The sequence below is a fragment of the Thunnus albacares genome, chromosome 3, assembly GCF_914725855.1.
Source record: "Thunnus albacares chromosome 3, fThuAlb1.1, whole genome shotgun sequence".
NCBI classification, from domain to species: Eukaryota; Metazoa; Chordata; class Actinopteri; order Scombriformes; family Scombridae; genus Thunnus; species Thunnus albacares.
In genome coordinates this window covers 23,617,130-23,724,253 of record NC_058108.1, presented here as the reverse complement: position 1 = coordinate 23,724,253, position 107,124 = coordinate 23,617,130, and the positions used below count along the sequence as shown (strand labels likewise).

The 107,124-nt window shown below is 38.6% G+C and overlaps 6 protein-coding genes across 14 annotated transcripts; 4 read left to right on the top strand and 2 right to left on the bottom strand.

The window, feature by feature from the left end:
• Nucleotides 1-1,105: 1,105 nt before the first annotated feature.
• On the top strand, nt 1,106-54,381 carry coro2aa (coronin 2Aa). Of its 4 annotated transcripts, none has more exons than XM_044347130.1 (13): nt 1,106-1,122; nt 3,096-3,261; nt 34,867-35,067; nt 38,997-39,113; nt 39,539-39,688; nt 41,310-41,489; nt 42,697-42,813; nt 44,344-44,448; nt 44,543-44,639; nt 46,543-46,655; nt 46,767-46,857; nt 47,629-47,888; nt 49,324-54,381. In XM_044347130.1, the coding sequence occupies exons 2-13, from the start codon at nt 3,247-3,249 to the stop codon at nt 49,459-49,461; spliced, it is 1,584 nt and encodes a 527-aa protein (XP_044203065.1). In that variant the 5' UTR covers nt 1,106-1,122; nt 3,096-3,246; the 3' UTR covers nt 49,462-54,381. The 4 variants fall into 4 exon arrangements, with proteins under 4 accessions (XP_044203065.1, XP_044203064.1, XP_044203067.1 ...); XM_044347132.1 differs by lacking the exons at nt 1,106-1,122; nt 3,096-3,261 and adding exons at nt 26,488-26,615; nt 26,781-26,850; XM_044347129.1 differs by lacking the exon at nt 1,106-1,122 and having other exon boundaries at nt 2,962-3,261.
• A 1,581-nt stretch (nt 54,382-55,962) lies between these two features.
• anp32b (acidic (leucine-rich) nuclear phosphoprotein 32 family, member B) lies at nt 55,963-63,267 on the bottom strand. Of its 3 annotated transcripts, none has more exons than XM_044347135.1 (7): nt 62,529-63,267; nt 59,935-60,084; nt 59,719-59,841; nt 58,839-59,031; nt 58,557-58,681; nt 58,394-58,460; nt 55,963-56,673 (listed from the first exon to the last, which is right to left on the bottom strand). In XM_044347135.1, the coding sequence occupies exons 1-7, from the start codon at nt 62,580-62,582 to the stop codon at nt 56,597-56,599; spliced, it is 789 nt and encodes a 262-aa protein (XP_044203070.1). In that variant the 5' UTR covers nt 62,583-63,267; the 3' UTR covers nt 55,963-56,596. The 3 variants fall into 3 exon arrangements, with proteins under 3 accessions (XP_044203070.1, XP_044203068.1, XP_044203069.1); XM_044347133.1 differs by having other exon boundaries at nt 55,963-56,679; nt 62,529-63,266; XM_044347134.1 differs by having other exon boundaries at nt 55,963-56,676; nt 62,529-63,266.
• Nucleotides 63,268-63,860: 593 nt separating this feature from the next.
• Nucleotides 63,861-67,395, top strand: hemgn (hemogen). 4 transcript variants are annotated; one of them, XM_044347128.1, is made up of 5 exons: nt 63,861-64,046; nt 65,268-65,339; nt 65,556-65,634; nt 66,118-66,740; nt 66,912-67,395. In XM_044347128.1, the coding sequence occupies exons 2-5, from the start codon at nt 65,276-65,278 to the stop codon at nt 67,016-67,018; spliced, it is 873 nt and encodes a 290-aa protein (XP_044203063.1). In that variant the 5' UTR covers nt 63,861-64,046; nt 65,268-65,275; the 3' UTR covers nt 67,019-67,395. The 4 variants fall into 4 exon arrangements, with proteins under 4 accessions (XP_044203063.1, XP_044203062.1, XP_044203060.1 ...); XM_044347127.1 differs by having other exon boundaries at nt 63,865-64,046; nt 65,556-65,646; XM_044347125.1 differs by lacking the exon at nt 63,861-64,046 and having other exon boundaries at nt 64,102-65,339.
• Nucleotides 67,396-69,136: 1,741 nt separating this feature from the next.
• trmo (tRNA methyltransferase O) lies at nt 69,137-73,900 on the top strand. Its single transcript, XM_044347123.1, has 6 exons — nt 69,137-69,342; nt 69,539-69,696; nt 70,739-70,913; nt 71,946-72,103; nt 72,389-72,955; nt 73,568-73,900. Exons 1-6 carry the CDS (start codon nt 69,254-69,256, stop codon nt 73,801-73,803), a joined length of 1,383 nt encoding a protein of 460 aa, XP_044203058.1. The 5' UTR covers nt 69,137-69,253; the 3' UTR covers nt 73,804-73,900.
• A 2,696-nt stretch (nt 73,901-76,596) lies between these two features.
• On the top strand, nt 76,597-90,422 carry spag5 (sperm associated antigen 5). The gene is made up of 25 exons (XM_044347122.1): nt 76,597-76,711; nt 77,563-77,625; nt 77,719-77,847; nt 77,936-80,253; nt 80,390-80,582; nt 80,766-80,882; nt 80,982-81,074; nt 81,192-81,326; nt 81,582-81,701; nt 81,810-81,902; nt 82,546-82,680; nt 82,784-82,877; nt 83,090-83,237; nt 83,405-83,455; nt 83,783-83,957; nt 85,147-85,280; nt 85,846-86,014; nt 86,358-86,505; nt 87,667-87,910; nt 88,684-88,816; nt 88,926-89,006; nt 89,112-89,261; nt 89,457-89,531; nt 89,665-89,745; nt 89,856-90,422. Exons 2-25 carry the CDS (start codon nt 77,587-77,589, stop codon nt 89,925-89,927), a joined length of 5,127 nt encoding a protein of 1,708 aa, XP_044203057.1. The 5' UTR covers nt 76,597-76,711; nt 77,563-77,586; the 3' UTR covers nt 89,928-90,422.
• A 1,277-nt stretch (nt 90,423-91,699) lies between these two features.
• On the bottom strand, nt 91,700-93,623 carry foxe1 (forkhead box E1). Its single transcript, XM_044346248.1, has one exon. It carries the CDS (start codon nt 93,303-93,305, stop codon nt 92,214-92,216), a length of 1,092 nt encoding a protein of 363 aa, XP_044202183.1. The 5' UTR covers nt 93,306-93,623; the 3' UTR covers nt 91,700-92,213.
• Between the last annotated feature and the right edge of the window lie 13,501 nt (nt 93,624-107,124).

Below are 107,124 nucleotides of genomic sequence, written 5' to 3'. Positions count from 1 at the left end.
CTCAAGGTACTCAAGGGCCAGTTAACTCACTTGCTCTGGAGCTTTTTGACGCTATCAAATGGTGCTCATCAGCATCAGTCACCATGGATGAGAAGTCCTGCAGCTGCCACATCTGCATTTCAGCTGAGTGAGCTCAACCTGCTGATAAGGACCGTGCGATAGGGTCGAAAGTTACAGAACAAACGAGTAAGTGGACCTTGAGTTGAGTTTGTTTTGTGAACTGCTTTTTTTCCCCCCAAGGACAAGAATGAACTCAATGTTTAGTGTTCATTTGATCTCCAAACTGCAGGTCACACTGACATTATCAAAGAGGGAAACACATTTGTTTGACACATGCCAGGATGATCAGTGCTGTCTTGTTTACAGATTATTGCCAGTTTTTCCTTTATAAATAAGTGAAATGATTGAATCTAGGTGTTGAGACAGACGTAGCAGATGTACTTGAGGCTTTCATTAATCATCTTGTAATATCTATAGTTGAACACTGGAGGGCAACAAACACCCTCAAATGAAGAAATGCAGCAACCCTCAAAACACAACATGACACACTTACTGTATGTTCTTTAAATATATTAAAGCAATAAGTTTTAAAGGTTTGTTACCACTGTTGAAAATATAAAATGATCTGACATGAGTCACTTCAGGCAGACAACACAGTTGAACATCTACTTTTTGTCACTTCAGAGCTAAGAATCAACATATTTTCTAAATATTACCCCTCTATGTCTCTCACATTAGATTGAATGTTGTGTATTTCTTCAGTTTACATCCTGAGTAAAGGCTGCATTCAGTCACACTGTGATGTTACTACCCACAGCCTGATTAGATTTATGGTTAGATTGTGCTTGTACAGGTAAATTAGAAATATATGCACACAAACACACCTGAAACTATATGTAATCTATGCAAATACAATGATATGCATCAGTTATACTCGCTTCAGGGACCCGGGGGCAAAACTGATCTGAGGGCCTCTCTACTGACGCCTCCTCCTACGTCTTTCTGTGCTGCTTTGTGTGCTTTGTGCCTTAAGTAGAGTTCACACAGCGCGCTACACACGGCGGCTTCATCATCATCGTCTGCCTGCAGCCTCAGAAACCGACACATTCTCAAGTGATGCAGGTTTGTTTTGTGTCATTCAGATTAAACACACATTTATTAAAGAATATGCAGCATGTACGCGGAATATCTGTTGTAATAATTAAGTCTAATCTTCATCTTCCCAAACATCTTACTAACATGTTTCATCCAGAGACATTATAGAGGTCCTAACATAACGTAACATATGGGATAATCTTTCTCATTTAGTTAAAATGACATCTTTAATCTCCCTGAGAGAATACAGTATTTAAGAAAGACTTTCATCTGTTTTCTATGTCATAACATGTATATATTGCTAACAGAGTGTAATAGTTTTATAATATTTAGGTAAAAGTAGAGCTTTTTTTTCTCTCCCTGAACATTTATTTATTTATTTATTTTATTTTACTTTATTGACTCAAGACACAACAGAACAAGTCACAAACACAGAGGAGATGATCTCGTCAACAAGAGGAAATAAATAATCCTGAACAATTGTTTCCATTGTTATTTTTTATGTCAGTGGTTGGATTTTAACTCGATTAACTCAATCACTCATTAAACTCAAACATTATTGTGTTTTAGGGATACATGTTGCCACACAAATGAGCTGTTTTATTTTGGTTTTATTCTGCTATAAAAAAACAACAACAACAAACCAAACAATTCTGTAACTTTGTTGCAAAGGAACAAAATTTCAAAAATCCAAAACAAATAATGCAGATTTTAAAATAATTAATTATACATAATAATAGGTCAGTAAACTGTATTAAACACAGGAAAATCAAATGTGACATAAAGAACAACAAACCTGGAGTGAACAAAGGCTTTTTATTTGCATCTAGATGACATCACTACACACTTGTGGACGTTTATGAGCATCATGTTATGTGTCAGCTCATATAGATATATTTGTTCTAATGGTAAAAATGACCAACATTTGCTCTGCAGGTGTCAAGAAAGTCTGCTTGGAAGATATAAGAAACCCTGTTTGACCTTAAAATGACTTTAGAATAAAATACAAATAGAAACCAACACAGACATAGTTAAAACTATCAAAATGGGGGAAATCCAATATGATATGACACTTTACACTGTTTCAAAATGTAAATATAGACATCAGTTTACATGAAATTACATGTGGTGTGTCTGACGCTCTGCAGTCTGGACTTTATAGAGACTCTGGCTGCATTTAATCTCCTTTTAAAGTCCCCGCCCACTCAAAAATATGTTTTTTCTTCTTGTTCCTACAGTTGAATGTTTGAGCTTCACCGTGCAGAATGATGTATGTGCAGAGTTTGACACTAGAAGACTGTTTTCACATTCATCTGCTGAAAATGGAAAGTTTCTCTGAGCTGATTGAAAATCAGATTTTAAGCAGTGGGCCTATAATCATGATTTGTGACATGGCGACTAGTTTGGAGCCAATTCTGGTCCAATATTTATTTTATACGAGTGTGATGTGGAAACTTGAAGCCTCCAGTGCACAAACACTGAGAAGTGAGTTTACAGTTAAGTAGGAGACATCTAATGTCCAACAGTTAAACTTCTGAAATGAAATATATTTGCTTAGTCATAGATTCTGGATTTTTTTTTTAATGAGGCAGAAGGACTAGATGTCATTTTAAGGATTTTATGAGATAATTCAACTTTTATTTGTGGAAAAAAACATATCAGACACACATTATTATCCAAAGCAGGGTATTTTATATACATCTTAAAAACATGTCTGGAGGGGACCTTTAAGTTTGCTTGAAATCAACCTGACTTGTTCGGGACATGCCTCGCCCTTCCCTCCTCTCCCTCCTCCCTCCTCTTCCTCCTCCCTACTCGTCGCATCCTGTGTTCGCATCTCTCCTCATCCTACGCCTTCCTCCTCCTCCTCCTCCTCCTCCTCCTCCTCTGACTCCAGTTTTTCTCTTTTTTTCACGGTGACTGCGGTGTGTGTGTGTGTGTGTGTTCGCAGTAGGGAAATGCTCTGTCTGTGAGCTTTTTGCTTTCTATTTTTTGGGAAGGTCTCAAGGTGGAGCCGGACATCATGACTTTTAAATGACCACCATGCAACAACCAGCGGTGTTATAACACGGCCCGTCCACCTCCACCTCCTCACCGACTCCTCTTCAGGGGGAAAAAACTGCCACCACCTGCCGACGCATCTGACGCCATATGACCGTCTCAAAGGTGAGTTCACTTCAGTTTACTCTCCTGCAGCCCTTTTTTTTACTGTCCTCTTGTCATTTTACAGGCGTGTTTCCAGCGCTGGCTGCAACATAAACGGATTGCAATGGGGAGAGATTTATTTCAGGCTGTGCACTTGCAGCGTGGCTCCGGGCTGCAGCTCTGCCATGCGGCTCCACAGCCCAAAAAACACAACTTCAGCTTTCCAGGGTAGACTATGTGACGGTGTAACATTGTATGGCAGCAGGGAGGATTTTGCATTTTGCATACTGTAAAATGAATGTTTTTTTAATGGTTTCCTCATGCACGGAGCTTCTTCTGTGGTGTTTTTAACTTGCAGACAGACTCAGGACGTGTTCTGTATGTAGTGTGATCTGATACAGACGTAAACGTTTCTGCTGAAGTTGATCACAATTTTAAAATCTAGATCATATTTTTCCCTCATTGACATGACTTCAAATGAATGTGATCATTGTAAAAAAGTAAAATAATTTCTTTTGGAGGACACCTTAAATGTCTCCACCATTGAATATAAATAGAGCTGCAACAATCGATTAGTTGATCGACAGAAAACGAATCAGCAACTATTTTGATCACTGATTAGTCGTTTCAGTCATTCGTCAAGCAAAAATGCCAAATGTTGTCTGGTTTCAGGTTCTCAAATGTGTTGATCTGCTGCGTTTCTTTGTCATATATGACAGTAACTTGGATTTAGCTGCAACAATTATTTGATTAATCAATTAATTACCAGCTATTGAGTTAATCGTCAACTATTTGATAATCGTTTAATCATTTGTAGTCATTTTTAAGAAAAAATGTCCAAATTCTCTGATTACATCCTCTCAAATGTGAATATTTTCATCTTTATTTAGTCATTTACACAGTAAACTGAACATCTTTGGGTTGTTGACTGTTGATCGGGACAAAATACAACATTTTATGATGTCATCTTGGATTGTAGGGATCAGTGATCAAGATTTTTCACCATTTTCTGACATTTCATGGACCAAACAACTAATCAATCAGTCGAGAAAATAATCAACAGGTTAATCAATAATGAAAATAATCATTAGTTGCAGCTCTGTATCTGATACAGACAGCTGTTTCTACTGAAGTTGACATAACTTAAAATGATTGTCATAAATGTAAAAAAATAATAATTTCTTTTGGACAACGCCTGAATATAAATAGAGCTGCAACAATGAGTTGATTCTTTGGATCGACAGAAAATGAAACAGCTGTTACTGTTTTGATAATCAATTGTTTCAGTCATTTTTCAAGCAGAAATGCCTTCAGGTTCTTAAATGAGAGGATTTGCTGCTTTTCTTTGTCATATATGACAGTAAATTGAATATATTTAGGTTTTGGACAAAACAAGCATATTGCAGATGTCACTGTGGAGTTAGAGAAATCGTAAATGGCATTTTCCCCAGTTTTTCTTTTCTTTATTTTATAGACTAAAAGATCAATTGAGAAAATAATCAGCAGATTAATCGGGAATTATAATAATCTTTAGTTGCAACCCCTAAATATAAATCATTTCTAGAGGTAGATAACAAAAATCTGTAAAAATGTTCAGTAGAAAAACATCTATCATTCACTGGAAACTACTAAAAATACCCAAAAACTCGTATCTTGTGCTGAAACAATGAGTCGATTAATCATTTAGCTGATTGAAAGAAAACAAATCCCCAAGAATACTGATAACCAATTAATCGTTTAAGTCATTTATCAAGCAAAAATGATCAAATGTGAGGATTTTCTCCATCTTTATGTTTGTGTTTGGATAATTATTTGGACAAAACTAGTTGAGGCTGCATCTAAAAACTATTCTCATTATAGTTTCATCCAGCAGCTTGGTGTTTTACCTTTGCTAAATGTTGCTAAACAATAAAATGATAAGCAATTTGAAGACATCTCACGAGGCTCTATTTCACATTTAATAGACTCAACAATAAAAACAAAGTACAGATTAATTGATGATGAAAACAATCGTTAGTTGCAGCCTCATTAATGTGTCCCATTAGCAGCAGCATCCTCATACAAACCCAGAATGTTGTATCCTTTCACTTAATGCCATCTTAACGTCTGCAGACATTATTAGTTTTAAGTGAAATCTATTATTTTAGCTCTGTGGGTGGCTGTATTCTGTCAGGTCGCCGGGTCAACAGATGGTTTGGATCTATTGTTTTTCATCACTCTTGTCTGGATGGACGTAAACAAACTCAAGACAAAAGAAAAAGCAGTTTGAGAGCTCGGTGTTTAATGACCCGAGTCTAATGCTTACCACATGTAGAGCAGTGGGAGAAGTCGAGGAGTTTGTGCCAACTGGCTCCTCGTGTGGCTGAGGAGAGCGGGGTGGCACGTCGCTTCCACACGGGCAATGTGTAGAGTTCAGCATCGGGTCAGTAAAGATATCATATCATAATGTGATGATATGACAATGTTGTGTTATGGTTTTACAAAATTCTGCTGTTCAAAAGAATCATTCTTAATATGTTGTGTTTAAAAAAAATGAGTTATTGAAGGTTTTGTTTTACACATTTGATGAGCTGAACAGTGCAGCGAAATTTACTTACTTAATAGATCAGCAGAAAATATTGTCATTATTATTGTGATATTTATGTCAACCATATTGCAGCTGAACATCCAGGATCCAGAGATAAAACTTTGTTTTATCTTAACATTTTACTCATTCCTAATTATAACGATATGATATGAGCTCTTTTATCAGTGTAGTCGATACACAGAGTCAGTTACTACATTTTGTCTCTGTAGGACGGTGCAGACATCTTTGATAAGGTAACTCAAACAAAAACTTATCAAGGTCTGTTTGGTCTGATGCAAATAAGCCTTAAACAAGGAAATATGTGCATATGGCCAACCTGCTGTATGTTGTAATGTTAGCATGTTAGCTCACCAGCTCGTCCTCACAAGAAAAACCACATTATAGGTCTAAAATTCAGGCCGGCAAAAACAACCTATAGTTACGTTTACATCATCTAGCGGTGTAGTAATGATGACCCGGGGAAGTGATGCAGTTCAGATGCCGTCAATATAAAGTGGCGTGATAAGATGATTTTGCCTCATTAGGAGGAGGAGGAGGGTTGGGTGGATGTTGATATTAACTGTTGCCATGATGACAAATGTTGCGTAACTTTAAGGAAGTCTCAACCAAGTTTCAAGTGATCATTTCACCATAAAACAGAAGTATTTCTAAACAGTGATTTGTAATGGTTTTGGAAAGCGGCATATTACGCTCCTATGGGAGAGCATTATGTAACTATAAGTTGTTTTTTGCCTCCAGAATTTTAGACCTATGCTGTCTTTTAATTATGAGGATGTGTTGGACAGTAACGTGTTGAGTTTAAGGACAAGTGTGACAGTACGAGTCATGACTCTTGGAGTTGTGTGGAGAGTAGAGGTGTCATGACAGCACTAGATTAGTCTAAGTCGGGCTTGGCAACTACCTAATGGCAAACACTTGCCAAAATAAGCATTAGACTAATGACACTACGGGAAAGAGAAAACCCTCATCCAAAAATAAACTTCACCTCTTGTAACTGGCTTTGAACTGTGCTGGAAAAAAACACACACACACCCTGATGATCCCAGACAGTTTTTTAATGAGGAGTTTCTGGTGTGTGAACTCTCTTCTATTTAATTCTATTTTGTCTGTAGTGAAATCTGTGGTGCACCTTCATGTTAGCCCATAAAACGCTCGCCTGTATCTATGGCATGTTATCACACAGACTGTTAACATATACCTGAGATTCTCCCACTTGGTCCAACCTGTGACTCGTGCAGTTTGCTATGTTGAGTCACAGAGACAGAGACTCTACTGTTTTTCTACTGAGCTCTCTCCTGTGAAAAGACAAATACATCCTTGTCTTGTTTATCTTGTACTTCATGGCATTGTCACTATCGTCAAAACAGTAACTAGAGCTGAGTGCAGGTTTCCGAGCTGGCACACAAGCTCGCTGCTGGTTGTTGCAGGTATCAAAGTCCTACCTGCTATAATTGCTGTGAATTGAAGGTGTGCTTTTGAGGAAACCTGCCCCTGTATCTGTGCAATAAAATGATCGCTAAGTAACAAGAGACAAACAGTGATGATTAACTCAGAAGCTTGATGTTTACTCATAAGATTGGATTGTGTAATTTATTGTTGATGTTGGATGGAATCATAAAATGAGGAAGACGTACTGTACTAGAGAGAAATGATTGACAGGAAATTAACCTGCAGACAGTTTGATCCATCGTTTTAGGTAAAAATGCCCCAAAATTCACTGGTTCAAGCTTCTTAAATGTGAATATATGCTGGTTTTTGAAATCTTGAACGATTGTAAACTGAATGCATTTTGCTAAAACAATTAGTCAGTTAATCAACAGAAAGTTAATCCACAACAACATCATTCACTTAATTTCCTAGAAATGCCAAACATTCACTGCTTCATGTAGGGCTGCAACTAATGATTATTGTCTTTTACACATTAATCTATCGATTATTTTCTCAATCGATCCATAAAATATCAGAATATAGTGCAAAACTCCCATTATGATCTCTCAGAGCCCAAGTTGACATATTTTAATAGTTTGTTTTATTCAATCAAGAGTCCAAAACCCAAAGATATTTAGTATATGGCATAGAAGACTAATATGAGAAGTTGAAATCTGAGAATTATTGGCATTTATGCTTAAAAAATGACTTAGAATTGTTCCCAATTAATTTTATTGTTTATCAACTAATCAATAAATCAAGTAATTGATTAAGATCAAGCTTCAAGCTCCTCAAATGTGAGGATGTTTTACTCTGTTTTATTGTAAGTTGAACACCATTTGGTACTGGACCATTTCTTGGACAAAATAATAATGATTTGTCATATGATCTGCATTTTTCACTAATACAGTCCAAACGAGGAATCTAAAATATTAACAGCATATTAATCCATAATCAGTCAGTTGAAGCCCTGTGTGTGTGTGTGTGTTTCTTAGCTGAAGTCCTCAGCAGTGTTTGGTTTGCAGAATGTGTCAGGTTTGTGGTGTTTTGATGGACCATTAGGTGTTATTCCACACAGAGGTGATGAAACCCATTAAAGGGTGGTATGTCATTATGTAACCAGGTCAGACTATTGAGATCTGTGTGTGTATGTGTCTACATAAAACAGTAAATACACCATATAAATTAATCAAATATTTTGTCTATAAAAGGTAGAAGAATTGTGAAAAACAACTGAACATTAGCCCCCAGTAGAGCCAAAGATGACACCTTTTAAATTTGTTTCTCTTCCACTAACCAGTCCAAAATCTAAAGATATTCAGTTAGCAATGATATGAAATTGAGAAAAGCAGAAAATTCTCACATTTTAGAAGCGCAAAGCAGCACTGTGGTTCACAGGCATACCTGTCAGTCCACCACTTCAGTCCAGACTGAAATATCTGAACAACTATTAGATTAATTGCTGTGCAATTTTATACAGATGTTCATGATTCCTCTAGTGTCAGTACTTTGGTTTACAACTATATACTTGCAAAACTAATGACATTCCATTACCCTCAGCTGTACTTTGTGTTCAGTGCTAATTAGTAGATGTTAGCATGTTTACACTATAAACTAAGATGATGAACTTAAAGCAGGGAAACATTATACCTGCTAAACATTAGCATGTTAGCATTATCACTATCAGCATGTTTGTCTTTAGCAATTAATATAATTAATATTTTAGTCTATAAAAGATTTTTAAAAAGTAAAAATGATCATCACAACTTCGCAGAGCATTTTTAAACAAGTCACTGGTCTAATATTTTTTTCTCGATCCACTACTCAATTAATTGACGGATTGTTTCGTTATAAAGGTGTGCACTTTTCTCCTCGCAGCTGAAACTATGTGTGTGTGTGTGTTCATGCTGGATTATATCACTGATTTTATAACAAGTTAGAAACAGCCCAAAGGTGAATGAGATCATCCTGCTTGTCCTCTGTTGCTACACTATCAAACCAGACATTGTGCCTCCTGGAGCTGGTGGGGAACCTGATGTCGCCACTAAACGATGCCTCATACAGGACTTTACCTCCAGAACAAAGCCCCCAGGGGCCTTAAGTCTCTGACTCCACCACCACCACCCTCCCCCCTGTGGTTCACTCCTCACTAAACCTAATGAAGGCCTGCCTCTCTGCCCAACAGGACCAAGGTGATCTCACCGTGCTTGTGCCCTGTTACATCTAAACCCACTGTTGTCTGTCAATGAACCAGCTGATACAGAGCAAATCTCTCTCTATTCTTAAACAGGTTCATGTGTTCATAAACTTGTTGACAAATGTGTCTTTTACCTTTCATATTTTATGATTTTGTCTTCAGACATCCTGCAAAAAAAGGCTCTTATGTAACAGGAGCGTCTGCACGTGACCTCAAAACCTCTCGCTGTTATTGTCACACACAGACCGCCTAAAGACCACCAGCTTCCCCTAACAAAGCAGCTCCTGCTGTTTCTTGTCACTGCAGGGCAGGACCATTTACACAGCAGGGCATAATGACTTTTTAAAGAGACCTGTTTGTATTTCCTGTCTGTGTCTCTTCTCTTCACTGTTACATCACTGTCAGTCAGATCACTCGTGGCAGGTTTTCCTGCACGTTTCTGACATGACAGCTGTCCGACTGTTTTCGGATTATCTAGTGCTGCTCCCACGTGGGGCACACAGGGAGGGGATTACTTTAAAAAAAAAAACGGAGAGAGAGTCTGTGGATTTGTGCAATGTCGAGTGCTCGTGTACAAGTTTTTCAAGCTGTACAAGAGGTGACACCATGAATGCCACAGGGCTATTAGGACATTGTGTGACCTACACTGCAGTACACTCAGTAATAATAAATTATAGAGTTTATTAATTATTCAGTACGGTCAGTTAAATTTTATTTGTATAGCTATGAATCACAACAGACATTATCTCAAGGCTACTGACTGATAAACTCTTAAAATTACGTAATAAAGGCCTGGTACCTTCTGCAGTTGAGGTAATAAAGGCTATGGCCATTATTTGGGTGTTTATGGTCGTTAATTGTCGACATGTCAACTGAGTTAATGCAGTCTCACCGAAAATACCAGAGCTTATTAACAGAGTTTTGGGAACCAAATTCGGCCACATTGTTCATACAAGCTAAAATATAGTCATATAACATTAAATTCAGACGTGTCGACTAACGTTAAAGCAGTCTCGCTGAAATGACTGGAGTTTATCACCAGAGTTTTGAGTTGTGTAATATTAAATTAACTTCAATTTCTGGTAAATATCTACTAATAAAACATTTTTGCTAACGAGATAAACAAAATGGTCTGGTCAATGAATTCAGAAATCTTTAGTCTTCAGTAGCAAGAGCCGTTAAAATATTCCGTTAGCGAACGATAAATTTGGAATGAGCTGCAGTCAGCGAGTTGAAGCTCTGTAAATGCCCTCTGAGGATGTAGAGCAATGACAAGTGGGGAAATTCCAACACTTGTCAGCTGACCAATGGCGTAATTTACCTCAGTCACTCACTCACTCAGTCAGGGACAGACACATTTATAATAATTATGATAATAAACTTTATTTTTTATAGCATCTTCCTTAACAATGTTACAAAGTGCTTCACAAAAAGATAGCCCTTAGTCACCAGGTGGGCTCTGGGAACGACCAGCAAGCCACTATCAGCCAATCTAAGATAGTGCCCAGACACATACAGGGTTAGTAGATCTTTGATATAATTAGGGTCATGGTAAAGCCTTGAAGGTCAACAATAAAATTATAAAATCAATGCAAAAATGACTGGGAAGCCAATGCAGGGAGGCCAGAATATGAGTTATATGATCTTGTTTTCTTGAACCAGTGATAATCCTAGCAGCAACATTTTGAACCAGTTGAAGGCGATAGAGGGAAACCTGTGTAGAGGGCATTACAGAAATCTGAACAAGAAAACATAAAAGCATGGACAATCCTGTGTAAATCCTCAAAGGATAAGAAGGGTCAAACTTTTAAAATTAACTTAAGTTGAAAGAAACATGATTGAACATACTTCTAAACATCAAAACAAAGGCCGGGATCAAATAAAACCCAAATTTCTTGCAGTTGGCTTAATATTATGTGATGAGACTCCAAGATTTGGGTGTGGCAAACAAGATAATTTTCGTTTTGTCATTGTTAAATTTGAGGATATTTTGAGAAGTCCAGCAGTTGATATCAGAAAGGCAGGCAGTAAGTTGGGTTATGCTGCTATGATTAGTAGATAGTAACGGGACATATAACAGGGTGTCATCAGCATAACAATAATAATCTACATTATGCTTATTAATGACCTGACCCAGGGGTAGTGTATAAATGGAGAACAGTAACAGCCCCAAGATTGAACCTTGAGGAACGCTATGAGTGAATTGGGAAACATAAGGTGGAGAATTTCCAACAACAACAGAAAACGTTCTATTGGACAGATAGAAGCGTAATAAGTTGAGAGCAGACCTTTTTAGATCAAACCAAGTTTCAAGAAGCTGTAGAAGGATGGAGTGGTCTACTGTATCAAAGGCCACACTCAGTTCTAGCAGTACCAGAATGGAGCTTTCACCTTTATCTGCTGCAAGGAGTAAGTTATTTGTCACTTTAATTAAGGCCGTCTCAGTACAATGTAAAGCTCTAAAACCAGACTGATAGTTATCGAGAATGCTGTTAACATTCATATAAGCAATCAGTTGAGAGGCAATAACTTTCTCCAACACCTTAGATAAGAAAGATATTTTAGAATTAGGTTGGTATGTTTAAAATAAGAAGGAAAAATACCAATGTCCAAGGAGCAATTAATAATTGATAAAATGCAGGAACTGACAGTGGGCAATACGTCTTTTATAAGTTTAGAGAGAATAATATCGAGTTGGGAAAAGGATTTAATATGAGAGACAATGGTTTCTAGGACTGAGAGGGAAATTGGCTGAAATTGAATCAACACTGAACAGTTTGATGGGGGGGGGGGGGGGGGGGGGACAGATTGGACACAAGTGTCTGAAACAATCTGAGTCCTAATATTCTCCACCTTTTTAACAAAAGTCAGAATTTCCTCTGCTAATTCAGGGTTAAGTTCAGTATTAGAGGTGGAGGAACCGCTCACAGCAGAATCAATAACCTTAAGTGAAACTTTGGAGTTATGGGAATTACTGGAAATCAAACTGGAGAAATAGGCTGATCTCGCCTCTTTAACAGCAGTCTGACAGTTGAACATATGACTTCTTAGGATGTCAAGGGAGGCTTGGAACCCATTAGCCTTCCATATACGTTCAGCTTTTCTGTGTTGTCTCTTGAGGGCCCGAGTGTGCTCACTGAGCCATGGCAAAGGATTATGCCTTTTCTTTCTGATTTTAAGAGGAGCGATATGATCAAGGATAGACAGACAGATGGTGTTGAAAGAATTAGCCAGGGCATCCGGGCACTGTTGCTGCATAAAAGAGCTCGAGGTTAAGGTATTGGAGAAAGCTTCACAGAATTTACTGGCAGAATCAGCATTAAGAACACGTGACAGGACAGTGGCACAAGGCTTACTAGTGGGAGGAGACGCATTAAAAACAATGGCTTTATGATCTGAGACATAAACGTCAACAAGGGTTACATTTTATGGGGAGAAAACCACTAGTGAGGACCTGATCTGAGGTATGGCCTTTAGAATATGTGGCACCTTTTTAATAATTTGGTTTAAATTAAAAGACTCAATAAGATCCTGGAAATCATGGGAAAGAGGGTTAGAAGGACAACATACATGGACATTGAAGTCATCAATTTGAGTGTAACAAGAGAGATGAGGTCTGTTTTAAAAAGTATATAAAGCAGACTAGCTGCACCAGAAATTAAAAAAGTTAACCTTCAAAAGAGTTAAAAGAATCAAAAGACAGAAAAGAGCACTTAAAACGATTTCTGTGCATGACAGCAGTGCCACCACCCGACCCAAATGCCAGGGGAGATTAAAATGGGAAGTTGGCAGGGGTAGCCATCGTTAACGGGATAGGTCTCAGTAGCCAGGTCTTGGTAGCCATAAAAAGGTCCAGGCAATTAGCAGTTATAAAATCATTGCAAATAAAGGATTTTCTGGCCGTAGTTTTTCTAAAATTACCATTGGACAGTTTGTGCACTTACTGTTTGTAGTTGTTTTGAAAAACAGAAAATTATACAGAAACTATTTGTTTATCAATGCTAGAAAAAGGAGAGTGACTCAAGTTGAACGCATCTGTGCCAAGTGGCAACTAACATGTCTCGAGGCTGAGGCCAATGTAGAGGTAACTTAAAGGGCAATGTCACCAACAGCTGGCTTCAAAATATCCCTGGCTCCAAGAGACTCCCATTTAAAAAGCGCCAGCTCCTCTCTAGAAATAGTGTCAATAATTTTTTTCACTGAGTCATTATGGTCTCAATTGCTAAATTTTGGTTCTTTAATAAGTGTTCTTGTGGTCATTTTGGAAATTATTGCTCCATTAATAAGATTTAATTATTAAAGACATCCATCTATATATGATCTACACTCAAGTTTGCTAAAAATGTAATTGAGGTTGATGTGTTAAAATGAAGCGATCTCATAAACTGTCTACAACAATATAATTAAAGCCTAAAAAGAATGATGTTTAAATGTGTCCAGTTATAGTTAAGAAGTTATGTGAAGTTACAGCCCTCTGTTACCTTTCCTAAGAATGATACCAATGGGTTTCATGTACAGAGGTAATATTTAAAATTTAGGGGAAAAAAGTGCACCGTATTAGATCGATACTCAATATTGATAAAATTTTAAAAATATCTGTGAGTGTTGGGTCAAAGTTAACTTGCCGCTCCTTGTCGTTAAGCATTTGTTTAAGCTATGAGCAAATAGGGATTTTTACCATCTCACATTGTCAATTTAACTTTTATAAGCTTGAAGAGGTAAAACTGTCTAGTATTTCACAAAAAATACAGAAATATCTGTAATAAATAAACACATTTTATGCAGCAGACTTAATGAACTTTCAACCATTTCTTTTGACGCCATTGGGATCTTGACTGCCAGGTTGAGAATCACTGTCTAAGTGATTCTCAACGCTTTTATTTTAGGAACAGAAATAGATTTTTAGGTGCCCGGTTAAAGTGTATTAGTGGCAACAGGATGTTATTTGTTAGACCTGCTCAGACAGTGTGCTCCTGTTGTTTCTGGAGTCCTAGGGTCTTAATCGTGAGGCAGATGGGTCAGCAGAGTCTGATTCATTATTCATGAAGAGAAGTAGATGGCCGTCTCCACTGGTGTGTGTGTGTGTGTGTGTTCACCATATTGATTCCCAAGGCCTTAAGTAGCCCTAATGGTTGTACCTCATGAAAAATGCTGTCAGAGCAAATGTAGACTTGCTCCCTGACAAGACAAGTGGCAAATGTGTACATTGTTTATTAGACCCAACACATGTTTACTCTCAAACACTCCTATTTATGTATTATGCGGAAAAAAGCTCTGTGTGATCACCAAGTCCCAAAACACAATGAAACCCCAATTACTAAAATACATCCCCTGAAATATGCTAATAATTGTAGAAATTGTTTTTTTTTGTTTGTTGTTTTTTACTTTGCTAATAAGAGAGGTTGTGTTCTATATATGGAAATGCATCCATGTGCACAATAATACACTATACTGCAAATATTGTTGAGATGTAGCATTTAAGCAGCAAAATAGAAAAAAAATCACTTTCCAGAGGAAACGTAGTTCACAGTTTTACTTACATTAAGATAAAAATGGACAGCTCTGATGGAGCTCAGGATTCAATCTGAGGACGTCTGCTTTGTAACAAATGATTTGACTGTAAAATATAAACTTTGAATCAGTGAGTTTACCTGTCGGATGTATAGAAAAGATCCTGACAGACCCTGCCGCCGTGTCAGGACAATGAATAACTGCCACATGTGTAAAAGCACAAAGCGCCTCTCAATTTGGAGACAAACATATCGTTCCTGATGCTGTGTGATACAGCTGTTTATTAAACTTTAATGAAAGAATCACACATACAATCATCTGTAAATAAGAAACAGAACTTTAGCAAAATCCTGGATTCAGTCAGTGGTGTGAGGAGACATTATGTGAGACTTAATTGCATTAAAACTTGTATTTTCATGAACATTTCAGTAATAGATGTGAAATTGTAAAGAAAGGTGAGAGAGGCAAAACTCAACAGACATGAAATGTGTTTTTGACTTCGGAGTCACATGTCCATCAATTAAAGCCATGCAAATTGTGGCTTTTGAGTTCTCTGTAGCTAATGTTTATGGACCGGTATTTCTGCTGAAATGTGTCCTGCGTGTGGTGGAAGCCTATTTAACTTATATAGCTATATTATCCATAAACAAGTGGCTTTGTGGCCTTCTTTCCTTTGGTGTGAGATTTATTTTGGTGGCTTGAGAGTGCAAGCCTTAAAAGCAGATGTCTCATTTCAAAAGAGTGAGAGTTGGCAACCTTTCAATAAGCATGTTAGCATTGTCATTGAGAGCATGCTAGCATGCTGACATTGGCATTCACAGCTCTGCTGTGCCTAATGCTGCAATCCATTGCAAGACGGAAGCCGATAGTTCCGATTCGTTATTCCTGAATTCCAAACTAAATGTGTCCCAGTGCATCTGCTCAGCAAAACATGGACGCCTGTAGCAAACTGGTGTTTGGAGGGCCATGTACATGCAGGGTTTCATTCCAGCCCAACACTGCAGCAGCTGATTAGATTAGAACACTTTAAAAAAGAGACAGGAGGAGTAGCCGAGTACCACATGCTCACAAAGACCTCTATCAAGCACAAATCAACTGAATGGAAATATCAACAACACAATCACAACATAAAGTAAAAATTGATGAAAAGGTAATTCTGCTTGCTGTTCACTGTGTGTGCTGCCATATTGCTGTTTCATCGGGTCTGTTTCTGTCAGCAAACTCAGGCCAGATGAATCTTGATCAAGTTTCTGACTTGGAATTCCGACTTGAATGACCGTTCCATTGCATTTTTCTATGTCAGAGTCTGTTCAGAGTACAGTGGATTGCAACATGTGTACAGCCTCACAGAGATGCTAGCATGGCTGTACTATTGTCAGTCATAATAGTTGAATGACAATCAGCCGTAACTGAAAATAGTCATTTTTAGGCATGTTCTCTGTTTTGAAGTGTTTTCCTCTGTACGATTCGTCAGACAAAGATTGGGGCATTAGGTCGTCAGTGAGCTGCACATTCTGCGTGTCGAGTATCACAACACGCTAATGCAGTTTAGCTAATGTGGGTGATCTGCTTAGCAGCAGCCTCCCTCAGCCTGATAACAGGGTGTGCGCTGCAGCAGTACGGTGTCTGTGTATTGTTTATAAGGAGAAGCTGAGCCTATATAAAGACAAGCTAATCCCCTTGAGTCACAGAAAGTGAAACTCACCTTGACTACAGTTACTATGGTTAGGATGGATGGGTGACCTTCAGCTGGTGAGGATCACTGACACTGTATTAATTTAAGAGATAAGGATCCCTGTGACTTGTTTGGTCTGAGGGCCAAGCTCATTGCATTTGATAAATAATTGATCATCCCTCAGCCATTTTGTCATTTAATATTTATCAACAAATAGATTCTGCAAGAAAATGCATCACTTTACCATTTTAATTCCTCAGGCAGCACTGCTTGGACTAATTTTAGAACGAACATCAAACCTCGTTTTGTGTTTTTGCATGTTTTTTCCCCTCTGCTTTCTTCTTTTTTATGCTGATTATTTTTAACTGTCTGGAGATTTTGCTGCAAATGCCACTGGCTGTCTGCAGAGCAGCTTCACTTTGTCATAATTAATATAAGATAAAACCTCTGGAGGCTACGACCTGAGGCAGACTCTTGCCTCTATGTGACAGGATCCATAATTGTAATTACCTCATATCATGTGGGTGATAGCCTTTGTTTTAAGGGTCTCATAATTTCTTCATAAGACATATCTTCATACATTTAAGTCCTGGGCAATATGTCAACTGCTTCCTCTCGCTTGACCTTTGATGTTTTGTCTTACTGTTTTGTTACAAAGGATTTATATAGTTTCTGCTGATGGGTATATACATATCCATCAGCATGTGTGTGTGTGTTCACACACACACATGTTTTTTTTTTTTTTTTCCCTGTATTCTTATTTCAAATATTTTTTTAAACAATCTCCTCCATGTTACTGAACATAGAAATTCAGGACTCTCCTGGCTAATGTAACAAAACTATAGGATTATATTACGACCACCAGTTTCAATTATTTCAACTTTATTTCTGACAAATCACATTTTGTCCCTGATTTTGGTGGACAGCTAAGGATACTACAATACCCATGAGCCTCGGCCATCATTGCTATAGAGAAGAAGCTACAGGCACAAATCAGACTGTAATGAATTCAAAATGCTTCATCGCTGAAGTTGTACATACCGTCCTAAAAAATATATATATATATATATATATATATATATAGTAACACAGTTGTTCATCTTTTGTACTGGTGATTTAACCAGGAAAGTTTGGTGCTGATCCAAGCCATAAAAGTGCTCAAACTGTGAGTAACGTAATGTTGTCTATGGGAAAAATTAATGGAATTTTTACTTCTGGAACTGGACATAGTGTTATAGAAATCTTGGGCTCGTCAATTCAGAAACTCCAGGAGATATGGATGTCTTCTGCAAAATTTTTTAAAGACAAACACAAACTTGATCGACCAAAGAGATAGCAGTTACACTTCAAAGTTCCAGTGTAGACCCCGTGACATGCAACAGCAAATCTGAAGGAAAAGAGTTGAACCATTCTCAGTTATTCAGGCAGCACCCAGGCGACCTCGTCCTTAGTCACAACATCGCTATAAGATTGTTTACTTGAGCGCTGTCTCTATGGCAACAACCATAAAGCCAGGTCGGCTTGACCTGGAAGAAGACAGCTCACTGTCTGCTTGTCTAGGGAGCATTTCATATATGACACATGTATGAAAATTCCTTCACACATAGCAACGGTAACTAAGGTGGGAGGGGCGTTTTGTCCATGATTTTGATGGACAGCTAAGGACACTACAGTACCTATGGGCCTCCGCTGTCTTTGCTATAGAGAAGAAGCTATGTGCGCAAATCAGAGCGTAATGAATTCAAAACATTTCGGCGCTGAAGTTGTAAACAACAGACATACTGTATTTCCTCTAAAAGTGGCCAGTAGTCAGTTAAAAGCTGATCACGGCCGGGGGCGTAATCGGCATGAACAAATAAAGGCTGGCCCCAAAAACTGAGGAAAAACAAGGTTGTGGCTCAGTTAGTATCAAATTACACAGTCCTTTCCAAGGAAACTATAAAAGAAGGAAGTTCATTATATCATAATACCAACTTTCTGAGATCTGCTTGGTGCCAGTTCTATTGAAGGCTTTGGGAGAAGCATAGAGAAGCACACTAAAACCCAACATATCTATGTCGTATGACTTTACGATGATTGAAGGATAATAATAGCGCAAAATAGCGCATCGTAATTATGAATGAAACAATCTCTGCCATGATAAAATCAACACCTTGGCTGTAATCCCACTTGTCTGGTGCCCTGCTGTGGCTAATCTACCTAACACCTGGTCACCGTATCAAAAATGATAGATTACGTTACATAACGTTAGCTAACAGGCTCAGAGTTAATTTAATTTTGGTATTATCACGGTTTAGCTAATTTACCAACGTTAGTCTGTTACTAACCTCAATCACATATGCATAAGAAGCCCCAGTCCGTTATCAATCAAGCATAACATGAATGTAACTTGCATACAAATAGATGATTGAATTAATATACAAATCATCCAAAATGTACCTTGAAAACACATGAAACATTAGCTAAATAACAACACACCAAAATATGTGAGCCCTCATCACCCAGATTAATAATTTATGAAAGCGCCGAGAGCTTTCAGGTGTGGCACCAGTGTGCGTTCACATGCTACACAATGACGTAATGTCCCTTCCTTTGTTTATAGTTTCCTTGGTCCTTTCCAGGTCCTTCCAAAGAAATACTCTTACATATATATCAGTTACCCTACTAGGAAATTATCAAGAAGTTACAGCACATGCAAAATGAAGTGTTACCAACATGTTTGTGAAGCTTTGTCTCAACTCTGTTACAAATTAGCAGCACTTGAAATACTGCAAAGCGTCTGACTTGTAACTGTATATGTAGCTGCTGTCTCTCTCGCTCTCTCTCTGTGATGTGATCATCATATGTTGTGCACAATACAACATCCATAACGTCTTGAGGCCGGACCCTCTTACTGTAAGTCAATAAAGGAATCGATTTGGTTTCCAGCTCATCAAACGCAGCCGACGTTTGTTGTTTTACTCTTGAATGCCAGACATATGTGTGTATATGTCTGGAGGATTACATTCTTTATGTATATAATTATCAAAGGTGTATGTGTGCAAAACTAATAACCATAAATTATTAGATTTATAACAGATTTTGATCTCTAAGGAAAGTAAAATATATTTTTCTACGATCTTTTCTGATGTGAATCCAGTGATTTATTGGCTGTATAAAGCACCACTCGCTGCCAAAGTTGATGTAAGCAGGTAAGCAGGGCTGTGATATCATGAATGGGAATTGTTTCAAACAGCTGTGTTAATGCAGATATTGGTGTGAATCAGACATGAAACAGTGGGGTGCACTGCACAGGCATGCTAACATCTGACTCACGCTAACTGGAGGTGAGATCATCCTCACACGATATACTTTAGCTATCCACATGATGAATTGTGCCTCCTTCTTTGAAACCGCAGACATCAGCAACAAGACTTATGGAAATCTTTATCAACTTCTTTGTTCCCCAAGTGTCTCCTTGTCTGTTGATTGCCATCACTGTTCTGTCTTTGATCTACTTGAATGGATCACAACTACATCTGTTGTTTCTAAATTACCTCTGGACTGGCTGACTGCTTCCTGAAATTTAAAGATGGATGTTTGCAAGACGGAACATGGAAGTGAATAAATCTAGGTCAAGAGTCATATTTATGTACAAATTTACGAAACAGACTATAAAAAAACGTGCATTTGCTTGTGTTTCTCAGGTTCATGTTAGTGCAGGCAAAGATATAACGCAGTGATTGTGTCAGTGTACTCAGTCACACCTTTACCTGTTGAGACACATGACTAGATTCTGATCTGAAGCTTGATTATTGCTCATACTGATCATTTCATTGTTGTTGCAGCTGTGTAATCAGTGTGAGAAAGGGGCAGGTGACAGGGATAAAATATATTGTGGTGTGTGTAATTTTATTATGATATTGATATTGATGGTGCAAAAGCTTCTGCAAATCCAACATTTCCAATACTTTTTTCTGTCACCTTGTGTAGCCACCTAAAAAATGTATTGGCCCTCACTACCATCTCCCTCCCTCTAAACTGATAGAATTTATCAATGAGTAACAATATTGGGGAATTAGTAACAGAACAAGCTACATTGAATTTTTGTTGAAATAACTTTATCAAGAACATGAATAGAGCTGCAAAGATTAGTCGATTAATCGAGAAAATTAATCGTTAGCTATTTTGATAATCGGTGAATCGCTTAGAGTCATTTCAGGACAAATGAAAGATTGTCTGGTTCCAGGTTTTTAAATATTAATATTTTCTGGTTTCAAACTGAATATCTTTGGGTTGTGGACTGTCAATCGGGGCTAAAAGAGTTACATCTTGGGCTTTGGCAAATGGTGATCGACGTTTTTCGCAATTTTCTTACATTTTAAAGACAAAACGATTAATCGAGACAATAGTCGACAGATGACTTGATAATGGAAAAAAATCATTAGTTGCAGCCCTAAAAGTGAACTGCGTCTTTCAGGCATGTTTCACAATAGTTTCTGCTTTGCAAATAAAACTTTGCCCAAACTACCAGAATTTGTAGACACTGATGTACTGGCAATGATTTTGAGAACAAGATGTCTTCATATTTTAAATTTGATTGACATCAAACTTAGCATTAAGATTGATCTTAAAAAACAAAACAAATGAAAAATAAGGTATTTGTCTTTCCATGAACATGAAAATGATTTAGAAGCTTTTCCTACTGTATGTAAAATTCCACTTCCCACAACTGTTGACGTTGGACATTGACATCTCAATTATGATAGTAGAATTTTGTTTGAAACGAGACTAGGTCAAAACCTAGTATATGGCTGAAATTGTGGCCAATTTGTTACAGGGATAGTCAGTGATAGTGTCTATAATGTGAATTACTGGATATTAACTGTTCATCTGCAATTTTATTTAGTGAGCCCAGTAATAATTGTTGTTAAAGTGTACTGAAGTAGCATCACATGACATGGTTAAGCTACGTTTGAGTCAAAAAAAAGGGTATAAATGCAGTTGAAAGAACAATACTTCCCACTCATATCTAGGGATGTTTTTGAAAGAGAACTTATTTTAATTTTAATACAACTATTCTAATTATCCTAATAACTCCCCCCGCTCATCTGTTTCTATGTCTATAAACATATCCGTGCTGTGACGGCCTTCAGAGCACACAAACACCGTAATCATGTCAGTGCCAGAGCTTCCGTGTGAGACACTTCAGTTGGTAAATGTGTGTTTTTAAAACTTATTTCAGGACTGAGCTCAGGGCTCCGCTGTAAACTCCTCCTGAGGACGTAATAGAAACTGTTCATGCTGATTCATTTTGAAAGACTAAACAGTCAACGGGGAAACTCCAACACTGGGCCGACCAACCAATCGTGTAACTTCATCACTCAGTGAGTGAGTGACGGATATAGAGCTGGTCCATGGCTGTCCAACCAAAGCACCTGCATTTATAAATAATGAATACATCATATTTATCCATAATAGTAATACTTTTCCCATTGTAAAAATTGTCATGTAAATATTAAGCCAGATTTTATGTTGCTATAATGGAATGTGTCCATCTACAATGTCATCCCAAAACTGTTTAACCATATGACTTGCAGACTGTATATGAAGATTTTGAGATGTTTTCACAGATTGCTGCATCATGTTTTTGAGGTCAACATATCCATGTGGATATCCTTGCAGAATCAGTTGGGATCAGCTTTCCAGTGAGTTGGAGCAGGCGCAGCTCCTCATTTGCACAAAACCAGAGCATAAAACAACATGCAAATTTATGACAGGAACTTGACGCTGCTTTTCTCATGTAAGTGCTGCTCAGGACTCAGGACATGTAAAAAAAAAAAAAAAAAAAGAATAACGTTTGGATTTTTTCCCCCATAAAGCTGTTGCTCTAACCAGTCTAATTTATTTGCTCTTGGGAGAACTCGTGTAAATTAATCTGTCTTTAATGGAGGTTTCTGTGTACACTGGATTTCAGTAGCCCCAGATGACTTATTCAGTTATTGACTGCACCTGTTTGGTTATGTGTACGCTTGAATAGAACTGCACTATTTGCTCAGTTGGTGAGCACTTGACCATTTAAAGCCCACAGTGAAAACACTCAGCTCAAGTATAGAAAAACCAAAAACTTACTACAGGCACCAAACTGGAACACAGGATAGCATTAGGCGCTTAAACCAGGTGTTTTACAGTCAAAACACAGTCAGACGGTTAATCAGGAATGACAAAGTGAGGAAGGGAAGGTCACTGTGCCTCTGTAGTGTCAAAGGCTCTGGCCTCTTTTCTCACAGCAGCTAGCTATTAGTCTGCAACTGTGTGATGTGTGATTAGAGAGCAATCCTCTGGTTTGAGCTCTTTAGAAAGAGACACAAGCTTTTAGGACTCATGCCCTGTCCTTATTGATAATTAGCTGCAAGTAAGACACACACTCAAAAGACGCCAAGGTTTAATCAAGAGCTAAGAGCTGAATGAAAGGAAGTGCAGTGTTTAACAAGTGGAGCCTCGACGTCCAACAAGTGTCATAAATCGAAGCCTGACTGTCTGCTTTGATAAGCAGAATAGACACATAGAGACACTGGCTGATCACCGTACAGTCTTTACATGATATCTTTGACACAATGATACACACCTTTGGCAAAATGATACTGGCTCATACATTAAATTGAAAATCTGTGTGTGTTTTGTCAGATTACCTCAAACCTTTTTAAGCATTTCACAGTAATTTCTGAGTCTGTTCTTATCAAACTGGTTAGGTTCAGTAAAGGTAGAATACTAAATGTCCATTTTGTGTCAACGTGAGGTCTGTATTGAATGTTTTCACAGCAGATTGTTATGTTGGACTCCTGGCTTTGATGAGCCAACCAGCTTGCCATATCTTTACCAATTCATGTGTCCTGTTCCTTATCTCACAGACAGCGTGCGACCGTTGGACTTTGTTGTGTATTTGGGGCTGATGTATTGGTGGCCAGCTTTATCACTAGTGTATACGTGTGTGTGGGTGGGTGTGTTCCTCTGTGAGTATGTGTGTCTCCCATACTTGTATCCAGTATATTTTGTTTTACTCAAGCACCAAGTACAATTGTAAACTTAAGCGTACTTTACTTTTTACATTTTTATGCTACTTTATACTTATGCTATGTTACATTAGAGGATGATATTGTACTTTTTACTCCACTACAGTACATTTATCCAAAAGGTACTGTTACTAGTCACTTTGCAGATTAAGGTTTTACAAAGAAAACATTGGATCATCTTATAAAATATGATGCACTGCTCAAAACAGAAGTATCCAACAGTGTGTAATGTAGTTAAAATTAGCTCCACTTCAATCAGCTACAACATTAAGCTGCTGCTTACACATGAATGCGTCAGTATCAATAATCCAATAATGTATACAACACTCTATAAGAGGCCATTCTCCTTAATAATAAGGATTTTTCTGATTGTATTTCCTTATTTAAAGACCCTGAGACATATTTTTATGATCAACTTCAAATCAAACCTCACACATACTGTCCTGATAAAGCAGATGTGAGTCATCAGCTCTGCCTAGAACTTTTTTCTTTTTAATGTTCAGTTTCAAGGAGAAATATGATATGAAATTAAGTTTTAAGGTTTGAGCTTTAGGTAAAATTTAGAAGGCAGGACTTTTATTTCTAGTGCAGTGTTTTTAAAATCGTGCTATTGCTTTTTTAAATTAGATTATCTGAATAGTTCTCTCCTTTACAAACTGGCGTGCAGGCATGTATGTTTGTGCAATAACAGCAATTGATCAGCCCCCCTGCTCCATTCCTGTTTGACTGTGTGAAGGCCAGCTGTCAGTGGTCAGTTTTTTTCCCCCCCTGACCGACCGTCCTCGTATCGACCTGTCAGCTCAGCCTCTCCTAGCCTCTGGTGCTAATGTGCCATTATGTAATGTTTCACTTTGACTTAGAGTGATTGCCACCACTCTCCAGCTGAAAGTAAGTGAATGGGTTTTGTAGCAACAAGGCGTTCTGCCAAACAGTTGAGACAATCTCTATCAATTTTGTGTGCAGGTTGTACTTTTTTTGCTTTTACTTGAAGGTTCCTAGTTTGAGGAGTTCACAAACTACAAAAGGTCTGAGAGGGAGTTCCAGGCTTTGTGACATTAAAGGTCCAGTGTGTAGGATTTAATGGCATCTAGCAGTGAGGTTGCAGACTGCAATTGACTGAATACCTCTCGTTCTCACCCCTCCCCTTTCAAGCATGTAGGAGAACCTACGGTGGGCGCAAAACTCGCCAAAAATGTGAAGGGCCCTCTCTAGAACCAGTGTTTGGTTTGTCCGTTCTGGGCTACTGTAGAAGCATTGCAGGCTCCGTGGAATGGGACTTGCTCCTTATGTAAGATCTAAAGGGCTCATTCTAAGGTAACAAAAACATGATTCTTATTTTCAGGTGATTATACACTAATGAAAACATAGTTATGAATATTACATTCCATTTCTGCCATTAGAGCCCCCTAAATCCTACACACTGGTCATTTAAGTGGAAATATTAGTCTGGTGTCTGTGTAGTAGGGAACATCTGGCCTGCACATCAGTGCAACTTATGGATGAAATAATGGAATAAGTCAAAAGATCCTTTACAGACATGTTGTAAGATATAAAAAATACTCTGCTTGGAATAATTATCTAAGTTATGTAAGTTGCATACTGGACCGTGATTAGCCTCCAAACTAGTCATGGTCATAATTAGTCATGGTCATAGGCCCACACCTTAAACTCAAATCCAAGGTGCACACACATCGTTCTGCACAGTGAAGCTCAAACATCATAGTGAAGAAACACAAACACCTTTTTTAGTGGAGGGGACTTTAAATCTATAAAAACAGCAAATAGTCTGGAAAGGAAAGCTGCCTTTTCAGTTCAGTGTGTGCCATCTTTAGTTGCTTTCAAATCTACATTCATACATACATACATAAATCTCTTGTGCCATTTTTTAAAGTATTTTTGGGGCATTTTTGCATTTTTATTAGAGAGAAGACAGTATAGAGGTGGCAGGAAATGAGAAGGGAGAGAGATGAGGATGACATGCAAACTCCAACACTGAATGTTACGATTATGTGGTTGGCATGTTAAACCACTAGGTCGCCTGCTTTCCTGGTTTCCTTCACTTTTCCTTCTTTTAATTTGGTCCGACTTGTTACTGCTCTGCACTGCACTAAGACAGTATTTGTGTTTTTATTTCCATGAATTCTATTTTTTTCTATTTTATTTTCCTCTATTATGTTCCTCTACACTGTTTTGATGCATTTCTTCACCTAGTAGCGGGCACTTTAAATTGCCTCTATGTTTGTAAGATGCCATACAGATAAACTTGCCTCATCTTGAAAATACTCATAATCACTGTTGTACACTCACAAAAGAGCAACTTTCTAGGAATAAGCATATGTAGCTAAAGAGAATCAGAATGTGTGTTTATAAGCTACACGCTACTGTAAATCATATCTTATACAGTCATATCTGTAAGTCATATCAAGTAAGTCATTTCTTATTGAGTAACAAGGGAGAAGAATGTTTCCCTCTTCCTGTCCTGTCCTCATCTCATAGATTGAGTTAGAAATCCTGATTGAGCAAACACTGTGGAGGAGTGACGAGAGGGAGCGGCGCTCAGAAAGAGGGAGTGTGATTACCTGCTGCTCGCTCCCTCCCTCTCTCGCTCTCTCTCTCCCTCCCCCTCCCTCTCTCTCTCTCTCTCTCTCTCTCTCTCTCTCTCTCTCTCTCTCTCTCTCTCGCTCTCTCGCTCTCTCTCTCTCTCTCTCTCTGTCTCTCTCCCTCTCTCTCCTTGTAGTCACCTCCCCTCTCAGGGAGTGTACACGCTCCTGCACTCTCCCCTTGCTTGTTCACACACGCACTCGCCTTCATGCTGCACACACACCCACCGTTTCCTCTGACTGACTGACTGACTGACTGTCTGTCTATGTGGACTGTGCACATCAAAGAAGAGGAGCTCGGTTAGGTCTCTGCTTGGACGGGACTGTAAGATTTTGGACTGGCTGTCTGCTTGTGTGTGTGTGTTGGTATGCATGTTTCTGTGTGTGTGCCAAGAAGCAGTGTTGACCCATGTGCTTGAGATAAAGCAAGACAATTGATTTTTTTTTTTTTTTTTTTTTGGTGGGGATTTTTTTCTTTGGCTTGCCACAGAGAAGTTAACTTTTTCTCACCCAAGGACCCGCAGCTGATTCTTGTGTCCAGTGACGACTCACTCGTCAGGGTGAGTGCTGCTGAACTCTCAGATTGCCTTTCACACATTTCCTCTTGCTCAACTGCACACACACTCTGTATCTTTCTCTTTCTCTTCCATGTTGTGTCTCTGTCTGTGTCTTGATTTAATATCATGTGCTGGTGTCTCTGATCTGTCTCTACAATTTGACATTCTGTTATTGATCTTTTACTCTTAATCTCTGGAGACCTCCTGTCCACCTGTGTGTGTGTGTGTGTGTGTGTGTGTGTGTGTGTGTGTGTATGTGTGTGTGTGCTCACTTTTTCTCTTGGGGATTCATGCTTAGGAGTGTGTGTGCGTGTGCGTGAGACAGGCTTGAACAAGATGAAACAGAAATGTATCTTCAAACCAGCTCATTGCCTGAAACTATGCATGTTTGGAAAAAGTCCTTTTTTAAAAAGCGATGCCTGCACTGCACGAGATTTATGTGACCGTTGACTTCACATACATTCATTTTGATAACTGTCTTTTGCTCAAACTTGGAGCAGTACCCACTCATTCCCTGCCATAAGCGTGGAAGTATTTTCTATTTTTTTCGCTGACGACAGAAAAATGTTAATATGAAACCAAGGCTGTTCCACACCAGTGAAAATGACATCATCCACCATCCCAAGAAAGTCATCTTTACCCGCAGGTGGCTATTTATGGTGGCGTCCACCCTTCAAAACACTACTATCCACTGAAACACGTGCCTTGTGGTTTGAATTGCAGTCTTTTTGAGGTCTTTTCATTAAGCTTGGTATCCTGTGTCTCATGTCAAGGTTTATGAACCTAAAATATGAGCATGCAGTGCTTTTTGTCCTAACTGTGGAAGTGTAGGATCGGGCTGAGTATCAAACCTCGGTACTTATTGAGTCCTGAATGAAATGTGTGTGACTTTAGCGGAGTATCAAATCAAATCAGGCATCGAGTGTGATTGATGATTCTCAGGTTTCTTAACCTTCTTTGATCAGATATTTCTTGATCTAAATCAGGAAACCTTTCTACCTTTTTAGACTTAGAAGTTCTTTAAAACTGATGCATGTGTAGTTTGGTGCATTTTGTTAAATAAAAAAAGATTTAAATGTTTGAATTCCCCACACTAAGTAAAAAATATTGTTTTGGTATTTACAAGGACATTTTTTTATCGTTTTGGCATCACTGTATCAACTGTATCATTTGGCAACTTTTTCGTGTCAGTTAATAGTAACGCTCTCTGTGTGTAAGTGCATCCAGGACTTGTATCTTATTGTTTTGCATATTATATACAGTATGGATGTTCCTAAGTAGCTAATGGATGCAGCACAGGAATTGTGTATTATCCTCAGTGAGAAATAATGGAAAACGTCATTGGGAATAATGGAAACGTTATGAGTTATTGGGATACCTGCTCACTAAAAAGCCTCAGTAGAGGCTGAGTTTGTTTTGATTTCTGATTCTGATCTTTACTCCTACAGCAACAGACAATTCCAGTTTATCACAACCTATCTCTTATTTGCACAGTTTTGGCAGTAATAACAGCAGACTCAACTCAGAGTGTGGCAATTTTGTTAAAAAGCAATCACTTTGCAAGAAACACTAGCAGTTGGACTCATACAGGTTTTAAACAATCTCTGCACAATCCCTGTATGATGCACTCTGACAGTTGTATACATCCTTCCAATGTATACACTGTGTGTGCAGATTTACAACATCTTTTTCACAGTATTGTATATTTAAATGATTCTTGTCTTGTTTTGTTCCTTGAAATAAGCTGAAAGAAATAAAAGTTTGTAGTAGTATCAAAACAATCATACAGACCAACAAATGCTGCCACACAGTTCAAAAATATCACAGAGAAGGGACAGAAAAAGTCAGTGTCAACCTAAAAACTCATTGGTACTCCAAAACAACCCAAGTACAGCACAGTACAGTACACTTGCCATGGAAGAAATTTTTCCATCCAGGAGTTGATCGGTTTCAGTCGTATTATCTGCACCCTGCCCACCAGACTCCTGTATATGTTAATCATTAATTCACTTTTGCCTGTTTATGGATTCATACACCTGTAAAACAGCCTGCATAGAATAAAGGACTATTGTGAGCTAATCTGAAGATCTGAATGTACAAACGTGGAAGTCAGTGTCCTATTAACCTTAACTAACAGATTTATTACACTGAAGAGAGAAGCTTCAGAAGAAGTATGTGGATATGTTGGACTTCAGCTTATGCCATAATGATGGCATAGTTTTGATAAAACAGAAACCAAGATCTGTTTTTACGTTTGCGTGGGTTTGTGCATGACAGCGTGGATATCCGCACATGCACAACTCCTTTTAGATGTGTTATCTATATCATCTTGTCATAACTGGATACATTTTGCTTGCAGTACCATAGAAAGTAACACAAGTAATACATGCACAAAGCTAAAATCTCCAGGTAAAGAGAGCAGAGCAGACACACGGCCGCATCCTGTCTTATCCTTTCATACTCATTCACATGTGTGCTGTAAAGCAATGAACCAGCTCTTGGATTATCTGTCTTGGTTATCCTATTACAAGACAGAGGTTGTGAGCTGTCATCTGTGTATGATATCAGACAGCCTAAACCAAGGGAAGGGTGTCCCACTCACTCACACACATGCATACACATACACACAATGCATGTGTGTACACTGTTAACATACTGCCTCAACATATGTTAACACCTGTAAATTCCTTGTCTTGAATTTCACTTTGAGCGTTTACAAAACATTACAGCTATCCTGTCTACAGATTGTGTAGGCGGGACTGGTGCATGATGGGTTTTATAGGTAGTCAGGTTTTTGGATTAGGTTCGGGGTTGCAAAGTCACTATTGTTAAGTCCTTGCAGACACTTTGGATGGAGGTATTGATAGAAGATTGGTGGGTACTTTGGGATTTTGAGCATGAAGTTTCTCACTGCTCATACCTTCAGGGCCGACACTGCTTAAGTAACCGATATCTTGACATCACAAGTAAACTTTGAACTCCACCCCTCCTCCAGCACCGAGCCTTGGCAAGCCAATGTGAGGAGTGGCTGCTAGTGGACGTGTTTGAGTTATGAGGTGCTTAAAAGACAGCCTGTAGGTGAGGAATAGGTGAACACGTATACTGTGCACATCCATGTACAAGCATAAAACCCACACAAGAACTCTGGTCGAGCAAACCAGATGTACAGTATATCTTTTTTTAAAGTTATATCTGTGTTTTCAGTTTAGTTTTATGACTGTTTTTACAGCCCCCTTATTGCAGTTGCCGCTGTGACTCACTGGTTACGGACTAAAATAAATTTCCCTCTGACATAAATGACTGCATCTCCTTTTTTTATTTTGCCAGACGTACTGTAAAGCAGGGTCGAAAAAAATCCTTGGGAATAAAACCGTTTTTTCCGCTGTCAGTGAACATGCCTGACTGTCTTTTGATCAGCAAGAAGCCAGAGTAAAAATAGCCAGAATAGTGTTTTCGTCATCAGTTCTTCATGGAGCCTAGACAGGCCGCCCACCATGCAGCCTGCTGTGTACCTGCTGCAACACACAGCTGAGAGGAAGCTGCCACTGGCCTGATTACAACCTGCTTTAGATGTGACAAGACGTCTTAGCTTTCTGTCCTGGAAGCTTCTCTCTTTGCTGTTGTAAGCCTCAGCAATACATGAATGCTGATGATATCAAAACAGATGTACTTCAGTCGGTAATTGAATGTAGCTCACTGAGCATTGCATTCAGTCCTTACACAGATGAGCACAACCACTGGTTGATGGATTCATAAAATAGGTCAAATGTAGAAATCTGGAGTAGGTAAAGTTCATATCTCTCATTGAGGTCAACAGTGAATTCCTCTCATGCTTTTATGGGTGTCAGCTTTATTTTCTGTTTGGCATATTCAAGTTCCTGTTTGGACCTTTAAATATTGGTGTCATTATTGTAAAGCAGAGCAAATGGAATTTCTTTTTACAAGCACAAAAGGGTGATAATGATCAAGAATACGTTTTGGGTGGCTCTGCATTGCAACACAGATATGTTATCAGAGGAGTTTAAAGAATGGGAATAACTTACATAACTTATTGACAGTGAGCCACCATGAAGGAATGCAAGGCAGTAAGTTCAAGGTATATGTGAAGAGGCGGGAGGGAGGTGGTAGACCGAAAAATGATTAGTTGATTAGATTCATACTTCAAGTTGATTGACACAAAATTAAAAGACAATTGTTTTGATGATCAATTAATTGTTTGAGTACGTTTTCAAGCAAAGATTGCAAAAATGTGATGATAAACTAAATATCTTTGGCTTTTGGACTGTCGGTCGGACAAAGCAAGATATTTTCAGACTTTAGGATTTTAGGTGTTCTTGAAGGGCGGAGTGATATCTCAAAAGTAATTCGATTAATTTGAATTTTTGTGTGCATTAAAAGGTTATTTTTAGTCAAAAAGTAACGTAGATGGTAGCTGGCTGTGACGGGTCTGTCTGGACTTCAGGTGGCTAGTTGTCTGTGGCTGTAGTGAATTTAACGGTCACATCTACGAGAAGGAGACTAAAAATGACTCTCCGCACTTATCTGTGCTCTTGGTTTGTGTTAGTTGACGGGCTATCATCTCTGGCTATGAGAGTTGAAATGATGAGAGGAATGTCGCTACCTGCCAGGTAGCTAACGCTAGCTAGCAGCGGTCTGCAGATATCAATCTGATGTCTCGTAAAGAAACACAAACAACAACAGATCAATTAGTGAGCGGACTTTTCTGCTCTATCCATGCTGAAAGTGCTTATTAAACTGGATGTGCTCTACGCAGTTGAAGCATCTGGTACTGACAATCAGTTGTGTGGGATAACCTGTATTTTATAAGTAAGTATATACTTACTTATTATAAGTAATAATGACAGCCTTGCAGGTGGTGCAGCTCTTTTATTATTCTTGCTCAACTGTCTTTTTAAAAAAATTATGTTTCAAGCATGTGCATTTTGCAGGTAAACAAAAATCAAATCAAATCAAATCGTTGCAGTCTGTGAAGTTGTGGTTGTCATTTTCTATTATTTTTTAACATTTTACAGACAAAAACATGAACTAATTGAGAAAACAATCCATATATGAATAGATGATTAAAATGATTGTTAGTTGCAGGTCTTTTCCTGGATGATCCTGTGGGAAAACCTTTAAGGTTTTGAGGTCCCTACCTTCAGGGCACAAGAGAAGAGAGCAAACAATATTTTCAGATTTAATACATTGCTTTTGTCACTGTTTGATTTATTTAGGCAATGCAAGATGCTTTTGTTGACCTAGCAACAGGTTCAGCTGCAGAGATGTTGCACAAATGTGACTGATGGTGTGTTTGGTGGTCAGAGACTTACACACCTCAGTAGGTTAATGAGACGCCTTGTCAGGTAGGGAAACATTCCAGTTTGACGGCACCAGGCTCTCTGATGGCCCGGGGGTAGAAGGTGAGAGGTGGGAGAGTAAACCGAGACATGGAGAGTCACGATCTCTGCCCATCTATTTCTGTTGCTCTGAGATTGTCCTCCTCTTTTTTTTTTTTTCTTTTTTTTTTGACCAGACTGCTGCACCTCCCTCCAGCCCGCACTGCTGCAGCCACACCTGCATCATGTTAACCAAACGCTGTTATTTTTACTGCACTCACTGTGATGTCACTGTGTTTGCATTTTGGTTGTATATATTTAGCCATCATCTGAAAGGCCAGCGGGCAGTCCACATAAATCAAGAAAATGATGTCATTGTTGTTAGGTGACGTGATGAGTATGTTGTGATGATACCGTCTATGGTTGTGATGGGTTTCTGCCTCCTGTTTTTGTTTTTCCCTTTATCCATTACCCCTGTAGTTCTTGTCTCTCTCTCTCTCTCTCTCTCTCTCTCTGTGAGTAGTTGTTTCGGACCATTTTTACGTTAACATTTTGTCCATCAACCTCCTCCACCCCTAATTCATAAGTAATGACCATGCAGCAGGCAGGCAGAGAGCCAGTGAGAGTAGCGGAGCAGACATGCTGGCTAGCCAGGCTTGGTCCCAGTGGACCAGAGCCACTTATCTCTCATAGTAATGACATATGCATCGACTAGCTAAAGGAAAGTAGCTAAAAAGAGATTCAGGATTTAGAAAATATCAAAGGTTTTCCCTCTCCTTATTGATATGCTGCGTTATGATTGACTGAGTGATTGATTTTATTCGGAGAATACCCTTAAAACAACTCAAGAAATAAATGAAATATTAATCAAGTAAAACATGGCAAAGTCTTATTAATTCTAACATTATGCAACAAGCCAGCTGTTTGTAACTCAAACATTACAGTCATGACCACGGATATTTTCATTTACAACATAAAAACAAATGATCTAATACGAAACAAGAAGGAACTGTTACCGAGCTGATCTTATACATCCTATTCTTTAACATAAACAGAGTTTTCACACATAACTGTTGTCAGCGTTTTGATGCAAACTGGAAGTTTTCCCAACCAGAAAAGTGAATCACTGTGCTTTAGATTTGTCACACTTGACTAGTGTTACAGATGTCTAATTAAATGAAACATTTCTAAACTAGGCAGGATTAAAGCATTCAAGGTTTTGTAGAAAAAATGGCCTTAATGTGGTCAAAGAAACTATTTTCTCTAAGATGACGCAATACATACATTAAAAATGACTAATCAGTGTGAATTTGAGAATGTATTATAGGCAATAATGCATCTAAAGTATGCAGACATAAAGAAAACATTGATGAAACTGGATAATGAAGCTGTTGCTGGTGTCGCTAATTAGAATTTCACCATATACAAGTCAACCTAAAATAAAAACCTTATAATTAAGAAATGTCTTTGCTTGAATGTTTGTTCCATTACATCAAATATTTAAACACATTGCACTATAGTTTTGCTCTGGACTCAAACTTTTTTCCCCAAATGAAATATGTTAACATGCACCAGCTGTCAACATCGAACTGAAACATGCACTTTCTCTCTAAATGCATTTTAATGCATGAACACTGTTTGTTCTTTTTTTGTTTTTTGTTTTTGTCCTCTTGGGATTTATATGTTTTAATCATTTTTTTAAGGGAATTTTTAAATATATATCTTCATCCTTTCTTTTGTTGCACTGCTGTGGGCTGGCAGGAACAACATTTCGTTTTTTAAGTATGCAAGTACACAAGAAAATGACAAACTAAATCTTGAATCTGCCCAGCTTTCATAAGCTTTTCCCTAATAATGGTTTTATCACGTCCTTGTTCTACAGGACACAGGCACAGGACATTAATGAACAGGCAAAAGTCACATCATTAACAAATAATGGAAATAAAAGTGGCACTAAAATACCACCCTGTGGAACACCACAAGTGGTCTGAGACAGACATCTTGAGTCATGAACATTATTATTATATACAACGTTCAATATTAACTGTCCTCATCACAAGGGTTGGGTATGGTTTGAATTTTATCAATTCCAGCTCTTATCGATTCCCAGTTTCAATTCCAATATGGTAAAAAATGAGCCCAAATGTTTAGGTAACAAAATATCTTTATTCTTTTAAGTGTTTACTTGTGGTAGCGTGAGTGCTAGCGAGGTGCTAGCACTGACTGATGACACATTCAGACTAGGAGACCGCAAGACATCAAACACAACATTCATGTTTACATTTAATGAATATAGTGACATTTGTCATTTATAATATAGTAACAAACAAGAAATATGTTTCAGTAAATACCATTCAAAACGAGAGATCTACTTTGATCTGAAAAGGATGTAACACATAGCAGGTGCTCCTAATGCAGGGGTAGACTGCTTAGTTAATGCACAAAAGTACATTGTGGCTTTTTATCATAGTCTTGGTTTTAATAATAATGGTGCCACAATAAGTTGTCCAGAGGGATTGTTGTAGATATTTTGATCACATCTACCATCAACTTGCTCTCTTTTCTTGTGAGAAAGGAGCAGGAATTATTAACACCTATAAAATGCCCCGTCAACATAACTGTGAGAGATGGATGACTCTCCTTGACTCACCTCCACTTTCCTCCCTTCCTCTCTCCCTCTCAGATGACATGGCGTCCTCAGTACCGCAGCTCCAAGTTCCGACACGTGTTTGGTAAGGCCGCCACCAAGGAGAGCTGCTATGATGGCGTGCCAATCACACGCAGCGTCCAGGACAACAACTTCTGTGCTGTCAACCCACGTTTCCTGGCAGTCATCACCGAGTGTGCCGGGGGAGGGGCCTTCCTAGTCCTATCTGTCCATCATGTGAGTATCTGCACATCATGGCAAGCTTTACAGACTAATATCAGTCATTTAATGTGGCATATACAATATTTCATTCAAAATGCAGATAACAGATCCAGACATGCACTCTGATGCTAGGCAGTTTCTCTTGCTATAAGGAGGGAATGGAGAGAAGAAGTCCAGATGTCTGAATCTCTACTTTTTAGTGATTCAATTTGGTCTGATGTTGTTTTCATTAAGGACTGTTTCTCCAATTGGAAAACATCTGAGTCAGTCAGAGCTTTGTAAGCAGGATTAAGAAAAGGCTTGAGCCAGAGAGGTTAGTTATGTTATTTATTGTGTCATAAGTGTCCAACCCACATGGACTTAAGACACCAAAGATATGGTTGCAGTGGTGAAATGTTTATCAGACAAGAACATAACATCTTACGTATAATATTACTTAAGCTCAAACTAAAGAAATAATATCTACCACAAAAAATGTTCCCATACAAAGATGCAATCAACTAAAAGCACTCATTAGAAATTAAGGGTGTTTTACTTAAAAGTGTAGCCCTTAAATCATATATCATCATCATCATATAGCTATTGCTATACCCATGGGAAATGGCAACAAAAATGGCAACAGGTGTGTACAGGTCATTGTATGGACTTTGCAGTAATAACAAACTGCTAGATCAGCATATTCTAGGAGCCGTTACCACTTCCATGCTACCACAGCTTCCATGTCGATTGAAAAAGACATTTGTGAGACGGATCTGTCTCTCGCTACTGATTGTGTTGGCCAAAACAAAATCCATCCACGCTAATGTAAAATCCATAACAGTATCTTGGTAAACTTAATCTTCCAGCACAATATAATCACATGTGTTGTGTATTTTTCACTTGGTGTTGATCTCTCACAACAACTTTTATCAAGACAGTTTTCATGACATCCTTATGTTTTTTCTATGACTTTATGGAGATCTGATACTAAATTTTGAGGAGAACCTTGGATTGTATGTCCCATATGTATTATAAGATAGACTGAGATAAAACAATCCTGTATTGACAATGTAACCCAAAATGAGAAAACTTTAAAACAGAGTTGTCTGCTTTTATGGTGGTAGCTTAGCTAAAGTGACCAAGGAGAGGAGAAAAAAAAATCCCCTTAAATAGTTAAACATTTTTTGAAATACACTTGAAGAAATTGGCTTTCTTGCCAAGAGTTAGAAGATTGTGAAAGATAGAGAATACCCAGACCATGTCTGTAGGCTAAATGTGAAGCTAGCTAGCAGCCAGTTAGCATTAGCTTAGCACAAAGACTGGAAACGTGAAACGGCTGACCTTAAAAGATGTACAATAGGTTTGGGTTTTTTTAAACTGTGTATTTAGAGATATGACGGTATCAACTCATTTAACTCTCAACAAGAAAGCAATATGTATTTCTCAAAATGTCTGTTTCATTAAATACTAAGATTTAATGAAATACTAAGATTTAATGAAAGAGCCCTGATTTTTTGTTATCATAGAGTATATGTAATTTTTTGTCTGTGTTGGACAATAGTAATTGTTTGGACAGAATCTTGTTTGACTCATTTTCTATGCTGATTGTTGAACATCTATCATGGTTTTGCTCCTGCACACACAGCACACCTGGAAAAGACAGCTCTGCTTTCAGAGTATAAATAGTGCAGCAGCAGTGGAGCCAAAAGAAATCTCTAAATACCAGGAAACCCCCGACAGCTCATTCGCTACAAATTAAACATTGAATATGGTCTTTTCTCCCCTCATTATTCTGTCTTATCTCCCTCAACAACTTCAGCTTAAATGTGATTAATCAAGCACTCTTCCAGACATTATTTATACATATCATCACATCCACTGGTGTTATCAATAACAATAATGATCCCTCAAATAAACTCAGCCAGACCTCCTCACTCGAGAGCTGGTTAAATTTACAGTTCTGCGGTATCTCTAGTGCAGAGCGATTCATTACACTGAACACCTCTCCCTCCTTTCTCCCTCTCTCTCCGTTTGTTTCCATCTTTTAAATCTTCTTGGAGAGTTATCACCACCCTCCTGGCATGACAGGAATTGCATATGAGCTTAGGAATGATATAAGTCATCTTTTAACCCTGTTCTCCCCCTGATCCTGTCTCAAAGAGGTGAAACTTCCAACACTCCCTCCAACCCCCGCCTTCACATCCCACCTGTGTGTGTGTATGTGTGTGTGTGTGTGTGTGTGCGCGTGTGTGTGCGTGCACTGACAGACAAGCTATTGTTCTATGGAGAAAGTAGTTAACACACATAAATATAAGAAGACACACATAGAAATTATGTGTCCTACTAACATGTGCATTTATTAGCCTTGCCGGAAGGACAGATAATGGTTACATCATTCATTGCTCCAAACATACCTTTCCTGCACAGTAATCTAGCCTGCAGGTGTGTGTGTCATTTAAAGGAAGGTTCTGTTGGCACAAACAACATAATTAGCAGTCTTGTTGAGGCATAAAATCTTAAGTAAGACTTCTTTATAACAGGATCATGGAATACCAGGACATGTGTCACTAACAATTTGTGTAATTTCACCACCAGTGTTAGTAGTTCATGTTAATGTTAGGGAGGGTTTGACTGCTTGCAGGCCTGTCCTGACCTGCACAGATAAAACTAATTGGCCGGGCTCTTTACATCTGGCTGGCTGTCTTTAAAGCTGCGCTAATTAATATTTTTTTAATAACAATGGATCAAATTACATGAAAGCTGTTGCTTGCAGTGACGAACCAACAGAGAATTATCACCCGACTCTGCATTTCCTCTCATCTCTATTGAGTGTTTTAGCATCTCTCAGCTCATTGTTTTAGTTTTACACCCTGAAGCTATTTTGGTTCACTCTCACCACTTTCATCAGCTTCATTTTTGCCCATTTTTTTTAAAGCAAAAAAGGTCTGATAAACCTATTTTGTGCTACGTGCCCAGCACCAAACAACAAACAATGTTAGTGAGTGGTTAGCTGGTGAACACGGTGGAGCATTTAGCCCCGATAGAGCCAAACATTTCCCTCCTGAGTTGGTGGAGACCAAAAACAGAGCTAAAAGGAGGGTGAATATTTGACTTAAACACTAATGAAATTGATAATAATAATGCAAACAAGTGTCTGCTTAGATGAGTAAATAGAGAACTGTTTGCTAACACCAGCTTTATTAGGTGATAATACGTCACGGTTGTGTTTACAACTTGATCCGCTGCCCCCAAGTGGCCCACAGATCAGCTAATGCTGCTTGAAGTTCAAAGACTTGTGGTACTATGTCAAACCACAGCCTGTACTCTCGGGACACTCTGCTCTTGTCTATGGGAAGGCTACAGAGTTCAGTAAAAGACCTTTCACACGGGCAGCTCCGTCTACTTGGATTGAACAAAGAAAAAGCTCTGCAACTACAGATATTGTTTTAATTCTTTGAGATCCTGCTGGGATCCTCCTGATCCTGGTTTGATAAAAGTAAAAAATAAATCTCTTGATCAGAAATGAAAGTCTTATAGTCAATGAAACAACAACCGCTCAAAAACCCTGCAGCAAATGAGGAGGTTAAGCAGATAAATTCAATAAAAAGAAATGACCAATAACTAGAATAAAATGGATAATAACTGAGAATAAAGATTGAACAAAAACTAGGACCTCACTCCTTAACCCTAATATGTACTTTATATATAGACTTTATAATGATATTGCCAAGTAATATAATGTGCATTAGTAGCAGATAATGATATGATTGTGCTTGCATATATTAAAATTGAATGATTATCATATAGTTTTATGAGGTAATAAATACTTCAGTGACACATAGAAACTTATCTACAGGGTCTGAAAGGTGCAAGAGAACAGCAGATGGTATTGGAAAGATTAACTCAATAAATATACATTAATTAGTTTATACATTCAGCATTGTAATTCTTTTTTTGTCTGTCAGACAGGTAAAGTGGACCCTCACCAGCCTCGAGTATCGGGCCACAAAGGCAACGTGTTAGACGTCAAATGGAATCCGTTCAACGACTACTGCATCGCCTCCTGCTCCGAGGATACCACGGTCTGTACACACACACGCACACTAAGTACATTTTCAAAGTGGTTCACTGACGCGTTATCATTTTCCCTGGAACATGAACATGTAGCAGCAAGGAGATCATTTTATTGCCCTGCAGTTTAGCCTTCAAGAAGAACTACTAGTCATTCCTCACATTCCTCAGCTCTGACCTGGCAGAGCGACTCAGAACAAATCCCTGAAGACAGAAAGAGAAAGGAAGAGTCAACAGGTTTTGCCTCCTCTCGAGACTATTTCTACAAAGTGTGTCTCGGGGCGATGTCATTTATTTTCCATACTCAGTCGACCGTGCAGAGATTATATCTGTATTGGCTTTTTTTCATAGCTTCAGAGGTGTGAAGTACAGAGATTTTCCTTTTTTTTGTTTTGTGTGTGTTTGTTAATTTGGGTTTGTGTGTATGTGTCTACAGGTGAAAGTGTGGGAAATCCCTCCTCATGGTGTGCTGAAGAACATTACAGTACCCTGGAAGGAGCTTCAGGGTCACAGCCGCAGAGTGGGCCTTATTGAGTGGCACCCGACTGCTAACAACATCCTCTTCAGTACTGCCTATGACTACAAGGTGACACAAACATTCACACTTGCACACACTAACTCTAACCCAGCCAAACAAACAAAAAAAAGCCTGCTAGATAACAAGAAAGTAACTCACAGTACATACTGTGACATATGGTGTAAGCAATAATGTATCACAATGCAGCCAAACAGGTCACAGCTGTTTATAATAGCCGAGTTCTTATTAACAAATCACAGTAAAGTTCACGGCTACACTACAACCCTCTGATTGTTGCTGCACTGCCCTGTCAAGAATTTGTGCTGGAGTCTTATACACATTACCACGACTTCAGATCATTTTCACGCTGAGCCGCTGCCTGTGCTGTCGGCAACAAGAAGTCCAAACTTGTAGAACACAAGTCCTTAAGGCCAACTGAAATCACATTTAATCGTTCCTCTTTGCAATCAAAATAATGTTTTTTTTAAATGTATTGTTAATAGTTTTGTTTTATTAGAATGAAGAAAAAGCAGATGCTGTCAGACTCAGTGTGACCGTCTGCTCTGCTTATGATCAAACACCACGTTATTTCTTTATTCAAGATTTGATTTGCTGTAGCAAAATAAGGACCCCAGCTATGTAAGCAGATGATGGGACAGTATTTAATCAAAATCATGTAAAAGTAGGGGGCACAATCATGAAATAAATTTTTTTCCCAACAGATCATTTTCTCAAAGGACACAGGACAAGTGATTACAGAGCAGATATGTATGCTGTAGTAGACCCAAAAAAAGGCAATTTAATAGTAGTTGGACTTTGATACTCGAGTCTGTGTGTAGAATACAAAGTCAGAGTCGAGTATATGTCATTAGTATCCACTTTCAAGTCTGAAGGCATTACTATGCTTCAAATGAAATGCTTGTTTGACTGTCGAACTGCATGTGAAACCTCCTCCGCCCGCAACCTTTCTGACATCAAAATCAAGAGAGCTGCATTCCACGTTTTTTTATATATTTCCGAAACTGTCCGATACAAACATCCATTTAACACAGTGATTGGCCAGGTGTGCAGAGGTGAGAAAATAAGAACGGCTTGATTTTCTCTCTCAAACTCTGTTTTTTTGGGGGGGTTTTTTGCTCTTCACAAAACTAATTCTGTCACTTTTTATGGTTGCCTTAGAGAGAGACTGTTGAAATATGTGTGGTTAACCCCATTTTTACAAATCACAGTGTCTCACCCTTCTCTATGACGGCAGATTTTTCACCCTGCCTTCAAGTGTGTCCATTTGGAACAACTACAGACACTTTTGCTCTCTGATGTAATGTGGCTCAAGTGTACCCTGCCTTGTTAATATAGCGGTCAACTCGGAACAAACTGGAGTCTCTAACCACTTTTTAATATAACAAAATAGCTCAGACTTTTTGGGGGAATATTTTTTTTAGTTGGATAAAACCTTACATCAGTTTTAACTTCAATAAATACATTTCTTACAAAATAATGAAACGTAAACATTTATTAGTTGTGACAAATTGCTTTAGTTTTACACCATTATTGCTGTCCAGTACTGTTGTTCTCTTCTTAAATAAAGTTACAAAAAAAGTGAGTCTCAATGATTTCCTGCCTGACCACCTTTTGGTAGCTAAATTTCTGTGTCTGCCGCTTTTATCTCCTCCTCCTCCTCCTCGTCCAGGTAATGATCTGGAACCTGGACTGTCCCGAGCAGGTGATAAAGAACCCCGTGCGGACCATCAGCCACCACACAGACGTTGTCCTCTCCATGTCTTTCAACACTGATGGCAGCCTACTGGCCACCACCTGCAAGGACAGGAGGGTCAGACTCATGGAGCCCCGCTCAGGAAACCTACTGCAGGTAAAGCTTAATGAGTGTGTGTGTGTGTGTGTGTGTGTGTGTGTGTGTGTGTGTGTGTGTGTGTGTGTGTGTGTGTGTGTGTGTGTTTATTGATGATTCATCCCAGTGTTTTTTTTATGTGGCAGGGCAATTACTACAGTGTGTGTACTAAGTAGGTAATTTAATGTACCACATGCCACAGCAAAGAAGAGGTGTGGTTAGAGCTATTATGATCAATGTTTATTTTAGATATTAAAAAAATATGTTACCTAGATATGAAAAAAAACACTTGTAAACATAGGTGAACCTTTTTTGAATCGTTTTGTATCGCGACACTACTGTATGTTGCATAATCAGCGGCTTCTCAAACTTTTTCACATTGCTTTCAGTTACTGCATCTCAAAAATAAAAGGCAAATGCAAAATTTTGTTTGCTTTTTTAGTTTAAAATTGTGATTTAAATTGTGATTATTCATTCATATCATGGACTGTAGCTGTGCTGTAACTTTTACTCTCCAGTTTTATCTGTTTTCTTCAATTTTAGCTCGTTTTTATATTCTATTTTATTTACTGTTTTTTGTCCTATTTGTATGTGTCTTTTTATATTGTTCTATCTTTATTTCATGTGTTTTCTTAATTCATTTTTGGTACTATACAAATAAACTAGCCTTGGCTTATTAGAAAAATGAGATGCCTTTGTCATAAAAGAACTTCTACTTTAAATTGTCCTTTTGCTCTTTTGAGCACATGGGGACATACAATCCTGGTGAAAATTATTTAAACCATTTGCTTGCTTTTCATTGAAAATCTGAAAAACCTGAAAACCGAGCCCTGTTTGTAGTGTATCATAGAGTGATCAGCCAACGTTACATAATTGGGAGTTCCTTACTCCTTTTCTCCTTCCCAGCCTAGACGCCCAGGCACTCATCCAGCACCACACAGCCAAAACTGACACCTCTGGCCTGGCCGGGCCCACAGCATAGCTGCTCAGACCTCTGGGTCACCAGCCAGAGACTCTCAGACTGTTCATCAGTCCGCTCTCACTTCCTTTTCCTGCCAAACAAACTAACAAAACAGTCAAACAGAACATAACATCACACTGCTGTAGTGTTGATAATGTTTTGGAAGCTGTTGTCATGTCAAATTATCATTTTATGTTACTTAAAAAAAAGTCTTATACTGTAAATAAACATTCTTGATGTTTACTATGTTGTGTTGTTTGTTTGCAGGAAGCCAACTGCAAGACGCACAAAGCCAGTAAGGTGCTGATCCTGGGTAACCTGAAGATGCTCCTCACGTCAGGCACTTCACGCTGGAATGATCGACAGATAGCTCTGTGGGATCAGGTGAGAAACAGCAGCAGAACATCTGGCAGTACAAGTACTTTGTGACAAAATAACCTATCTCAAAGGTCCATTAAGTAAGTATTGAGTATAAGTCATGTGACAGAAGTGTCTCAAGGTAACATATAAGATCATTTTTATCATGTGGCTGAAGACACCTGAGCCACACTCTTTGACTGATGACGACCATGATGTGGTTTGCTAATATTGATTCTATCAATACTTTCCAGTCAATGCAGGCTATATTTACACATATCGCTCACTGAACTTGTTCCCGTAATGCATATTTCTTTGCAAAAAAGATTCAAAACGCTATCAAAGTGACATCTCCCAAGACATCTTGTATCTTCCTGTAGTGGCTTCATAATTATAACTTGGCAACTGGGAAATGGGAGCGCTTGATGAGCAGGTGAAAGCAGCGACTGACACAGTATCATTAGAGCCGGGATAGTGGCAGAAACAGAGACAGACAGAAAGAAAGATGGAAAATGTCATGAAAGACACATCTGTCCAATTTCCTATTCTGACCTGATTCTGCTCCCTGCTCCTCGGGGAGTGCTCTAAGTGCTCTGATGGTAAAAGTCCAGTCTCCTTCAGTCTGAATTTAGGGAACACCCTGTACTAAAGGCTAAGGTTAGAAGGAAAGATAGGAAAGAAGGATTTGTGTCCAATGTTTTTGTTAAGTTCAGTGATATACAAAGACGTCCATGTAGGCAATCCACCCTAACTACTCAGCAACAACAAAAAATAAGGCCTAGAAATAAGCACAATCCCCATAATATAGGATTAATAATAATACAGATGAAGTATTGGGCAGCGTATTACATCACCACCAGAGAGGTCATGACTCAAGGTGGCCTTATTTCCTGTCCCACGTGATTAAATCCCTTGAGCATCACAGAGCCATGATAAAATGAAAATGGAAAACGGATAAATATAAGAAATAACGTTATGACAGAAGTTTGATATAAAGCAGTCAGAGAAGATGAATATTTAGTCAGACAGAAATGTGGGATTTAATGTTCAATAACTCATCAGTTCATCTATTTAGCTCTTCCCAGCTAAAATACTGCAAAACACCTCTCAGCCCCACACAATATGAAGCAGCATGCGTCTCACACACAACTCTGCCATCTAGTGGACAAATCAGATGGACAAGCGAAAGCCGTCAGAAGTACATCTGAAACATTCATTGAGCTTGTGTGTAAACTAAAGCCAAACTTCTTTTATGTTACATTATGTCATCTCACATCTCTCCGATCAAACCTTTTAGTCTATAATTGTGCCGGTGTTACTGGCTGGCTGCTGCGTTTTGATGTGTGAGAGTGTATCGTGGGTGGAGGATTATGGCCGAGGCACGGATTAGGGATTGAGCGCTGAGTGTTTTTTTAATTCAGTGGAGAGAGTGCTTCTTATGTAGCAGTGGATTTAAACGATTGAGTGTTTTGATATCAGGGGATGCTGTACACGTCACTTGTGATTGAGCGTTGCTTTTGATTTTACATTGTTTTGATCTCTCTTTGTGCTTTGTAGGATGATCTGTCTGTGCCTTTGTTAGAAGATAACCTGGACGGTTCCTCAGGGGTCCTCTTTCCTTTCTACGACCCCGACACACACATGCTCTACCTTGCTGGGAAGGTGGGTCTCCAAAAGCAACCCGAAAGTGTCTTAGTTATGTTACAACATTCATACACAAAGTACATGTTTCAAAGGCTTCTCTTGTCTCCCTCAGGGTGACGGGAATATCAGGTACTATGAGATCAGCTCAGAAAAACCGTATATCCACTACCTTACAGAGTACCGCTCCCACTTACCTCAGAAAGGGATGGGTAAGGAAAACGCAAACACACAATTTTAAAGACTCACACTCAGCTTCCTTTGCACTGACAACTACTATATGTATTTTAAATAAAAAAAACTCCAACACGCTGGACGCTTCATTTAACTATTTCCTCAGTTGAATGTGTACGAAATGTGCCTGTGAAACTAAAACTGTGCCTGCCTCCTGGCTGTGTTGAATCTCTCGCACCTGTAAGCAAAGCTGCTGTGCAAATAAGCCTGCATTATTTGAATAGCCAAACCAGCTGACCAGAGCGCAGTCGTAGATCATGTAGAGTGACATGCTGATGTTTTAAACTCCATATTTTATTTGCTTGTTGTGGTGAACAAGGATGTAAAATAGAGGCAAGAATATTGTGGGATGGAAGATTTTTAGAAACTTGTGGAGTCTTATGGGCAACAGCACCTCTGTGCTGTTAAGCTGCTGCACAGTAGTACTACGTAAATCATCAATGAAATCTCAGTACTATGTTGTTGTTTGTAGTATGTATTTGAACATGTAATATATGTGCCAGTAGATTAGACTGTTTGGTCATGGTGGTCATTTTCAAGATTATATATAGTCTCTTTTCAAACATACTAACAAATATTGTATTAATATTTGATAAATGATAAATTGCAGTGATGAAAATTAAAAAACAGACAAGTCACATTTTTTAAAAAAATAATGTGAGATATTTAGTTTCACATTTTTAAAATTAGAGGATTATTTGGGTGACACTTTACTTTAAGTCCCCTATTTAGCATTTATAAGCATTTATTGAATGATTTATGACACAGTATAATGTAGTTATAAGCAGATTTTAAATGTTTGTTAATGTCACCTATTATAACTTCTCCTATAAAGACACATTTCATATTATTACAAGTGTGTTTTACTATATTGTCATTCATTATCTGTTTACACAGCTGGAGCAGGATGATTTATAGTTGGTGATATCTGGTAACAACTACATTATAATGTGTTACAAACATTTATTATTGCTTATAAATCATAAATGTTAACCTTATGGGTTGTATTACTGTATATTTATTAGTATATACTAACAAATATTTTCATTATCGATTAATAGATTAGTTGTTTGATCTATAAAATGTCAGAAAAATGGTGAAAAATGGTGATCACTATTTCCCAAAGCCCAACACGCAACCTAAAATGTCTTTTTTTGCCCCAACCAACAGTCCACAGCCCAAAGATATACAGTTTACTATCATAGAAGACAAAAGAAACCAGAAAATATTCACATTTAAGAAGCTGGTACCAGAGAATTTTTGTATTTTTTCTTAAAAAATGACTCAAAACAATTAATCGATTATCAAAAGTGTTGCCAATTAATTTTCTGTAGATCAATTAATCGAATAATTGTTGCAGCTCTTATATTTGTGCTATGATGTTTTCACATTTGTACTTCCATAACACATTTATATGAGTGTGCAGTTATCATGTGCCTTTGTCTCTATGAACACCATACTAACACCGTACATTTAATCCAAGTCGGATGTTTAGTCCTTATGTTTAAAGTAAATAGATAAAAAAGTCAAGTTGTTTTAAGTTAAGGTGGAGCACCTTCAAAAGTGGGAGTGGATGTTTAAGTACTTAAAAGCACATAGATTCCACTGCAAACGTATTGTGTTGTACCTGTGCTCAGGAATCTGCTTTGGTTCACAGTATGAACAATATGAACATAATGTTTGGGGGCATTTCAGAGGTTTAAAACACATCGCAAAATTAATAACATTATGATTTTTCATGTTGAACCATCATGTCTTCCTGTCTTCTGAGATTTCTGCATATGTTCTGTCAGTCAGTGCACTTTTTGTATAGTAGTTATACAGGTATTGCGCAATACCATAAATTTCCTTCCTGACGATGTTCTGTGTGTCGTCCTGCAGGTGTGATGCCAAAAAGAGGCCTGGATGTGAGCTCCTGTGAGGTGTTCAGGTTCTACAAACTGGTGACAATCAAGGGTCTCATTGAGCCTCTGTCCATGATCGTACCCCGCAGGGTAAGACTACACCCACTAGGTGATGTGAAAAAAAACACATAGATTTTTAGCTCAATAAACTTCAGGACCTAATTTGCTGTGAGTCTGAATGCGCTGTATATGTGTTATCAGTCGGAGTCATACCAAGAAGACATCTACCCAATGACAGCTGGTAACAAGCCTGCTTTGACTGCAGAGGAGTGGCTCAGTGGCATCGACAAAGGTCAGAATTAAGTGTCTGTGTGTGTACATTTGTATATATTAGCAATGTGGTTGGGGCTTTATTTAACCGTTCAGTGTGAAGGGCTTTTGGCTCCAAACTGAGTCACACTCAAGATTCAAATATATCTAAAAATAAAAAAAACACCAGCAGGGCTGAGTGATATGTCTGAGATAGTATGAAAGTATTTTTGTGGTATCACTGCACACACTGTATGGCAAACAGATCTCTTTACACATGTAAATCAATTTTATGCAGTCATTCATTTGTATGTATTTTGCTTTCCTGTTTTGCCCCATTTTAGTTCTGTAGTATATAATCTATTATAATCTATTAGTAATTTCTCACTAGTGGCAGAAGAAGTACTAAAATCCTTTACTTAAGTAAAATACCACAGTGTGACTCTGGTATAAGTCCTCCATTTAAAATCTTTTACTTACTGTGAGTAAAAGTACATACTGTATGTATTAATTAATATACTGTTGAGTAGTTCATAACAATACATCATATTTAATTTGTTGATTTAAATGTTTTGGAAGTAAAATCTGAATCTGCAAAGTAACTATAACTAAAGCTGAGTTACATGTAATGTTAAGTTCAAGTACCTCAAAATTGTACTTAACTCTTTTCTATGTCCAACATCAAACCAAACTGACTAGAATTCATGTTAGTGTCAGGAACATCCATTTTAGTAATCAGCCCTTCAGTGTGCATGAATAAAACATTGAGACTAAGTAGCTCATCTTTTTCCTGGTCATTCTCTTTATCTTCTAGGCCCTGTGCTGATGTCTCTGAAGCCAGGAAGTCAAGTAGCAGAGTCATATTCAGAGCTGAGCAAGGGGCTTGGAAACTCGCTGGACAGTCGCAGGTCTCAGAGCAGGCCGGGCATGATGCAGCTGGCGTACATTCAGGACCAACTGGCCACCAAAGACAGCAAGGAGGACAACGGTCTTGCAGAGGGCGACAAGAGTCGGACAACTCTTAGCAACGGAGAAGACCTCGCACTTTGCTCTCCTCCTCGGACAGAGAACGAGGTACAGAGTGGTTTTGGTGTCTGGAGGATCTTCCTCCGAATTCATATCCTGCTGAAGAATTTTGTTGTGGCAGTTTTAACACATATATTGCAAGGACATAGGTGAAAAATGTACATGTCAATGCTGTTTTTTGATGAAATTGGTCTTCATGCCTTCCATAAATCCATTAGAAGAATTAGGAATGTGGCCTACATTTCTGTATTATTGATGCACTAATCCTGAATATTAGATGTAGTTTCATTCATAGAGAGCTGAGAGTAAGAAAACTCTGTTTTCACATCTCTAACAACAAACCACAGAATTAGTAAAATAAAATGAATACGTCATGTAAAGACTTTAAGGCTAAAATCTAGTTTGTCTCAGGAACTTTGTCCTTTTCTGCCATAACTTTTATTGATGTTCCAGTGGTGTCTTTTCGTTTGAATGATATAAAATTACATGTTGTCACCTGTAAATGAAAATGTACAATACATTTAATGTTTTTTGCTTTTGAGTGGTGAGAAGTGTCTGCAGAGCTTTTCTGTCAGGCTCCATACAGCCCAAACAAGCTCCATCAATCAGAAGGTTAGGGAAGCTTTTATATGGCTTTAAAGGCAAAACCTGAGGCAAAAAAAAAGGTCAGTGACAAATTTGCTGCTGCTCATGAAACTTAACAGATGAGGCTGGTGATACTCAATATTTTTCTTATAGTCAACAAATCCAATTAAAAGACCAAAACCAACACTGAATAGATTGTACTTACAAGTATTTCCTGTGTTGTCAAACCCTGATGTAACTTCTTCCTTTGTGCCATTGACCTCCACTGTCTTCCAAAACTATTAAAAACACATCAGCGAGTTCACAGTGTTGCATTGGTTGACATGTTTCTTCATTACAATGAACATGGGCACTGTAGTTTACACACATACACTGTCCTGCTGCCATAAATACTCACTAGCACACCAAATGTGTATTAATTCGCAGCTGGAAATAGTCCCCAACAAATGCACTATTTCCTCTTCTTTGAGTAACATTTACTAAAAACTACAGTGCCCAGCTGTTAAAGGAAATTATTTAGCCTTTTTTTAAAAGAAAGCATTTATTTATGACCCATTTTAAAGGGAAAGAATGGGTTTGACACAGACAAAAAAGTACTGAGAGACAGACACATTGTTTATCTTTTCATGGGATTTGTTGACAACAAGAAAAATATAGAGCAGCCTTATCCTTTAGTATTGCTGAGAGAACATGGTGATAATTAAAGGCTATGAACTAGATGAACATTTTTATCCACTCAGAGCTTCTTTCATCTGGATTATGGCTTCTGGACAGTAAGAGGACAATCTTTAAAGATATTTTTTAGAAAACCAAACTGAAACTGTATCCTAAAAGTGGATCCTGTGGATGTTATGCTGATGATATATCTCAATATATTGTGTTTGTGTTTTGTCCACAGCTGCTTCTGAAATTCCACAAGCAGCAGGAGGAAATCCGACGGCTGAGGGAGCTCCTGAACCAGAGGGACGTGCACATCACACAGCTGGAGCTTGAGATTAAGAACATCAAAAACACCCAGCCTCAGAGCTCACATTAAAACTGGGCCCGCCATGGAGTCACCTCCACCTCCTCACGGGACACATGCATTACTGTACAAACGTACTAACCACATTGTCATACCACCACTTTCTTCTTCTAGTCCTGACTCACCTCTTTTCTTCTCGTGAGCCCCTCATACTCACCGCACAGGGGCGATTTAAAACCAGTATCACCTCGACTTTTTGTTTTCATACTGTCGTCTTGTCGATTTTTACACAAGGTGCATATATTCTTTATTCAGGTACATACATTCAAACACTGATTCTTACCCGTGATGTAACATGTTTTAAAACTCTTTGCACCTGTTGACCTTTTATTTTTTTCCCTGTTTCTTTTGTACGCTTCACAGCTATGCAAGTTTATTGTAATTTTTAGCTTTTTTTATGCTCTTTGTAGCCGAGTGATAAAAAGATGTTTGTGCCCGTCTTGACTGAATGATGTGGCTGTCTGCTTGCTGTTTGAAAGTTGTTGCAGGGTAGTAGCAGACATCCTGTGTGATTGTAAGATAACGCTGAATTTATTTTCTATGCTCGGTGATTGTTTTTCCGATATTTAAACTACTGTAAGTGGAGATGGCTGCGGTGCTTGTAATGACAGATGTTTGTGTGCTTGAATGAGAGTGAGCTAAGTGAATGGCTATATCATGCTGTGTTCTGGCTTTCCATTGAGATTTTTTTTGTTTTTTAAATTTTTGAATAACTGGAAAATTGGTGGAAAATCAATTCTTTTCACAGCAGCGGAAGCCAATTTTGTATCTGATACAATGTAGCTGCTTTGATCTTAACTTTTAATTTATTTTAAAATACATTCAAAGAAAATACTGGCCATTCAAATTTAAACTTGGAATTGTAATTTTGGAAAATACAGCATGCAAAATGTTATAAAAGACTGCTTACTTTTCACTAATGTGGAGTCACTGTGAATAAACTTTAAAGCCATTGTAGAACCGGAGTACCGCAACACTTAGGTTAGTTTGTGTTCCACTTTTCTTTTGACTTTCAAAGTATTTTCTCATAAAGGGTTTCTTTTATTGCTCTTTGTAAGAACCTGAAACATGATACTGGGGGTTTTTCTGCTCATACTTTAAGTTAAAAGTGTATCAACTACTTACTGCACAAAAAAATATGAGCCGCTCACAGCTCTGATAAGGCTGTGAGAGCGGGGGAACAGTTGGGTAATATAATGATAAATTTATCCACAGCCAGAGATTTTATCACACAGTTTATGCTGCGGCAACTATTCCTTTAATATTTCTACATGTATTACTGTTGGCCATTGTGGATAGTGTTGCAAATTAATGAGCAGGGCTGCTATGTTGCATCATAGGGTTTAAATACGATGATTGCATCAATGTGATGAAGTTTATTTGTCATAAACATTCCCATCTGGTTATTTTATTTAGATACAGTTTCTCAATATAGATATAATTGATTCTCCAGTAAGTTGATACTGATATATATCGATATTGAAATCTAAAATTTGATAAAATGATAACGGATTTTATCCATATTGCCCACTCTGATGGGATGAAGTTGAAGTAAGTAACTTTACTGTAGAAACTGCAGCTATGAAGCTCAACTTTGAAAACAATGTGGAAATGATTTAACATCCACAGTTAAATGACAACTAAACAAACTTTATTTGCTGACGAAGAGAGTGTGACATGTTTGAAAGCTCCTAAACAAGTGAGTGCACCTTGAGTGGAGATTACTCCCCAAATAATATCTTTTAAAGTGCTGCTCAAATTTTACAAGCCAGTATAGAAATATATATTTGTTTTTTTTTATAGAATATGGACAGAAATTCTCTGTGTGATGATAAAGGAAACCCTCTTTGAGAGAATACATCGTCTGAATGAGGCTAGTGGAAAAACGGCCCTAAAAAGGCTGCGGTCTTTGTCTCTCTTTATGATCATTTTATGAGTTTTGTCACTTTTTAAATGCTTTGCTAAATGATAACCTTTTAACCAATCAAAAAAGGCTTAAATAACTGTAAAATGTGCATAAATGTACATTGAGCAATCTATCCAAATTGCAAGAAATGTCTCTTCCCTCAGGGAACTTGTGAATGGTGTTCATAGTTTCTCCCACAGTGCAGTCGGACCAGTTCCTCATATCTGTTGCTTTCAGGCTTGGAGCAGTTTTGAGATTTTAACTTGCATTTTTTTCAAACAACCTAACAAGACAAAACATTCCCTTGTTTCTCGCCTGCTTGTTGAGAGAAACAATACGCTTAATATATATATATGTGTGTATAGATGTCACTGAACTGCTTGCAGATATTAAGCAACACAAACTATATAGTTGTTAGTTTATCCAAAGATAACCAGTATGCAGAGTATGAACAGCCAGGCATGCCTGTATTTATGTGGTAGACAGAGGCACAAGCACCCTGATGATATTCTAGATTTGGCATACGTTTCATGGCCACTTGTCAAAAAGGTGTCACATGGAAAATGCCACACCGAGCCACAAACGTACAGACAAACCGGCCTCAATACAATTGTGATCTGTGACCCCGTTGACCTCCAGCAGGACAATTCTAGCACAGCTCCATCGCTGGCTGACTTTTGTCCAGGAGCGGCAGCACCAGGCCAGGATAAACTCTGCTGTTGGTGGACAAGTCTCAACACATTCCCACCAGGCTCATGTTTCTACAGTTGGTCAGTGGACTTGCTCAAGGGCTGATATGGCTATTTGCTCACATGTTAAACAGTTTTAGATAACAGTTTTAAACCATTTCAACCAGTTTAATCATATCTGTATCTGGATTTCCCCCTGACTCAAAATAGATTGTTTACATTTTTATCATAATTATTTCTGCCTTTTGTTTAAAAAGTCTCCCAAAATGGTTAATTTAAGAGGAATCATTTGATGGTTTGTGAATTTGGTGCTTAATGTTGTTCTCGGCCTGTGGAAAATACAGCATATCACTTGCTAAATAACAGTAGCAGCTGCCATTTTGAGCCCATTTCTTCAGCACAGTTTTATAGTGACCGGACTGTCAACAGCAAATCTTTGTCTCTCACTGCCGCCCCAATAAACTCAACACCTGTGTCCCCGAATACTGCTGAAATTGGCTGACCCATTCATTGTATTACAGGCTGTTTCACTGAGAGAGCTCACACATTGTTGAAGAGATGAGAGAGATGTGTTAGAGCAAGTCAGAAATATTTCAAGCTGATTTGTTGTTGTTACTGGAGTTCCATCCTCTGATAATATATCTGTGGTATATTCCTGTTAAAAGTCCTAGAGGTGTTTATTTATTTTGGTTGATGATGCTGCGTTCAGGTCATGTGGGATTAATGGCAACGATGGAAAAGATTCCCATGTTTACGACTTATAAGTGTTCATGTCATCTGACAGACTCAGTTGTATGATTAGAGAGTTGGTCGAGTGACAGTTAAAAATACTGTGCACGGACAACATAACACTATATCCATTAAATTTTGGTTTAATCGCCATGAACAGCAGACTTTGGCTGATTTGAGATGTTCTTATTTGTCACATTTTTAAGTATTTCTGATTCATGAAGCAGATACATCAGATACATCAGCGCCTTCAGAAAAATAACTTTCTTAGTCATACTTACGACTTGGAAGTTGGGGTGAACACGATTACAAGATTGAATCTTGTAATTGTGATAATTCTGATATGACATGAACGCGGCATTAGACCTCTGCTCAGGGCGAAGTTGGGTGGAGCTCTGCAGGATTTACATGAGGTCACAAATCAAGAATCATAGGTATTAACCTCTTACACCTGAACAGGTGCATCAAGAGGACAGTCAGAGAGATGTAAATCAAACGCAGTCTTAACATTCCTACACGGTCCTGAGAAGGAATCTATTTAGACAAAATAGGTGAAAACACCTGTGTGGTGTGTGTAGGGCCTTTGAAGCACTGATGTAGTTAGTACACACTGTTCATTTATATCGTGGAATAACACGAGCGATTCAGTTTTATTAAAGGGACATTCCAATGAATTTACACATTTTACTCCTGTGAAAATTTTAAGCCTGTGAAAAACAGTTGTATAATGTTTTTTGTGGCTCTGGAGGACCTTTGTCATGTCTTAAAAAATGACCTTGATGACATCATCAGAGTTATTTTTACAGACTTTGGTCTCAGTGTGGACTTAAAGACTACATTTTTTTTTAAATATAAAGAGTGTGTAATAAACTGGCAGTGCAGAGTTTTAAAGATTTGTATTTACCAGTTAGGAAGCGTCTAAAGAAATTATGCCATTGGTTGCATTATGGGAAACGTAGGATGCAGCTATTTGGAGGTAGACCAATAGCAGGACATCTTGACCTCTGCTGCATTGATCTCTCTCTTCAGCTTCATTCAAGTGCAATATTAGAATGATTGAAACTGATTCCACAGTTTTTGGTGAAATTACACTATTTTGAAGCAGCTGTATATCATTGGGACGTCAAAATAATGACATCACTGCCAGCTAGTTCAACAAATACCCTTTGACCCTTTGTCATATCCTTTGACTTGTGGCGTAACACCAGAGTGTGATTGCAGTATACACACGTCATACATTAGTATGAATTATTGGCAGTAAGCAGTGGAAAGTATTTCTCTGTATTTTTTTCTTCATTACAATGTTGTGGTACATTGATGATTGCATTACTGTACAGAAAATTGTAACAGTACAACTCTGCAAGTGATCATCTTTCTGCTGCTTTGTTATGAATGTGGCCAACACCAAGTCCTCAGAGAAAAATCTCAACCAGCCAAATGGGAAAAAAAACAACACCAATCCATTCCAGAGACCTTCTCTGTGTTAAAGCATGCACGCTCTGACAGTCTCTATGTTATACTGGAGCAATAATGTAGCTGCAGAGTCAACTGTAGCGTTCACTGTGGCGAATATGTATGATTTAATAAACCATTTCATTTAAGAGTTAATATGAGCCTCACTGTGCCTGATTTAGGTGCATTTTTGATGCAATTATTTCCTTTAAATGTGTAAAAACTGGAAAAAGATTGTATCCCGTTACTGTAAATTCTGGGAAATCCATTTGACTGTTTATAGATCTTCTCTGACAGAACAGACGATTATCCCGCCTGAACAAGTAAACTGAAGTATAAAATGTTTCACTCAACTGTATAAACACATTAATATTTAAGCAGAGTTTTGAGTGGTGCTGGCTCGCAATTAACTGTTTGGGAGTTTCTTCTGCTTCCTGATCCACTCAGGCTGCAACATGTGGACGGCCAACATTTTTCATCTCTGTACACGACTGCCTGGCTTGTGTTTGGAATTCAAAAAAAGGGCCCTAAAAGACGCAGCAGCCTGGGAGGATCAGCAGCCAGAAACTCTTTTAAAAACAAATTATTGTTCCTCAAAAACAACATAATGCTGTTTGGTTGCCATTTCTGGGCTTAATGTTAAGAATAAAGGCGCCACAGACAAATGCTCTCTATCTTGGGGTTACATTACTGTTTCTGTGGAGTGAAAAATGACTGTACTCAGCTACATAATGTATAATTCACTACAGGCTACAAGCTACTACAGCATTAACCTTAAAAGGGGAAATCTCTTAAAAGGAAAGTTTCACATTTGTCTGTCTTAGAACAATACTCATATACCTATATGTACATTTAGAGAGTCATCTGTCACTGTACTCTGTTGGTTCCCAACCTGGAGAAACACAAAAGTCATTTTTCTCTTATCTTTGTTCTTGTGAAATCCTGGATAGTCTTGCCCCTTCAGCCCTTTTAAGGTTATTCAAATGAAACAACCTGGAGAGATTTGACTGCTCACAGCTCGCTTATGTAGTCTGTGATGAGGTTTCCCAAGTAAACATTACTTATTTTTAATCGGGGTTATCAAGCCAAAAAGGTTGGAAAGCACTACTGTAATCATTTTCCCTCTCTACACTGGCTGTGCAGAGATCTGTTAGTTAAGTAACTCCAGCATAAGAGATGGAGGAGCAAAACCCACATTCTTATGTGCAAAAATGCAGCCAGCAAAACGGATGTGAGACAAGTCAAGTGGGAATGATCCAAGTTAGTTGTTTTTTGTATAAAAACTATGTCTTGGATGGAAACACAGTCAGGATTTCAAAGACAAAGGACTATAACATTAGAAGATACCCACTTGATTGGATCAACCCAGAATACCAAAGCCTCATATTAGCTTTGGCTGAACTTTATAACACATTTTTGCACAACTCTCATGACTTACATTGGACTTGCACTCAGAGGGGATCTCCTCATGGCCAGTATGGACAGGAGGAATGATTATATTGACTAATAATCCTTTTAACATACATAGAAGTATGTGAGTATTATATTAAGATACACTATCCTTAAAGAATAGACACAAAGCCTTTCCTATGGACTGTTGTCTACAGTCACCATCAACATGTTGAGAGCACAACAGCAGGGGTGGATGAGAAAACGGGGTCACATGACCACTGTTCCACAACTTTACGTTAGTTTTGGGACACCAGAAAAGCAAGGCAGGAAGAGAGAAAAAGCACAAAATGTTAACATTTTATTTACAAAGTTGTTTTCTTGTCATACAGAAAGTAAAAATGTAGCTACAACCTTGATTTGTGCAACAGGCAGCCACACAAAAAAATCATGGCTCGCTGGTTGCACAGCTGCTATAGCAATAATTTTATTGGGAAAAAATAAGGAACAGAAAAAAAAAAAAAAAAAAAAAATAAAGACAAAAAATGAGAAATAATAAACTCAACAACAAAAAATAATTCATTCAACAAAATATTAAAAGCACAGACCCAAAACTAGATACCAGTCCCAAAGTCCTCACACAGGAATACATAAAGAGGGGTCGACAGTGAAATTGTGGAATGCTGAGTGGTGGGCTGCCTGAGAACCTCGGGGCCGTGGGTCGGGTGAGGTGGAGGGTGTTGGGTGGCTCTCAGTTCCATGGGGGGCAGGGGGAGAAGAAAAAAAAAAATAATAAGGGGGCGCAGCTCCACTCGGCCCACCCATCCGGTACAGTCTTGCCCCGTAAAAGAGCTCAGAGCTGGGGGGGTAGACGTGGATTACAACGGCGGTGCGAGTTGTAGGAGGGCGGACGTTCGGGTTTGTGGGGGGGGGGGAAGGGGAGGAAGGGTAACTCGGTAGGCTCTCGTTTTCAGTTTTGCTCTTAATCGTCGTCTTCATCGTCGTCGTCGTCGTCTTCGTCCTCTGGGTCTCGCTTTCTCTTCTCGCCTTTGCCGGCTTCTGCTTCTGGGAGCAAAGAGGGAAAGGGTGTCAAGACCACAAAGCTTTCATCTTTACACACGACAGTTAATTGAAAGGAAAGATTACATCTGCGAGCTTTGATGCGAACAACCAGACTAATTAAAAACATAACAGATGCATATTTTCTACATAAAACATACACATACATTCTTTTTTTCCCCCCGTGTGTTCTTCATGTGACAGAAATGATGGAGTTTGTGTTACACATCTTAGAAATACGTTAAGCTTCTTGACATATTTAGTGTGTTTATCCTCATAAACAACTGCAGAGTTTCAGCATCACTCATGAAGTCTTCTGGTGCGATCGTGGAGAGTGTGAACAAATGGTCACTACCAAGTTGTAACGTTATACGATTATATGTTGAAAATGATGTTTCACATTACATTGAATGCATTTGGCGAGCACTTTTATCCAGTACATTCAAACTCAACAGGAACAAGACTTAGATGTAGGGCTGCAACTAAGGATTATTTTCCTCAATGATTAATCTGCCGATTACTGCTTCGATTAATCTTTTGGTCCATAAAATGTCAGAAAATAAGTGAAAAACGCTGCGTTATAATTTGTAAGATCCCATGGTGACGTCTTCAATCGTCTTGTTTTGTCTGATAAACAGCACAAAAGTTTACTATCACGTATGACACAGAAAAGCTTCAAATCCTCACATTTGAGAGGCTGCAACCAGCGAATGTTTTCGCTGCATTTTTGCTTAACAAACGGACTAATTTGACACTAGGTAGATGGCATCAAAAACCTGAAGAGTAACCCTCTAAAAGAAACGGCTCAAAGCGTTTTCAGAGAGCTTCGGTGCCTAAAACATGTTTTAATTGTAAACGATTTAGTTTAATGTTTTTCTGAGTAATATAAATGAGTCAGTAATGGGTGATCATTATAGCAGCAACTTGATTACGCCCTTTACTTCAAACCTTTTTCGTTACTCCCCAGTGTAGAGCTTCCTCAGTTACCAAAACCACCAAGAGATAAAAGATTATTAACCCAGATATCAAATTTATTTCTATTGGTTATTATTGAGTGAACCATGGCACCCATATATGCATATAAACTCCACATTCTACTCAAAATACAATAGAAGAAGAATTCTAGTGAGCAAATAACACTTAAAAACTAAAAACGGCACTCAACTTTTCTTCTTATTGATACTGCTTTGCTCACAAAAACAGGACGATTGAAATTTTAAATACATTCAACTACTGACTTTTGCCAATTAACCGCATGTTAACAGCACCATAAACAAAGAGTCAATATGGAACTCTGTACTGTGTAGAAATGTTTTGCATTTTTAATTTGGATAATTAAGAGTAGACACACACACACAGGGGGGGAACGATGGAAAAATAAGGCTGTATTCATACGACACACTTGAATCTTAAGGAGGCTTTTTGTGAGTTAGTCTATTATATGTGCTGTCACTTTATCGGCTGATTCTTATCCCAGTCTGTAGCGGTCATTGCAACATCTGTACTTCACACGCCTGAAGCACAAGGCTTTGCCCCCTCCCCTCACCTCCGAATAAATCAACTCTCCGCCACGTTCAGAGAGTTTGGAGTTGTAGCGTGGAAAGAGACTGAGGGCACGCCGCGCAACCAGGTGCAAAGTGATTTATTGTTTTAAAATATGTGTTTTGTGGGTGCTCTGGGTTAGAGAGCATTAATAATGTTAAGGGAGCATGTTACATACCGTCTTCATCTTCATCCTCATCTTCATCTTCTTCATCCACTTCCCCATCCTGACCAAAGTCTTCCTCCTTGGTGAACAAAGTGATACAAGTTGAAAGGAATCAGAAACAGTAGATTGTGACTCCTCGCGAGAGCGACTTCAGACGAGCTTCTTTTGTTTTTACCTCATCTTCTCCGCTGACCTCCTCATCGTCCTCTTCTCCTTCTACCTCCTCTTCATCTTCCTCCTCGTCCTCTTCCTCGTCAAAGTCTTCCTCCTCTCCATCCTCATCCTCCTCTTCCTCTCCCTCTGCAACACCAAAAGGGGAAACTCGCTGAAACCAAAGTGTCACAACTATACACCACATATTCAAACCAACTTACACGAAATGGTTTAACTGTATTCTTGTATTATTTAACAGTGTCCTGTTTCACCATCTCTTAAGATATCGGAAGCAGCTTCTTACCTTCATCGTCTTCATCGTCTACACCGTCTCCGTCCGCCTCTCCGTCAGAGTCAGAGGCTTCCCTGTCCTCCAGGTCATAACCGTCCAGGTAGGTGAGCTGGGGCAGCAGTTTGAACACACTCTCTCTGTAGTCGTTGAGGTTTGTCACTTCACAGTTGAACAGGTCCAAACTCTTCAGGTTGTCCAGCTTTTTCTGTTGATGAAATGCAGCGAGGAGCAGTGATGAGAAACTGTTGCTGAACTGTACTGTGACACAACTGAGACGCGTCACCCAGTAGATATTTAGCCATAACATTGAACATGTAATTTATTCGTTGGATGAGACAAAAAGAGACTTTTGCATCTGGTTGTTTTTAATCCATGAATAGTTTCTCATTCCTCCAAATTAACAAAATAACATTATACATCGTAATTTTATCCATCACTAACTGTTGAACAACCACAATCAACTAGATAAATACCATTTTCAATTCATTCCTGTGTTTCCTGTAGATTATATTTTTGTTCTTATAATCATTTAAAATAATTGTTTATTAAATATGTTTAAAGGATCTCTCTGGCACTCTTTCCACTGTTAGTTCCGGTAAATGACGTAGTGTAAAAACAGCTTCTTTATATCCTAAATATACAGTATAGGAAGCAGAAGCACCAAAATTAAAAATGTACGCTGTGAGTTGAGTAAGACAGCTGATGAGCTGCAATTGCATTTACATGAACACAGCTCTGGGCACCACACTTTGTCCAAATATTTAAAATCTTTGGTTTGATTATAATACATTTTGCACTAATATGAAACAAAATACAAAAAAGCACAATGTCTGCACCAGCTTGTAGGCATAAAGATGGATATATATGGCGAGTGCTTCCTTCAGAAACATACCAATGGTTCCAACGTGCTGATGTCTTTCAATTTGTTGCCACTCAGGTTTAGATGTGTGAGGTTGGGTAGTTTCTCTGCTAAAACATCGAGGCCGCCGCTGATTCTGTTGTCGCTCAACTCCAGCTGAAAACACAAGAGGCAAGGAGGTATGACTTAGACCGGACACAACTCAGCTTTTTCATGGAGATATAAATAAAAGGTGAAACGACATGTTACCTTTTTGAGTTTTCCTAGTTTAGGCAGGTTGGAGACTGACATTAAGCCAACATTTATCAAACTGAGAAACTCCAGGTTGACAAACTCAGCTGTGAGGCCTTCGATTTTTCCTTCAACCGATCGACAATTGTCAAGGACAAGTTCTCGTACCTGGAAAACAGAAAATTATAATATAATGTAAAAATGAATCTCCATTGTTTGTGCATCTCTTGAAAAAAGTACTTAATATATACACAGTGTACAGTTAAATGTTTTCTAAAACAAACAAAACTCATAATATTGCAAAATTATTTTATTCATCTGCCTTTTCTGAATTAAAATCTCATTTTGTAAACAAAATCAGTGAGAAAACAACCTGCCAAACATAACAAACAATGTTTAATACAGGATGTTATTATCCACCATTATTGCTCTTTACTGTGTGGAAAAATAATTAAAAAGACATTTTGTACTTTTTGTTATAAAATATTAGAAAAACAAGTCCGAAAGGCGGAGTTAGTTTGAGTCAATTAAAGCTAACACTGGTTGCGCAATTCAGCGTTGGACAAAAACGTTGCAAAAAAAAAAAAAAAAAAAAAAAGTTGTTGTCAAACGTCAAAGATCACGATTTCTCAAGTAAAAAACACCGAAATGGATACTCCGTCTCCATCTAAACACACTTTGTATCATAATGTGTCTAATTTCATCGGGCACGACAGTTTAATGTATTGATTTCTTTGAAACGAGGAAGAGCAAAGCAGTAGCTTCCCCATGGCCTGCTGATGCAGTCACTAATGACAAATGCAATGATTTTTGTGAGCTAGCTCGCTACAGGCTAGCCATTGCCCCTTTTAAACGCTGCCGTGCAGCAGAGGAGTCTGTCTGCCCGCCATTAGCCAACCCAACAGCAACGGACAGGATGGCGAATACACCCTTAGTAAAGATTTTCTCTTTTTCTACTCGTTAAACCAGCTTTCATTGGGGGAAGTGGAATATTCCTCGTCGTCGAGCGAACGACCGATATTGCCAAGTTTGTTACAGGGCACAACGTCGTTTTCAGGTCGAAGTGGCGAAGGAAATATATTGAGAACGGAAATTTAGTAAAAAAACAAAGATGGAGACAGTTCCTCTCTCCCAGAGCTTCAAAGACGACAGAATGACAACATGGCGATTCCTGAGACACAGTATGCAGTTCTCTGAACATTTCAGTAGCGAAAATTGCTGTTGTACAAAAGAGTAATGATCGGGTACTTAAGTTACACATTACTTAAATTATTTTTCAACTGATATTTTGTTTTATTTCATGCATGAGCCGAGAGGAATACGCCGACCGGTGGAGTTTTTGGCTGCCCACGCATGAAGCGCGGTGCACCGGATCTCCGTGTCGTTCAAGCAGGCTGGCTCGGTTCATAAAGCCGCCGGCCGACAAATCGATCCGTTTACTTTGCAAAACAACATCAAGTTTAGATTACTTTACGATTAGCGGAAGGTGTGGGGAGGATGTGTGTTTTAATTATACGTTTACAACTCGATGCATTTTGTTGTCTTTGACCAGCGTAGCGAAGGAGGTAATATGGCGGGAACAAAAACACTAAGTTTTTGGGTGGCTGCTATGTGAATGAATCATCTGCTCACCAGACTTCATGTTTAAAAAAGAAAAAAAAAGAAAAGTATGCAATATTTACACGAGTATGAATGCAAGGATATGAAAGGGCAATGCAGCTGCTGTGCAAGTGTATACGCTGTTTTAGGGAATTAACTGCTGCACACTCCCCCTCCTTTTTTCTTTTAAACTTTTAAGCTTTTAAACAAAAACGATTGCAGGAATAAGTTACAGACATTTGCGACAGTTTGTGTGGAAATATGAACTAGCTAAGGTTGGAGTAACAGGCTCCACGTTAAGTGGTCAAGGTATGGATGACTCGTGAACCAAGTGACTGTTTTTTTTTTTTGTTGTCGATGCTGAATCTTGGCCGTTCATGTTAACGTTACTGTGAAGAGATTTTAAGACTCGTGATCGGCGACGGCCCGTTCAAACGTCACAAAAACTACATTTTAAGCACCAACGCTTTGGAGTTGTAAAGTGCTTTTGTAATAATGAGGGGGAAAAAAGCGCCCCGTTTTTAGCAGTTATGCTAGCAGCAAACATGGCTTCCAAGGTCTGTATAAAATACACCGCTCTGTGAATGGCAAACGCGGCGCAGGAAGCACATTTCCTAATATATCAGCGTGAAAAGAAGTTTACTAATTGTTCCCCGACGTTGGAGTCGAGCTGAATCGTGTGTGCACCGCTGACCACGGAGGCTGCGAAACGGTTAAAGCACTGCAATAATGCCAGCAAGCTGAGGAATCGCCGTTTCAAAGTAACGACTGAATATAGCTTTTCTCGTCTCGTTGCCCCCCTATACGCCCAATCCACAACAGTATCGAGGATGAAGCTTGTTATGCGAGTGTTTTCCGCCCTACTATTATAAACGAGAAACATCATCTAAAGCCCATGTGGTCACCATTACGTTAGCCACACAGGTCACTCGCAAAGCAGAAAAAGTAGCAAGCTAGCTAGCGAGGCTAGCCAGAAAACTAAGGGTTGGTTTTTTAAAAAAAGCACGACTCACATCAGACGGTGTCCTGTTTCTTAGCTCCAAGTGGATCCTCTTTTTCATGTCCATCTTGCCCTATGAAAGTTAAACTTTTCTCTCTTGGGTTTTGGTGGGATCTTCAGTCCAAAGGCAGAGATGCCCTAATGGAGGGAGAATATAGGACTGTATAATGAACTGAGCCAAACGCTAAGTTAGTCGGAGAGAGGAGAAACCATGGAGGGAAACGGGACTGAAACAAAATATATGCTCAACAGCGCCATCTGCGTCCAGAAACGCCCATCGCCTCTAAAATGGCATTGCAGTCACAAAACATGACGCTGCCTCCACACAGTGCTATGGTGCAATTTATTTCTGCAAAGGAAAGTATTGTGTTATGTTTATGAAGACAAGAAGCTTTTCTTCTTTTTTATATTTAAAGTCAGTTTTTTTTAAAAAATAAAATAAAGAAATGCCGTGTATATACATGTGCATAGTCGACGCATAATAGCATTCAACCAATTTAGGCGTTAAAGTAGGTCATATGGTGAACTTTGTTTATCTGCTTAATAATGTTAAATAGCTTGAAAACATGCCCAGATTTTTCATATTTAACGTAAAATTGTTATTGTGTCGCTTTCAATGTGTAAGTAGGGCAAATATGTAACATAAAGACATCTTGTTTTGAACAGCTATTACTATTAAAACCTGTTGCAAGTGAAAGCAGAAATTACTCTAAATAATGTTATTTTTTTGTAAATGCATCATTTTAATTGCAGTCCAATCATTGCTGTATTTGTTTTCCTTTTGACAGTTTTGATCAATAAACTGTGTAATTGATAAAACTGTGTTCTAGTCTTCTTCCATCCATGAAACCTCAGATTGTTTTTCAGCGTTTGCACACATGGACAGAGAGGAGGGGTGTGTTCAGTTAGCAGTAAAGAGAGCATTGTATATGCATATGGTGGGAAGGGTATTCCCAACCCCACCCCCACCCCCCCTTTTACTTCCTGAGACACCAGATCCCTCAAGTAGAAGTCCACAGAGTATGTTGTTGATCTTTGTAAATAAAAATATGAAACAGAAACATGTTGAAAAGACATTCTAGGTGTTTGTAAAATATTTGATTCATTTTTAAGGTTAGTCAGTGATACCTAAAAATAAAAAAGACAACATAAATATAAGACAGTAAATCTGCTGTTTAAGGCACATTATCCAGTTGGCCATGTGCGATTTATATGTACAGTATATACAGTAAAAAAAAAAGTGTTTTTAAATCAGTGTTTGGTAGTTTAGAAAGTGCACCAGAAGATGGCACTGTCATATCTACTTTGACATGCTTCAAAATTGAGTTTCATTGTGCAACAGTAGGGATGTGTGTGTGTATATGTGTGGACGACAGCTTTTTCTGCTTTTGCAGATAATAATCAGTCATTTTTGGAAAAGATGTAACTACATACTTGGAAGGAGTCCATTCATGTGTCTGGTGGGAGTTTTATCAGCTGAAGAGTTAACTGTATGCAGACAGGAACTCAACTCTTGATACTGGAGGTGCTGGTGAGTGTTTGAAAAATGTCAAGTAGTTTTGAGAGTCTGTGTGAATCAGCTTTTTCCTTTAAATTTAACAGTGGAAATGTCCATCTCAGTGTCTGTTTATGCAAGATTAAGTATTTTGAATTTAAATTTAAGCCTGAACCAAATGAGTTAAGGTGCAGATTTTCTCCTGTAAGTTGTTTGCACACATGAAGTATTAACTACATGAAACTTGTAGTAAATACTTCCCCTGTAAAACTGCTACTAACAGTTTTTGAAAGTGTATACGCATTAAAAGAAACTCCTTTAATACAGAAGTGAGAGACTTTAACAAATGGACTCTCAACATTTCTAGTATAGAGCTGGAGGCAATTGGCAGTTGAGTGTTATTTACTCTGCTGGACAGTTTCTCTCTTTGAGTGGCTCAAACACACACACACACACACACACACACATCAGGGCTCAATGTGCTGCGAGAAGATTGAGAACACACCCCAACCGAGCAGCCCCTCCATCTGTGAGATAAGAGGGGTATGCCCCTACTCTAGTCAAAGACAGGATTTCTCTCTTGGGCTCAGGCTATCTAATGGTTTTTGCAACATAATTTTTCCTGTAGTACTGCAGAAAAAGATGCATTTTTTTAGACAATGAATAAAAACTGTGTTTATCACATATAACAATGTATATGTAGGCCTTTAAAATGTAGCTGTCCATCATTTAGACCATACTGAGACTTAAATTAAACACCATCTAATATATTATTCAGTAAATTTAGACTACTTTTCCTGTTGCAAAGCTTTAATATCAGCTGCTGTCTTGCACAAACATGCATGCAAAACAGAAAACCCCCTCTTGGTTTCCAGTTTGTTTACTAGTTTAGTTTCAGTTAGCGTTTCACAAACAAGCCTTTTGCTTTATAAGCAGCAGTTTAGAAGGCATAGAAAGGTTTATATGTATTTCCCCTATTTCTACATTCTGTACATATTTTATCCCTATCTCACACTGCCCGCACACAACTTTCCGCAGACTTTTTTTTTTTTGCTGTCAGTGCTGTGCCAACTCCTCCAGCTTTACAAATATGATAAGACTAACACTGTAAGAACTCTCCCAGCACTTTGGTAATGGTTAACCAGATAATTCATTTAGGGGTGGGAATAGAAAACAGTCAGAAGTTATTTTGTCTCCTTTTTTTTTTTTTTTTTTGGTGCTTGCCCGCCTTCGATGAGTTGAATTCATTCATACCAGGACTTAGAATGGAGGAGACGTTGCAACAAGAGAAACCAGAGTCGGAATATAAAAATCAAAATGAAGAAGAAGGTAACATCTAAAATTCTTCTTTAATTCCACACCAGAAATTTAAATGAGCCAGTTATTTATTTGCATGCTGTGTGGTGTCTTTTGATCAACTGAGAAATCTTCTCATCAGCCTCTAAGCTGTTTCACTATAAACGACAGACAAGTTTATCTCATTTGTGTTATGTGTTATATTGTGCTGAACAGGATGTGGTTTCCCCTGGTTTCTGTGTTTTGTAGGTGGTATCCGTCGCCGGTTACGGGACAGGGACCTACTCAGGAAGAGAAAGGCTGAAGCAGAAGAGAAGGAGACTAACCAGTGGGTTTTTGGGTAAATTTATGGAAAAGCACAGTCAATGTCAGTGCACTGACCTACATTTACAGCTGTGTTCATGAGCAGTAACCATCACTGGTTCAGCAGTGTAGTATGTACCCCCACAAATTCAAGTTCTTATACTAGAGTAATGATACTGTAAATAATTGTTCTGATACAATGGAGAGAAGAAATAGAAGTTTTAGAAGGTTTAACAAGGCTTTTTAACACATATTGCATTATAACACACTGTACGTTACATCGCGCGGTGAAAACATTATCAGCGCTCTAGTTGCTTATCACTCCTTTGGTTTATATTGAATGGAGCAAGAGCAGCCAAAGGTTGCTCTGTTGTTTCTATTGACACCCCAGATCCAGATCCAGGTCAAGGACTTTGTACTATTAGCTTTGCAAAAAAAAAAAAATCACAAAGAGCTGTATCAATGTCCACTGTTGTTGAAGTTGATTACAATTGTTCTACTCTTTCAGGGTTGAGAGCCAGAGGAAAAGACCAAGAGCTGAGCAGAGGAGCGGCTCAAGGAAGAGAGGGAGGCCCAGGAAGAGTGAACCCACGCCGGAGATCTCTTTCACTCAGGAGGAAACAGCACCAGCTCAGGAAGCTCCTGCTGTAGTGGTGGTGCCTGAACCTGCGGCGGTGATCCCTGCTCAAACATCAGGCTCTCTAACCCCTTTACTTTCTGTGGGCAGTGACACGTGTGATTTACCACCAGTACCTGTCCCTGCCGTTCCTGCTCCTATGCCATTGTTTGGGTCTCTGCAAAGCCCTTTCTTTTTTGCTCCCACTCTGACTTCTCCCCCTGCTCCAGCTCCAGTTAACCCGACTCCAGCCCTTGTTTCACCCTCAGTTCTTCCTCCTTCTCCCGCCAAAGTTCCTGCCCAAGATTCGTCTCCAGCTCCAGATGCTGCTCCAGTCCCAGCTCTGTCACGAGCCCCTGTTCCATCTGTAGCTCCCGCTCCTCCCATAGCGCAAGTGGAGACCCTTTATACAGAGTCACAAGGCAGGGAGGCCCTTGACCAGGTCCTGATCGAAGACTTGGGTCCAGATGAGGAGGAAGACATCCCTCCAGCTGAAGACAAAAGAGCTGATGAAGGTATTAATTAAGAGGGAGTTTAGACTGTTGGATGTGAATAATGTGGAAATACATCACCAGAGGCAAAGCTTTAAAACATTGCTTGATTGAAGAGTTTCTGACAATGAATGCTTTGCCCAAATCTGCATATTGTTTAATATTAAATATATACTGTCTGTCTTTTTTTTTTAGATCTGAGTGAGACACCGCTGATCAATGTGCCAGAGCAAAATAAAATGTTCTCAATTCCAACCATGTCCTCGCCGCTTCCGCCACAAGAATATCTCCCAGGAAATTGATTGTAATTTTCTAAAGCACACTTTCCAGATACTGCCTCAGTTCAGACTACTTGTCTTTATGGTCACAGTTTGTATCTGTTAGTGTACAGCTTGTCGGCCTAAGAGAACAAACATGATGAGTGTATGCATTGCTTATTTGAAAAAAAAAATGAATGAATTCAAACCAAGCCTGTATGCTTATTTATTCTTGGTTTGTGCTTCGCTGCAACGCTTGTGAATTTTGTATTTTGAAGTTAATACACAGCAAAATTTCACCTGCTTTTATTTAAAAGAAAATGGTATTAATCACTGGTAACAAAATGTTTGTAATTGTAGATTTATTTGGATGAATTTTGTAAAAGTTGTTTTTCACCTAATAAAATACACTGCTTACATCATCTAACTGTGGTCATTATTAGAGTTGCAACGATTAGTCGATTCATTAATTAGTTGAAAATCAATCACCAACTATTTTGATAAAAGATTAAACTTTTTTTTAAAGAAGAAAATGTCGAAGTTTTCTGGTTCCAGCTTCTAAAAGGAATATTTTCTGGTTTCTTTAGTCTCGATTAAAGTAAACTTATTATCTTTGGGTTGTTGACTGTTGAGAAACAGAACAAAACAGGACATGTGATGATGTCTGCTTGTACTTTGGGAAACAATGATCAACAGTTTCACCATTTTCTGACATTTTATAGAGCAAATGACTAACTGATTAATCAAGAAAATAATCAACAGATTAATCGATAATGAGAATAATCATTAATTACAGCCTTTGTCATTATTACATAATACAACATATGACCAGGAACAAATAAAAGATGTTATGTAAATTCATTGATAGATTTCACCCCTTTAGTCACTGTTTTACAAAAACTGTTGAGACCACTGATTATATTTTAGTTTTTGTAAGTAGATTGTCATTTGGTTATTTTGGAGCAGTGTGAGTTATTTTAAAAGGATCTTTCTGCTTTTGCAAAATACAGAATTTATCATGTTTTTTTATTAGATGAGAAAATGTGTTGTTGGGTGACGAGGACGAATTCTGTCTAATAAATTACATACTCTAACAATAAATAAACCTTCTTTCCTGCTCTGATTAATGAAATTAAAAACTATATTTCTATTATTGCTCACAGAATTAACAGAAATGTAAAAAAAACACAATATAGTACTTTTAATATGGTTTTTGGTGGTTTATTTATTTGTTTATGGCTCTATTTTATCTGTTTGCTTGTATAATTGTACATTTCCTGGTATTTTATGTTCTTAACTTTACAGCTTTTTAAAAAAACAAAACAACTTTTTTAAAAATTAAAGATGATTCATTTACAAACATTAAGGCAATAAATTAGAGTAAATACTTCACAACATTCAAGGCACATTAGATAAAGAAAATAACTGAAATTATATAAAATAATAATACAATCACATAACATAAATAATAATAAATAATTAAGAACAATAAAGTAATAATAATGATAAGTCTGCACTCTTCCATAGTTTTTCTAGAGGTCATCAAGTATTTTCAGTTCTTCATAAGACTTTCTTTTCATTAGTCTCAAAGCAATGAGATGATTGTCCACAAGTTTCCTATTAAAAACAGAAGAGTATCAGATTGTTCAATATCAAGTCACTCTTACTGTCTTTCATGTTAACACAAAACACGATATTTTCTCTTGTGAGAGGAGCAGTAGTTGGATTTTGTTCAACAGCCAGTCCTGTAAATCCTCCCAGAGAGTCACAGAAAGGAAAAACAGCTGATCAATAGTTTCATTTTCAGTATCACATAAGCTGCAGTTACTGTGATCAAATCTCTTGACTTTATACTACATGTACACGTTTATGTACTTGCTGTATTTATAAATAAAGCTTGTTTTAAAAGGAAATGGTAAACGTGAAACTCATGTCTGCCCTCTGCTGATGTCAAACATGCAGCGGCTGTAGTGTAAATTTATCAATGACTTTTGCAACATACATGCCTTATTTATGTATCATTTTTACAATGTGCTACCTACGTTTATACTTAAATACACAATAGAGGAATATGATGAATTGACAGAAAGCTCCACCACTCAGATGAGCTGTCGGTCATCAGCTGGTCACATGAAAGACTCCTGATTGGCCAACAAGAAACCCAGCGAGTGCTTCCGCGTTGAGAAACTCCCACGTGTTTGTCGTGGTTTGTTTCTGCGTAGCAGATAACCAAAAAGCTGACTTATTTAGAGGTGTTTGTTCTTTTTTTGTCAATAAAAGATGAGTCCTCTGTGCGAGTGCTGCGGCGAACACCTAAATAAACTGAATCAGCAGGTTTCTGTGATGCGGAAAGAAATCAAAAACCTGAGGTAAGCTCTGGAGATATGACTCTACTAATGACAGTTACAGCAGTTGTAGCTGTGTATTTTCCTCTTTAGGTATGGCGTTAATAAATCTTTGTTTAGATGTGATGAGTTGAATTGCTCTTGTTCTTCTGTAGAGATGCCATTCATACCACTTTATCAGTCCTTGGTATTCACTTTTTTCTGTCCCCTTTTCCAACAGGCAGATGTTGGACACTGCAGTTAGAGCTAATCGTAAACATATGATATCCCTTCAGTCTTCTGTGTCAAAGATTGGACTCTGTGAACCTGACAAACACCAGCCGCCGCCACCACCATCACCAGCATCACCAGCATCACCACAGGCTGCACTGGAGAAAGGTAATTACCATTAGTGCAGCCACAGCAGCCACAGTTTTTTTTTTTTTTTAAAAAAGGAAAAGATGTTTTGTGAGACCGTCCAAAGAAAATCCTCTTCATTCTATATCAACAGTGTTGTTGCTATTCATTTAAATGCAACACTAAAGATAAAATTGAACTTTTGAATTGTTATTTTTTCTCAATTAATCCATTAATCATTTGGTCTGACATGTTAGAAAAGAGTGTCAAAAATGCCATTCATAATGTCTTGCAGCCCAAGTGATGATTATTTTAATTATTGAACCTACAGATCATTTCCTTGATTCATCGTTTTGTCTGTAAAATTTCAGAAAGTAGTGAAAAATGCTTGGTATAATTTGAATATCTTTTGTCAACAGTCCCAAATCCAAAGATATTCAATATACTATCATGTATGATAAAGAAAATCTTTAAATCCTCAAATCTGAGAAGCTGCAGCATTTTTTTTTAATCTTTCTTGTTTAAAATTATTGAAGTTGTTAATTGATTATCAAAATAGTTGCTGATGAATTTTCCCTCAATCGACTAATTGATTAATCGACTAATCTTTGCGGCATTACCTCAATTTCTTGGTTTTGTGTGACCATCAGCCAAAACTTACAGCTGTTCAACTGACTGTTTTATACGTCACAGAAAAACTGTGAATCCTCACATTTAAGAAGCTGGAAACAGAGAATGTTTGGCATTTTTGCTTAAAAAAATTAAGAAAAAAAATACAATTAACAAAATAGCTGCTGATGAATTTTCTGTTGACCAACTAATTGATTAATCATTTAATTGTTCCAGCTCTACTTTACTCATTATACAGGATTTGATGTGCCAAATGTGAAGTAAAAGTAGAAAAAATGGGACATGTTGAAATGAGGGAGGTGTAAAGTACACCTGGTGCAACACATGAATGAATGTGCAGGTCACTGGTTACTAAGTTATTCATTGCAAGCAATGAAAACAATGTAACACAATGATGCATCAGTGCTACTATGTTACAAATTGAAACAATACTGTTAATTGTGTAATGTTACAGGAAACATTCAGACAGTCCCGATTGGTTACATCAGTTCCTGTTTCTCGGTGAAGAATGGGACACCCAGACAGCCCACCATTTGTGGCCCATCAAGAGCAGAACTGCGCATCCAGCAGAGCGTCTTCAATAACCCCGAACATGCTCTGGTGGGGCTGGAGCAATACTCCCATGTCTGGTAAGAAACATACACTAAATTTAATCTCTGCATGTCTTATATACAGTTTATGGTTTGATGCTGCTTTTCCAAGAATATTAGCAAAGATTACTACTGTTGGCTGTCTTAGTTAAAATTAAATATTTTTTGTCTACTGTGCCTCATAATTTATAGATAATCAGCCTGTTGAAGTGTTGTGGGTTTGAGTGGATGTGTGTTTTTGAGATTTGCCACTAACTTCATTTCAATTTAATGGAGTCGTATATACAGTGGATCCCAAAAGCTCACACAAAACCTTTTCAGTTATGTAGTTTATTTATGTTAAAACATTAAATCAAACCTATTAAATAAGGCTTTTTCACTGTCATGGAAACATTTGTGTCTAATGTTGACTTTTTCTTGCTTGAATGATGTGTACTTGTTTCCTGTGGGTGTATGAAGTCTTTTGAGACAGGTAAAGGTGATATAAATGAAGTTAATTTGACACTTTTTAAAAGTAAACCTTACACTTTGGCTTCTGATGGGGCGGCTGTGGCTCAGAGAGAGTGGATTGTCCACTAGTCAGAAGGTCGGAGGTTCGATCCCCGGCTCCTCCAGTCCACATGTTGTCCAAGATAAATTGCTCCCTATGTGCTCATCAGTGTGTGTGTGTGCGTGTGAATGGATGAGCATAGAAACATTGTGGGACGTTGCTTTGGACAGGAAGCCCTGTATCACTCCTGATGAGCAGGTTGGCACCTTGCATGGCAGTCTCCGCCATCAGTGTATGAATGTATGTGTGAATGGGTGAATGTTGGTGTGTAGTGTAAAGTGCTTTGAGTGGTTGATAAAACTAGAAAAGTGCTATATAAATGCAGTCTATTTACTATGATGATAGCAGTAAATGTCTTAGGATAAGATCTATCTAGAACTTGTGGACCGAAGATTTATGAATTCTCTCTTATTTTCTTTACATAAACACAATCCTTATCAAGAAAACCAACTCTACACACATTCAGATATAATGTTTGCAGTATGTCTTCAGTGCTTGTTTTCACCGTTTGGTCTCTGCAGGATTATCTTTCTCTTTCACAAAAATGGGCACCTGAATTACAAAGCCAAAGTGAAGCCTCCCAGACTGAACGGTCAAAGAGTTGGTGTGTACTCGACTCGCAGTCCGCACCGACCAAATGTCTTAGGCCTCACTTTGGCCAAGCTGGATAAAATTGTAGGTAAGTATCATTAATGAAATGTGTCTTAAAAGTAGAAGCTAATTGTGTGTGTGTTTGTGTGTGTAGATATGTACATTTTCTGTGTTTATGTTTGTGACAGGTTTCAACATTTCAACATCTTTATATTAAACTCTGCCTGACTATAGAGATTTTTTTTGCCGCTTGTAGTTAATTAAATTAAATGCAACTCTAAATGTTAAGCTGTCAAATTTAACTCCAGTCACAAAACACAAATAATTTACTCTGCTTGATGAAAATCAATACATTCCTGTCTTTAATTTCTAGGTGATACAATACATCTGTCAGACATTGACATGATTGCTGGCACCCCAGTCCTGGATATCAAACCCTACATCCCAGAGTACGACTCCCCCAACACCAGGGTGGGCATGGACTCTGAGCCTTATGAATCAAACACAGACCAATCGAAGGCATCAACTGTGTCACTAAATGGAACAACAGATATGATGAACCTCGATTACGACTTTGAAACAGATGCTCCGTCAAACCTAAAACCTGAAAGAACTGATGACGACTTTGGGAGTCAACTCTCAGAGGATTCATCCAAAATCCAAACTCAGTTTTTCCTGCCTCAAGACCTTCACAATGTGCTGGATGAGGTGAAGGGCTATGTGAGCCAAAGTGACCAGATAGATTGTGAGAGCAAGCCAGTTTCGGATGTGCCAAAAATCAAGCCACCAGAGTCGACAGTGGACCGACCTTGCTATGGCGAGGAAACCTACAGCACCATTGCTGGCTGGATCAGAGAGCCTCCTGTTGCCAGTCTGGAGGTGCGCTTCACCCCTCATGCTGAGAGGGAGTTAGCAGAATTCCTTCCCACACACCTGTCAGGTAAGTCATTTTGAAGCAAGTACTTCAGTTCAAATTTTCATTGTCCCAGAAGAGGAAATTCTTTTTGCAGCATAAAAACACAACAACATGAAACATAAACACAATAAAATCCCAATAAGGCAAGTGAAGACATTATAAATGCTGGTACTATGCACACTTTTCAGAATAAAATAAAGGATAAATGTTAAAAGCAAGAAATAAAGTGCTAAGCTGTGTGAGGAAATAAGAGGCAGTTTATAATTTGTTAGAAATGAGAGCACTTCTTGCACACATGGGATAAATGAAAACTTGAACCTATTGCACCTACTTTTTGGAAACATGCATGTCTGACCAGAGGGGAGGGTGGTAAATACCTTAAAGAAAGGATTGTCTGGATTTGATATGATGGATTTAGCTTTCCATGTGATTTGTTTGCTATAAATGTGTGACAGTAGGCTTCTGCTTACTGATGATTTTACTGTAATTTTGTGTTTCTAGAAGCTTGTTGTGACACAAGCACCCTCTTGTGTCACCACAAGAGGGTGCTGTTGTGACAGAGATGAATATGAAAGCAGCCATTCATAGCAGAACAGTGTGCCATCACTACATAAATCAAACTTGAATGCCTCACAGGTCCCCCTGAAAGTGACAGACCCAGGTTTAAGTTTCTGAGCAGTTCAGACGAGGCCACTGCCGCCATCAGAGGGGTGCTGTCAGCAGACCCACGGTCAGTATACAGGAGGACTCGCTGTAAAGACCGACTCTTCTTCTTCACCCTGGACACAGCTGACATCACTTGCTGGTTTGGACAAGGCTTTGCTGAGGTACTGCAGGTCCGACCTGTTGAGTGCCACATTGCTTCGATGTGAGAGTCTTGGTTTCTGTGTGTAGAGAAACAAACACACAATGTCACTAAACATTTTCCTTCTAATAAGTAGATAAATAAAAGTTCTATGAAAAAACAAAGCTTTTTCATTTTTTTGTCCTCTTGCACAAACACCATTACTGACAGGATGCTTTAATTGTGTAGAAAAGTTATATGATCAAAGGAGCTTAATTTTAAAAAATCAAGAATGTCACTTATTGCATAAATGTAGTAAATTATTTAAAAAATATTAAAGTTCTTCTGATGTAAAATTAAAGGCTTTTCCACTCACTCTGCAATACTTTTTGTGGGACAACTGTGCACACTTAAAACCATTCATATTAAAGTTATTGTTAAATTGAAGAATTCTGTTTTGTCAAGACTTCTTCTCTACTGTTGGTACCCAGGAAGCAATTTACAGACTTTATTGTTGATGTGTGTATCATGTTTTTTTTTTTCTTTTCTCAATTTGCAAGGAGTAATTGGCCCTTTATCCTTTGTGAAAAATGAACTGGATGATCATGAATGAATGGACCTTTTTGTTTCTTATGATTTTACAAAAAACACCCTACAACAGCAGACAATAAATCAATCTCCAGCTACAGTTTACAATAATGTGTGTGTATGTCTGAAAGAAGGTGATGAAGACAAATTGAACATACATAATTAAATTGTTATGAAATGCATGTATTAACATCTTCAAAACTGACCTTAAAGATCCCATCCAGACATGTATTAAGACATAAAAATACTCAGTACTACAGTAATGTGTGTCTGATCTGGTTTTTCCACAAAAAAGTATCATGTTAAAATCCTTAAAATGACACCTACTTCTCCATAATTAAAAATTCGACAGTTTATAAATATGCAAATATATATCATTTCAGACGTTTAACTGCTGGACACAAGACGTCTCCTACCTCACTGTAAAGTCCATTCTCAGTGTTTGTGCACTGGAGGCTTTAAGTTTCTACATCACATTTGTGTAAATTGAATATTGGACCAGAATTGGCTCCAAATTAGCTATGATGTCACAAATCATGCTCATAGGCCCACCCTTTAAAATCAGATTTTCAATGAGCACAGAGACACTTTCCACTTCAAGAAGATGAAGGTGAAAACAACCTTCTAGTGTCAAACTCTGCATATACATCATTCTGCACAGTGAAGCTCAAACATTCAACTGTACTGTTGTTAGGAGACCTTAATAAGGCCAAACTTAGCTTGCCCTAAATTCAGTCAGCATGTTACCTGCCCCACCAGAGAGCACAATACACTCGACCACTGCTACAAAACTATTCAAATTGATATATGGATTCATATTGCTTTGCTCCCTGTGCAGCCCTTGGTCTTTCTGATCACTGTTTAATTCAACTAATACTGACCCACAGGAAGAGAAGTTTAAATGTGTCGAGCCTGTAGTAAAAACTGTGAAAAGGTGGACAAAGAAGGACACTGAAAACCCACAGTACTGCCTGGACTGCATTGACTGGGATGTTTCAGAGAGACATTAACTGATCTGGAAGAGTGTACAGACATCATCTTATATCAGTTTTTGTGAGGACAACTGCATCCTCACCAGGAACTAGGTCAAGTATGACAATGACAAGCCATAGTTTACTGCAGAACTCAGACAGCTCTGTCGACCCATGGATGAGGAGTGGAGATAAGGACCTCAACAAGCAAGCCAAGTACAAGCTGAAGAGAGGAATTAGAGGAGAGGCAGACTGAGAAGCTGAAGGACCGGTTCACAGCCAACGATTCATCTTCAGTTTGGAAAGGCCTGCAAGAAATCACCAGCTGAACGAGTTTTACTGCTGGTTCCACAGACAAAAGCTTAACCTGGACGCCCCTCCCCCCATTCCACATCCACTCCTCCCCACACCTCCTTGGCTCCCCCACCGCTCTATTCTACTCCCACACTCACCTCTTCACACTCCTCCTGACAAAGACCCCTCCGGGGCCAGGAGGCGTGCAAGCGAGATCATCTCTGACCCATCCCACCCTGGACACAGACTCTTTGAACTTCTTCCCTTAGGAAAAAGACGGAGATCCATAAAAACCTCCACAAGCAGACACTTTCCAGAGGCTGTTGCTCTACTAAATAGCTGAACTGTCCTGTTACCAAACTGGACTTTACATTTCACATCCCTCATTTAATCCCTGCACTGGTCACTTTCATATATTTCATTGAACTGGACTTAATATGGTACATTGCATTCAGCCTCCACTGTTAGTAATTAGTAATAATTTAATTATTTATTGCACATGACATTAGATTTTTGCTCTTGTCACCTTCATATATTTAACCTTAAAATGAATACTAAACTTGGTGGGAAGCCAGTGTAAAGAAAATAAGATGGGTGTGATGTGAGTTGCTCTGCACCATTTGTAGATGGTCCAGGGATGACTTACGGGTCAATGATTTAATATGTTGATTAAAGTACATAACCTGATCAAATATAACGCCAAGTTTTCTAAGATCAGACTGTACAGCTGAAGAAAGGGACTCAGTACCCTGAGCAACCTTGGAAACTATACTGTCTGAAGTGATGATAAAGACCTCAGTCTTATCTGCGTTTAGCTGTAAAAGATTGTTAGCCATCCAGTCCTTAATGGCAGTCAGATAATTGTGCAAAATAGACAGTTTTATCAGTCTTATCAGGCTATTAATATGAGCTGTGAGAGGATCTGTAAGAGCAGTTACATTGACGTCCTGTGGGGGGCAGCAGTATGTTGTTGTACGTCATGACGTCACACAGCGTCGCACAAACGGACGAAGAAGAGAAACTGACCAATAGCAGCGCTGACGTGTGTGTTTTGAATGATAGGCGGTTGATGGACGCTGAATAGCAGATATATTTGTTTCATTCTCGTCACAATTCGGATAAAGGTGGACAAACAGTTTAAAGGTAACATGATTTTTCATTATTTCACGGGCTACGGTGAATGTAGTTCACAGTCTGATTTTAGGAAAGACTCGTTAGCTGCGGCCGTAACATGTGTTCAAACTAACTTGAGTTAACGTTAGCATTAGTTAACGTAGCTAACGCCTAGTAGTTTATAGTCAAGCAGCTTAAAGGACGAGTTCGTAATTTTTCAAGTCTGTATTAAAATAACAGTCAGGTGCCCAAATGGTCATTGGAATATTTTATTTATTTATTTTTTTGTTGCCATAATCATTCCTCCTGTTCATACTGACCATTAGAAGATCCCTTCATAATGCATTTACAATGTAAGGGATGGGGGACAAAATACACAAGCCTCCTTCTGTGTAAAATTGTATTTAAACGTTTATCTGTAGCTAATGTGAAGCTTCAGTTCTCCAAATTAGTCAAATCAAGTAGATATCTTTCATTGTTACAGTCTTTTTATTGCCAAAGTCCCTATTTTTGTTACTATACTTCCACCGCAGCTCAACAGGGAAACACAACGAAATAATTTGGTGCTAAAAAGACTGTAAATGTGGCAGATATCCACTTAATATGACTAACTCTGACCGCTGAAACCTCATATAAGCTTCAGATAAAATTTAAAATGTATTTTTGCACAAAATCCCCCATCACTTACATTGTAAGTGCATTTGAAGGGGATCTTTTAATAGCCAGCATGAACAGGAAGAATGATTACAGTGAGGAAAACCTCTTTCTGTGTTCATATGGGCACCTGACTGTTGTTTTGAGACAGACTTGATAGTTGAAGTTTGAAGTTTTTTTTTAAATACTTAGATTAACAGGAAAGATTTTTTTCTCCTCAATTGCAGTGTACAGGTTGTTTCCCAGCAGTCATGTCCTCCAGGAAGTCAAGTTCCAGTAGGCAAGACTCGGTAAGACTTTTGTGCTTTTTAATGCATAATGCACAGTGTTAAATAATGACTGAGCAAGCTATTAAAATTTAGTTTGACTTCTGTTGATGTTAGCCTTCAAGCAGATCTAGACAGCGTACCCCTATGAGAAGTCTGGAGAATGAATGGTTGCATCTGTCAACTCCATCATCAAGGTTCAAATCAAAATCACGGCTCAGTACGGATTTTGTGAAAACATCAAAGGTGCGTTGATACTAATACCTGAAAATGCTCCATTAACGTTTTCCATGTTTCTGTAACTTTCTAACCCTCCAGTCATTTTCATCAACAGGGTGATGTTCCTCCATGTGACCCAGAGCCCCATTTGCCCTCTCCTCCAACCAAAGTGATACAAACCAATGCTCCCAGTACTGATAATACAGCCTGTGGACTTGGAGATGTAACATTTAAATCTTTTATCTGTGCTGGTGGTGAGGTTGAGATTTCATGCCCTTCAGAATGTGCAGGAGAGAGCATTGTTTTGCTTAAGGACCAGACTATGAATAACACCTGTGAATCAGAGGATACAGCCATATCTGAAAGTATGATTGTGCAGTCATGCAATGACCACATAGAACATCCGTACCACAATCCTGAGAGGAGAGATGCTTCTTCGGTCGACATTGACGCAGAACGTCCCTGTGAAATCCAAAACATTTCACTGGCCTCTGGAGACTTGGATGGTAAACAGACCACACAAGAATTCAAAGTTTTTCAGGAGGACTGGAGCAGAGAGAACGATGTCACTTGGAAATCCTTCGTCTGTGATGGAGGTGAGGTGGTAGTTTCAGATGTCACCAGACTACAAGATGAGACCATTCCTCTGCCCAAAGGAGAGCTTGGAGAGCTTTTACAAGACAACAGTGTAAATTCAAGCATCGTCTTTGACTGCGGCCAGTTGTGTCAAGCAGAACATGCTGATCATCCCTACTCCAGCAGTGAAAAGTGTGTTGTTCCTGTCATCACTCACCTCACCACCTTTTCTGAGACCCAAAGTGATTCTGAAAAGCCTGGATTGAGTGATGTAACCTTCAAATCATTTAACTGCACTGGGGGTGAGATCGAAATTTCAGATGGCACCAAAATGGCAGATGAGACGGTTCCTCTACCAGCTGACCAAACTGCGACAAGCAGTGAGTCATGCAATCATGGTATAGATCCAAGCGCTTTAGCTGGTGATGATGATGATAATGATCACTTAGATCACCCATACTGTAATACTGAAAAATATCCTCCAACTTTAAGTGGCGACCTCCCCAAAGCCCAGGAACCATGCAGCCCTCATGCGCTGGAAGAGGTAGAACCAAGTAGCTTGGTGGTACCTGAAGAGCAGACTGGCAGGCAAGATGGTGTCACATTTGGCTCTTTCATCAGCACACAAGGTGAGGGTGAACTATCAGGAGGCATCCAGTTGACTGAGAAGACTTCCCCTTTACTTAAGGACCAGGCTGTGATCTGCCAACTCCAGGATGACAACAATGTACCTACTCACATCACACAGGATCACATCCAAGACAACTATGAACAATCTAACAGCCATGTGGAAAATGATGAAGCTGTCTTAGATGCTGACCCACCAGCTGTCAGTGCATCTTCACTGATAAACACATCTTTAAAGGCTTTAGATAACGAACCTGTTCAATTAGAAGTCCAACAAACACCACAAAAACACTCCATGCATGCTGATGACAGTGCGTTGCCGTCTTTGCTACATAAAACAGAGTCCGCTGACTGCAGCAATCTTGTGGCTTCAGCAGAGACTCTCACACCTGGGGAAGTGCAGCAGCATCCAGAACGTGATTCTCAAATGCATTCTAGCAGAGGACCCTCTGAATCCAGTGAGGCGAAAGACAGTGCTCTTGGTTCATCTGGAAATGGACCACTTCCATGTAACGCTGTAGAAATACCTCGTACAGAGACCCTCCCTGATGTTTTGAAAGTGCTGTCTGAATGTCCCTCAGTAGCATCAGTTTTGCAGTTGGGAATCCTCAGTCCTGTTATAAGGAGAGCTTCTCTATCTGTATTTAAGGCTCAAAGAGATCTGGAGAAAGATCAAAGAGCTCTGGACCAGTTTTTGATGGATGATTCTGCTCTCGACGGTGAGAAGAGCTTTTTGGCCCCTGCTAACGTTGACCCCCGAGGGTTATGGGCAGAACACTTGGAGAGCCCCATGCCTCGTCCTCTCTTCAACTCTACTGCTTTAGGTTTCAAGTCCCAGCCAGGTGCAGTCACAGAGCCAGCTGACAATTTGGATGTGAAGCCCTGCGCAGCGCTTCAGTCAGAAGCGGTGAAGCCGGTCCTGGATATCCCTATGATTCTAGATGGTCCTCTGCAGCAGCAGCTGCGGCAGATGGCAGAGTTCCTCATCCTTGCATCAGGAAAGATGGACCCTACTGCTGTCTCTGCTCCCTTCTCTGGTCCTGTCCCACCTCCTGCTGCCCCTGCGGTCACATCAGCAAGAGCTACTCCTGCAGAATCCCACAGCATCTGTGTGGGCACCAGTCCTGTGAAACTGGTAGACCATAGCCTCAATACATCTGGCCAGTTTGAAAGAAAAAGGGAGTTCTCTGTGGATGATGCCTGCACTCTTACCGATCCTCTCCTGTGGAAGTAAGTGTTGGCTTGGAATTTGTTATTAAATAAAACTTACCATTCATTTCCAGTGATAATTTATTATTCAGGCATGAGTGAGACTGCTTTCTGTAATTTCTCTGTCTGCCTCTCACTGTTTCTTGTGTCCTCTCAGTGTACCTGCAGGCAGCCTGGAGTGTCTCCCCCGAGAAGAGCTGGAGCAGAGATTAAGGTCTAGCATGATCATGGTGGAAGCCTTGGTGCAGCAGTTGGCTGTAGCCAGAGCACATGGAAGTCCTTCTGTTGGCCCAGCGCCTTCAGAGCTCAGGGAGAAGCTAGTGCAGACAGACCACACTGAACTCAGCCAGGTAAGGACACATTTAGACAACTTTAACGAGCTGACAGACAGAGATGTCGAGCATTTTGAGTCGGCACTTGTGTATATGTTTTCTTTTTTTTTCTCTAAAAGAAGCCTCTTTTAGTTCAGCCCTTGGATGATTTTTCACAGAAGCCACAATTTCTGTTTTTAATGGGTTTTTTGTTTTGTATAGACCACAATGTACAGAGGTCTATATATGGAGGCTTTGAGTCGGATTGGTGATTTGGAGCTTGATGGAAGTTCACTACAGAACCTCATCCAGTGTATGCAGGACATGAGGGTCACCATGGTGAGACACGAACAATGACACAACACATGTTATTTAATATGGTGGTTTAAACTTCAGTGTAAAAAAAAAAAACAACAACTCTTGTATCTGTCCCAACAGACTTCTTTGTCTTGTGACACGGATGCTGCTCTCTCTAACATGAAGGAAATGGGAGACATTGTCAGAGAAGACCATCAAAGCCTTGCTTCACATGTATGTAAACATGTCTTGTTATTATTCTTATATGATATTATATTACAGTATCATATTTTGACTGTGTGCAGTGTGACAATTGTGCATGTTTATGTGTATTCTCCCTGTGTTGTTCAGTACGGTGAGATGAGGTCTTTATTTGAGAAGTCAAAGGAGACACAGACACGAATGATGCAGAAGGTCAAAGATGTTCTTCAGCAAAGAGATAACATGCAGACACAGATGGAGGAGGCCTTCAATGTTAAGGAGGCGGTAAGCACACTGACTAATCTGTAATTGTTATGTGCCGTAGAAGTTCAATGGAGGTTTTGTTTCTGGCTCAATGATTTAACAGTTTATTAATCAGGAGTCTCCTGCTCCGACGGACCTGAATACATGTATAAAATATTAAAGTGTTTATTATTATTATTGATAATATTGCCTTCTCAAGTTGTGTAATGCTCCTTGTTTTTCATAGCAGTATTCATTCCTGGCGCATTAAGTGTGTTTCTGATTGTGTGTTTCCAGGCTTTAAATACGATGGAACAGCTGAGGAGAAACTGTGCCACAGAAATCTCAGAGCTGCAGAAGAGTGTCGGGTCTCAGCAAGAACTCCTGGATGCCCTAAAGACAACCTACCCAGAACAGGTACAAAGAAACAAAAACAAACATCCTTATTGTAATGCATTTAACGTCATCTAATACATCTCACATCAGTGTTGCTAATTTCTGTTTATATTTCTTTTATTAATGCAGGTTGCGTTAAACAAGGTGTACACTGAAATAATGGACTCTGCTTCTGGTCTTTTGTCCCAAACTGTGGAGGAGCAATCCAGATTGATGCAAGAAGTATGTTAAATCTACTCTGTTATCTTTTAGAAAAGGGACTTACTGTGCTGTATGTAGGGATGGAGTTTGATAACATTGTATTGAATTTAAACCAATATCAAATATGATATGAAATTATATAATATGAATCAAAGTTTAACTGGGAGATTCTTAAATTGACGTGAGGTAATTGGCTGTTTTTTCTTCATTTTAATATGGTGACCATGATGGTCAGTGCTGGCTAACTGCTACTACTAATGTTTTGTACATTTCTATTTGCTGATAAAATTAAGGGAGGAGAGATAAAAGGTTTAATAAGGGATGAGTTAGAGTCAGAGCTTAACTAATTTGGGTATTTTGTTGACTGGAGACTGTATCTGAAATGGAACTGTAAGCGCTGAACAATAACTTCCCATCAGTATGTTGCAATTTGTTAAAAGTCAGGATCTGCCAGGTGCTGAAAAAGATAAGCTGGAACAACCAAAATCGGATATGACAGAGCACTAACATTTATTACAGACCATTGTATCTGAATTGTATTTTGATATTTGACAGTTCAGTAGCATCATGACAGTAAGTTACTCAATTACAACTTCGTTCTACTTGTAATAGTGCTCGCAGTGCTGATGTTTTTTGTTTTTTTTGCATGGTCATGTTTTCACAGCTCTGCACAGTCAGGGGCCTTCTGCGGAAGACTACTCCCATGCTCATGAAGCTGAATGAAAAAGCAGTGGCTGCTTTGAGAGAAAGAGATGAGTACATCGCCGAAAGAGACCAAGCTGTTGAAGAGAGAGAGCAGGTCAGACTTCTCTCGCACTTCTTTTCACTTGTCTAGTAAGAATGGTAATGGCTGCAAATCAAGAAGATGATGAATGTCACTTACATGAAATTTTACTCAACAGATTGAGGAGGAGTTGAACCAAGCTAATTTGAATCTCCAAAATGCCAGAGAACAGATTGGTGATTTCAATCTGCAAGTGACAATTCTGACTTCAGGTAAAATGGAAATAAACATGTTAAAATTGCTTGTTTAGTCCAGACAGTTTTATACATGGTCAAATTATTTTTTTACCTGTGAAAATTCATTCTTGCTCTTGGAAACGGTAGCTTGACAAAGTAGATCTCAAGCGAGTAAATGGACCTTGAGTTAAGGTTATTTTGCTGAAATATAAAAACGCTGACTTTTCTTTCTTTTTGTTATCTGTCAGAGATGGGAGTGCTGCGTCAGAAGCTAACAGAACGAGATGAAGAGCGGGCTCAGCTGGAGAGGAAGGTGACTGAGCTGTCTGCCACGGTTTCCTCCACATTGGCCTCGTACACCTTCCTGGAGCAGGCCCTCGGTGCTGAGACCACTAAGTATGATCCCCATAACAACATTAATATGTTCATGGCACAAATCAGCTCGGAAATAAATACTGTGCTGCATTTTTATCAAAGGAGAATTTAAAAAAAAAAAAAAAAGCAAACGAAAATGCTCACTGAAATCCAGCATGCGAGTCCTTTAAAAAATGTTGTTGTTTTAGGTTGCAGGAGTCATGGAAGGACATCCAGCAATCCAAGGACAGGGCTGCTGTGTAAGTAATGATAATGGTTTTTTCCTTCTCATTGGGGATGAAACGGTAACTTCAGCAAATGTTTTAGGTTGCAGTGGGTTCATGGCTTGAAGAGAAATTTTGAACTGATTCACAAAACAAACAAAACGAGTGAAGAACATCTTGTCATTTTTAAAAACTTCTTTATTAATAATTATTTGTTAAAACTGTCCACAAACTGTATATGAAGACAAATATCGCAAAAAGAGCATTAACTATTTGAATGGGACAGATGAGCCTTGGTCTTTACAAATATTACAGGAAACACAGCAGCTACTTTACTTATGACTGTCTGTCTTGTGTGTCCAGGTTGGAGACGTCACTGGACCAGTCGGAGCAACGTGTGCGTGAGTTGAGTCAGGCTCTGGCTCAGAGCGAGGAGCAGCTCGGTCAGCTGCAGGAACTCTCACAATCTCAGAGCACGCAGATCCAGCAGCTTCAGGATGTTTGTACACAACTCAGCAACGTGCAGGAAATGAACGAGGTTAGCTTGTTGAATGTACAGTATTTTTGTTACAAAGACCCTCCAGTTTTTTCTTTATATGGTTTTCCATGTATGTTGTCTAAGTCTTCTGCCTACATTGCCTGAGAGGATTACCTGAAGCAAAATTATTGTAATGGGGACCAATAAAGTCTCTAGAACCAGCCTTAATTAAGACAACACATATTTTTACAAAACAAACATGCTTAATTTTCACTCATCTTAGAGTAAGTTACTGTTTACAGTAGCATAAAGTGTTGGTTGTCTGCGCCAACACAGTTGAATATTAGCTCTAGAAGAACAATTTAACGCATTTTTGCATCCATCACTTCTTAGTTAGAAAAATCAGGAACACAGTAATTTTTTGATAAATAACATTATGTATTTTTTTTTTTTTTTACATTAAACACAGTTAAATGAGCTTTCCCCTGCAACTTGTGCACACTAAGATCACTAAAGAATTTCCAAATATAGGATGTACTTGGGACCTAACAAAGGACAGAATGCATTGTGCTTCATTTAGGGCTTGGCAATATATTGATATTATATCAATATTGTGATATGAGACTAGATATTGTCTTAGATTTTGGATATCATGATTTTGGCATAAGTGTGTCTTTTCCTGGTTTTAAAGGCTGCATTACACTAAAATGTAATTTTCTGAACTTACCAGACTGGTGTAGTTGTTCTATTATTTGCCTTTACCCACTTAGTCATTATATCTACATCACTGATGATTATTTATCAAAAATCTCAATGTGTAAATATTTTGTGAAGGCACCAATAGTCATCCCAACTTTATTGTCACAATATCAATATCGGAGTTATTTGGTCAAAAATGTTGCGATATTTGATTTTGAGCATATGGCCCAGTAGCTTCATTAATGCATCCCTTTTAAAACAGTGTAGAGGCTGTTTAATCTTGTGATGCTTGCAATTAGGGTTTGATAGAATCTTATCCAATCAGCATCCAGTATTTAATCCGCTTACTGAATCAGATTTCAGTTTTGAACCTTCTCATCCTCAGCTGCTTGTCAATCGCATATGCGAGCGAATAGAGCTCTGAGTGTGTTTGGGAAAGACTTGTTCATGCATACAGTAAGGGGCTGACATCATAGGAGTAGTACGTGACTTGTGTTTTATGGTGAATTTCTGGTTTCATTCCCTGTTTGTGTGTGTGTGTGTTCGTCAGTTCTTACAGATGGAGAACGAGTTGGTGAGGGAGCAGGTGGCTGATAGCGAACAAATGCTGAAGGCCAATCTGCAGAGCCTCCGGGAGAGGAACATCCAGTGTGAGGACCTAAAAGCAGAACTTGGTCAACTTCAGTAAGTCTTAACTCAAAACACTCCTTTGTTTGACTAGTGATCTTACTCCTTTTTTTTTAAATTAATTTGAGTAAGGCATAATTACATGTATTTTAGTGGTACGGTGCATTTACTGTGGTTGAAGCTCTATTAATCAGATTTATTGCATGAGTTGCACCTGCCTGGTTGACAACACCAGTGCTGTTTACTTAAGTAAATAACATATTTGTCATCATCTACTGTTAAAGTTTTTGCTTTAACTACCCAGTTTTTGCACCATATTTAATATGCTATACATATACTGAATAAACCAAAATAGTTGTGCAGTTTGAATAAATATCAGGAAAACATAAATAATTAATACCTGTGCAATTACTTTATTTGATCACAATCAGAATTGCTCAGTAAGTTGATAAGTCCTCAGTTTCCCTATGTGAGTTCCCTGCTTGATGCCATATGCAGTTTTATTTGAACATCAACACATCTGGTGCTAATCTTACTACCCCTTTTGCTAGCTTTTTCTAACAATGCGTATCATGTAGTCTGTATACTCAGTGTTAATTTATCTCTGTTTATACGTGTGCAGGATTGAGAACAAGAGTTTGCAGGAAGAGCTGGAAACCACAAGAGTCAGAGCCAGCACAACCCAGCTGGAGCTCAGAGAGAAGCTCGCTCAAGCCGTCACCGAAATCACTTTGCTGCATCACACACTGCGAGGACTGACCAACCAGCTACATGCAGCTCTTAATGAGGAGGTAATACACAGGATCTGATGAACACGAACAGATTTCACCACCTTTTTTCTTACGTGTACTATACTTATGTGTAGCAAGCAAGACCATATCTGGAGAATGTGGTACTAGTTGTGGTTAAGACCTCTTGAGATTACTTTACCACTCATGTAGCAGTTGTCATTATGTGATATGAGATGCTTAAATTCTCTGTACCTGTGGTCCCAACCTTCATCACAATTAACACTTAAAAAATGAACATTTTGTGACAGACCATATTATTGAAAGGAACAGCTAGTAAGTGGACTACAATACTTTGGGGAAAATCTTATTTTTTCATGCTGGCTTTTATGTCTTACTTTTTTAGAAATCAGAACCACGGAGAGATAAAGAGTCTCAACCAGTTAACAACGTGGAGCGTCGTCATCCCTCCAGCTCCTTTATAGACAGCATCATGGTTGCATTAACTGCAGAGAAGGAAGAAGACTTGAAAACAGAGACACCTGCTGAACCAGGTACCGTAGCTCACCCCAGATATGTGTTAAATTGACAAAACCTAATATCTATTGAGCCTTTTTTTTGTTTTTTTTTCCTTTCAAAATCTAAATCTTGACATGAATAGTCATTTTCAGACTGACACAGTGATGCTGGTTAAACCCAGACAGGCGATCAGTCTGAAAGAGACGCGGTGTGTCATCCAACCTTGCTTTATTTATGATCCTCCTTCCAAACTGGGTAAAACTCAGGTTGGACACTTTCATGACTTTGTTGTACAGCTATTTCTTTTTGTGATGGGAATTTAATACAATGTTATGACCTTTAAACACCATAAAAAAACTCTGCAACATCAGCACTCTTAGACAGCTGAAATGGAAACCAGTGTCCTGAACAATGACACCCAGAGATTCACCCAGAGATGCCTGTTTCATATTAATGACTCAATAACTCCTGTTGGCACCCATAAGTGGAGGCTATATATAAACAGATAATGAATGACAATATAGTAAAACACAGTTATAATGATATAAAGTCTGTCTTCATAGGATAAGAAATAATACATTACATTAACAAACACTGAAAATGTCCTTACCTGCTTATAACTACATTATAGTATGTTTTAAGAAAACATTCATTTTAAAAAGGGGGATTTAAAGTAAAGTGTTACTGCATCTCCTTCATGAAACAGGCTATAGATATCATTCTGTGAATTAAGAGATAATTTCCCAAAGAAAACTCAAAATGCTCCTCTGTGAACTGGAGGTGACAGTGAGACGTGTTCTTGGGTTAAAATAATCGTTGTGTTTTCTTCAATATTTCAGTCTGCTCTTGCAATTACCACATTTCCCCCGAGTAACATACACATGGCAGTCATTTTCTGCCTATCCTGGTTAAATTAAACAGCTGAAATAGTCCACTGTATTTTGAATTAACACGTTTCAGAGTCATTTTAATCCCATCAGAATTTACGCGTGGTGTTTGAAGCAATTATTGATTTTTCACAGCTGGCATCTGGGTTACAAGGACCATAACTTTGTGAAACTGCAAATTGCAAAGTCTAATTACAACCTCTCCGTCCTAATGCACACCCATTCCAGAAAGGGATTAAATGTCATCAAATATAATGACTTTGGGCAATAAAGGAAAAAAGTCTGAGTTTCAGTTCACTGTCTCTTCAGTTCCTTCAGACATGGCTGAGCCCCAGTGCGACACTTTGTTCAGTGAGACGAGCGCCTTCACCCGCATTGCAGCCGTCACCCCTAAAAAGAATTTGAACGCAGCAGAGTTTGAACCAGAAGAGGAGCAGAGCAATGCGGCAGAGCTGCTGGCTGACCTGGGCAGCACGGTCACAGAGCTCGTCAGCACCCTGAAGTTGTTGCAGCAGCGCAAGAACGCTCAGCTGGAGGAGCTGCATAACACCATGTAAGTGATGGAAAATGTTCTTGTGCTGCTGAAATAAAAATAACCTTTTTTTTTTTTTTTAATATGTGATTCTGTTCTGAGCTGTTGCCTGATACATGTAGAGCTGATTATTTTCAACATTGATTAATGATACATTGATAATTTTTGAGACTAACTGATTAACCATCTAGTCTGTAAAATATAAAAAAAAATAATAAATACAATCCATTGTATGATGTGACATTTCTTGTTTTTCCTGACCATTTATAGAAATGTAAAAAAAGAACAGCAGCAAAGCCTCATATTTGATAAGCTGGAACCAGCAAATGTTTTATTATTATTATTATTAAATGACTGAAATTAATCTGATTGATAATATATTAATCTCCATCAATATTGACAATTAAGCAAATGACTCAACTAACTATTTCAGTTGAATTTGTGTTATGTAGCAAGACTTTACAGCTGCTACCTTCACTGTTCAACTTGGTGCTCAAGTGATAACAAAACCAAATTTGAAAAACACTTTCAAACACCTACAGATTTACTGAAAGTCTTCACTTTTTAAAAAAAATCAAAAACATACACCCTTGATCAGAAAATATAAAATAAGTTTCTGGATTTATAAGCTTGTTTCTGAGCTGAATGAATTAGTGATGTTGCTGCATTTTCTTTCACATTTGTCAGATTAGTGTCATGTATAGAAAAACTGTATTGTTCACATAGGCGTAATGCAAAATTATTGGCAGCCTGTGCAGTCATTCCACTCCAATGTTGTTTAATCTTTGTTCCAGCTGTGGCCTGCAGGTGGAGCAGCAGGCTGCAAACACAAGACACGAGGCCGAGGTGTCGGATTTAAAGCATCAACTTAGCCGTTTTAACCGTCTGGTTGAGAAGGGCAATCAGGCACTGCAGCAGAAAACGCAGGTACTCTACATCTAATGAGTGTTGACTTCATTTAAAATGCTTAACAAAGGTCCAACAGCTAGAGAAGAGCTCTGAAAAGGTCTTTTAAAAAATGTTTCTCTTTTCACAGGATGAGAAAACAATAATGAAGTTGATGGCAGACATAAATGAAGCCCAAGACCTTCTAACTAAACACAAGACTGACAATAATGTAAGGCACAACATTTTAATTATTCTGATCAGAAATACTTTATGCAGCAAATATTATGTTCTGCTGGCAGAGTCACAGCTTTTTTTCTGTGTTAATTTTTCACAGGAATTACGGAAAGATGTGGTTGAGCTCCGTCGATCTCTCCAGCAGTCACAGGTGGAGTCTCAATTCCTGCGGGAGGAGTTGAGGAAAGCTGGTGGCCAATCAGCTAAGCCAGCGCATTTCATGGAAGAGAAGATCCAGTTATTGAAAGAGGTATGATCCCATCACTCATGGTGTGAGAGATACTACAGTTCGTAGGAAATGTCAAATAATTCATCATTGATAATTTGCATCTATTTAGGTTTTATTATAATAGTTTTCTGCCTATTCCCTGTGCAAACACTTGAGGATTTAATGTCTTTTTTTTTTTTTTTTGTTTAATGAACATCTCTTTGATTTCATCTGTAGGTAGAGAGACTGAAGTTGAGCGTTCAGGAAGTGGAGCAGGCCAGAGGTAAACTCCTCGAAAGAGCAAAAAGACATGTAAGTACAAGCTATGTACACAAACTACTGATATTCCTGACAACATACCTGCAACTTTGTGTATCCTCTTAAAATAGGATTAGATTGACTTTATGGGTAAATAGTAAAGTATATGTTCATCATGTTTCTACAGCAAATCATCTACCAGACCAACCAGCAGAAAAGTGAGAATGAACTTCTCCTGTTAAACACCATGATCAATAAAGTCCGAGAGGTGAGAGCTGCTGTTTGATATTGTTTTGGTGCTTTCTTCCACCTTTTGTTTACTGTCAGAAGTATACATACAGTATTACTACAATCCATGTTTTCATTTTCTCCATGTAGACGTTGCTGTCCTTGCCAGACGCTGTGAAGAATTGTGAGCAACTCCAACGACTTGTTGAATACATCGGCTGAAATGTTTCAGTCTGTCTGTTGTATTTATGTGTGCGTTAAATATTTTAGCTCGTTCTTTGTATCGATAACCTGTTTATATGTATAGCATCACACTTGAGCACTCATGGTTTTGAATACATAAATGAGTGTTGCCCCATGCTAGATGACATTTTTTTTTAATTATTAGAAGCTATACTTATGTCTTACTTTTTGTGTGTGTGTGTGTGTGTGTGTGTGTTACGGTTTAAGTAATTTCTCATCTTGGTCCAATACTGAGTTTTGTAGTATATATTTTAATATCAGCACATTGATCTTAAGGCATCTGTTAATGATGCAGTTTAATTGGAAAAAAAAGTGGTAGAAAGTATTTTGATACTTGCACCACACACACTCTTTAGATTTTAACGGGGACATAAGAAATGCATGATATAAAACATCTAATTTAGAAAGTTTCTACCTGCTGTGTTTATATCTTCCTCTGAAAATGAAAATAAATAAACATTTTTCCGCCATGAATGCTTTGTGATGTCACTGCACAGTTCAGCAGTCATTAGTGAAAGTTGGGACAGGTGCTTTGTAAGTGAATGTAGGGACAGCACCTGCACTGACTGCATGAAACAGTTTAATTTAGATTTTTTCCCCCCTCATAACGCTTAAGTTTAATGTTGTACAGCGTAATATTCTGTAGCTGCGAACTGTTAAAGTCAATGATGTTTGCCACTATAAATATCGGACTTTATTCAAATCTTTTTTGTCTTAGATATTACTCGTTTAAGTTCATGATATTAAAATAGTGTAGTATTTCAAAAGAATGCCCACAAAAATAAGCCTAATTCTTTTTAATATAACCAACAAAGACGCCAAACCAAGCTGGTGTTTATCAAATCTTCACCTGTGTCTCTGTTATCTTGAATGTTGTGTTTATTATATCTCTCATAATAATTACGGTTTTTGGATTTTTATCATCTGTTCATTACTGTTATTCTTATTTAATCGATATAGATTTTACAATTCGATAGCACTCAAGGAAAACTAGGACCTCTTCGACTAAGTATACTAAGTTAAAAAAACAAACAAACATCAAGCCGCATCTGTCACCAAAGCTTTTCTGATAGCAAAATCAAGTGTCTTCACTATAATGAAGCATTTCCTTACAAGTCTCATCTTGTCAGACCTGCAGACTTTGTGTGGAAAGAGGTTCTAGTGTTGAGATAAAGGACTCGCACTACTTAACTTTATAAGCTGAAATATCAAGTTACAAGTCAATTCATTTTCTTGATTAGTGGATCTGTGTGGTAGATTAACTGTGTGTCTGTCTGAGTGCCGTGTTGATGTCTGGGTATGATAATTGAAGCTGGTCACGCTGACTGGTAATACTGTGGCTCCAGACAACACTTGAGATCAGCTGAGCTGTAACAGTGTAAAAAGCAACACAAACACAAGAGAAAAAGCAGTGATTGAGGGAATTTTTTCCTGGCAACATGTCTGGATATGTTTGTCCTTGTTATTTTATAATATCACAGTATCTTAGAAAAGTAGAATTATTACTATTACAAATATAACACATATAATTCTGATATTTAACTGATGTCACCTGGCTGCAAACCAAATTTCCCTCTTGAAGACAATGAAGATGCAAATAATATTTATGGTGTGATATTTTGGCGCATTATTCAAATTGTAATACCAAATATACATTAATAATTTAAATACTTTATTCTTGAAGAACAAAAAAAGCTATTTAATTCAGTTTATTTTCCAAAAAGGCAACCTAATATGCATTTTCATTTGGCAACAAAATACATGCAAATGTACTAAAGCTGATGTTCTTCATACAAGCCACTTATTGCAAAGCCTATGACCATGAAGCACAATAATTTATACTAACATTTCAAAGTCTGTCATTTAAACTCACCAGTAGTGTAAATATTAAACGTGCACATTCAATTCATGACAAAAAAAAGAAGCTTGCAACCACACACGACATAGGATGAAATTTACACACTCACATGCTGCAAAGACACCTTGACATTCAAATTCAGATTTATAGTGTGTAGCTAGAAGTAAATTATCATCGATATGGAAGAACAGGTTTAAGGGTGAATCACAGTTGTGTCAGGAGAGGTGTTCTTAACAAATCTGTTCAGTTTTGTCCTTAATAAATGTCATGATCAAAGCAAAAAAAATAAAATAAAATGACTGTTTGTGTGCAGAAATGTCTGGCTCACTTTGTGCCATCTCAAGTTTCTAATGTGGCAACACGATCATGAGATGCTCAAATGCAGTTCCCTCTACGTTCTCAGCACCTCAGATAGCAGACACGAACCTGTCCATATTCCCTGGGTATGTGGGGTGTCTCAGGTAACCCCCAGTGTTGGCGATGGGACCTGCAGCACTGTTATACTGGGAGAAAGAGCCCAGCTGCACAGGGGAGATCCTGCCGTAGTGGTCCAGGGTCTCTGCAGACCCGTGACCTGATGAATGGAGGCGACCTGTCGCCCCATACGCTTGGGTGTGGCCCTGTCCATATGAGCCCTGGGGGGTATGGTGGTGTGGGTGGCCATTTGGCCCGGAGTAGGTGAACCCTGGATGTGTGTTGGAGTGGGATGGCACGGCCCCTCCGCATGGTTGGCTCTGGAAACCTGCGGCTCCCAGGCTGCAGGGACTGGATCCATTCGGAAGCCCCTCCGGACTGAAGCTCCGGCTGTTCTGCTGCATCACCTCTGGCCCTTGGCCTCCAAGCATGCTGGCTGGAGTCGGGTGTCCTATGAGGTTATTGATACTGAACATGCGGGTTTGACCAGGTCCGAAACCAGGAGGGGATGAGGAGGGGTAGTAGGCAGAGGGGAGCTGCTGCCCGTAGGGTGGACTAACTGTCATGTTAGGGTAGACTGAGTTGGTATATGCGGATCTGGCAATCTGGACAGGAGAGAAGACCGGCGTCTCATGCACATAGGAGGCGTAGGTGCTCAAGTCACAGCGCTTGAACCTCTTCCTGCGCCTCAGGAAACTGCCGCTCTCAAACATGTCCTCAGCGTTGGGGTCCAAGGCCCAGTAATTGCCCTTCCCTGGCCGCCCCGGCTCTCGAGGAATCTTGATAAAACAATCATTGAGAGTCAAGTTATGGCGGATGGAGTTCTGCCATTTCTTTGAATTGTCTCTGTAGAAGGGGAAGCGCTCTGTTATGAATTTGTAGATGCCCCCCAGAGTCAGCTTGCGGTCAGGGGAGTTGGCTATGGCCATGGAGATGAGTGCGATGTAGCTATAGGGGGGCTTCCCTCTCTGAAGGGGTCTCTTCCTCCTCCGACCTCTTGGCTGCTCCTCTGTCTGCACCGAAGGGTTGGAGGCAGCCAAAGAGGTGTCTGCTGAAGAATCTTTCTCCACTTTGACTACTGGCATTGTTATGGACAGTTCAAAAACGTCTGCAAAAAGTAAGATTGCAAAGTGAACTTACTGTAGATACTAGTCCTTGCACAGTCTTGAAGAAATTCCCACTGTCTGAGCTGAGGACACAGATTAAATCCTGCTAGAAAGATCACATATGTTTTTTTAGCAACTCACTGTCTTTGAGTCCAAATCCAGCAGATCTTCAAAAACAGTTGAAAAAAGGTGTTTTTTCCAAGAAATCCTGTTGCATTAAACACACTGCTTATTCAGCTTATTCCCACAGTATGCTGTCAGGTAAAGTTTAAGTGTTAAGGTGTGAGAGTGCCATGCGTGGTGTTTAAGGTGTGTGTTAGAATGAGTCAGTGTTACCTGTAGAGCGTATTACCTACACAGAGCACCTGAAGGGCCACACCTCCCCAAGCATCACATGCTCTTGACATACCTCTGCTTCATAAGGGTCTATTGTTCACGTTTTACAAAGTCTGCATACTTTGTGGTGGAAATTTCTATTTCAAGTGTTTTGACATTTTTTAAGTGCATATGCAATAAAGTTTGATATATAAATATCAACTATCTGGATCAGTCCACTTTTCTAATTATAAGTTTTAACAATGTTTTCACCTGTTGTTACTCAAAACATGTTATTTACAGTGTATTTCCAGTGTACACCTTTTGTTACTTTTGTACTTGTAACTATCAGATTTATTTCATGTAAAACCTTTTCAGTTTCAATGACAAGAAACTGTCAAAACAAACATTGTCTCCTCTTAATATTCAAATTCACCTCTGAAGTCGACCACAGTTTATTTAAAAAAGTCCAAAATGGTCCATGTTGTTTTGACGTTTAACACTAAAAGACCTCTTTAGTGGTAACTTAACCTACGTGTTGTTTTTCTACCTTGCTTCCTTGTTTGTTTTGTGCCAGTGGTTGGGCAAGCCAGCTGTGTTAAGAGATGTAAATGTTTTCCAGACAAAGGCCGTCCTGTGATTTCAGCATGCAAAATATAGGCTATTATCATAATCTCTGGACACAACTCGGGAGACAAGAATAACCAACTCTCAACATGGAAATTGTTCATCGAAGTTGGTTCTGATTGTGAATGTCTTTGAGGAATTAGTGATAATACTTGTGGGATATGTTTTAAAGTACAATGTCAGATTTTTTTCCATTTCTGTAGTGCAGATTTGATTTTAAGTAACCCAACTCTTACTTGGATTCACTAATGGGTGAAAGCTCGGCTTTTAAGCTGACTTCGACCACTATTAAATTTCACCGGCACAAGTGATGTAGACAATGCTGACGCTCTGAGGAGCTCCACTGGTATGAAGTCTGGGGACTCCACAGGGCCGGGGTTCACCACCTTAATCTCTTAAACAAACAGAGAGGAAAACACGGCTGCACACCACCACCACTCAACACCAGGCTGGGTTAACACTGCGGGCATGTGTCAGAGCGAGAGCATGGTGAGAGAGCGCAGGTTTGCTCAGACAACAGCCTTGATGAAAGGTTTATTCGAGTGGGGAGGGCTGGGGCTGTGACTCTCCTGGGCTGGAACTGGAGTCGCCCTGTTATATGACGGAGAGTCAGCGATGGTTAGGAGCTGCTCTGGGTCCACATACCTGCTAGCTGTTAGGTAAAACTCAGAGCTGTGTAGAGCTGTCCTCAGCTTTTTAGAATCTCTCAAAGCCTTCTTGGTGTGTGTTAGTATTTTGAAAAAGCCCCAGATGATGAGGGAGACATTCAACAGGAAACTTATTGGTGCAATATTGTGCCATTATTGATGTGACACAGATACTATTTTCATTTATACACACTTCATTAAAACATTAAAACATGCACCACATAACAACACTCACAGTATGAAAACTCAAAGTAATAAAATACAATACACACAACTTAAAAAAAGCTCCAGTGGTTTGAAGTATAAATTTGAAATAAGTCTATGTGACCTTTAAACCTGTGATTCATTTATATTTCATGCTTAAGCTGACTTCAGCATTTCTCTTTGGGGATAAACAGTTTGATCAGCTTGATGTTTGCAGCAAATATTTGCTGCTTGACTTAAAAATTGATATATAGATTTTTATCTGGTGGCAAATGTTTAATTGTTGTGATTTGCCTGAAGTTGTAAATGTGTTTACTGTAGTACTGTAGTTGGTTGTCTGGGAGAATTATTTGTCATTATGAGCATTTACAGCACAAATGTAAATATATGTAAATTAGTTTATTGAGTATTCTTTTAGGTCATTTATCAGGCAAAACTGCCACAGATTCACTAGTTTCTGATGTAGGTAAGGATTTTATATGATTGTAAATTAGATTTTTTGAACAAAACAAGCAAGTTGTCACTTTTTTGTGACAATATACCTACTAAACCATTAACTGAAAGAATAATTGACAGATCAATCGATAAAGAGAAGAATTGTAAGTTGCAGCTCTGATGTAAATACTATTATAGACTTTTATTTAAAATAAACATCTACAAGTTTAAAGGCTATGTTTATGTGGCTGCTCTTATATAAATCATTAAGCAAATCATATTAACAGTTATAAAGCTGATATAAAAGTTTATATAAAAAATAAAATAGTTGCTACAGTGTGTAATTTTTGGATCTTTTCACCCATCCATGTGCTTTATCTGTCACTTAGTTCAGTTCAGATCTATGAAAAAATCCCCAACAAGGATTTTTTTTTGCAGCAAGTTGCATCAAAGCATTAAAACTCAATAATAAAAGACATTAGAAAGTGTAAAATATACTATACACACATTGTAGAAACTGTATGTGTAGTAAAAATAACTGGAATTAAAATGAGAACCCGTTGGCGTAAATGTTTTTTTTAAACAGTAAATTCGGGTGGTCTGTTTAAGACACAGTGTCAATGGAATATTGCATTAGGTTAATTCACTCTTATCCACATGACTGTAATAATGTGTATTTGATTGTGTAGTTACTTCAACTTTTGACAGATGTGATGGACATGCAATGTAGTTTGCATTGGACCTCACCCTTCGCCTAAAACAGCTTCTTATGCTTTATGGCGGTGAACAATTAGTGATGAGTAATTTCTCAGGTACCCGTTGTTACTGGATCTCAGGCTCATAGCTGCCATAGTTTGCTTATGCATCATGATCTGGCCCTGGTTCAGCATTTACTGTTAATATTTGTTCATGAGCCTTTTATCTAGGTGTTTGTGCTAGTGGATTAAAAATATGAGTTATGCTGCTGAGAGGTGACTCTACTGTCAACATTTGTGATCAAGAGCATTTTACAACATGTTGATGTGCTTCAGTGACTTAAAGGATTCTGAGCTCATGCCAAATGGACGGTGTGAAACTTGAAAAGAGGGTTCTCATTTAGAAAGAAAACAAACTTTCACTCTTTTCAAAAACAATATTTGAATGAGTGACAATGAATGCAAATTGTTAAGATTATTCTTTGATTGCTTGTTTTTTTTTGTTAAAGCTGCTTAATCATTGTTTTTATCTAACAATGGATGAAATGACTCTGGTGACAAACCCACAGAGAATTGTCACCCCCCCCCCCCCCCCCCCCCCCACATCAACTTTATACAGTAAACAATGTGTTTACAGCTTATTGTACTGTTTCCAAGTAGCTGAAGAATCAACTAGCCATAGGAGTTTGACAAAATAACAGAACCACTTCATGAAAATCTATTTCAGCTTTGATGTGAATAAATCACAAGTGCAAAAACCTCTGAAATTTGAGTTTGTTACATCAAGTGCCAATTAGCTACAGTGTAGTACTCTGGAAATCATTTTGATATGACAGACAACTAAATATACCAAAAAAGAGAGATGCATTGGTTAAAAAAGAAAAAAACTGAAAAACTGCACTGATGCATGAATATAACCCATTTTATTTGCAGTTTTTCAAACTATGATTTAGTGACCTTGAAGTTAAAGTGCATTTTTTCATGAATTTTGTGTTATTTTGTCTACACTTGGAACTCTCCTGCAGCATGCATTTTCAAGTCCTGAATTCGTATGTTTTGGATTTTTAAATGTAGTGAAGCTTTAGCTGCAAACAGAGCCCCCAAGTCTTCCTGTTGAAGTGTACTTGGGTTTAGCATCGCTGAGTATATGTTAGGGCCTCCAAGGTTAAGAGCTGGAGCCATGCATTGATGCCACTATGAGAGGCCTCAACCTGTCCATCACAGTGCCGTGTGGAGACGCAAATGACCACAAGGCCGGGACAGCTGCGCGGGAGAGCAGGGCTGCAGCCAAGGCAAATGAAGAGCTCTTCACTTTGTGTCTCACGTACTCCACTTTTGGCTGTGCCAGGGAGAAACGGCTCTTTCCAAACAAAGACAAACAAATTAGTCATTTGAATTTGAACACTTCACTTTAACCATTTGATGGCTCTACGTATACAGCTGGCAGATGACTTTTGTACTCATGAAATCAGGGCACATGTGGCGATGTTCAAAGAGCAGATAATACAAGGTGTTGAACAGTAGCTGAGGTAGACAGATGGGCAAAGATTTGATTTGATTTAATAATTTTGGTGTTGATACAAGTACAAATGGTTAAAAGTGGAAAACACTTTTACTTTAATGAATTTGACAAATGTGAAATACACAAAAAACAAAAGTATATTTGTGGTTTTTAATTATTTAGTCATGAACACATGCAAATGAAGGAACATCTTGGTTGAAATTGATTAGTTAAAAAATATGGTTTAACAAGTTCTGGATCAATACATTGCTATTTATTAGTATTATTACTAATATCTCATGGCTCAAAATCATGGCACGTGCTTAGAAATGTTTTTTTATTTGGTACTATATGTTTAAATGAGTCATGCATTTTGTTTTTCAAAAGTCTGATTCAAAGAAATTTATCATTAAATTTAGGATTTTTTTCTGCAATCTCTTAAAATATTACTTAAAAAGCACCATCATTTATTTTTGATTGTATGCTTATGATTATTTTATTAGAGAAAGTTTGACTCTTTTGAAGCAGTGGATATCGTGTTGTAGGATCAAGCTTTTCATTCCTATTTGAATTTGAGTCTACAGATGTGTGTGTGTGTGTATGCATGCGTGCGTGCATGTGTGTGTGTGTGTGTGCTGATCCAGTCGGGCCTCTGTGCAGCGAGTGAGGGCTTCTTGTTTGCATTAGCAGCTGCAGGGGCTTGGTGAGGATGCAAAGTCCTGACGGTTGACTTGCTCCAAACCTGGGCCAGTTTACATAACTGAAGCACTACACTGCACGGGGAGCCTGCCGTTAAATCAATGTGTGTGTGTGTGAGTGTGTGTGCCTCTCATATACACACTGACACAGAAGAATAACCGTGGATATATGCAGTTTAGTAGATCTCTTTATATTTATCCAGTTAGTACAAGTCGAACAAAACCTTTGTACTGGACTGAAAATGTTTCACAACTCATCCAAGAGTTTTCATCCATGCTACAGAACTGCGGCAACTGTGGTATTCTGTGGGTCACATGACCATCTTTGGCGAGTAATTAAAGTGAACTGGTGTAAAACTGTCTGATACGGGGTGTAAGGGTGGTGCTTTGAGTAACTGATAGTCTGAAAGATTTTTGCAGTGAAGCGCAGTGAGGAGTACATGTGTGTAGACCGTTGAAAGAAACAATCCCTCAACAAATGTCTGACATAGCATGGCAGAGCAAACAGCACTTACTGGTGTTTATTAATTTACTGCAGAACATAAAGCAAACATCGAACACGAACATAAATCCTAAATGGAGAGGACAGATAGTTTGGGTGATGTTTAAAAGAGGAAATATGTGTCAAACTGGACAACAACGAGGGTCCTGTCTGCTGCTTACGATGCTGCCATAATATCACCGCCTCAACGTTTCTCCACCAAATGAGAGAAGGGGCATCACTTTCAGGTCACTTCAGGTGACTTTTGAACAAGTAGCCTAAACCTTTACTGGGAGTGGTATCCTGACATCCATTCCCACGTAATTCCACACTAATTTACACAATAATTCATGTGAGTCAGTCGCACGCATGCTCGTGTTACATCATGTTGTAAACAACCCACAGATGCTGAAATACCTGGACTCCCCACGAGTATGTGGAACTGATGGAGCCTGGTGTGTTGCCAGTGAAATGTCTACAATCCAGTGGTAACATAAATTTTTACTTGACATTAAAATGAAGCTTGCATTGTACATCTTGCTCAAGATACGTCTCTGCAGAGTGATAAGACTGACATTAGGATTTGGTTTGTTTGGTTTATAGGCTACAATGACTTTCCTTTATTGCTTGGGGGACCCCTCAAAGAAGTATGGTCATAGTTACACAAAGAAACAAATGAACCTGAAGTAAAGTAAGTCAATAGTAAATAAATAAATAGATAAACATATATAAATGAGCAAACAAGCGCACTCTGGTAAATATTCGATAGTTACTTAAATGTAGCCATTATTATTTTTTACCAAACTTCGCAAGATTGATTCCTGCTTTGATGTTTTTAGTGTTGATTAATTCGGCAGTAATTCAAATTTAACAGTGCTTTGGTTAATCCTACAGTTACTTTTAACTCACTCTTATTTTAATTGTTATCGTCAAAACCAGGTCAAACGAAAATGTAATGATACTCATCACCTTGATCTACTGATCTACTTTTATTATGACAAAAAAATACATTTTTTCCATAACAAAGTCAGTCTTGAGGAGTCACTGAGGGTCATCATGGACCGATCCTGAGCCTCAAAAGACAAAAATCATTTGACCCTTTCATGCACCAAACAACATTTAGAAATGGTTGAATAATAATTTTATTCGCCACATCAGAGCCAGACCAGCTACAGTGACTCAAATTAATTTTCACTGGAAAATTGACTTTTGGACAGTTATGGTTGACGTTTTCTTTGCACAACAGTCACACACAGTCTGACTCACCCCTTACCTGATAGAAACAGTATCTCTCTCCTGTAACAGAGCACACAATTATAGTCATGCCTGGTTGCAAATGTCAGTGCATCATGCCAGTTGGGTTCTGTTAGGATCTATGTGTCAACACCTCATAGATGTCTCAGCCTGCCAGAGCCCAGGCAGCCGCACATGAGCATTTTTACCCGTGCCTGCACCTGAAAAGGAACCCCAGTTGCACAATAGGATCTCACGTTAGGATGGTTATAGAAGTCAAGCACTATCCACCTTATTTTGTTCTACTTCATTAACACGGGATTCATTTCTTTCTCTCTGTGTGTCTGCTGCCTGACAGGGAGGCAGATGTGGAAGACGGAGGGGAGGGAGAGTCAGAGGAGATGTGTTGTTACCACACAGAGCTCTTGTGGCTTTGGCAAAGTATTTCCCATGAAGCAAAGCTTTAGCTGTCTTTTCTCATGAGATGTGCGGTACAGTGCGTTCTGTGTGCGGGCACGTAATGGCACGCAATTCAGTCTGCAAAAAGCTCAAAAGTGATGTCATTAAAAAGCAGGTTATTTTGAGCTCAGTTCTTAAAAAATGCTTTTAAAGGAAAAGTTTGACAAGAGATTATCGATTTTAGAAAACAAGTTATAACATGTTTATTACTGAGTTTAAAGGTGCTGGTAGGCAGATTTTGTTACCTTTAGACATAACAAAGCCAGCTGTTTCCCTTCAGTCTTTGTGCTAAGCTAAGCTAAGCTAACTGTCTTCTGGTGGTGGTTTTATATCTACCGTACAGACATGAGGAAGCACAGCCATGATGCACCAATGTTACTAGTGGGTGTAGGGTTTATCTTGATAGATCTATTACATGTTCTCTCTTATCTTGCTTATCTGTGTGAACTAGGCTCCCTGCCAGTAACATATCTGAATTATTGCCAGCATTAATGAACGATCCATTTTTTAAATCATCAGTCTTAACTTGATCATAATTGCCGCTTTAGTTGAAGGTATTGCAATTGTTCAGTGGTGCACAACAAGGCTTTTGTGTGTCATCTCTGACAAGCTTTCACCGCCACCTAAATCCTCTGATTCCTAAGCAGGAAGATACAGGTATTCATCCAGCTTCCACTGATATCCTTGAGCACAGTGTTGTGTTTTCTCAGCTGTCAAACGCCTGACATGTCTTTTTAAGCTTGGCAGATAAAGCACTTGTGGAAAGGGCCTTGGCTCTGAAAATGCGTGTTTGCCATTATACCATGTTGAACCTGTTCAATTTTTTTTATATACCAAGGGATGATTGATTTTTCTATAAATCAATCGTGAACAGTGAGTAGATTTTGTAAAGTTTTGAAGTTCCACAGTCCTCTAGTTCCCCTCCTTTTTGGCTTGTGACCCTTCAACTTCAACTTAACTTTTTTGTCCCTGAGGGGAAATTTGTTAAACACCATATGATACATAATAAAATACATACAACATATTGTAAAGATACTGTACATAAAACAAATGCTAAAACCCAAGGTCACATAAAACAATGTACATCAAGACACAACATAACATAAAACTTGGCGTGCATTCAGCCATCATCATCGACGCCACCCACCTGATTTAACATAAAAGACACAAGGATCTATGAACCAGAACATCTAAAGTTCTCTTAACAATACCAGAGTTAATGTTAATCTTCCAGCTATACCTGTTTGCGATTTATTATCATAGGTGGCATGTCTCTGAGCTGTGATCATTCCAGACTGATGTTCCTGTCTCAGATCGTTGGATTTTAATAGTTAGAAAAAAAACAAAAAAAATACATGTCATTTTTTGTTGCAAAAATATTTTTCATCTTCTTTCCTATCTTGTTAAAGGAATAGTCCAACACTTTGCTAAATACACCTGCTGGGAATTAAATGAGAAGGTAGATACTACTGTCATGTTTGTGTGCTAAATATAGAGCTGGAGCCAGTGGCCGCTTAGCTTAGCTTAACATAAAGACTGAAAACACGGGGAGATGACTAGCCTGGCTGGGACCAGTTGCCAGGAAACTGACAGAAACTCCAGGAATTTACTGGCCAAGAAACAGTCCTTCACATAACCCTCCCATATAATGTTGAATTGTTGTTTTCACACTTTGGTTTTTCTACCAATTACTCAAACAAGAAAAAATGTTAATTAGTGAGCTTTAGAGGTGCCAATGTGCAGATTTTGTAACATTTGGACAGGGCCAGTCCAACTGTTTCCCTGTTTCCAGTCTTTGTGCTGAGCTAAGCTAACCAGCTGCTAGCTCCACCTACATATTAACCGCACAAACATGAGAGCGGTATCGACCTACTCACCTGACTCTGCAGGAAAGTGAATAAGAATATTTCCCATAATGTCAAACTATTCCCATAACAATCTGCCGACCCTTCAGATGTATCTTGCGACTCCTTGAGGGGTCACAACCTCCAGGTTGGGAACCTTAATCTACTTGGTAAAGTGTTGAAAATAAAGTTTCCTTGTTACTTTTTAGTTGGCAGAGCTTAACAACAAGTCTGCCTCTGCTCTTTGAGGGTTAAAATATATTTAGATACTGCCAATATGTATCTTTGTTAGTCATTTGACTATAAATCATTGGTTAGTTGCTTTAGTTTCAACAGTTACAGTTCCTGCCAGGATAATTAACACTCTTTCCGCTTGAGAGATAGTACACATGCAACGGCAGTAATGGCACACACCTCAATTCATTACTTGACTGAGACATTGTCACTCAAACAGGATGTGGTGTATGTTGGAAAGAGTTGGATACAAGAGAGGTAGCTGTGTGTTGGGTGTTGCAGGTCTCACGCATACCTGTATCTGAGCCGTGCAGAGGGAGGTTGCCCTTCTGACTCAGCCTTGCATGGTAATTGACCAAGTAAGTCAGAGAGAGAGAGAGAGAGACAGAGAGAGAGAGGGAAAGAGAGAAATCTAGACTGGTATGCCGTTTCTTTCCAGTGCCACCTGTGTGTCTGTTACTGTGGGATTTGTACCTCCTCAATCACTGACACATGTGGATTATCTGTTCTTAAGGCAAAAAGCCAATACAAGCCACATCTTGTGTGCAAGCAATCAGGCACTCAAACACAGCATATCTTTCCCTTTGTGGATAGAATCTTCTAAAGATCTGCTACCAGTATAATTGTGGTAATTAGACCCAGAAAAGAATGTTATTGCAGTGTAACGCTACCCTTAATTGTAAATTTAATAGATTTTTAAAAACACACATAGACACCCTGAGGCAGTATTGTCTTAAAAGCCATGTTAGATTGATGCTGTATGTGGCATAATTGTGGATTTATTCTCCTGGAGCTTGGCGGGTGATAAGTGGTCTTTGTGGTTTTGTCACAAGGTGCCCTGGGCTTGTGCTTGGCAAAGATAGCCAAAACTCAGGTGCAAACACGGGTCAAAGGTAGGTCAAATGTTGAGGAAACATTAAGAGTAAGAGAGTGAGGTAGACAGAAAGAGAGAATAAAAAACACTGTTTAACAATGCTGATAATCTCCCTCATCAGAAACATAACTCACATGGATTTTTTTCCGTGCAGGTGCAGGAGGAAGTCTGCCCCAAAGCAGATAATGTCCTTTTCTTTGTTTAGCTTTCTTGGGTGTTGTCATGGTCTATTCACAGTCTGTGCTGTCAAGGGGTTTATATTAGCTTACATGATATATATCTGTTATCATTCACATATAGTATACAGTAACGAAGAGTCAAGGAGGTCGTTGAAAAGGTTCATCCATGGCTTTGTTTTCACAGCGATTAAAAGCCTGATCAGTGATCCGAGTATCAACAAATCAAATTAATTTAAAGCTCAATTGTTACAAACTGCTGTGCATTTAAAGAGGAATTCTGTTTTTTTAAAACTTGAGTCTTATTCTCATAGTTTGCTATCATTCCTTTTGATAATAACATTGTACTCAACAAGTTATAATAGTTATTATTATTATTATTGGGAAACTGGCAACATCGATGTAAAGATGTTTAACAGTCTGTAAAACTGTTTTCCAAACATCCATTTGACATAATTGTGTGTGCACAGTTTTCTTGTGCAACAAGGAATTATTACCAACATTTCAAGTGTCCTTTCAGTTTTACCTCCAAATAAAGTGGTTTAGATAATTTGGCTAAACTGTTGGCTTGTTTACAGCCTGTCTGATGCTGTGACTGCTTGTTTCTTTCCCCGTCAGACTCTGTTGTAGCGAGATCTCAGCAATTACTGTGGTGAGTACGATATTATCGTAACTGATAGAAATGATGGCCAAAACTACAAAAACAAGTCCCACATTGTAATAAAGCTATAAAAGCAGGCACAGTACTGAAGCTGATGGAGGGATGACAGAGGCACCAGACACTGAAGACGTACAGGGAAAGATGGAACAAAGGCGGAAAACTTATTGCGTGATCAAACCTGAAAGATCAAGACTTAGTCTGGTTTAATATTGCTTTAGAGTGTTTAATCTGTCTATGTTGACTTTTCTAAAAGGTGTTGCTCAATTGGATGAAACTTTGCTGTTAGACAAGTTATTCTGGATTCTGTCAGAAAATAAAAAAGACTTTATTCTTATGTGTGGGTGTCTTAAATACCCAACTAAACCCCAGTCAGAGATAGACTGTCCTGTCAGTGCATATATAAACGGAATAACTAAATAACAAAGACATCTAATTGCATATATGTGAGTGTCACTCAGTTTGCACGCTTGTGTGCATGTATGTGTCTGCATGATATTGGCTGTGCTCGTAGGCTAATAAACTCAGGCACCCGCACTCTGTCATGCATAGAGAGACTTCAGCTGCACAATGGCAGTGTGATGGGTGTGACTGTCTCTGGGATTAAAGTAGGGGAATAGATCCAAAAACAGACAGGTTCTACCACCTGGCTCACTCCACAGCAGCTCAATGAAACTCCTCAACACCGAGCGGGAAAATCCTGACAGTCTTAAAGGGGAACTCCATTTTACACCTCAAAGTCAGGTTTTGGGGACTTCATGCATGAAAAAACTTTTATAAAACCTTTTGAAAATGTGCTTGAAATCTGATAAATTGCCTCAAGTGAGTCACTTGAGTCAGCGTTGGTTCGGTCTGAAGACTACAAGTTTGAAATTGAAAAAAGTCTGCAGGTGCGGAGTTAGAAAGACTTGAGGTTATCAGACCTCTGAAGCCCGCTCCTCATCTCTACTTGAGGCTAGTGTCTTGAGGCTACAGCCACTACTAGCACTGAATCTCCAACTGAACTGTTGGTGCTCAAGCTGCATTGTGGGTAATGTAGGCGCCAGGTTTTGACCAGGAAGAAGAATGCGTGGAATAAAAAAGATGATATCTCCTGTTCTGCTGCGTCAACTTTTATCTTTGCCTATTCTTTATCTTATTTATCTTTATCTTTAACTGTTATGAGTCTGAAAATGATACAGAAACATAAAGCAGAATCAGTCGAGTACTCTTTTAGTGTCACAGTATCTGCAGTGTTAGAGGATAATAAATTTTATTGTGTTTGAGTAATGTGAAATCATACTTTTGAAGGTGCCAAGTTTGTGTCTATCCCGCCTTTGTAAATGTAAACTGATGAAACACCGTTTTTTTTTTTTATTCTGATTTCTTTCCCCCTCAGGTTAATTGATTTGTTTGTGTATCAACTTTTTGTTTGAGACACCATTTGAATGGACTGATGGATTTGCACACCAAATGTCCCATTGTACTGTTTTGCATGCTGTGCGGCTGGCCCTTAACCTGGCACCATTTGTCATGAGAGCCCTTCACTCTGCCTCACTGTTGGCTCACACTTAAAAACCTTTTTACAAGCTAAATCACTGTGGAGAATTTATGTCCAGGTAAAAGCTACACTGAAGTAAATGTGCCCAGTAGTGCCAAATAGTGTTGGCTCAAAGCCTAGTTTTTCATAAATAGCCTGGTGTGGAGGGTGAGCTCAGTGTTTTGTGTGACATAAGAAATAAATTATCCATCATTGACTTTTTTTCTTGAGCAACTGAATTACAGTATCCTCCAGCCTGCAAGTGTTATATCAAGTGTTTTCTGGGGATAATGCTATTATACACATTACATATCATGTTCTAATACACCTTAAAATTATGTATTATTTTACATAAAATATTTTATTATCATTTATGTTGTATGCCAATTATTAGAGTCAATCTTGGGTATTGTTTTGTCTGAACCCTGTTTTGAGTATTTCTAAGAAATCTTTATCTATTTTTTTAACCAATCTTACAATTTTAGTCAGTGGTTTTATAATGTTTAATGCTGCTTTGTTGTTTCTTTTTCATTACTTCCAATGAAACGTATGTATTTTAAACATTTAGCACACTTCGTATTATGTTATTGTGTACTCTTGCATTTATTGTGTATCTTCACATTGTTTATCTGATGCTTTTGTCCAGAGTGACAGACAATGAACCACCAGGAGAGCCACCAAGTCTTTAGAGTAGATGTAACAGATTGTTCCTGTCACCTGTAAATCATTATGCAAGAGTAAAAAAAAAGTATAAATGTCTCCAGAAAGGGACAGAGGTGTGGTAAAGGTAAAGGGATTTCTTTTGTTGTTGTTTTACTATCAAATTGTATCAAGGTGATTTGAGTTGCACATTATGTAGCAAATAATTGCCTCATTTGTATTAGAGACAAGCTGAGAAAACCAGTTGAAAGTGCTGATGTGGTGAGTTTCACGCATGTCTGTAGACTTTCAATGAAAAGGGCACAAAAACAAGTGGGGATAAAATAATTTGCCATGTAAATATACTGTGTAATAGTTTTATTTCTTACATTTTTCTGCTGTATTTCTGTGTATGAATAGCGACACAACATTTTCTACAACCTTGACCTGTCCTATAATATTATCTTGAGTGATTATCACTTAAGATTTGTACATTTTTATAAGTGCCTCTGTCATTTTGCTTGTAGTTTGGGTTCCTGCTGGCTTTATACTTAGATAA

Excerpts from the sequence above, each read along its gene's own strand:
- coro2aa (XM_044347130.1), top strand. Across the intron at positions 41,490-42,696 it reads GCTCAGGAAACCTACTGCAG|GAAGCCAACTGCAAGACGCA; the intron begins GTAAAGCTTAAT and ends GTTTGTTTGCAG. Across the intron at positions 46,858-47,628 it reads GCTCAGTGGCATCGACAAAG|GCCCTGTGCTGATGTCTCTG; the intron begins GTCAGAATTAAG and ends TTTATCTTCTAG.
- anp32b (XM_044347133.1), bottom strand. The coding sequence starts at position 62,582 with ATGGACATGAAAAAGAGGATCCACTTGGAGCTAAGAAACAGGACACCG. Across the intron at positions 60,085-62,528 it reads GAAACAGGACACCGTCTGAT|GTACGAGAACTTGTCCTTGA; the intron begins GTGAGTCGTGCT and ends TCTGTTTTCCAG. Across the intron at positions 59,032-59,718 it reads TCAGCACGTTGGAACCATTG|AAAAAGCTGGACAACCTGAA; the intron begins GTATGTTTCTGA and ends TTTCATCAACAG.
- hemgn (XM_044347124.1), top strand. The coding sequence starts at position 65,144 with ATGGTTAACCAGATAATTCATTTAGGGGTGGGAATAGAAAACAGTCAG. Across the intron at positions 65,340-65,555 it reads AAATCAAAATGAAGAAGAAG|GTGGTATCCGTCGCCGGTTA; the intron begins GTAACATCTAAA and ends TGTGTTTTGTAG. Across the intron at positions 66,741-66,911 it reads AGACAAAAGAGCTGATGAAG|ATCTGAGTGAGACACCGCTG; the intron begins GTATTAATTAAG and ends TTTTTTTTTTAG.
- trmo (XM_044347123.1), top strand. The coding sequence starts at position 69,254 with ATGAGTCCTCTGTGCGAGTGCTGCGGCGAACACCTAAATAAACTGAAT. Across the intron at positions 69,697-70,738 it reads ACAGGCTGCACTGGAGAAAG|GAAACATTCAGACAGTCCCG; the intron begins GTAATTACCATT and ends GTAATGTTACAG. Across the intron at positions 72,956-73,567 it reads CCTTCCCACACACCTGTCAG|GTCCCCCTGAAAGTGACAGA; the intron begins GTAAGTCATTTT and ends AATGCCTCACAG.
- spag5 (XM_044347122.1), top strand. The coding sequence starts at position 77,587 with ATGTCCTCCAGGAAGTCAAGTTCCAGTAGGCAAGACTCG. Across the intron at positions 83,238-83,404 it reads CTCGGTGCTGAGACCACTAA|GTTGCAGGAGTCATGGAAGG; the intron begins GTATGATCCCCA and ends TTGTTGTTTTAG. Across the intron at positions 86,506-87,666 it reads AGAGACACCTGCTGAACCAG|TTCCTTCAGACATGGCTGAG; the intron begins GTACCGTAGCTC and ends CTGTCTCTTCAG.
- foxe1 (XM_044346248.1), bottom strand. The coding sequence starts at position 93,305 with ATGCCAGTAGTCAAAGTGGAGAAAGATTCTTCAGCAGACACCTCTTTG.